A 119,163-nucleotide genomic window follows, 5' to 3' on the forward strand; every position below is an offset into this window, starting at 1 on the left:
AGTAAAGCAATGGGAACGTTTTTGACGTTAGCAAAAACGTTAATCGCAGAAAAATGCAAGACTGCCGTGGGGAGATCTCCTGATATGTTGATTGTTACATTGTAATATAGGAAAAAAATACTTTCATAAATCATTGCCCGTTGAAAAACCCGTTTGCCCAGAATTTCAGGGTATGCAACCTGATAGGGTACGTGTGATGGATACTGGCCTTTCTCAGCCAAGATCGAATTTCAAAAAATAAAATTAGCGTAAGTTTACCTTCTTGCTTTTTTCACTTTTAACTGAAAATTGTAACCCCTATCCATACATTATGAAGTGTTCAGCATGAACACGCGAAGCAAAAAAAAGAGGACCACGAAAAAAAGCCGCCAGCTTCGAATTTAAAATGCTTTAGATGCCTTAGTTTAATCGCAATTATACGTTCATGCGCATCATCGCGTAGTGTTTCAGTTCGGGCAGCCATCTACTGTGTGGTAGTTCTCAAAATCATCCTGAACGAAAGCCAATCGATGGATGTGACAAGTGTTAAGGAATGCTACCAGTTGTCTACTACTGATGACGTGAAAACATGGGGTAATGAGGTGGCGCGGGTACGCGGCAGAGGTGGAGGGGCGTGATATTAAAGGTAGACAGAATGCGTCTGTAACATTGCACCTGAAACAAAAAAGGAAATAAACTGACAAGCGCTGTGCTGAGAGCTTGACATATGTATAGGGAGTATTCACCGACGTCACAGTGGCCGCCATTTTGATGACTTTGGAGCACTTCGAAATGCCGTCGGCGTGTCTAAGGGAATTATCGCTTCCTGCGGCGGCCTGCATTGCTAAATCTACGCGCTGGACAGCGCAGTGGCGCCCGTGATATCACGTTAGTACCCTGTTTAGAGAGTGAAATGACAGGGGTCTATGGCAAGAAAAGGAAACAAAAATGTGGTCGGCCTGCCCGTGGTGGTCTATGGGACTTTTTTTTGGCCAATGCCGATTCTCACGTGAAGCCTGCTATGGCGTGCCTGGAAAGAAAAAGAGGAACGGAAACGGCCTCAAGAGGGGATCGCTTCCGGACGTCGGCTGTATCACGCAACGCTCCTTCAGAAGCTATTATTTTCTCCACGGTGACGGACATATATAGCCAGCCAGTGGGCAGACGACGTTGTGTGCATGCCATAACTTTTTCTTGCAAATTAATTGACTACCCCACGTGGTTTTATTACTTGACTGACGTACAGTCTATTTACTAACGTACGGTCGTGAGTACGTGCATATGCATGCATGCAGGAATGTTCGTATGTGTGAGCACAAATATGCGTTCAGGTAGATGAACACTTTATTCGGCGACAAACTGAAGGCGTATGTAAGTATGCACGAACAAGAAGCAGTCATAAAACTAAAAAGATTAGAATAATAATAAAATTTGATCGCTCTTCTCGTCGTCTAGGGTAACTGAAATGCACTCCAGAAAAGGTGTCCAGCACGTAACTTTGGCAGTACAGGCAGGAGCAGGAGGCGATAATACCTTTAGACACACCGTCGGCCTTTCGTAGTTCTCCGCAGACAACAGAATGGTGGCCTCTATGATGTCGGTGGTCGGCTAGCTCTCTGAACGGCGATCTACTACACTGCGGCGGCTTCGATGGATCAAATGGGGTGAGGAAAGCCTCACCTGTTTTGCGCCGGTATCGGTTTAACGTTTTCGAGACCAAAACAAACAAGAAAAGACTTTCAGGAGGAGGTCTACATGGTTAACGCCGAGACAATCCCAGCCAGTCATCGGCACGTCCTTTTCAGTTTACTTGGGCGTTCTCAATCGTTAGGGCCTGTGGAAAGCCAGTGGTGCCAACGCGCGAGAATCATGAGTATGTACTCGTGCGGTGGTGTGTACGCTAAGCAGTTTGGGAGGCAGGACTTTGTGTGGCGTCGTGCAAAAATGTCACAGTCCACTTCAAACTTCTTTCTAGCTCCTTTGCTCACGAAAACGGACTCGAAACTGGAAAGAGGAAACCTTAGCACAGTGAGACATCCAGGGGACATCTACGTTAACGCGTTGCCGTTGCTAGCGCTGCCAGGCCTTCCTTACGTTAAAATCGGCGACTGCGTGCCTAGGTGAGCAATTCCGCTTCCAAAGGCATTGTCGGACAACTTTAGAGGCGCATCGCCACCCTGGCAAGAATTGCACGCTCCGCCGAGGGCTGCCGCATGGACGCGCGCAGAGCGCCAGCTCACATCTTGTCCGATGGCCAAGGGCGCCAATGCTACGAGAGGCCACGAGGCGCCATGTTGTCGGCTATGGGAACGGTGATCTACTATGATACGGCGGCTAAGATGTACAGGGGTGACGGAATTCTCGCTTGCTATCAGACACGCCGGCGATCACCACGGGGAATAAAAATTATACTATTTATTTTCTATTCTTCCCCGCTCATTATTTAATTTATGTCATGTATCCATTTTGTAACTGCTCCTATTTTGAGTTGCATGAAACTTTTTCGTTGTATACACATACATCAGCGTTGAACAAAATTCCTCTGAGAAAATGCATTTGAAGAAAAGCCAGTAATTACAAGAAAACAGAGAATGGAATCACATACAACCTTTACTGATCACGGGATCAACAATGTGATCTTGAAATAAAACTGATATGTTCTGCCTGTTTGTTATTGACTGCTGACTTGTAACAAGCATGCCTGAGAAGCAACGCTAAATTCGTTTCGTTTACTGAGCATGGCCGTGAAAAATATTGCACAAGGACGGGCTCGGTAAACCACTAACTCTGAATTCTGAGGCTGCTAGCACCAGGTACCGGCGCGTCAACAGTTTTCAGGTTAACCAAAAGCAGTAGTAGTGCTTTATTTAAAAATAATAATAAAAGGAAGGAAAATTTTTTTGCTAGCCACGGCATCTGCCGTCGCTACGGGAAGCACCTAAGCTGGGGCAGCAAAAATAAAGGGATATCAGGCAACTATATATACCACGAAAAGCAACTAGTTATCTATGCTGCGATGCTATGCATAGCTAGGCAGATTCGAATAGTGCTAATACAAGGACTCGTTGGTTCTGCTTCATAGTTACTCCGCGCTACGCAAACAACACTAATATAGAAACATGAAAGCGCGCCTGCAAAAATTAACGTGAACTCAACTGCTTATTAAACACGCATTTCTTGCAGATATACGTCATTGAACGTATGCTCTGTACGTTGCTTTCGATGATATACTTGTTGCAGACTGGTCACTAGGCTGAAGAGAGCGCTGTAACCAGTAGACTGAATGGGTAGTGCTTGCAAACGAGGTATTAGGCCGAAATACTAGCGCAAGCATTCTCACAAGAGGGTATCGCACTCATGCAGCAAATATGAATGTACGCCTGCCGCCGTGACAGCCGCACAAGCTTGGAAGTTTCGCGACGGGCTACCAACAGCAAATACGCTTTTGGCGCGTGCTCACCAACAAAGCACGCTTGCTAGCTGCCGGCAGGCGGTCTGCCTTCTGGAGCATATATGTACAAGAAAACAAGCATGGTTTAACCACGGTTATAGCCAAAGGTCGAGCGATAGCATTTTGCAATATCCCGGGTGACCGGGGCCAAATCTTGAGGTCGCCATCGTATCGGGCACAATCAATTATGACTGGACATCAATTTTCGTCGAAACTGGCCAATATTAATCTGTCAGTCCGTTGCTAAGCTGTGCTTCTCAAGGTTAAACCGAGGCACAAAATGATGCATGGAATCAGGCATGGTATGGTGAGTGGCTTTTGCGTTGAGTACAGCTGTCGTTCTTAATGGCGGAAAGCGGCAGCGCGAAGCAACAAAGACGAAGGCGCTCACTGTGGGCGTGTCTGGCACCCACAGTGAGCGCCACCTGGACTATCGCTTACCTGCAGCCGTGCGAAACACGTATCTTCACATTCTGGCAGCAGCAGCGGACACGCACACAGCATATCAAGATATTGTCTTCAATTTTTCAGGTTGGTGCTTGTTCGTATGCTTTATTGTAAACGGCATCATCATCTTGCCGTCGCTGCTGCTGCCAGGTGTGTTGTGGTGTAATTTTATCGCCTCTAGGACTAACTTTGACGGGTGCTTTCGCCGAGCGCCTCAGCGTGAAAATGGACAGTGCAAAGGATGCCCTACAAGATTTCAGGGCTCTCGGGGATAAGCCTCCAGGGAGCATTAAGGAAGTAGGGAAGATCCTTACCGAACTGCTAAGTAAACTTGATGTATTTGCATCCGACATGAAAAGCAGTGTCGAAAAAATGGGCGGCTCAAGCACTGAAATTCGCGCTGAGCTCTCTGGCATTAAAGAGTCAATTGACTTCATGAATGAGGGGTTTGAAAGCTTCAAGGCAGATGTGGAAGGTTTTCGTCGGGAGCTTGCGGAAGTCAAAAAACAAAATGAACATTATCAGAAAACAGATGAGCTTCTGAGAAATGAACTGCAAGAGACAAAAAAAGAGATGTTAGAGCTAAAGCAGTTCACCAGGAACATAAATCTTGAAATCAAGGGACTTCCACTTGCTCCGAAGGAGGACCTTGTCAACTCTGTTCAGAAGGTGGCTTCTTGCCTGGGTGTCGAACTTGCCGAGTCTCACATTGATGTAGTGCATCGAGTGCGCTCTAAAGATAAGGATAAGCCAAACGTGGTGGTCAAGTTTGTCACAAGGTCTATCCGTGATAAAGTGCTCAATGCTGCTAAAAAGACCAAACTGAACACGAGACTGCTTGGTTTTGAAGAACAAGAACCATTGTTTGTTAATGAGCACCTGTGTGTTGAAAACAAAGTACTACTATCTAAAGCAAAGAAAGCAGCTAAGGACCACAACTGGAAGTTTATTTGGTTGTCACAAGGAAAAATTTTGATGCGTATGGCAGACAACTCCACTGTTCTGCACATCACAAGTGAAGGTGACTTGGCCAACGTTGTGTGACTTTTCTTTTTTTTCTGTCGTTTAGATCTTAGCATGACATTTTTTCTGTTTCTTTTTACATGGCTTTTACGTTTCAACAAGTTGACGATTTGATGCGTGATAAAAGCTTTTCAATTTTGCATTGTAACGTGCGCAGCATACGAAGTAACCTAAATAACTTGATTGTACATATGGCAAGGTATAAATCCTGTTTTGATGTAATAGCCGTGAGTGAAACGCGGCTCAAGCGTGATGAAGTAGTCTCTTTCCCGGGTTATAAATTTTTATCCCAGCCACGGGATACACGAGCAAGGGGAGGTGGGGTAGGGATGTTTGTCAGAGATAGTGTCTCCTACCAGCTAATGGGAGTTGCGTCTGTTAGTTTTGACTGCATTGAAACCCTGTTCATAAAACTTCAAGATGGTTTGATGGTTGGTGTGGTTTATCGGCCACCAAACACATCGATAACGCAGTTCCTTGAGAAGGTCGAAATGATTCTAACAGAATGTTTTCATGGGCGTCGCTCTAATATTGTCATAATGGGCGATTTCAATTTAGATCTAACACATGGAGTACAGAACAGCTACACTTTCCTTCTCGAATCATTTGCCTTACGCAACCTTATTACAGAACCTACCCACGTAACAAGTACTTCAAGTACTCTAATAGATCACGCCCTCTGTAATATTGTCCCAGGTGTACTGGCCGGTACCTGCGCTGAGGTGGTAGCTGACCATTCACCTATTTTCTTGTAGTAGAAAAAGACCTGCCTCCACAAGCGCAGCTGACGCAGTGTAAAATTCGAAGAAGATAAACTATGTAGCACTACGTGAAACACTAGAACAAGCCGACTTCACTACGGCATATGATGAAAACGTCAATACTGAGTGTAAGAACTTTTTAGATATCCTTAAAAATGCCATTGAACAGAGCTCTCTGCCGAACACTAATAAATACAGCCAGCCAACGTGTCCTTGGATGAATACTGAAATATTAGCCGTGTTAAAAGATAAGGACAAATGGTATCACAAATGGAAGCAGATGAGATCAAACGAATACTACCTAAGCCAGTATAAGCGTTGCAGGAACTTGTCTGTATCTCTTATGAGAAAAATAAAAAAGGAATATTATTCATCACTGGGGAAACAGGCGCATGGAAATGCAAAAAAAAATTGGGATATAGTGAACGACGCAATCGGCTTGCGATCCAGTACAGCAACACTCCCTGAGACAGTTGACGAAGACACAGCAGAATCATTTAATACCTATTTTACCTCCATTGGGCCTACGGTTGCCGCGCAGGTTCATGCTGACGCACCTACGGCGAAGGTGCCGGAACGTGTTAACAACAGTTTTGCTTTGCCTGACATAGACATAGAAGAAATAATCACTGCAGTCGGCAGCCTTTCAGCCGGCAAGGCGGCAGGACCTGATGCAATACCCGTTAGACTGATAAAAAACAACATTGATATACTAGCGATCCATCTACTACACATCTTTAACCATTCATTGGCAAATGGAATATATCCTGACGAGCTGAAGGTTGCAAGGGTTGTACCTATTTATAAAGGCGGTGAGCGATCTGATCCGCGAAACTACAGACCAATATCGGTATTAAATGCAATACAGTTTTTGAAAAGGTTCTTTGTAAACGTATACAAAATTTTCTAAATAAATATAACATTATATGTCATAATCAGCATGGCTTCAGGCCTCAAAGGTCAACGTCATCCGCAGTTCTTGTTCTTTCACAACTTATAAATTCTGCACTGCATAATAATAAGCTGGCCATAGTAGTATATTTAGACATATCAAAAGCTTTCGATACGGTTGATCACACAATACTACAACAGAAATTGGAAACCTACGGTTTAAGAGGGAAAATTTGTGATCTAATTAGAAGCTATTTTACAGGATGGAAACAATATGTTGTCGTGAACAATTTAGCCTCACTACCACAAAGCATTAATCTAGGTGTGCCTCAGGGCTCCGTGCTTGGGCCGCTATTCTTTTCCCTGTATATTAATGACCTTCCATCAATGCTGAAATATTCGAAAGCTGTAATATATGCCGATGACACTGCATTACTTTTTACAGGGGAAAATTTAGAGGCACTTAAATGTATAATTAATGAAGAGCTTAGTGAAGTTTCGCAGTGGTTTAAAAGTAATCGGCTAACCCTTAACACTGAGAAAATAAAGTACACCGTGTTTCACTCGCGCAGGAAGAACATGAACTACGAACATATATCTCTAACTATCGACAACACGACTCTGCTGAGGGTGCCTCAATACAAGTATCTAGGTGTCCTGTTCGCGTCTGATATGCACTGGAAAGAACAAATTAACAATATTTGCTCCAAATTAGCCTATGGTTGTCATATTTTACTAAAGGCCAGGGACTGCTTTGATCTTCCAATTCTACGCATTCTGTATTTCGCCTTTGTGCACAGTCAATTATCTTATTGCCTGGAAGTATGGGGTGGTACATATAAAACATATCTAGATCCTGTTTCTCGCGTTCAAAAACGAGCTATTCGTATGATAACTTATTCAAATAATACATACCCCAGCAGGCCACTCTTTCAGCAGCTTCGTATCTTACCCCTATCAATGGCATATAAACTGAAGATAGCTGAAATAGTAAACAATGTAATAAAATCTAACAACCCCCTGCCCCTTAGTTTATTTAGATTACCAATGAAACAAACAAGAGCTGCAAGCAACAATCTATTTAATTTACCACCTTGTTACAATATGTACGGCCGGACACTCCTAGAATACAGCGGAGCCCATGTGTGGAATGAAATCCCTAATGAAGTTAAAGAAAAAAATAACTTTTCGGCATCTTTAAAACACTATTTAATTTCCACGGAAATGTAGGAATGAATTCCATTGTGTGTGTTAATCTTGAAGTTTTTTTTATTTTACACGTTCTGCAGTAATATTGTACTTGTTTTGTATTTGGACCCCTCACTAGCCGTAAAGGCTATGGGTCCAAACAACAGTTTGTGTACTGTTTCTGAGAATAAATAAAGAGAAAATTCCAAAAAAAAAGAGAGAGGTACGAGAACGCAGGACAAGCGCTTGTCCTATGCTCTCGTGTTTCTCTTTTGTGTTTGTTGCTTCGCGCTGCCCGCTTTCCACGATGATTCACCAAATAGCCCCCAGCAAGATATAAGTCGCTCTAAATGCTGTCTACGGTGTCGCTATGCGATACAAGCTGCGAGCGCGAGACGACGGCCAGCACATGAGCGTGTTTTTCGCGCGCTCACAAGCGAAAACCATCGCTTAGCGCTCGTGGCGCCTGCTGCATAGCCGCAAAAAAGTTGGTACGTCGATATAAAGATCACTTATCACTTGCGCGGCGTGAATCTGCAACAAAAGTAATACTAGCTCTATAAGGAACGTTTTTTTTTTCCTGCTGTTGCGCGGCGTCCATGGCGTTGCACTCCTGCAGCGAATCCTGGCCATACCGGCGACCACGCTCACAATTCCCAGCCTGCTTCGCGGCGGTCGCATTCGAACGAAATGGTCGATTTCCTACAGCGAGAGTTTTGAAGAATAGTAACTTGTGGAAGACACAGCGCCCTACGACGGGTGTATTTACCAGAATTCAGCACCATAATGGTCAACGCGCAGAATCGATGCTTCCAGAACCACTTTTCAGCGTTAGTCGTTCCATTACCTGCCAGGAAGGAGCGGAAGTTTCTTATGGCGAAAAAGCCAAAAATCAAATTTTTCCCTCCTCAATGTTAGCTGCCCTGTTCCCTAATGAGGTAGCGCAACTAGCATTGGCCAACTCCAAAGGTCGGGCACAATCAAATATGACTGGACATCAATTTTCGTCTAAACAGGCCCATGTCAATCTGTCAATCGGTTGCTAAGCTGTGCTTTACCGTTTGCGGTTCATGCTAGATAGCTCGCCCCTCCCGCAACGTTGCGCCATACCGCGGCGTGCTGTTCTGTCTTTGTGCTGAATTTCCTCTGTAATGTTTTGTTGCTGTTCATTTTTGTGTGCTGTTTTGACGCACGCTGTTTTGTCACGTGCGGTTCTCTCATGTCCAACGCGACCCGGAGAGAACCCAGGTTCTCCAGCTGAGCAGCCGAGCGCCCTAACCACTAAGCCATCGCGGCGGGTTGTCGCAACTATTGTAGCTGCCACTTATTTCCACATAACCCCTGTCAGGCCCAGCTCGGAGCAATTTTCGTACCTGTCAAATAATTCCAGACATCAACTGTCACCCACCTGTCCCGGATTTTGATTCTTGATACAAACCCTTACACTTAAAGCAGGTTACATGTTCTGCTCAGCTGATCTGACTGGCAGACGTCAGGGCTGCCGCCAGGATGATAAGATTTGGCCCACGTTCGGTACACTGCGGCGCGTTCCCGAGTCTAATACGTGGCCCCGCTGCATCTCATTCCGGCCGATAAGCACGGCGTACTGGTTCCACAATGAGAATAATTGGAATGTAAGGTATGTGACGTTTGATATCTCGAGTTGGTTGCTGTATAAGGAAGGCAATGAGAATATTCTGGAATAAAACCATGAAATAATTGTACACCAACGCTGCGGGCTTTGTGAATACGTTCACAGAGGCAGTCAGTTTTTTTACACGCTACAACAATACTATTTTGCAGCATTTTAGCATAAATGCACCGCCTAATTAAACGAACATAACCATATTGCTCAAACTACTCTGGGGTGTGTTTAGTTTACCTAAGTGATAAATCTTCTGTTATGGCAGGGAACTTTTTCTCCAATCGCTGGTTCACGACCCAAAGAAACTTGATTCAAAGCAAGACAAAGCCACGAAGAAAACAAAACGCGCTGAGAGCACGCACAGCTGCAGGCTCGTTTCTGCGCTTTCGCTTTCCTAGCCCTTTGTTATTGTGCACGAAGTTCTCTTCAAGTCCAGCTTTCGTTTACAGAACTTTCAATTGCGAGCAACTTATCAAGATACGGCTGAGAAAATATTGATAGCAATGGTGAAACATTCAGACGCGTAGCCAAATATTGCTTTTAAATTTCTTCCTGCGCTACCATACCAAAGCAATAGAAAACCAATGGGTAGGTTTTCGAAAACAAATAGCAGAAAACTACAAGCACCCCAGGAGGGACCTGCGGATATGTTGACTGTTAAGGTGCAATGTTACGGTATGCGAAAAAAAATTGCGTTCATAAAAACTTGCCCTTCAAAAAATGCGCTTCTTCAAAAATTTATGGGTATGTTAATTCCCCGGTTTTTCATGGATACCACGTCGCATAATTCTTCGGCATTGAGATCATGTACGGTGCGGTAAGAAGACAGACTGAGAACGCGTTCCCACAGCGAAAAGCAGCAGGCACCTACCAAACAACACTAGCCTACTGGAACAGCACTATCAAGGAACGTTTAGACAATTTACGATGCAATATGCTTTACGCAGTTTATCTGCTCTAAATTGAGATTCGGGCACCGCGTCCCTCACAAACAAAGACGTAGAAGTCTATGGTATGTTCGTGAGACTGGTACCCAATTAGAATATGCTGCTTAGTGGCCTGACAATGATGGCAGTACAACTTTTGCTGTCACTTCCGCACTTTGTTTTTACAAATGGCGAGCGCCAGTGCATAAGACTGTCCACTTCCAAGAGTTCGCAGATTGAAGTTAGCCCTGAAAAACTCGCGGATTAGTGTAGCGCGCGATATTCGTATCGATAGTGGAGCCTTCGTCATAGACGCCGCCGACAAACACGAAGACCATACGAGCGCGAGGAGACATATCTAACAGATCTTGTCAGCCAGAAGCAGCCACCACTGCTTCTTAAATTGTCACATGGTTGCTGTTGGGGTGTCTACTTTTCGCCAATTTCGCTGCTTTACGACCCCGTCTGGCGATGAAAATTTTAGGTTGGCTCTCTGACTACTTTCTGGCTACTCTGATCTTCTATTCTGGCGCATTTACTAGTCATTGTTTTTAATCGCACCATCCCCGCCGGCGGGGATAGCGCGCACCGAGGTTCTCCTACACCCGGCTATAGGGTAGCTATAGGAAGTCTACATGCGCACGAGGCACGAGTCTAAATATTCAGAGACAAGATTTCGCTAGACGAAGGGGCCAGGAGCGAGCGCTGATTCCATTTCTTGAGGCAAATGGCGATACAACTTCTACAGCCGCTTCCAAACGCCTTGGCCGCTATTCAGAGGCTGCATTCCGTCAAACCCGGCGACAGAAAGCGTTAAGAGCCCTGAAGACAGACTAAAGCTACAGCTGCATTTTTTTGGTTTTTCCTCCATCGAGCTGGAGTCGGAATTTTCGCAGCAACAAACAATTAGCGCCAGTTTGATCACACATCATGTTCCAGTTTATGGGACGGAGCAGCATCGTACAAAGATCCTACACCTAGCGCACGGCACCCTGAAAATTTCGTCCGTTCCAGTTTCTAACGCTTATATTGAGAGCGTGTTCTCCTGTGTTAACTTGAGAAAAAACAGATGCGCAACAAAATGAAGCTGGACTTCCTAATGGCTATTCTACGGATCAATTTGGTGTATTCATCTTCAAGGCAAAACAGCTTCAGCGTACTACTGGAAGTCCTTCTACGTTGTTGGCTAGAAAGTGACAAAATTATTATCGCAATGTCACTATCTCTGCGCACTGACTTTTAATAATTTATTTATTTATTGACAACGTCCCTCTGGCTTTCAAGACCAAGCAAAAGGTCCACAATTTTGAGCTCTTTACTCTGTTTCTTGCGCCATTCCAAAATGGTATACTTCATTGTGCTTTAGTACTCTATTCATAATGTCGCTTTTTTTCTACTTGGCTACCTGTTTGGCGCTAAGGTGAAATGACATGGCTACTTTGGCTATAAGAGCGAGTTCACTGGATAGTTGTTTGTGCATGGTGAATATACAGTGCAAGGCACAAGACAAGGGACAGAAGCAGCGTCTGTGTGTGTCTTTCACTGTTTCTTCCCCTTGAATGTGCCTTGCGCTCTATATTCTCGGTGCTTTATCCACTTTAGCTCCAGCTCTGACACCTTTTATGATGTGCGCAACGGCAATCCTGACACCGATGGTCCGAAGACAAATGTGGTCGCGGCTGCTGAGCCAGAGTCATTGACAATTATAGTGAGCAATACTGGCTCTCGAAGAAGACAGCCTGGGTTCACATAGCTTCATCCCTACGCTCACGCCTTCTGGAGGTTTTGCGGTGTCAGCGTTTACAGGGCTGAGACGGACTAGTTTGAACGTACTTCTCACGAGGTAGTGCAAAGGCACCAAAGAAGAAGAAACGAACCGCGTGACAGAATACTGGAGCCTGTGTCGTCTTGCGTATTTTCTTCCTCTTTTCCTGTTGTATTTGCGCTCTCTCTTGAGAAGTCGGGCTATCTCGCACCCTTGATCACTACCACGTTATGACACCGCAGTGGCTGCAGTGGCAGTGGCAGCTTACGGACGCATCGCTAAACGCAACACTTTTTTCGTAGCTTCGTTCTTCCCGTAGTGCTACTGAGTGGGCAGACGTCCGATTACGTGGTCTTCAGTCATCGTAGCAGTGGGCACATATTTGCGGAACCCAGAAATGAACTGCAACTACGAGCAGCGCTGCAAGCTACAGTCTACAAAGACTGGACCCGTGAATCGCCCGGCATTTGTCGGAAGTGGCAGCATGTGGACTCATCACTAAACGCAACACTGCTGTTTGCAGGTTGGTATTGTTTTTTTACGGCCTTCGCTGCCCCTGATCTCGAGGAGGCTTCCGTGTTATTCCCTTCTTACCATTTTGGAATCCGTGCTGGTCTCATGGAAAAACAATATTGTTACATCGTAAGCTTACGTGAAGCGCATGCCCTGATCGATAAACCACACGAGTGATGTGCATGCGTCGGAAGAACATTATTGCTATCGAAACGTACCTTATATAGCAGAGAAGGAAAAGGGGCGGCAAGGGAAGGGAAGGAGGGGCTCGTCCGACTAGGCTAAGGGAGCTCGGTCGCTAAATGATAAGCCACGATGGGGAGGGAAACTGGTTACTACCAATATAAAAGTCGAAGGGCGGTTATAAACAAATTCAGAGATGTCCTAAATGCAAAGCGACTAAGCAGAAGGAAAAAAATCTGGGTGGCAAAGCCAGTCGGGACGAGATCACTTAATTGCGATCACTTTTGGTCAGCATGAATGAAAAGCTCATTGGGCTGATGCCTATTAAGCAGCCGGTTTCTAACACAGAAAAAAGCATTGAGCTAGTGGCTGATAAATATCATGAACGGTTGGGCCGTATTGCTGTGCAGGAAGGCATGGGCATCCGAAAAAGGGGAGTGGGCAAGGGAGGGGGCGGCGGCCTCCTCCCCCCTGGAATTTCGGATATTTTGTACACACTAGCAGAAAACAACTACACAGCTTGATTAGCACGCTTAGGTCCCGCATATCCGAATGAAACGCCTTTCAGGACGGCGAGCCAGCATTGCGCCATATGCACCATGATTTATACCCTGGTGCTGACTATGCCGTGATCGTGTTTGGCGTCACATTGTGTGAACCAATTAAGCAATTGTATGCTAACAGAAACTATTGCTGTCACATATACAGTCAAACCCTCGTATAGCAAAATCGGATAGAAGAATATATCGGAAATAACAATAAAAAGCCGCTGCTCCGTCACCTTCACCATGTGTTTCATGGTAAAAAAACATTTATAACAATGCTGTCAGAGCATATTATCGGTAATAACAGCTGAATCTGGTCACTGAGAGCCAACCATAAAAGATACAAAACCATGGAAATGCTAGAACGACACCAGCCAAACCACGCTCAAAGACAAAAGTCCAAGATGTTGTGAAAAAGCATAGACCTTCAGTTTCAGAAATTAACCAGCGGACTCTTCCTGCTTCGATCCGGGTTGCGTTAGTGCCCGGAGAGACTAATTATACAAGTGTCACCGTTGACTGGCGAGTCACACGAGACCGCTTCTACGAAAAAAAATGGAGCTTGCTTTCGCCAACATTCGGGGTTCTTTCTTCTACGGAATTCCAACAAAACCGCCAAGAAAGCCTATCCAAGAGCAGCTCATTCAACGAGCAAAAAAGTTAAGAGAGCCCATCCCAGAGCAGCTCATTCAGCAAGCAAAACAGACAAGAGAGCCCATCCCAGGGTAGCTCATTCAACGAGCAAAACAGACCAGAGAGTCCATCCCAGAGCAACTCATATAACGAGGAAAACAGATAAGAGAGCCCATCCCAGAGCAGCTCATTCAACGAGGAAACCAGTCAAGAGGGCCCAACCCCGAGCAGCTTATTCAAAGAGCAAAACAGACAAGAGAGCCCATCCCAGAGCTGCTCATTCAACGAGCAAAACAGTTAAGAGAGCCCAACCCCGAGCAGCACATTCAACGAAGAAAACAGACAAGAGAGCCCATCCCAGAGGAGCTCATTCAACGAGGAAAACAGTTTAGAGAGCCCAACCCCGAGCAGTTTATTCAACGAGCAAAACAGAGAAGAGAGCCCATCCCAGAGGAGCTCATTCAACGAGGAAAACAGTTAAGAGAGCCCAACCCCGAGCAGTTTATTCAACGAGCAAAACAGAGAAGAGAGCCCAACCCCGAGCAGCTCATTCAACGAGGAAAACAGACAAGAGAGCCCATCCCAGAGCAGCTCATTCAACGAGGAAAACAGTTAAGGGAGCAAAACCCCGAGCAGCTTATTCAACTAGCAAAACTGATAGGAGAGCCCATCCCAGAGCAACTTATTCAAGGAGCAAAACAGATAAGAGAGCCCAGCCCACAGCTGCTCATTCAACGAGCAAGACAGATATGAGAGCCCAGCCCAGAGCATCTCATTCAACGAGCAAAAGAGTTAAGAGAGCCCATCCCAGAGCAGCTCATTCAACGAGCTAAACAGATAAGAGAGCCCATCCCAGAGGAGCTCATTCAACGAGCAAAACAGATAGGAGAGCCCATCCCAGAGCAACTAATTCAACTAGCAAAACAGTTAAGAGAGCCCATCCCAGACCAGCTCATTTAACGAGCAAAACAGTTAAGAGAGCCCATCCCAGAGCAGCTCATTCAACGAGCAAAACAGACAAGAGAGCCCATCCCAGAGTAGCTCAATCAACGAGCAAAAGTTAAGAGAGCCCATCCCAGAGCAGCTCATTCAACGAGCAAGACAGATATGAGAGCCCATCCCAGAGCAGCTCATTGAAGGAGCAAAACAGTTAAGAGAGCCCATCCCAGAGCAGCTCATTCAACGAGCAAGACAGATATGAGAGCCCATCCCAGAGGAGCTCATTCAACGAGAAAAACAGTTAAGAGAGCCCATCACAGAGCAGCTCATTCCACTAGGAAAACAGTTAAGAGAGCCCATCCCAAAGCACCTCATTAAACGAGCAAAACAGACAAGAGAGCCCGTCCCAGAGCAGCTCATTCAACGAGCAAAACAGATAAGAGAGCCCATCCCAGAGCAGCTCATTCAATGAGCAAAAGAGATAAGAGAGCCCATCCCAGAGCAGCTCATTCAACGAGCAAAACAGAAAACACAGCCCATCCCAGAGCAGCTCATTCAACGAGCAAAACAGACAAGAGAGCCCATCCCAGAGCAGCTCATTCAACGAGCGAAACAGCAAAAACAACTCATGATTATAAGTAGACTGTGATAGAGGTTACGTCATCGCTGCTGCGACATGGGTGCTCACATGAGCCATAACAAAAATACCGCCGAACGTTTATTTACTAACAATTTCCCTTATGTTGTTCCTTGTGTATGCAAGAGAGAGGAAAAAAAACCTAACAGCACGCAGACATACCTGCAGTAGGGTAATTTAGGCACAGCACGAATTATGCTGTTAATTTTTTATGAGACGTAAGGCAGTGCCGGGCAGCAGGCTTGCTCTCTATGGCTACTTTCGTGGCTTGACCGCCCGCTGCTTTCAGCAGGTTTTCTTTTTACCTTGAACCACACTTTGAACAACCCGATTTACGCATCGGCCCTCTCAACTCAACGGGCGAGCAACTCTTGGCCCGAATAAAGTCACTTAGGGCATGTTTCGTACCTCCATGACGACAAGCTGGCTGACCTAACAGACAACATAATTCACTTACGCAAGATAGGGCATCGGCCGTCACACTGGAAAGAAGCAAAATGTCACCCTTCTCCAATTGCTTCACTCGCTAAACTTCGTCCATTATTACCGCCTCTATGGGATAGGTTACAGAGGCAGTGGTGGTCACTCACCTGGAGTGGCACCTAGAACACAGTCAGCTTCTACCCCCTTCGCTTGCGCACTCCCGCAAGCATATGTATTCTTACGAGTTCGCTGACCGCATTTTAGGAGAAGACGTGTATGCAATCACTAGAGAGCTTTAATTGCTCATTTTTGAGGGAGTCAAAATCAAAGGGGCTTTTCACAATGCCTACCGAAGTGCAGACCAAGCGATCCAACAGGAAACCCAACTTGGAGTCCGTCCACTGAAACCACAGTTTATTTTTGGTCGCCGCGCAGCCTCTAGTGCATGACGTATTTGTGCTTGTGCTCCTTTTTGATTTCATGGTTGTGTATGGGTGGTTTGATGAGGAGCAATTTATTTCTTGTGTACTGTGGGGCATACAATCTGGGATTGCATCCTAGTGTTTATCGCATCTGCGCTTTTTGTGTGAAAGCATTACTACAGTAAAGTTGTGCCGGTGGTGTTGGTGCGGTGGTTTCCAGCAATTGGATGCACCGCTTGAAGGGCTTCTCGATGAAGTGACTTCCAGGCGAAGCGATCCAGGGATAAACGAAGAACTTTTATACAGGCTATTTACAGATGGGTACAAGATTCAGTACGGCCAAACTATCCGCGGCCGGCCTAGCCGACCGCCTGCACAGAGGCGAGGGACACCACGTCCCAACAGTTGAACTGGCGCGCCTTGCACCAGCTCTCAACGGCCGCTACCTCCGCGCTCGGCCCGACCGAGCGCCTGACAGCTACGAGTAGCTAGAGCCAAAAGCCCTCGGGCGCGGGTCTCTTCACGAGTTCACCCCGATCCCGCGCCCCTTTCCACACGCAAAATTGAACTGTGTTACCGCTTCCCGCCTGACATCAGTTTTAACGAATAGGAAAGCTCAGAACTGATGTCAGGGTTTTTCCCTCACCCCGAAATTCCTCCCTACGTGGTTGCGCAATCCTCCGCCAAGTGGACCGGATGCGCGCTAGACATCTGGAGCCAACGGACACTTCGGTTCCAACCGTGCTGGCCTAGTACACAGCACGTCGCGTAACGCGACGAAACCAAGACCGTTCTCGCTTCTTTATGGCCGGCGGCTTCTCCCCCCCGGGAGGCAGGATTCCGGGAAGACGGGGGACAGGAGCCCAAGGTCGATGTCGGCAGAGAGCCTCGCCATCTGGAGTGGCAAGGGAAAACGCAAGAACGAACGGGGAGACCAACTGAAGAGCATGGGCTTTCTAGCCGCTCCTCCCCTTCTAACGGCACGCACTAAAACAAAACAAAACAAAACGAAACAAAACGGGACGCGCAGCCTAGGCCACTGCCCTCTCGCGGAATGTTCGTAACACATGTACAAAAAGAGGCGGCAGCGTGCCGAACCCTACACCTTCCCCCCAAGACTCGGCTAATCTATTAAGGGAGAAGCCGAGGCAACAAACAACAAAAAGGGTTCGGCAAGTAGCAGTTCAGTACATCGGCACGAGCAAGCCACAGGAGCCTGTGAACCAGCATGCCGCGACATTTCGTCAGACACTTCAGAGATACATGCTGCAGCGTCCACTAAACAAACACGCACAGAAAACTAACACTTTCGCTGGGTTGGATCAGGGTGTGTCTCTTAAGTCCGACAAGTCAGTGTGCACTGTTCCCTGGTCCAGTTTCCCAGCGGTCACTGCGGGACGTCAGCCAGTGTACTATTCCAACAAGCGTTGGGGATCCTAGACAAGGCATCCGCGTTACCATGGTCGACTCCCCTGCGATGCTCAAATGCAACATTGTAGCGTTGGAGCGCCAGAGCCCAGCGCGTAAGCTTTGCACTTTGTGGCACGCTGCCCTTTAGAAATGAGAGCGGATTGTGGTCAGTGATGACAGTCACGGTGGCGGCGAATACGCACATCTCAAGCTTTTTTTTAGTGCCCAAATCATCCCGAATGCCTCCCTTTCGATTGCAGCCCCCCGCATTTGCGACGGTGTGGCTGGCGAAGGCTATCGGCGCCTCAGTGCCGTGGTCAGAAAGCTGCGCTAAGCAGGTGCCAGCTGCTACTGCCAACGCGTCTGTAATAAGCAGATACGGCTTTCGCAGGTCCAGAATGGTCAGTGAAACCGCCTCGCTCAGAGCTTTCCTTAAGGCATTCAATCATTTCGTAACAGGCAAACAAAGCACGTACTGAGCAACTGATACCACTTTGTCCACAATCACTGACGCACACAAGGTAAAATCGGCATAACTCCCGCACAAACAATATTCGGTCATGTCGATAGTCTCTTAACACCGAGACCCTCCAGCTCTGGATCGCCCATTCCCACCTACTGCGTCCGGGCTTTACTCGAGCCTTTTGTTTCAATCTCCAGACATGCTACCAAGGCTAGCTGTGTTGCATATCTAGTGCACGGCTCCTGATCACAGCAAGGCCAAGCAGTTGAGGGTGGATTGGCCCCGGCCAACGCGGCCGACGATTTAAGCGGTGTCCTCTCGGGTCGAACACCCGCACTTGCCGTCTACGACCGAACATCCCTGCGGCACAGGCAGTGCGCGCAGAGACGATATTCCCCTTCCGCCGCGCTGTTTTTGCTTCAATTGTGACACCGGCCGTCCGCGTACTCAGGCCGCGGGTTGTCACTCTAGACGCACTTTTGTGCGCTGAGGGCCCTCTCACGCATGGCCTTCTCAGCTTAAAGTGTGCCGGTGTTCCTTTGTTCTGGTCACTGTGACTGACGCATTCCCTGTCACCGCTACAGCACTTCCCTTCATCTGGAAATCGCTCTGCTGCCTTATTGTCTGTACCTGCATTAGCTGTCTCCGAATCAGCTCTCAGTAGCGGCGACACGGGTTCCTCGTGCGCCACCGCTGCTACTGAGGTCGCTGTTTGAACCACGTCATCGCTGCAACACCTCTGATGCACTGTTTCCACGTCGGTGGGCAACAAGAGTTCCCACTGGACACCAGCGCCTGTCCAGTCACCCGTGTCCTCATGCTCACGCGGTTCAGCGCGAATGTCTTCCACGCCCTCACGCGCGTCGGCTACCTGGCCACTTTCGACGTCATCTTGCATGTCACCCGGCACGCTCTCGCGGCTCATCTTAGTACAGGCAGGTCGGGATCGCTGTTCCCATTCAACCTGAATGACCGGCTCAGCAACATCCCGCAACTCTGCGTCAACAATCTCTGATGCACTTGACGGGACGCGCCATTCCACTCGCACGCTCTCAATTTCAACCGGCTTCATGCCGTCGGGACCAGCCGGCTCATCTGCCGCATTGCTCTGCGCCTTACTGACATCTCTATCTGAAGGGGATGATCGGCCCCGAGTTCGCTCTAGCTCATTACTGTCAGCCATCCGCTGGGGTAGGGTTTCGCATTCGAACGCCAAGACTGGCTCGGCGCCTGCGTCTGGCCCTGATTCATCCGGTCTGTCTTCACCTGGCGGCGACAGAGTTCCAACCGCCTGCACGAGATCCTCGCTGTCCGTTTTGCGCGTGTCGTGCAGCTGTTCCCACGCGTCTGCCGAGATTAGACAATCGGTGTGCGTGAGCTTGTCGGTGAGCGCACACTTAACCGGTGTCGCATCGTCCACATTTTCAATTAAGGAAGCACCACGACACAGCTTCAACGGAACAACTGCCAGCTTCTCCTCTACTTTTTCTCCAAAGGCGGAGATGAGATCGATTGTCCCATGTGGGGACACAAACTCCTCAGGTACAAGGCTTTCGCGCACTACGGTGATATCTGCGCCGGTGTCCACAATGGCGCTGATAACTGCTTCCCGACAGCTGATTTTAACGTCCCTGAGAGTTGGACGCCTGGTTTCCGAGGCATGGGTGGACACGCGTGCCGTTAACCTATCCTCGCGCGGCAGACGCTCTCGTTTGTCAGCTGGGTTCTCACGATCAAATGGGCAGTTCGCAACAACGTGCCGCCAGCCTCCGCATCGGAAACAGCCACCCGATCGCGATTCCTTTCTCTTTTCTCCTCCTGGCCTGACTGCAGCCCTTACGTCTCCTCGTTCTGCCCCAGGCTTCTGCGCAGGTGGGGATTCAGTCCTCGGTTTTGGCCGGTTATCAAAACCCTTAAAGCTGTCGGCTTTCCTCTGTGCGCTTCCCTTCCCGGCGGCTTCCTCGTACGTCTGTAGCAATGCGGCTATCTCATCCGCGTTCAGCCATTTCTCACCCTCGCGCAGCTTGACATATTTCCGTGCTTCTTCTGATAGCCCCTCTTTGAGCTGGTCGGCGACCAGTAGCTTCAGAAGTCCGTCAAAAGTCGACACGCCCCGACACATTAAATAAAAATTTAAATAACTCTGGACGCGTGTGACAAAACCCTTCCATGTTTCTTCGCGCCGCTTGGTGGCCCCTGAAAACCGCCTTTGGTACTCTGCGGCTGAAAGTTTTAACTCGTCTAGGACCACCGTCTTCAACTTATCGTAGTCCCTGTGCTGTTCTGCGGTCAACCGAGTCGATAAGTAGGTCACCCGCTCGGCCAGCACCGGGAACACAAGCTGCGCCCAGGGTTCCTTCGGAACGTTGTAAGCCCTGAGCGAGCATTCCACTGATTCAAACCAGACGGGCACTTCACCGTCTGCAGGCAATTTGGGAAACGCGCCGGCGAGTAGCTTAGCGTACTGTCTCAACCGTTCGTCTTCGGAAGGCGCAGCGTTCTGGCTTCGAGCACGAATGATTTGCATTTCAAGCTCTAAGGCTTTTATCTTTTTTTCGTACAATTCCAGCTCTTTATCAATGTTTTGACTACGCCGTGGCCTCGACACCTCATTGCTGCCCTTGTCACCACCGTCCCCACTGTCACCACTGTCACTATCGCTGTTCATTGTGGATGCCTTGTCGGGATTAAGATGCCCAAATCAGGTTATCATTAACTACACCCGCCGTAGTCAAACAGTGATCGCCAAGAAAAAAGAACCAGGGAACTCACTCGGAGCTGTTCGCAGTGTCCTCTTTTCGGGCAAGAATGGAGTCGACCTCTTAAGGTGCCGATTGAAGCCGCTAGCTGCTGCCGTTGCTCGGGGATGCCACTTGGCGTCCGCTGAAGGTCGTGTCCGCTTCAATTTCCCAATTGCCGCCGCTGAAGGCCTTGTCTTCGGCGTTTCACGCCCGATGCTCCTCGCACCTTCGTACCCTTAGCCTGTCGTCCACTCGGTATCTCGCCTTGGATACCGAACTTCGTCCTCTCCTGGGGGCCGCTGCAGCGCACCATCCTGTCGACTGCGCCAGTAAAGTTGTTGCCGGTGGGGTTGGTCCGGTGGTTTCCAGCAATTGGATGCACCGCTTGAAGGGCTTCTCGATGAAGTGACTTCCAGGCGAAGCGATCCAGGGATAAACGAAGAACTTTTATACAGGCTATTTACAGATGGGTACAAAATTCAGTACGGCCAAACTATCCGCGGCCGGCCTAGCCGACCGCCTGCACAGAGGCGAGGGACACCACGTCCCAACAGTCGAACTGGCGCGCCTCGCACCAGCTCTCAACGGCCGCTACCTCCGCGCTCGGCCCGACCGAGCGCCTGAAAGCTACGAGTAGCTAGAGCCAAAAGTCCTCGGGCGCGGGTATCTTCACGAGTTCACCCCGATCCCGCGCCCCTTTCCACACGCAAAATTGAACTGTGTTACCGCTTCCCGCCTGACATCAGTTTTAACGAATAGGAAAGCTCAGAACTGATGTCAGGGTTTTTCCCTCACCCCGAAATTCCTCCCTACGTGGTTGCGCAATCCTCCGCCAAGTGGACCGGATGCGCGCTAGACATCTGGAGCCAACGGACACTTCGGTTCCAACCGTGCTGGCCTAGTACACAGCACGTCGCGTAACGCGACGAAACCAAGACCGTTCTCGCTTGTTTATCGCCGGCGGCTTCTCCCCCCCGGGAGGCAGGATTCCGGGAAGACGGGGGCAGGAGCCCAAGGTCGATGTCGGCAGAGAGCCCCGCCATCTGGAGTGGCAAGGGAAAACGCAAGAACGAACGGGGAGACCAACTGAAGAGCATGGGCTTTCTAGCCGCTCCTCCCCTTCTAACGGCACGCACTAAAACAAAACAAAACAAAACGAAACAAAACGGGACGCGCAGCCTAGTCCACTGCCCTCTCGCGGAATGTTCGTAACACATGTACAAAAAGAGGCGGCAGCGTGCCGAACCCTACAACTACGATAGGTCCACCCCGAGCAAGATCTTGTGATGCTTGTATGCTTGCGATGTTGGTGAGCTTGCGCCAATTGAAAGTAATAAATATTTTTGGTCGTCGACCCTAAGTGAGACCGAGAGCCTGATCTTGAGGTCGCTGCTCTCGTACAGCGGGCTGAAGAAGCACGTCAACTGGCCAGGCAGTGAATACACCGCCAACAGCACGTCGACGCTGACCGCTACAATCTCGGACGGCGATTTGTTACATACGAGTCAGGCGACCATGTGTGGGTTTGGACACCAGTTCGTCACCGTGGGTTGTCTGAAAAATTACTGCGCTGATACTTCGGTGCTTACCCTGTTCACCGCCGCATTAGCGACGTGACGTACGAAGTTTCACCGGCAAGCCCAGCCCGCTCATCGCGCAGACCACCGCGTCCGGATTTTGTGCACATCGTTCGTATGAAGCCGTACCACGACCATCCTGCTGATTGTACTTGAGGCTGAGTGCCGCTGGTTCTGTGTCGTATCACGACACAGAACCAGCGGCACTCAGCCTCAAGTACAGTGTGTTTAACCTTGGCGTCTAACCCCTTTTTTCTCTTTTCTTTTTTCCCACTGTGAAGGCAGGGTGCATCGAGGCGCTGCTGCAGAGGATGGAGCAATGACACAGCTCAGAAGTGGAGGAAGTAGAAGTGCTTCGCCATCTTGCTTGCGGCCACTCGGCAGCATGGAACAGTTCTTCTGTTCCCGATTGTGTGCACACACTGATTGCGTGCCCCGATTGTATGGCGCGTAATATTCGTGACAGTATAAAGAAATCAAATAAATATTCACGCCTAGGAGTTGAGCCAGCGGCGGCGCGAAGAAAGCAGTTCGCAGGCCGCTGCGCGAGAGCACTAAGCTGTCGCCGCAGCCGAACACGCATCGTGTTAAACTGCAACACGCTCTCTCGCTGTGCATTACACTGCTATGAAACTAACAATCGCGCTTTGAGCTATGTGGTGGAAATGAGAGAGGGAGAGAGAGAGATGTGTGCTGCATGCGTTGGTGTGCTCAACGCTGCGACAGAAACACGGCACTAAAGCAATGCGCGTGCGCGTTGACGACATTGCTGCAGAAACACAACACTGGATCATAGGCCGCCGGCATACATTGGGTCGAGTGGCATAACGAAGAAAAAGTTGAAGACGCGCTTAATTTCCTCCTTGGGTAAGTGGAAGCATCAATCGCGCTTTCTGGTAGGTGGCGAAAAACTGCGAAAAACTGTGCTCTTGCACAATATTTCTTGCTTGCAATGGCAAACCGCCAGCAATTTTTTGATGCCAAGGAATGTCACGTGTTAAAAATCAACAGCTTTAACCTCCTCAGGCGCCGCTTGTTACTTCGATTCGAAACGAACATTATTCCGCTTAGACGGCGTATCCAGACATCAAGGAAGTCAATTCATTAGTTTTCCACCGCGAAAGACCAGGAGGTAACGTTTTTCAGGCATGTACCAAATTTATACGAGAACAACAATGATTAAAAATTGGAACATTCTTAACCTGAGGATATGTGAGATAAACACTGGAGTGTGGAATCCTGGCTTGTATAGGCGATGGTCGCAGGGTGGCAACGGTACGCATCGTTGCATGCATCCTCAGGAGAGCAATAAAAGTGTGACGGGAAGTTGTACATCAGAGATTTTGTACACCTATTACTGTTAAATAACAGACTTAGAGGTGCAAGTTGGGGCATAGCTTCCAGACTTCAAGCGCTATAAACACAGCACACAGAAAGTAGAACGACGGGACTTGCGCAAGTCCCGTCGTTCTCCTTTCTGTGTGCTGTCTTTGTTGCACTTGACGTCTCGAACCATTTACTGTATTTAGGGGGTGAATTATCAGGTTGTAGTTAATAAACAGACGATGTTCAATGGTTAGTAGCCATTTGAATGTCCGCCACCCTTATAATATGTTGCAAAGGCGAGATGCCCGCCAATCTAGAGCTCCTCACATTTTTTCTAAAATCTCGTTTGCTTAAAAAATAATGCCCATTTTGTTATTTGCTCATGCATTTTCTATTACCTCGCAATGACACTATTCACAACACCGCTATGAACAGGAATGACCAACAGGCAACCTATGCGCGCGAGGCAAGCGCAGACGGAGCGCTGGTTCTGCCTGCCTCACTACTGCACTGCAGAAACGACATTCTCAAGAGAGAAGGAGAAAGAAGAGAAGCGCAGAGAAGAGAAGCGCAGGGAAGAAGTTGCGTCCATGTTGCCTTTCGATGGTGGACCGACGGCTCGCAAGAGCGACAGCATTTTTACTTGCGCAGAAACCGGTCGAACACTCGCTCAGATGTTCTCCTGGGTTACCCCGATGCTGGTGTTTGGATTGTTTACATGGGCCTACTACGCCTATGTGCTTGACTTCTGTCGCTTCCTGATGGACCGCAACAGCTTCGCCATGGTGTCAGTCTTTGGGACTGGCTTTCACCTTCTGTTCTTCTTTTGTCTTTGGTACGTACTGTGTTCGATCGGCTGTGGCCCGCAGGGATGGCGTTAATATGCGCTAGCCGCCGTGTAGTGCACAAGTCACGTGGGCAAGCATCGCTTCCAAGAAGCAAGCTTCCTTTAAGACAAGATGGGAAGGCCGTAAGGTGGATTTCATCGGTCCTGTAGCACTGTAGTACGCACCATGCTCCTCCGCTGTTTCCCTGCGCTACGGGTCAGATCAGGGCAGGTGTACAGTCTTTGTCCAAAGTTTAGAGCCCAGGGGGTTCACTTCCAAGCTTTATATCGGGACTCCAGGAGCATCCATGGAAGTCCTTCCTATTGCAGGAGGCAGTACCAGATATTTTCTCATGTCCAGGAAATTTGGAGCGCTAGAGATCCATTAAGAACGACACTGTGTGGCTCAGAAGAAAACCCCCTGGGCTCCAAACTTTTGACAAAGGCTGTACATGCTCGTTTTCCGTTATAGGCAGCGCCACACTATAATGTTCCGCATCACGCTGTGATGGATCAAAATATTCTGTGCCGTGCTTGCCTGGCCCCAGTAACGTTTGTCACGCATGTTCGGTGCCGCCGTCCAGTCAAACCGCAGTGCAGATCAAATTCACTCCATTGTTTCTCTGCATTTACGGCGAAGCTCCAGCTGCGCAGGTTGAACTGAATGATGCCGGGGCTTCTAGAAGAGCTGCTATTGTTGCGCTCGAAGTAGAATTCGAGTCGCACGTAGGACGTTGAGTCTGGTTCTGGTTTTGCTAAACATCTACATTACCTATGCACAAGTCTCTCAAGTTTAAAGGACGATCAATAAGTAAAGAACCGTAGGACTGATTTTATGTCCGGTGGCGCCAACACACCGCAGGTCGTACGTGCAGACCACCGTGACAACCGCGCCCGCCATCCCGCGGGTATACTCGCTGAGCGTGGAAGAGCAGATAGCATTGGCGTGCTCTCATGGCGACTACAAGCGGCGCGCCATGCTTGATGCTCTCGCCACCCAGCGGGGAGTACTCACTGTTGGCCTGGACGGCTGTGCTCGCTACTGTGAGCAGTGCCAACTCATGAAGCCAGACCGGTGCCACCACTGCTCCACCTGTCACCGGTGGGTGCGCGCTCGTGCGCGCGAAGACCAGCTCAAAGTCGCTAGAAAAGATTAAGGTCGCATAATTTGCCGAAATATTGCCGGTCAAAAATGCACAGTACAGTATGTCGGTAGAGCGACTGACCCGGATGCCCAGAGGCCCCGGGTTCGATCCTCTAGAGCAGGGCTAATTTTTGTTCAGCTATGATTTTTTGTAGAAAGTTGCATACCCTCATTTTGTATCCCTGGTGCTGCGCATGGTAATAATTGCTTCTTTAATTCCGAATATATACAAAAAAGGGTTTATTAAGGGAATTATAAGACTGAAGTGCTGGTGGAAATTCACTGCCCGGTTTTCGACGGGAGGAGTAATAATCGAGGGCGCGAGAATGTGTGAATTCAGTGATCGAGGCACCGGCTCTAAACCGAATAGAATTAATGATTTCTTCAGAGTTTCGGGGCATAACTCAAATATTGAATACCGCATTTAGCAGCATTTTGCATGCACTATGATATAGCTCTCTTCCTTCTCTTTTTTTTTATTGTACCATCTGCCTTCGTAAGTAGTTGCGACGTTTGGAAGCTAAAGAAATATCTTGAGACCTGATGTCGAAAACAGCGGCGTCAATTCTATGCAGGAAAATTGTAAGAACGAGCCTGCGCTTTGCTCTAAACAAGAGAGTTACGGTGACCGAAATATCTCCGGAGGCCTCCAGTGAACGTCGTCTCTCAAACTCCGAACCTTCAGGTTCAGGAATAAAAGCCTCACATAACACTCTATTTCTTTCTATAGTCACCTGTAAGCTCGACATTGTAATCTCCACGAGAGGATGAATGGAGCTGGATTGTTGCTTAACAACAACGCACTAAATAATTAAATCTACTCAAGACGGTTTCAAACTAAGACAAGAAAAATTTAATAAGAAGATATTAATTAATTGGACAACTTTGGCGTGCTAGCTCGTGTTTCGACATAAATATCGTCAAAATTTTCTTCGACGCTTTCGTTACTGAAGCAGACACGCCAAATCCGCCGTACAATGTCTGTGAACAATACCGTCGGTGTGGAGCAGGTCGCCTGTCTTCGTTTTCTTTTTCGTCCTCCATTTAGCGAAGAGACACTCATTTCCGAAATTCCAGTAGTAGCATTGGCTCGGCACACCTCCACGGTGGCGGCGGACAGTAGAGAACTGCTATGACGCGTTAACGCGAAAGCTGGTCACCTAAAACATAACAGGCAGCTTTTCACAGCTATGCGCCCCGTTTTAATTATAGAGGTTCATAGCCGGCCGTTAGTGATAGCAATACCTGTTTTTCTTTTAGGAAACGCAATTCTCGCCGGTACTGCAGCGGAAGGAATTCTTCCTGTCTAAATGTGGCGCATCGAAGCTTTGAAATTGAGCAGCGCATCAGGCCGCCGCTGCTTCAAGCGCAAGTCACCCTGTGGCGCGCTTGTCACAACTTTGCCAAGCGCTGCTGCCCACTTGCTGGTCCCGGGCGTGAAAAAAAAAATATTCTGAAAACCTCGCTGACAGGTGGCGTGCGTTTGTGGCTGTGGCGGTGCGGTCTGCTCAGCTTCAAGATTTCAACTCGGCACGTACGGAGAGAGAGAATATCAAGCGTTGCAACGCGGAGGAGAATCGCGAAAACCTAAAAAAATGGCGGCCTATCAATATCTATTTCTAACCGAGCACTAGTGGCACTAGCTACATAGAAATTAGATATCAGTTAAGTCGCGCGAAAATTGGTCGCGTTTAGTGGGTTTTTGTGCAGTCCTTTTGATGGCAGAAATACTTAACACATTCCAACAAAATGAAGGCAATTGAACAGAATTTTAATAGTACAACTTTGTTCGGGTGTTTCATGTCTTATTATAAACTTACGCTTGCGAAATGAATGTTATAGATAAAAATTGACGAGAGCTTGCAAAGAATGCTTATATCTTAGGAGGGAAAAAGTAAAGAATCTTAGTAATGAACACAATATCTATCAATTAAGTAGCAAAGAGTTCTGAAAATGAAAGTCAGCTCTAGCTCGTACGGTTTTCCGGCTAGAGGACAATTTCTTTAGTCCCTTTAGTTGGGCACGCCATTGGACGAAGCAGTCAGGCGAACAATTCGAGGCGCAAGCGGTTTCAGATCACGGCCAAATGATGTGGCAACATTATATCTCAGACGAAAAACATAAATAACGGCAATAACATTTTGAAAATGGCCGCGGAGTCGAACAACACGGACCCAAATAAGAAAATGACGGAGGCGCTGCCACCGATGTTCTGGTCTTGTTCTCCTGGACTTCTTCGCCCTCTGAACTTTAACATTGCACCTAGACTGTCGACAAAATCAAAGGAGGAGTCACCAGAATGAAGAAATTCGTCGCGTTTCAGCGCGCATGCTACGCTGACGGAGGCCGCCTTTCCCAACTTCTGCTCTCCACGGTTGTAAAAATCGGTTCAAAAATCTGCCAGCAGGAAAAAAGAGAAACTGAAAAGAAAATTAAACTGTAGTTTTCTAGCTTCAAGACAAATAGTGCATGATTAATAGACAAACACGGCGCGGAAGCGTTTGAAATTAGGCAATTTTAGTTTAACGTTTACGCACAGAGCTCACATACGAAACGTGAGAAGTCTTTGGAGCCTACGTGCATGTCGTTTGAAATCCTTATAATTACACGTACGCGACGCACGGCGCGCGTTGTTCCTAGCTCCGTTTTTTAATAGATACATACGCTGCTGTAGCCACTGTAATACAAGACGAGTAAAAATCAACCCAGTCGAACTGCATTGCAACATCGCTGTGACGACGCTGAAAATCGCCATTCTATCTTAAAAATGAAAGCTATTTGTCACTTAAAAGCTTATGCGAGGGCAGGAATGGACAAATTGAAGGAGAATACGACAGTTCAGAACAGCATATCGCGTCGAGAAGTTAGCGACGAAGGTGTTATGGATGTGGCGCCGCTATGTCGACAACGCAACGTACTATCCCGATGGAAAGAAACGCGAACAGTGCGGCGCCTACACACTCCTGTGTTGGAATTTTTTTGATGGCGCTTTTACCCAGGTGGTAAGAAAAAAAAACGTCAGAGTCGCCCTAGAATGCCTCATGGACAAATCTGGCGTCTTTTTTCTACCACCGAAGTAAAAGCGTGTTTAAAAGAAATGCGAACAGCGGAGCGCCTAGGCTGCGCTCTTTTCGCGTTTCTTACCATCGCGATAGTACGCAAGCTACGCAAAAACCTCCATGTAAAAATTCTAATCTCACGCATACCATTGCCAAAAGTAACCTAGCAACAGATTTTTGCTTCTAAATTGTATAATGAAGTCGTTACGGCACCCCTAAAGACCAACAAGTGTCAAAACGTGAGAAAAACGGCTCACCTTACTTTACACAGATTCATAGTCTAAGGGCTGCCGTAAGTTCTTCGTTACGCGGCTATGAAACAAACCACTTGTTCCCGGTTACTTTTGGCAAAGACTGTACGTCCGTGAGACTCACGCAGGCCTTTGCATTCTGCGCATGAGCACTGCTCACCTGTAAGAGGTCTGGGTACGCAAAGGCTCCACGTGCGTGAAACTAAAACTTTCTACTATATATTGACCTATGCATCCATCGTCAGCAGGCTAACGATGTTTAATGGGCGCGGTAGGGAAAGAGTAGTCTGCATGTTAGTGCGTCTCAGCTCTAGTATAATTCCCATCAGCGCTAACAATGCAATAATGATAAGAAAAGTAATTGTATAGCTTTAGAAAACACGACAACATCAAATTCTAGAATGCTTGGGTCACGCAGACAAGTACAGAACAAAATATACTCGGAAGCTCTCTGACCAGAGAGATTGTTCGGCTGCATGCGAAACACACATTTTTTTTTCACAAAAAAGGCAACTGCAGAAATGGCATGAAGTCTGATTGTGCTCCGGCGTGATCACAATCGGCGGCACTACTTTCTGCGCTCGTAGAGTTATATGCGCCTGAGCAGAGCTTGTGACGTCGATCTTACCGCGACTTTAATCATAAATATTCATACTTGAGCTCTGGATGCAATAGCAGTTGCCTATGTTAAGCCTACAGCAAAAAACGCATTCATTACGCATTGCACCGAAAGCATAGCGCCCGGATTTATACTCAGCAATGGGCAGTTATTTCTAGCTGGCCTGTCGTATTTACTTGTTTGTTTTTGCATACCAACTCGCCCAGATCTCAGCTTTGCTAAATGTGATTTCTAGTGCACTGGGCTCAGCGCTTGTCTTGTCGTTGTCCCGCCTTTTTGCGCTGTTCACCAGTATGAATGCATACCAACTCGCTCAGATCTCAGCTTTACTAAATGTTATTTCTAGCACACTGGGCTCAGCGCTTGTCTTGTCGTTGTCCCGCCTTTTTGCGCTGTTCACCAGTACGAATGCATACCAACTCGCCCAGATCTCAGCTTTACTAAATGTGATTTCTAGTACACTGGGCTCAACGCTTGTCTTGTCGTTGCCCCGCCTTTTTGCGCTGTTCACCAGTATGAATGCATACCAACTCGCTCAGATCTCAGCTTTACTAAATGTTATTTCTAGTACACTGGGCTCAGCGCTTGTCTTGTCGTTGTCCCGCCTTTTTGCGCTGTTCACCAGTATGAATGCATACCAACTCGCCCAGATCTCAGCTTTACTAAATGTGATTTCTAGTACACTGGGCTCAGCGCTTGTCTTGTCGTTGCCCCGCCTTTTTGCGCTGTTCACCAGAATGAAAGGAGATTTCTTTATTTTGTTTTGTGTTGGCAGTGAACGCAAACGGTGTCTGTACGGCTGACCATGTGAACTGATGTGTGACGTCCTGTGGCTAAATCGCTCTAAACACCCTGCTTCAACAATGTCGTTACTTCTGAAGGTGCTACTGAAACTGCGCTTCAGATTAATATTCAGCGGCATTCTGTACAGATGCGGAACTCTAGAAGCTATTAAGAACTCCCACTGTTCAGCGTTGGTGTCGAAACATTCAGTGGGAATTATTTTCATCCAGGCAAATTGCTGGATTTGGGGGAAGCGTAATAGTTCACGTCGCAATATTCACTTCGAGTAATTTTATGTCAATGGTTTACGCCACTCAGAGGGTTAGGTTCCACGTTAAAGTACGGCAAACATTTTTCCTCGCATAAGATATGGGCACTGCGGCTGCTCTGGTTAACATGCCCAGAGGTTGACACATGAGAAGTGTAAAAGTCACTTCAGATTGAAGAGGAGCACGAAATGGACGGTCTGCTTCCAGTGTCAGCTGGACGCTGTTGTGTGGCACACCAAATTGTTCATATCGCCGTGTTGACCTCTGATCATCCTTGTAATCAGCACCAACATATCTTCGCATAACAGCAACACACAATCGCAACGGTGGCCTAGTAGCTTGATAATACGCCTCGCATGCTGGGGGTGCGGGATTTGATCCGTAGTGCCATCGTTACCCACCGATGATACAATGAATACAAGCTTCCCCTGGCCTGGTGCTCTGCTTATTTGGGGTGCAATGCTTGGGAAGTGGGTCCTTGACGCCCCTTTGAGAAGACAAACACACATTGTGCCATGGAGTTCTTTGGCCAAAGCTGCCTTTGCGCCATTATAATTCATCGTCACGACACCGACACAATCATCACATGCGCCTCATGTACAACCTTCGCTTTCTTCTGAGCCGTGGCAATGACGGCGATTTGTTTTGCATTGCGGAATGGCATACTATTTGTAAAGATTAATTTGAACCTTAGCATGTCATCTTTATGGTTGTAATACTTTCTACTTTTCCCTTTTTCGAGTTTCTAGGTGGCATATAGTACAGTATTACTGTCGTCAGACCACTTTCCTTGTTAATGATTTGGCGATGCAGCTTATGTTGTGAAGAAATAATTAAAAATTACCGGTGTCTGTCATGGGCAGTGAGCTTGCTGCTTTGTGGAAGGGTGGAAGGCGCGCGAGACGGTTAAGACCAGGCTCCACAAATGCTTGGTTTCTAAGGCGAGCGATGTCAGTTATGGGACAAATTCGATCTTCAATAAAAATGTTGTCGTTGTTCTTTGAGTACCATTGCCTTTATCATCGTCTTAAGCCTGACTGCGTCCCCTGCAGGGCAAAGGTTTCCCGCAAATTTTTCCAATTAACCTCGGTAATTAAGTCTACTGTGCTTAAACTGCAGAACACTGAAACAAGTGCGTTCGCGTGGACATAATGCAGGTTACCCTACAAGTTTGGCTTGGAATTTCCCGCCCCTTCTTCGTTTCGTTCATCTTGCCTTCTGTCACCCACATCTCCCCACCCGCTAGGTTCTCTCACACTCGCCCTCGCATATTTTTCCGCGCTTCCTATACTTCATCGTCACCACACCGATTGCGACCCTCATCGCGACAAGTATGAGGACGCCTTCACGAGGCCGAGCACTGGCGACGGTGCTCATATCTGCTAGTCATCGTTGGTAAAAATCCCGACAGCGCGCCCGGCTGCGCGTGATAAGCCGACGACTGGGGCTAGTTGGCGTAACATATTTTTTAGTGGGTAGCGCCAACTTGGACGAAAATACTTGGGACAGGGAGAGAGAGACGACAATAAAACGAGCGCTAAACTTTCAACTGTTTTTTTATTCCGAAGAGAAAGGCTTTAAAAAGAAAGGGAGAGTGGTTGTCACACACAGTTATTGTTGTTTTGCTGATAGATAGGCGTATTCTTTTCTGGTGAGTTTGACGGACGGGCTGCTCACGTATTCGTCTTTCATTATTAGCCGCCGCGGCGGCTGAGTGGTTATGGTGCTCGGCTACTAACCCTAAAGACGCGAGTTCGATCCCGGCCGCGGCGGTTTAATTTCTTTGGAGGAGAAATGCTAGAGGCGCGTGTACTGTGCGATGTCAGTGCACGTTAAAGAACCCCAGGTGGTCGAAATTTCCGCAGCCCTCGACTACGGCGTCTCTCATAGCCTTAGTCGCATTGGGACGTTAAGCCCCATAAACCAAACCAATCTTCTTTCATTATTATCATTGTGAAGGATTCGATTATTTCTCTTACTTTCTTGTCTTTCGGCTTTTCTATTGTTGTAGTTTCTCTGAACAACGGTTTGCATGCTCCCTTCTTATCTTTGTTTTCCTTCTTGTCATTGTTTTTCGGGAGGGGGGGGGGCAATTGTCGACGGACGTTGCCAGGTTGTCTGTATGTGTTATGTCGTCGCAGGCGCTCCTGTGCTTATTCAACCTCTCACTCAGGCATCTGCATGTCTGTACCACGTATACCTTCTTGCATATTAGGGGAATCTTGTAATAAGGGAGTAATTACTCATTGACGTCCACCCGAGCGCAGCCATACGCCTACTAAGAATACAGCTTTCTCAGAAACTTCGTAGTTAAAGAAAAAGTTAAAGGGAATCTTGTAGATAACGCCTTGCATGCATTCAACATGCGTGTTATTGTGCTTAACGCCGCACAAGCCTTTCTTTTCGTCCTTGTCGTCTCGTGAAATTACATCTTGCAGAGCCCTCTAATCTTGACGGGTACAGACAGCACCACAGGAATGTCGTGCTTTTCCCCAATCTTTTTTAGTCGATGCCAAAGATTGTGCACGTGCGGCGGAACAACTGGACGGGCATTATTGTTTTTCTTCCCTTTTTTTGTTCTGCCTGCTCTGTTTCCTGCCCTCATTTCTTTGCTTTCATTGCTCACTTGCTTTCTGCTATTCCTGAGATGAACTGCTCAGAATATCCACTGGTTTCTTATCTTCGTGCTTGGATTTTTAGGCTTTCTGCAACTTTGTGCGGACAGGAATTCTTGACTCACTGTTTTAGGCAAGACATTGCGGCACCATTATTGATAATCTTCGAGTGCCCGGAATGAAACCTCACGATGTCTTATTCACTTCTTCTCTTGTACATCCAACATGTATGTGTGTCACTTATCCGATTCGGATGTCAAGAAATTGCAGGCAAGAATTGTCGGGTACTTCTCTGGGTTTCTGAGCCTGCGTGCCTTATACCTTAAATATTTGTACATTTAATTTGAAGAATATCTCCAAAAAGAAAACATCTGCATTGGTTCCTGTCTAGCCCCGGTTGTGTCCGATTTGTTCATGGCCAGCGGCAACCGAAAACTTGCACAAATGTTAGAGGGCCTAAACTTCAAGGCTCGCTTCAATACGTCGAAGACTATATGAGAATTCTGCCTCTAGAGAAGCGACGAAGCTTCAACAATGACAACATCCTGGTGATATGACGCAATGCTTTCCAAGGTCTAGAATTCACCTGCGAAGTGCCCGATAGTTCCTGCCTGCAATTTCTGGACATCCAGGCAGAGATAAATGACACAAATACATGTTGCATGTACAAGACAAGAAGTGAAAAAGTTGTCATGAAGTTTCATTCCGGGCACTCCAAGATTATCAAAAGAGGTGTCGCAATGTCTTGCCTAAAAGAGTCAGTCAAAAAATCATCTCCGCACGAAGTAGCACAAAGCCTAAAGATTGAAGCACAAAGATTAGAAACCAGTGGATATACTGAGCAGTTCCTCTCATGAATACAAGCAAGCCTTCGCAAAGAAACTAGAGCACGGAATAGAGCAGCTACAGCAAGAAAACGGAAGAAAAACGGTAATGCCCTTCCAGTTATTCTTCCGCACGCGCACGATCTTTCGCATCGACTAAAAAATATCGGGGAAAAGCCCGACCCCGACATTCCTGTGGCACTGTCGGCACCCATCAAGATAAGAAGGCTCTGCAAGACTGTGATTTCACGAGACGACATGCACGAAAAGAAAAGCACGTGTGGCGTTAGGCACAAGAACCCCAATGTTGAATGCGTGCAGAGCGTTATCTCCAAGATTCCCCTAACATGCAAGAAGGTATACGCGGGAGAGATGCCTGAATAAGAGGCTGAATGAGCACAAGCGCGGATGTAACGACAAAACACACGTAGGCAACCTGGCAACGTACGTCGCAAATTGCCACCAGAAAACAAAGACAGGAAGGAAAACAAGGATAAGAAGGAAGCATGCAAACCGTTATTCAGTCAAACAACCACAATCCAAAACTCGAAACACAAGAAAGTCAGAGAAATAATCGAAGCCTTCATGATCATCATCATCATCAGCCTGACTGAACCCACTGCAGGGCAAAGGCCTCTCCCATGTCTCTCCAATTAACCCTGTCCTTTGCCAGTTGCGGCCACTGTATCCCCACAAACTTCTTAATCTCATCCGCCCACCTAACTTTCTGCCGTCCCCTGCTACGTTTGCCTTCTCTTGGAATCCACTCCGTTACCCTTAAGGACCACCGGTTAGCTTGCCTTCGCATTACATGTCCTGCCCAAGCACATTTCTTCTTCTTGATTTCAACTAGGATATCATTAGCCCGCGTTTGTTCCCTCACCCACTGCGCCCTCTTCCGATCTCTTAACGTTACACCTATCATTTTTCTTTCCATAGCTCGCTGCGTTGTCCTTAACTTAAGCTGAACCCTCTTTGTTAGCCTCCACGTTTCTGCCCCATAGGCGAGTACCGGTAAGATACAGCTGTTGTATACTTTTCCCTTGAGGGATATTGGTAAACTGCCATTCATGATCTGAGAGAACCTGCCATATGCGCTCCACCCCATTCTTATTCTTCTAGTTATTTCCCTCTCATGATCCGGATCTGCGGTCACTACCTGCCCTACGTAGACCTATTTTCTTACTACTTCTAGCACCTCGCTACCAACTGCGAACTCCTGTTCCCTTGCTAGGTTGTTGTACATTACTTTTGTTTTCTGCATGCTAATTTTTAGCCCCACCGTTCTGCTGTGCCTGCCTAACTCATTGATCATGCTTTGTAGTTCTTGTCCTGAGTGGCTTAACAAGGCAATGTCATCAGGGAATCGAAAATTACTCAGGTATTCTCCATTAACTCCATTCTCTATTAACTCTTATCCCCAACTGCTCCCATTTAAGGCCCCCGAATACCTCCTGCAAGCAGGCGGTGAATAGCACTGGCGAGACCGTGTTTCCCTGCCTGACACCTTTCCGTAATGGAATTTTATTGCTGACTTTATGGAGAACTATGGCAGCTGTACAATCGTTATATATATTTTCCAATATATTCACATAACACTCTTCCACACCCTGATTCCGCAATGCCTGCATGACAGCTGAGGTTGCCACTGAGTCCAATAATTTCTCGTAATCAATGAAGGCTATATATAGGGGTTGGTTATATTCTGCGCATTTCTCCATCACGTGATTGATAGTGTGAATGTGGTCTATTGCCGAGTATCCTTTACGAAAGCCTGCCTGATCATTTGGTTGACTGAAGTCTAAGGTTTTCGTGACTCTATTAGCGATTACCTTAGTAAATACCTTGTGGGTGACGGACAGTAAGCTGATCGGTCTGTAATTTTGCTAGTCCATGGCGTCTCCTTTCTTATGAATTAAGATAATATTAGCGTTCTTCAAGCTTCTGGTACTCTCCAGGTCACAAGGCATTGCGTATACAGGGTGGCTAGTTTTTCTAGCACAATTTCTCTTCCGTCCTTCAAGAAATCTGTTGTTACTTCATCCTCACCAGCTGTTTTCCCCCTTTGCATTGTTCCTGAGGCTTTCTTTACTTCATCCTTCGTTACTGCCCGGATGTCCAATTGTGTGCTCTACTGCCACTCTCAGCAACTTGATGATTACGTTCGCTACTGTATAGATTTGTGTAGAACTCTTCGGCAACGTTGACTACCTTATCCATATTGCTTATGAAATTGCCCTCTTTGTCCTTTAGCGCATACATCTGGTTTTTACCTATGCCTAGTTTTCTCTTCACTGATTTTAGGCTACCTCCGTTCCTTAGAGCATGCTCGATTTTCTCCATGTTAAACTTTCTTATGTCGGCTACCTTGCGCTTATTAACTTCGTTAGCTCTGCTAGTTCTATCCTGTCTGTGGAGTTAGACGTCCTCATGCTTTGGCGTTCTTAAGTCTCCTAAAATAGCTTGCTGGTATCCTGTCGAACCATCCTACCACCTACTTCCGCGGCGCACTCTCTAACGATAGCTGTGAGATTAACATTAATTGTTTCAACACTACGGTCGTCTTCTTCAGTTAAAGTAGAAAATCTGTTCTTCAGCGGTATTCTGAATTCCTCTACTTTCTCTCTTATTGCTAACTCGTTAATAGCTTTTCGCTTCACTAGTTTCCTCCGTTCCCTCTTCAAATCTAAGCTAATACGGGACCTTACCATTCTGTGGTTGCTACAACGGACCTTACCTAGGACCTCCATATCCTCTACGATGCCAGGGTGAGCGCACAGTATGAAGTGTATTTCATTTTTAGAACGCAGTGATGGCGTCGAGGTAGAACATCCGCCTCGCGTACAAGAGGACCGGGGTTCGAATCCCGGTGCCACGCAATTCTCCACCGGATCAAAAAAAAAACTCCGCGCGTCGATGGAATTGCATAACCAGGCCTGGAGTGCGGCCTGATCTCGGTGACCACAACCGACAACGCACTTCCTCACCAGAACAGGATTTCGCCACCCTGGTGTAGTACTTGGCCGCAACCTTCTATGAGCAAACCAATTAATCGAAGCCTTCACAATGACGATAATGAAAGCTTAATATGTGTGCAGCCTGTTCGTCGAACTCACCAGAAAAGGATAAACTATCGGGCATAAAAACAATAACTGTGTGTAACAAACCCTCTCCTTTTTCTTTTAAAAGCTCTCTGGTCGAAATAAAAAGAAAACACTTGAAATTTAGCACTGGTTTGGTTCGTCGCCACTGTCTCCCTGGGCCAAATAGTTTCGTCCAAGTTGGCGCTACCCACTGAAAAATATGTTACGCCAAGTAGTCCCAGTCGTCGGCTTATCATGCGCAGCCGGGCGCGCTGTCGGGATTTTTACTAAGGATGAATAGCAGACGTGTGCAGCATCGCCAGTGCTCGGCCTCGTGAAGGCGTCCTCATCCTTGTCGCGGTGAGGGTCGCAATCGGTGGGGTGGCGATGAAGAAGTATAGGAGGCGGGGAAAAATATGCGAGGGCGAGTGCGAGAAGCCAGCAGGTGGGGAGATGTGGGTGACCGAAGGCAAGATGAACGAAGCGAAGGAGAGGCGGGAAATTCCAATCTAAACTTGTACGATAACTTGCATCATGTCGGCGCCAGCACACTTGTCTCAGTGTTCTGCAGTTTAAGTGTCGCAGGTTTAATTATCGAGGTTAATTGAGCGGGTTAATTGAAGAAGTTGAAGATCAACTGCAAAAAATGTGCATTAGGAACGAACTCGAGACCGAGACCCGAGAGCACATTCTGCGGCCACGTAACACTTGATGAAAGTCCGTTTACCGTGCTAGGTTGTGATCTGCGGAAAGGACTACGCGAAAACAATAGGCCCTACTCTGGCCCGTACAAGTTTTTCAGCGCCTTGGTGAACTCCACCACATATTTGTTGCCGACGAAAGCGACATCTAAACGGAGGCGCATTGCGAAGAAGTAGGTATCGTGCTCATGAATCCGAATTACTTGGGTCAATGCACCTTCAAGAGTAATTTCTAGCTTTGCTTGCATTTATTTATACCTTCTTTCCAAACGTGCCTTGAGGTTTTTTCAAGGGAGAACATAGGTCAATAGTTGCGATGTTTGAGAAAAGAAACTACCAACTTGGGTTATTATGTCAATCGATCCTCGAACCATCGTATAGCCTCGCCGTGAAGTTTCATTGCGACAAGTAGAGTTGAAGCTCATTTTTCCATTCTTAGAAAGGAGGAGCTCGGTCTAAAGCTATGGCAACAGCTTGAAAAAAGACCTGCTTCTAAGTAATTGATTGCATAGGACGAAGGTGGCTCCTTACACAGCATTACATCACATTACAGAAATAAAGAGCACGGTATTTATAGCGGGTGACGTTTTTTACCTTAGACACTTTTTTATTTTTAAAGCTGTCAGAGAAACGAGATAGTCGTCGTTGCGGTCTGTTCAGCTGGATTTTACAGTAAGGCGGACTTCATATACCTCATATCAATCAGTAATTAGACGATGAATAACTGAAATCAAGTAATAAACTTTTATTTTTGATTTTAAGGGGCGAGGAGATACTGCGAAATTCATTGCCATCAGCATTAAATTTTCTGAAACAGCAATACGGTTCGAATTATTGAACGCCAAATATACTCATTTCAAAGAGCGGGGTGTTTGCTTTCCCGCATTACCATTACAATCCATACAAAGAGGTATCGTCGCCGAAATCAAGTTAACTTCTACATGATAAAATGCACCAAATACGTCAGTAGCTGATGCATAAGAAGTGTGAGAGTCGCCGTTCTATACTCATGCATTGCAGAAAAGCCAAATCAACAAGCTTTGAAATGTATATTTTTGGCTTTCGATGTTTTGAACATTGCCCCTCAAGGAAATTTTAAAAGAAAGGCCACCTTCGATGTTGATATCCACCATTTTCGCAGCATAGCCTTTCTCCCTAAAATCAAAAATAAAACATAATTAGTGATTTGTAGATAATTCTTCTAATTATTGATCCATATGAGGTACATAATGTCCGGCTTGCTGCACAATCCAGCTCGACATGCCACACCGGCGAATCTCTCAAAGCTTTTAAAATAAAAATCTGTAAATGTGAAAAATCGCAAAATAACGCATTTCACAAATTACATGCGCAAAAAGCGAATCTCTTTCATCTACAAAATAACAGATAAACGAAGTGGAGTACGATATATTACTCCTGAAAATGTAACTAAATGAGCAGTTCCCAGGTATGTATGCACATGTAATGTAAAAACAAAATAATAAGCGATGCGAAAAAAGGGTCACAAAAAAATGGGGAAACACACTGCAGCGAACGCCGAAAGGAATAAGTAGAAAATGGCCTCTCACATTCTCGAGGACCAAAATTTTTTAGACAGAAATTCCAAATTGAAGATTTTGATTGGTAAGTTATATCAAAATTGCCCATGTTTCATCTGTTAATTCATAAAGTATACTTTTTGCGTGTGGTTAGACCAAATTTCTATGTCTTGTGTAATGGCAGGTGTTGTTTTCTTTAGGTTGTGCAAGCAAAATGAATGGATTATAGGGGTGTTTTATATGTAATTGATAATATAATAGAACTTTGTAAAAATACAACGTAAATATTGGAAGAAAGTCACAGTTCTTAAAAATTTTTCCATAGGAGAAATGAATGGTATATTTGCAATGCATCGCATTGTTTTTCTTCTCAATCGAATGTAACCTACGAAGATTTGTTATACCTCTTATGCCCCAAACTACAGTACCGTATTGAATATGAGAAAGCTCGAATGAATTATAAAACATAATATTACTCTTAATCTTAGAATGGGCCTAAACCGCACAAGAATATCAAGAGCTTGGGTCACCTTTAAAGGAATATATTTTATACAAGTATTCCAAGTTAAACTGCTCGAAAAGGTAGAAAACATGAACGGGTCACGCATGTGTACAACTGCCCGGAATTTTAATTTCCAAAGAACAATAATGGCGCTCGATGAACAGACCTAGAGTGGACTGCGTGGTCCGAAGCGTGATTTTTACACGCTTATACACGTCAGTCCTGCCGCATACATCGCAGTTTTTATTTTCCCCCGTACAGAATCATTATAACGTCTCTTCAAGGAGGCGGTCAGAACGCGATATGTAGTTAATTAGATGTAAGGAATATGCTCGTATTGTGTACTCAGTTGCAACTAAATTTCAAACAAATACATCAGTCAATCAGACAGTCACTCAGACGTTTATTCAACAAAACACATAAATCATACATCAAAAACTGTTGGGCCCATAGCCATAGCTAGTGTGGGCCCATAGTTACACACGCTTGGCATCACAAGTACAAATAGTTCACAGACATCATACAAAAAAGAAAAAGAAACAAACAGAAAATTGGAAACAGTACATGCTATTACTACATATTGCTAAGTACAAATCTCTTTACTGAGTATTCAAAGTTCATGGATGTTTTCACCTCCAGCGGGATGTCATTCCAAATTTTTGCAGCATAACACTGCAATAGTCGCTGACCATATATGTCGCGTGTTACAGGGAGATTGAAGTTGAGATGGCTAGCATTCCTAGTGTTACTGGTAGGCACAGTAAAAATATGGATTTGGAGTGGGTAGTTGTTGGATATAATGTTTTGCACTGTGCATGACACTTTAACCTGAAACACAAGCATGGACGGAAGTATTTTAAGTTGTTGATAAAGCGGACGGCTTGGCTGGCGTCGGTTGGAGAATGTCACAATAGGTATCGCCCGTTTTTGTAGGCGTATAACGGGATCCAAGTAGGTTTTAAACGCAGAGCCCAATGAGTTGCAACAATAAGCCAGGTGACAATGAAATATAGAGTAGTAAATGATTTTCAGGACAGTTTGTCAAACTGGGCTCTACATCTGGGTACAGCATAACATGATGATGCTAATTTGCAACACACATGCGCAATGTGCGGTTTCCAGTTCAGGTTGTAATCCAATACAATGCCTAGATATTTATAGTGCCAACTTCTTCTAACAGACAATTGTCGAAAGAAATTAAAACAATGCGTGTTAATATGCCTGTACAGAGAGCGAAACACTATGTACTTTGTTTTAGAGGTGTTAAGTGTTAAGCTATTTGCCCTTAGCTACACTGACAAGTTTACTAGCTCTTCGCTCACGATGTTGCCGATCTGTTCCAGTGTTTTCCCAGAAAAAACGAGTGCAGTTTTATCGGTATACATGACTGTCTTAGATTCCCGCATAATTGAGGGTAACTCATTAACGTAAAGAGAAAACAGAATTGGCCCTAGAACGGAACCCTTAGCTACTCCTGTAAATATAACACTGGCTCTGGTTAGTAACGGAACTGGTCATCAGTAAAGCCACATGAAGTATCCAGTGAAATTTGAAGATAAAATTTATATCACTTCTTTCATTCTGACAAGCATTGCTTTATTCTGACAAACGTTGAAAATCCAGTGAGCTTGTTGTCACCGCCTCTCAGATGGTATTCCCTTGCTTCCTTATGAGCGGTGCTGCTTCAAACACAGAGTTGTTACATCTATTCGCTTGTCTGAATTTGTGCACCTCTACTCCGTACGCTTGCTTCCCTGCATGCGCCACCGCTACATGATAGTACCATTAAAGATCTCGTCGTGACAGCGACAGTGATGACCCAGACTCCCTCTACTTTTTAGAAAAGTATCATACTTTGAACCTGCGCCTTGCAGCAGTGATGACGGAAAGGAGAGTAGCGAAATCCAATCAGAGTCTGCTTTTGTCTTTAAAAGAGTGCAGAAGAACACACGAAGTAGATGTGAACCGAATGTCTCGAAACTTCATATTGCCAACTACATAGGGAAAGCCACTACATTCAAGCAGTTCTGCATCTGGAGTGCAGCTGTTTTCTCCAAAGTAAGCGCGATTTTTTTTTACATTTGCTGTATGCTATTAATCAAGAAATGACAGAAATTGGTTCATTCGACCTTGTGATTACCTAGAAATAAAAAAAAGAAAAAATAATGGTTGTATCAGTGCATATTAGACTTTAGTAGCAGATAAACTGCCTTGGGGCATGTTGTCTCTATGTGCCATAGGGAAAGTTCGGTTCTGCCTTGAATTCGGAGACATGAGCGAAGCTGGCGCCATTTTGAGATGACAAATGTGGCATAAGAAATATGAATGGTATTTTTTTTCGCTTAGCGAGTGCTTGTGAGCTGTCGTAATCTCTTTTTCCAACAGCTCTTTCATGCCTCGCAGGTCGATTGCAGGAAAACATCGAAACTTTTTGGTGTCGGAGGAAAGCAGATTATAGCCTTGTTCGCCGACGACAGCGATCATAACATCGCTTAAGAACTTGACGGTGAAGATTTGAACTTCAAAAAGCAAGATGTGGATAACGTTGGGGCAACGATTAACACTGAGTACCCAGACATGTTTCTGATTTATTCCTAGAAAAAACACATCGGGTGAACGTAGTCGACATCGCTCAGCTCAACTGACATTAGGAGGTTGAAAGCTACAAAAAAATATCCCATGGAAAAAGTCTCACAGAGGAAGAAAATATACAAACGACACCGTAAGAGAGCAAGGGAAAACGCAGGGCCTACCAGGAGAAGATAAACGTAGCAAAGTCGCAGCATTTGCGGTTTTTTCGCCAGTGATGAACCTCTACTCGTAAGATAAAGTTGCCGCTACACGCAACCAAAATGGAATGGTTTCTACAATATTGAGCGGAGAAATTAGAGAGTTTTTAGGAGCAAACTGCGTCATTTTCCACTTCTCTACATGGGAATGAACAACGACCAGGGTTTCTACAACTGCAAGCTAAAAATGTTAATTTGTCTCCTTTCACCTCGGTAGAAATTCGACAGGCTAGGATGAGTTTGGTTATCGGCAGTTTTCTTAGCCGGCAACGAGGTGTGACATGTCATGAGCACACGCAGCGACGCGTCGCGACGTTGACGCAGCCCGTAGCCCCGGCATCAAATGAACGAAGGTGATTCCCGCAAGCGCTGCGCGAATTCTGCGAAGTGGGCGGTTGGAAACCACAAGTTAAATTATTTCACAGTTCGTAAGGTGCACCTGGATATTGCGGCAACAAGCATCTGTTTGAACACGAAAAGTAGGGGCTACGGCTGGAGTGAGTTCCATTGAGGTACAGTCGCGCCTGAAAAAGATTAGGACAATGACGCCACCCGAGCGGTGAAAATTGCGCCACGCGGCTGGCGCGGCGCCATACTTTGCGGGCACACCTGGCACTCTTATTATCGGCGTGTTCGTAATCGCAGCGCCGAGCATTGCCATCTGCCGCTCCGGTGGCACGTCACATGTGCTAATCTTTTTTTTTTTTTTGCTCGCGAAGGCACATTGGGACACATACGCGTATGTCCAACTGATATCGATTTGCGTTTAATACCAATTACCTTATTCACTCTTTTTTTTTTGCTGTTGTGGAGGCTATAATAAACGATAAAATAGCGCATTGTCGACTTTCCAATTGCTCGTTTACTTGTGTACGTGGGGGTGGTTAAGTGTTGGCGTCTTTCAATTAAAAATTTTTCAATTTCCTCAGCAAATGGCTCCGGGCTTTAGTTCTGGCGTTGAATCATACATTCCTGCTCTAAACAGGCAATCTGTTTTTTCGTGTGTGCGTGCGAGTTTAGTCAACGCTGGTGCGAGTTTTTGGACTGCTGGCTCTACTCGTGGGGAAAATGTATTATTAAAGGAATCGAGATACCAAATTTTGGTTGCATGTTTTCTTCTTTGCAGCCATGCGTAAAACATTACTATACATGGACCACCACGTGGTTTTCGCCTAATACCGCTAAATAATTTAGAATCGAACTGCTTTCTTACCTGTTCTGGCTTCGGTTTCAACAGCCGAGCGGTGGCTTTGACGTGACATGTCAGTGTAGGTCACGTGAGGCATGAATAAAACTTCATCGTAACCTGTGCTTCTGTACTCGTCGTGATTCTGGCTATTAAGGAAGGCCGGGTTTAGTGTTTAGGGTGAAGCAGGCCGGGTTTAGAGTGAATTAAAACGAAGAAGCAGCGATTATAGTGCAGTTTCTTCGTGCCTCACGGGTCTCATCACTGACCTTTGACGTCACAACCATCACTCGGCTGTTGAAAGCGAAGCCGAAACAGATGACAGGATAAATTGATTCTCCATTATTTAGCGGTCGCAGGTAAGTACCACGTGGTGACCCATTTATACTAAAGTCTTATGCTTCACTACGATGAAGAAAATCCGGAACCGAGGATTTGGTGCCTCTACTCCTTTCAAAACAGTAGCTTCTGCAGAACGTGTAGAAGCTGAACGCGTTGTTAAGCATTGTGACATCCCGACAATGATTTTTGCTGGTCCTTACGAGAGGTGTACAATACGCCAGGAGGACTGAATGAAACCTCAGAAGCAAACAAGCTCACGGGGCCGCTGGAGATTCTTCACTGACCTCCCAACAGTATCGCATTTCTTGCCTCTATGTTGCGTTATTTCTCAATGACGGAGGAATTTCTAAGGCGCTAGAAGAGTGCACGTGGGGTGCTTCGACAGAAAGAACAAAGTGTGATCTTCGTTCATGGTATTTTAAAAGTGGAAGGTGTGGTTGAGGCTTCCGCAACAGCTCCAAATTGTTGTATGAGCTAAATGTTATCCCGCTCTCGGATTAGAGTCGTAGTCTTGCTTTCAAGGGAATTGCTTATACGGTGATCTCGTTAATTTGGCAAAAAAGAAAAATGCGCTCGACAACTACCCCACCCACTGTCACGGGCGACGGCCATAAAAGTAAAACTGCGAGTCCCTACCACTGTTACATACCTAAGTGATCGCATTATCTAGAGATATTTTATGATAATTAGGGTGCCTGAATACGATGCTTTGAAGTTCACTAAGAAAAAGAATTCAAATCTTTCCAGAGAGCTTTGCATATAAAGAGATGTGCTAACATGTCGACTGTCCAACAAAGCTGCCCTTGTCTAAGGCTACGTAAATAAATGCGCGTGGCATCCCGCACATCTTTTAACACATCTCTCCGCAATTGACAAGGACCGGCTTCACACTGTGTCCGCTATGGCAAGCGGTCCTTGTTTTCTGTGCCGTATCCCATCCTCCACTCTGAGTCACATTTAACTCAGAACGATGCCGTCATCATTAGGCAGAATATCACGTGGCATTGTCGCCCATCTGGTAACAAAAATTGCTCGAAAAACAGCGCCAGTTTGGACGAGGACTGAAGAAAGACACGTAGATGGGCGCTGACTTGCATCTGAAATTTTTATTACCTGGACCATGATAATAAATAGGTGGCTACCAAACAACAAAAGAAAAAACACAAACATTCAATCAAGAAACTCAAGGAGCCAATCGCTGTGTCACTTGCATGTGGTTAAAATGTTGAGTCATTTAGATGAAATCGCCAAAAAGGGGCTGCAGACACAATTTTCTGCTGACCGGGCGATTTTTCGGCTTCAGTGATTTCACTAGTTGCCTGATTTGGTGCTGACAGATCACCTTGGTTTTTATGAAGTCCGGCTGGAAGTTTCCGCTCTGACAATCTCTGCAATGAGCGCCTAGATCCCCTTTCACGGTGTTATGCACGCTGTTGTTGCGTTCTTTGAGGCGTTCGTTTAGGCATCTGCCCGCCTGGCCAACATATTGCTTGCCGCAAGATAGTGGGATGACATAAACAACACCTTGTTGGCAATCCACGAAACTGTTCTCGTGATTAGTAGTACGTTCTGGAGCGACGTATTGTGAGTAAACTTTTTACATATGCTGCCCGGCATATCGGCATCCTAGAAGACAACCCTTAATTCTGCACGCTTACCATCTTTTCCAGCCTGTGCGCCAAACGATGAATGAATGTAGGGGACCACTGTGGTCTTTTCTCTTTTCTTGTTTAGCAGAATCAGCCGGCTTTTTTTTTCGTTGAAACTTCGAAGAATGGAATCTGATATAGATAAAAGCAGTTGCTTGGGCAACCAGCCGTCAAGAGAGGATGGGTTTGGTGGTTAATGAGTGTATGCATGATTTGGAATGACATGAAGAAAAAGGAAGCAATGGTTTGTTTCCATGCGATTCGTACGGCCAGCAAGTATGGTTCCTCTTAAAACTGAGTTTCAGATCCAGAAATCTGATGGCCTGATTTTGAGGTGATTCACTAGTTAATTTAAAAAGAAAACAGCTCTGAACAAAAATTCCTTACATTTTTGAGACGAAATAATTGAAATCACTGACATCGGTATATAACATGACCAGAAAATCATCCACATATCGGAAGCATTCTAGAACCTTGGAACCTCTCTATTGTTCTTGGAGCACTCTGCCCTTTTTTGCTAAGTATAGGTCACTGAGCACGGGCGCTATACAGGAACCAATGCAAAAGCCTTGGCTTTGCACGAAAATCTTGTCATTCCAGGTGGTCAAAGTAGATTCTATGTACAGTTTTAGTAGGTCTGAAAACCCTCCTACGGAAATGCCTGCCTCATTTTTGAACGCAACTATGCCATGCTTGTCTATAGATTCCTCAATGCATGAAAAGAGTTAGTCATGAGGCAGTGAATAATAAAGATCTTTTGCATCAAAACAGACCTTTGTTCTTGTGCGTTTCCAGAAACCGGATAATATCGTGTGATTTTTTCACCTGATACGGTTCGGTTAAGGTCAGGGAGTTTAGAATCTTCTTAAGAAATAATTAGACTTTGCCTTGTTCCGTTCTCAGAAACGATTGCACGAAACGGAGCATAATGGCAAAAATATGTTTCAGTATTTATTAAGACAATTTTAAACTCTCTCACCTTTGCCGAAGCGTATAAAGTGAAAAATTGAAAGGATGTAATCCAGTTTTCGCAAACACAGCAGAACAAACATCTCTTAGCCTGCTCTTTTGATGTAAAGGATCTTTCTTATTCACTGCCGCATAACTGACTCTTTTCATGCATTGAGGAATGTATTGACAAGTCACGGCATAGTTGCGTTCCAAAATGAGGCAGGCATCTCCGTAAGAAAGGTTTTAGAGCTACTAAAACTGTTTAGAATCTACCTTCAACACCTGGAATGACAAGGTTTTCTTGCAAAGCCAAGGCGTTTGCATTGGTTCCTTTATTGCGCCCGTGCACAGAGACGTATACTTAGAAAAAACCACAGAGTGCTCAAAGAACGATTTATAGGTTCCAAGGTTCTAGAATGCATCTGATATTTTGACGATATTCTGGTCATATTATACACTGATGTCCGGGATTTCATTCCTGTCTTCTCACAAATCCAAGGTATTTTTGTTCAGAGCTGTTTTCCTCTTAAGAAAGAAAGTAAGTAAGAAGTAAGAAAGTATTTATTTAGCATAAAACATGAAATACAAACAGACAATTTCAGGGAGCCAACAAAATTTGTTTAAGGGTCCCGACCACTATAAGCTATTACATATGACGTAGACGACAGCAACAAATAACGCAACTATATGACAATAAGCATGTTACAGCAGTAGGCACTGGATACTAGTGACAATATCAAATAAACATGTTATAATTAGAAAAGAAAAACACAAACCACAGCACTAAAGAATGTAGACTAGGTTGAATTTAGTAGAAAATGTTTTAATTGTTTTTGAAAGGCATGAAGTGTAGGTGAAATTTGAACGTTATATTCAAGACTATTCCACAGATAAGGACCCGTAAATTGCAACATTTGTCGACCATAATTTGTATGTATTGTAGGAAGCAAGAGCCGATGTCTTGTAGTAGACGTGTTTGTGCGTAGTGAGTGACGAAGACATACTGTAGTTAAATTGAGTGTGTTGTGAATTATCTGATAAATTAAGGAAGTGGTATTATAAGTTACTAAGTCATATACATTTAGGATACCAAGAACGGCAAATAATTCATCCGGATGAGTATGCTGAATGTTTTGCGCGACAATTCGAAGAGCTCTTTTCTGAAAAGCATATAAGGGGGCGATGTGAGATGAATATGTGCATCCCCAAACAGACACACAGTAACTAATATGTGAATGGACAAAGGCGTAAAAAAAGGTTAACAAGCACATCAACGGGGAAAAAATTTCGGCATTTGGAAAGTGCATGCAGGCCGTATGAGGCTTTTTTAATTATTGAACGGATGTGTAAATCAAACTTGAGATAACTATCTATCACAATACCCAAAAATTTTGTGTTGGTAGCATGCTGAATAGGCCGGTTATTGTAAATTACATCTGTATGCTGAGACACAATTCTTCTGCCAGAGTGAAAAAGGATAAAAACGGTTTTATTAGGATAAAGGTTGACTGCATTCGCCATGCACCATTTATGTACATTTTGTAATTCTTTATTGACTTTTCTAATCAGGGCACTTTCATCGCGATCTGATAATACTAGAGTCGTATCATCGGCATATAATACAGTTTGGGCATAAGTTAATTGGGAAGGCAAGTCATTGATATAAAGCAAAAAAAAAAAACAAAGGTCCCAACACGGAGCCTTGGGGAACCCCGATATTAATCACCTTTGCAGTCGACTGTGAATTTCCGAAGAAAACAACTTGATGGCGGTCCTTTAGGTAACTTTCAATGAGTGTTAGGGGTGTGCCGTTGACGCCGTAACCGATTAACTTTTCTTTAAGAATGCTGTGGTTTAGAGAATCAAAGGCTTTGGCGAAGTCGATAAATATGCCTGCTGCTAGGGAACCCGAATCAATAAACTTCCTAACTATGTCAACAAAGGTCGAAACGAGCCGCCGCGGTGGCTCAGTGGCTACGGTGCTCGGCTGCTGGCCCGAAAGACGCGGGTTCGATCCCGGCCGCGGCAGTTGAATTTCTTTGGAGGAGAAATTCGAGGCCCGTGTACTGTGCGATGTCAGTGCACGTTAAAGAACCCCAGGTGGTCGAAATTTCCGGAGCCCTCCACTACGGCGTCTCTCATAGCCTTAGTCGCTTTGGGACGTTAAACCCCATAAACCAAACCAAAGGTCGAAACGGCAGTTGTTGTGGAATATCCTTTTCTGAACCCAAATTGGTAGGGTGACAGAATACTGTGTTTTTCTAGGTAGCTGTTAATTTTTGCTGCTAACAGTTTTTCGGCGACCTTGCTGAAAAACGGTAATATTGATATCGGCCTGTAATTCTGGATGTTATCTTTTTCTTTTGACTTGTATAATGGAAGAACTTTTGCTACTTTCATTTTTGCCGGAAAAACGCCTGTCGAGAAAATTAAATTGACAATATGGGCTAGCACTAGAGATATTATTTCTATCACCAGTTTAGCACTTTGGGCTGAAATGTTATCAATGCCACAAGAAGCATTACGCATGCCGGTTATTGCTGACTTTACCTCATCACCATCTGTAGGAAAAAGATAAAATGAGCCAGTTGGTCGGACGAGGCATGTGGCACAGGGTTCGGTTGGATTTATATTTTCTATTGACGAAAAGTAATCGCTAAAAGCTGCACAGATATCCTCTGGTGACGTATGTGTTGTGCCATTATATGCTACTTTATCAGGCAATTGTTGCTTTTTTTCTCTGCCAAGGTATTTGTTCACGATACTCCAGTTTTTCTTTGAATCCTTTCCATTAAAACGGACCTGATCACTGAAGTAGGCTTTTTTTGCAGCAAAGAGCACATTGTTTAAAATTCTTGAGTACTCTGAATACCGGCGTCTTAATGATGCATTAAAGAGTTGTTTTTTTAGTTTTCTATACATATTGTATTTCTTTTTAATGCAAAGTAAGACCGAGCTCGATACCCAAGGATTTCGTGGGGTTTTGTGCTTAGCAGTAACAGAGTAAGAGGTGGTCGCAGACGTCATTGCTTCTGTGTAAAGTTGAACAAATTGGTTATAGCTGTCATTAGCGCAGCTAGATGAATATACAGACGACCAGTCAATAGCACATACATTATTTACAAACCGCGAGTGATTAAAAAATCTCCGATTATAATGCTTATTAGAAATTTTCAAATAGTTTGACATTGTAAACAGCACAGGATAATGATCAGTAATGTCGGCCTCTATAACGAAAGAACTACAAACACGGACATTAGTTAACAAATGGTCAATAATTGTAGCACTGTGTTCTGTTACTCTCGTGGGTAAGTCAACAAGACACGTATACCCGTAACTAGTATAACAAGAAACATAATCATAACATGACGGGCAATTGTTATTTGATACATCAATATTAAAATCACCCATAATGATTACAGCAGCATTATCATTTAAAAAAGAACAAAGTATGCGGTCAAAATCAGAACAAAACTCTTGGTATAGCGCTGAAGGCGATCGGCAGACCACTCCAATGATAAGATTCTTAGCCATCTGTAAATGCGATTTTTCTATGCATACCCAAACACTTTCACAATTTTCTGTTAAGAAATCAACATGCTTCAGCCGTTTATAGCTTATATTTTCATCGATATACAACACAACACCACCATGGGGAAAATTTGAATTAAGTTTGTTTTTGCGACATTGTGCTTCTAGGTTGTAACCGGTTTTGTTAAAAAGTTGCAATTCCTCTGGGCTTAGCCAACTTTCAGATATGCCCAAAAAGGCAAAATGAGAAGCGAATAAGTTTGTGAAGTTGAATATAGAATCTACATTTTTTCTCAGGCTTCTGGCATTGAAATGCGCACCCAGCAGCACATCTTGTGATGCTATTCTCTGATTGATAACGTCAACAGTCGGATAAGTCGCCTGGATGCCCATTGAGATTATCTAGTTGATACTAGCCAGATCATCATCGCAAGTCACACGAACAATGGGGCTGTCTGTTGTCTTTCGCGCGTTTACTTGTCCTTGATCTGTCCATACGAACTTCCACCCTTTTTCCTTTTTCCTTTTGACCGCTTCTGCCAAGAGCCTTTTGTTTTCTGGAGTAAGGTGCTCATTCACAAACACCAGTTTGTTATCGCCTGAGAAGCCCAAGCTCTCAGTGTCAAGTCGCGCTTTCTTCCCTTTTTGATAAAATTCGTTACGTAGCTTCCGAGACACAAAGCGTACAATCAGGTTCTTTTCGTCTGAGCTGTGTCTGAGAGAAACTCGGTGGCAGACGTCGATATCATCGGAAGTGACAGAGCATCCAACTTTTTTTCCAATTTCTTGTATAATCAGCTCGCAGTTCTCGTTTGTAGTCACAGGTACGCCTTTCAATTCAACATTATTAGCTCTTGAATACTGTTCCAGTGAATTGATGCGGTTTGTCAACTCTCGGTTTTGTTTCTGAAGAAGTTCATTGCTAGCTCTGAGGGATGCGTTCTCGCAAATTACTTCTTCACATTTAGACAAGAGGGACTCAAACTTAGAGTTCATAAAGTTCATGCTTTCTTCTACAGCGTCTACCTTTTCCGGCAACCGCCGGAGTGCCTCTAGTTGAAGAACAATGTGGTTTAATTTTGAGTCTACTGAGGGCATATTTTGAAGCCTAGAAGGTGATTCCACTGCAGTATCTTCTTTCTGTAGCAGCTCGTCTACCACCTTGCACGTACTACCTGAACCGCTTCTCAGCCTAGCAGAATAACAAGTAGGGCATTTCCACTTATTCAACTCTTCTTCACTTTTAGTCTTGAAAGCAGCTTCAGAAATGCCGGAACATTTTCCTAAATGATATAAGTATTCACACTCACAGCACTTCATCTTGTTACCAACATCAGGCACAGCCTTCTTGCAAGCAATGCACGTTTCACGGGTCATGGTACCCTCCCTTTTAATCACAATGCACAAAAGCTGGCAGCAGCAGCGGCGAAAAATGATAAGTAGAACACAATAGCAAGAACCAACCTGCAAAGATGCGTTGACACAGTTAGGCCTGCGTCCGGTCCCCACCGCTGCTGCCGCCAAAATGGCTCAAACGAAGTGGGCGAGGCAAGGCTTGTAGCTTCCGAAATTGCAGACGGGTGACGCTGCAGTCAGCTCAGCAGGTAATCCAACAAGAGCCATCAGCAGAACCCTCTCCGAAGAATCCTCAGCGAAGTACTGGGCTGGTAGCCATCCAGGTGTTCTGTGACAAGTTACTGGTTCGTGGAACACAGCGTCCGGGTAGTCGACAACGGTCTCTGCAAAGATGCGTTGACACAGTTAGGCCTGCGTCCAGTCCCCACCGCTGCTGCCGCCAAAATCTGCCTGAATCTGAATTGCCTCAAACTCAGGCCTTCTGATTTCTGGACCTGAAACTCAGTTTTAAGAAGAACCATAGATGCTGGTCGTACGAACCGCGTGAGAACAAACCCTTGCTTCCTTTTTCTTCGAGGGATTCCAAACTGGTAAAACATTCCGTAGCTAAGTCGTGCTTCGCCAAAGCAGTAAGTAAATCTTGCATGCACTCATTAAAAGGCAGTTTCAACCACGAAACCCACCGTCTCCTGACGGCTCGTTGCCCAAACGACGGCACATATCTATATCAGAATCCAGTCTTCGAAGTTTGAACGAGAACGAAAAGCTGGCTGATTTCATTAGCAACATAAGAGAAAAGAACACAGTGGTCCCCTGCATTCATCATTTAGCAAGCAGGCAGGGAAAGATGGCAAGCGTGCAGAAGTTAGGATTGTCTTCTCTGCTGCCGATATGCTAGGGTAAGTAATGTAAAAAAGTTAACTCTCAATACGTCGCTCAAGAGTGTGCCACTAATCACGAGAACCGTTTCGCAGCTTGCCAATAAGGTGTTGTCGATGTCATCCCACTATCCTGCGCAAGCAATATGGTGTCGAGACGGGCAAATGCCTGAACGAACGCCTCAGGGAACACAACAGCAGCGTGAACAACACCATGAAAGCGCATCTAGGCATTCATTGCAGAGATTGTGAGAGGAGAAACTGCAGCCGGACTTTAGAAAAACCAAGGTTGTAAGTAAGCAGAAAAAACAGCTAACGCGTGAAATCATTGAAGCCGAAGAAATTGCCTGGTCAGCAGAAACATGTATCAGCAGCCTCTCTTCGGCAAATTTATCTAAAGAATTCAACTTTTTAATCACATTCAGGTGACACAGCGATTGGCTTCTTCAGTTTCATGATTCAATGTGTATGTTGTTTCTTTTGTTGTTTGGTGGCGACATGATTATTTTCATGGTCCAAGCAATAAAAAATTCAGTTGCAAGTCAGCGTCTGTCCATGTGTCCTCCTTCAGTCCTCGTTCAAGTTCGCACTGTTCTTCAGGAAAATGTCATACCAACTGGCCCAAGCATCTCTTCTCTTTTAAAGGTTTGCCTGATGCTAGCAATTAAAGGGTCTTCATTTGGTTTTGTGCATGAAATACGTATAGTGAGTTGTACACCAGTTTAAACATGCCCATGCATCACCGAATGGACGCCAAGTTTTTTCACGCTTCTTTTTCTTGAGTGTTCAGTGGCGTAGCACCTTCTGTTTCAAGCCTGGAGCTAAACAAATAACATATAAACTGACTCCCTTCTGGGAAGCGAAATCTGCAAATGGGAGCAGAGGTGGAGCTGTGTTGGACGTCACTTTTTTGCGATTCGCTACACAGGGGTTGCGTCTTCGCAAAGCTTCTTGCGCGTCTTCATCGTCTGCCTTGTTGTTATACGAAATTTCATGCTTTTCGCAGGTGCGTTCCCAAAATGGACCACCACTGCCCATGGTTCAATAATTGCGTTCACTTTGCCAACCACAAGTTCTTCCTGCTGACCCTCATCTACTTGGTATTGCTGTCTTTCTTCAGCGCGGCCACAACAGGCACATACGTTGTCTTGTCGTGGCTAGGCGCCTCTGACATGCCGTCCTCAGTCCATATAAAATTTCTGCTTTTAATTGGAGCGTTCCTGGCCATCTGGATCGGAGTCTTCCTGTACACACACCTATTCATGGTGCTCAGCAACCAAACGACGCTAGAGGACTTGTGCGGACCAATCTTCCGGAACTCCGAGGACTCGTTCGACATCGGTCGCTACGAAAACTTCGTTGAAGTGTTTGGTCCGCGAGTGTGGCGGTGGATGCTACCGCTTTTCACCAGTCTTGGCGACGGTGTGCGATTTCCTTCGAGGCTGCACCCTGTACCGGGATCATTGGAGCGCTTGTCTACATTTAGAACACCAGCCCCTAACGGATCCTCTCTACCGAATCGCCCACTGCTGGACCCGCAACCCTCGGCGCAATGATGTTTTAGCTCCATAGTCTGTGTATGGGAATCAGATAAATACTTTCAACAGTTCACCAGAGGCCTTTACTGCGAAGAGTAGAAGATCGTAGTCTTCAAGAGCAGGAGATGAATCCTTGGAAGATCGATCTCTATATATAGGCTTGGCGTGGACACAAGCGCAGTACACTGGCTAGCGTTTATATCTTCTGCCTCGTGCCCTCGTTTCCAACAGAACCGCAAACCCTTCGCTGGGAATCGAAGATTCAAAAGTCGATACCGCACTTTCCCATCAAAAGATATTCGATGCTCTTTGGGAGCACTCAAGAATAATTATGTGAGTGCTATAAACTTCACCGAGGTACATTAAAATTGTACCTTAACTTAAATAGAAGCAGATAGAACCCCAAATGGCGGTACATGGGACACATCACCGTTGTATGAGTAAGGGCATGGTGGCCAGAAGAGGTGTAATAAAGACGTCGCAAAAATGTGTTTTTTTGTTATCACCGGTTATTAAATCTTTTCAAAGTGCGCAATGCCGTACCTGTCGCAGATGGCTGCTTACTGCGCACGCCAGCCTTTTTGGACTTTCAGTTCATGTAACCTATGTAGTTCTTGTAGAGCGGGGCCTGATGACATCCTTTTTGCGCAAGATGAAGCGAACAAAGTTCCGCTGTAATTTGCAGCTGTTACAGAGGGCACGAACAGGACCTATACGCGAAACAAACAGAAAGCCGAGAGCGACGCTGCAAACAATAGTCATATACAAAAGCTAATAAGCTTCAATGACATAGCAGCCGTTAGACTGTAAGGTTAAAACTTCGTACCACATGCGAATTGAATCTGACGTTTCTGACCTGATAAGTGCTGAACCGGCAGCCGCGTTAGGAACAAGGCTTGGGAGCTTATGAACTAATGTAACGGGCATCGTGGTTGAAAAGAGTAGGATGCCGCGAAGATCAAGTCTCAATACATTTAATGAAAACGGGGTATTTTTAAGTGTGATACCTTTTGTTGAAATTGAAAAGCATCGGAAGGTGTCAGTTCATTTAAATGGTGTCAAATGCCAAGATGCTTCCTTCAATATTTTTGCCATAATACTAGCAAGGGTTGACGATTGGGCGAGTTGGTGAATAATTTCACGATGACATGCAGAGCAATGCCGAGACAAGGATGTAGAAAGAATGCTACAAGCGGAGTGCAGTTTTTGGCTTGTTCTTCCTATGTCCGTGTCTTGGAATAGGGCAGTACAGTATCGTGATAGGAAATTACTGCTTTGCCCTTCTTCCCCCTTTATAGTCGCGTTAGGAACAAGGCTTGGTAGCTTAGGTAGTAATGTAAAGAGCATATGGTCCGGTTTTTGTCGCCGGGAAAGTTGAAAAAGAAAATTGTAAAAAGCTTAACCTCCCTTTAAGAGTACAAGGTTACAGTATTATACTTCCTGCGCAAGTACCGCATCTAGGATGATGTCGCTGGCAACTGGTTCTGGGTCGCATTCGAGGATCGCCTTCGCGTTTTAGTTCAGTTAGCCACGACCTCGTTCCCGCTGCGATGCACGCGTAAGTGGTTGCGAGGCTACCATAAAAGTTAATACGCCCAAGAGATTACGGCACATGGCGGACTTACAGGGTCCCCCGGAAGATATGGTCCTGTTTTTGTCGCCGGGAAAGCTGAAAAAGAAAATTGTAAAAAGCTTAACCTCCCTTTAAGAGTACAACGCTATAGCATTACACTTCCTGCGCAAGTACCGCTTCTCTTTCGTAGATGCGGGAAGCCCTTCGGCTGGTGGCTGTTTTTCAAGCAAACTTCTGTGTTTCAAGCACACTTCTAGTGTTTCAAGCACACTGCCGGGGCTTTCGAGATCTAGTTTGCTTTCCCCGAGCTCCCGCCAAGCTGATTTTTCGACAGATAGTTCTCCGGGACGCTGTCCATTTCTCGGCCAGTGAACTGATGCGAAGGGTCATGACAGGCAGGTGCAACTGCACTGAATTCATTTGAATTAATTTTGTTCCCACCTGCCATGTCAGGAAATCGTGATTGTGGCAACCTGCCTACCGTGACAGCCGGGCCATCTGTGTTTCGTGACCCGACCGGACGGACGCCGGCTTTTCTATTGAAAGGGATATTAAATGCCATCGTATAATAATGATGTTGATAATAAGCGTGCGTTTGGCGCACTTTACGGGAACTTTTTTCCGATACCGCATTGTTCGCACTCCCAAGTCTTTCCTCTCGTAGACCTTTTAGAGTGAGCCAGCTTCTTGCACTCTCAGTTTGCCCGGATTTTTCTGAACCAATATCCTCGGCTGCTGACCCTAAGGTTCCGGAAACGAATGCCGGGCGCGGCGCTCACATTTCGATGGAGGCGGAATGGACCAACGACCGCGTGCTCTACGATGACAGCACGCGGTAAGGAACGCCAAATGGTCTAAATTAATCCGGAGTCCACCGCTTCGGCGTCTCTCACAGCCAATACTAGTACCAAGTCAATGTAAACATGGGTTGAGCACGACCTGAAAATGTAGCTAACCTAGCCTAACTGGGACCACTTGCAATAAGATGTCTCCTGAGAAGGGGAAGACAAAGGATAAAAACCTGTTTCATTGAGCCACGCAACGGCATTGGCTGATGCAAACGGACGACCAGCCTAATAGTCGCGACCGGTATGTTTTATCTCCTGCCAGTAGAATTTTTGTTTCTCGAGTTATGCAGGTGTTACAAAAGTTGCACACGCACAGCCGTGGCAGGAAGAAGGCTTTCAAATTCCCGCTAACAGTATGAAGGCTCCCGTGTAACTCGATAATGGTTTCTGTGGCTGTTGGCTTCTCTCATATTTATAACGAGCCCCTCATTCCCCTTCCCTTGTTTGCTTAATTGCTTAGCGAGGGCCTCGGTCCTGGCAGCCTTAACGCCATAGGAAGCATAAGAGGGTTCTCACACAGATTCCACCCTCGCCGTTCGATGACGTTCTACGTCACATCAGCGGTAACTCAGGACGTGCTACGTCCGCCGCTTAAGAACGTGGGTGGCGCTGATGGGTTATTTGTAAACATAAATACCCCCGAAAGCAGAAGATTTGACAGCCGTCGCCGTAGCTCAGCGGTAGAGCACCGGGCGCATAATTCGGAGGTCGTGGGTTCGGATCCCACCGGCGGCATGTGGTTGTTTTTTCTTCTGCTTTTCTAATCAATTACCTTTAAGCGATAACATATTCAGTAATATTCTAAACCGAACAACAGCACATAATAAATAAATTAATTAAAAAAAATCCCCTGTGCCCCTTGGTTTCTCTGGGTGTTGGCTTCTCTCATATTTATAACGAGCCCCTCATTCCCCTTCCCTTGTTTGCTTAATTGCTTAGCCAGGGCATCGGTTCTGGCAGCCTTGACGCCATAGGAAGCATAAGAGGGTTCTCACACAGATCCCGCCTTCGCCGTTCGATGACGTTCTACGTCACATCAGCGGTAACTCAGGACGTGCTACGTCCGCCGCTTAAGAACGTGGGTGGCGCTGACGTACACTCTCAAAGTTAGGTCGTTTGTAAACATAAATACCCCCGAAAGCAGAAGATTTGACAGCCGTCGCCGTACCTCAGCAGGAGAGCACCGGACGCGTAATTCGGAGGTCGTGGGTTGGGATCCCACCGGCGGCATGTGGTTGTTTTTTCTTCTGCTTTTCTAATCAATTAGCTTTAAGCGATAACATATTCAGTAATTTTCTAAACCGAACAACAGCAGAAAATAAATAATCAAAAAATCCCCTGTGCCCCTTGGTTTCTGTGGCTCTTGGCTTCTCTCATATCTATAATGAGCAGGCAGTAATACGTCCGATGATAAATACGAACTTGAAACATTTAGTCGTCAGTGGCGATGCAGTGACTACTGGAAATACAATGACTAGTACAATTGCTGAGAGAAATATAGTTGCTGTCTAATTACTATCGCCAATTGTTATAATATCTGAACGCCTCCGAACAATAACGGTGCGCACGTGTGCTCAGGTGCATACAATGTGTTTCCGAACTCAATCATTCGTCACCCGCCGTTAGACGAGAGTGCCCTTTGAAATTTCATATCGTGTTGCAGGGGCTACCTTTTGTATAATGAGCAATTCTCCCGCAAGCCTCTTTTGTCTCCGGTCGCGGTCATTTCGGCGTTGCTTTGAAAAACAGAAAAAACATATTTCGCGCAATACAGTGAGGAAAAGACGCAATTCTACGCCAAAAAAAAAAACTGAAATAATGTACCGACCGGTTTTCAGTTGGTGCGAGCCTTTCCCGAGCTTGGTGTTCGGCTTATATAAGTGAAATGTAAAGAAAGTAGAATTCGATTCTACCTTGCATAGACAAAAGTATCTTGTGTCACGGCGCTCTGTGGCCAGATGCTCTTGGGCTATTAGAATTCACCATCACCATAATGGTCATGACAGGGGCGAACCCTACAATCATGCAGGGAGCAAAGTTCCCGGCGGCGTGAAACTCGTTTTCGGTGCACACTAGCTGTTTCGTGTGGAGTAACAAGAGCTGTTGTCGGGCTAGTTGGCGATGCTCTACCTAAGCCATGATACATTGCGCTAAAACAGCGACACATAGGAGAAGAACACAAGCACAGGACGAGCACTCGTCCTATACTTGTGTTCTTCTCGTATGTGTCGTTTTAGCGCAATGTATCATGTCTTCCGTATACAGCTGCGTCGATTTCATGAGCCAAAATTTAAAGTGCAACAGTATTCAGCGTGACCTGCTGCCGCGCGATATTGGCAGAGCAAAAGTATGAAGAAGTGAGGTAGAGAACACTAGATACATGACACAGCAACACGCAGTTGGTTTTGCTGAGCTACAGCAATTGGCGTCTTTTAATTACTTCTATGCCATGGCTGACACTGCCGCCGCCAGGGCCGCGTAAATACAGAGCTCTGCAGTGATACTTTGAAACAACTTGACTATAGGCCCCTTGCTGTGCAATCGATCCAAAACAAATAGCATACAATTTCTGACGACTTGTGTTTTTCAATATACCCAACTCGTATCTGAGTTGGATGCCATTTACTAGGTGTGGAACGAGCAGATTGGTTCGTCACAACGCTAAAAAAATTGCGCATTCAGCTGTTGCAGCCATGCATGCCTGAGGAGCAGCGGCGTTCGAGGGTGACACCGAAACTGCTCCTGAGTAAATGGAACGAATGCGCTTGCTCGACGGTTCCTTTACTGTCTTTAAAAGATGCAGCTGGTGACACTTACCAGGACGCACACCATGTAATGAGATGTCCTGCTCCCATCCGTGTAGGGCGCTGGATACTGATGAAAATGTAGCCCGTCGGCGAAATTTGAATAGCACATCCTTATATGTCACAGAATCGCACAAAATAGGATAGGCGCCGAGGATGTTGTAACAGAAAAATTTGAGAGAGCTTAAAGGGGCGAAGACACCAAATTCTTGGTCTGTGTGTTTTTTGTGTCAAACGTTGCGTATTGCGCAAGGAGGCGTAATACATGCTCCACGATTCATATATGCGCCGCAAATAATTTATTATTCCATTATTTATACTGAGCGATTTGGGTTTCGGTTCCTGAGCGCCGGGGTGTGAGAAGATGTCACGCTTAGGAAGTGCAGCTACCCTGGTCCTGTGGGCCCCAAAAGTAGTGGCACATGGACTGCTGCGCCGCCTGCAGTCGTACACATGCAGCGCGTATACTCGCGCCTTATAAAATTCCGGTAAACTTTGGTATGTACAGCGATATGCTAAGAAAAACCACGGTAGCGAGGCACGACACCGAGTTCTGCAACCAAGCGGCTCCCCTGGGCTCGTCTCCGTCTCCAAACCGCGTATGCCAACCTGGTTTCTGCGTTGTATCTATACCTTTGCCACACGACGCCGACGCCGATGCTCGGCGGGCGTGTGTCGGTGGCCCGTAGTACACCGCAGTCGACAGCGCGTCTGTGGGCCGATCTTATGGTCACATTACAACGACACGACGCCTCATTGTCCGCGGCGATCAATACCCATCGGTTCCTTCACTTTGCTCTGCCCGTGCAGCCGCGCTGCGAGACTGCTCCGGTTCCCGTTGCTGCTGATTACAGTAACTGCTGCTCTTTTTTTTTGTGCTGCTTCGCTAAGGCATGAATTTAGGCCTGTTGATTATCCACGAAAAAAGCTAGCGCAGGAAACGGTTCGACAGAAAGAGGACTAACAACAAGGCTTTATTGCAGCGAGGCAATAAATAGGAAGGTTGCATACACAAACAGAAAACAAAGAACCGCAAATGCGGCAGTCACTAGTTGAGCTATCTAACAAGGCGATCTCTTCAGCCAGCAAACCGACAGAGATTGCAGGGAGGCAATAAATAGGAATGTTGCATACGCAAACATAAAACAAAGAACCGCTAACGCGGCAGTCAAAAGTTCAGCTATCTAAGAAGGCGATCTCTTCAGCCAGCAAACAGACAGACGGAGCGCTAACACAATCTGTGCCTCTTTTGCTGACTGCGAAGGCTTCTGTAATTTCTCGCGTGAGTTGTACCCAATGATTCTTCTAGACCCTTAAACTTTCCTATTTTTGCCTCGCTGCAATAAAGACTTGTTAGTAGCGCTCGTGGTGTGTCCTCGTTCTCTCGTCCCGTTTCCTGCGCTAGCTGTTTTTAAGCATGAAATGCTTTTAGCCCCCGTTGTCGGCAGTGTGGTGACGTCACGCCGAGACCTAGAGCCATCATCCGGGCACTGAAATCCACTCATCCGGGCACTGAATTCCCGTCATCCGGGCACTGAATTCCCGTCATCCGGGCACTGAAATCCACTCATCCGGGCACTGAAATCCACTCATCCGGGCACTGAATTCCAGTCATCCGGGCTCTGAAACGAGAACATCCGGGCACCGTATGAGACTTAACGAGATTTAACGAGACTCTCTAAGCCCTCCTACGCGACCGGCATGCAAGCACCGGTTGGTCTCCAGACGAGACAAAAAATAATTGCTGCCAGTGCCTCCTCAATGTTTATCAAGATATCAGTGGAGCTGTGGGTTTGATAATGCACGGAATTATAATTTCCGATTTCTAATAAGGCGTGCAAAAAGCACATAAATGCCACGTTACACTTCGTTGTCATACGTGATCCGGGGGAGAAGCGCTGCGTTCAAAGGGCAAGGCATCGCGCCGAACGGGTGGTGGCGTTCCTCCCTTCCTTTACGGTGCGGTTCGGGTGTCCACCGAGATGGCAGAGAATTACTGCGCCATTTCCTTTCCTCAAAAAACCTTGCGTTCAAATGGCAAGGCATCGCGCTGAACGGGTGGTGGCGTTCCTCCCTTCCTGTACGGTGCGGTTCGGGTATCCACCGAGATGACATTAGGCCCGTAAACATTTCATGCTTACTCTACTCTCGTTCACGGGAGAGGCACAGATTTTTATGCTGCTTGTTTCGCCCACCGTCAGTGTATTCGCTAAATTAATGTTTCAAGATAAACCTATATGATCACCATCTACATCGCGAGTACATAATTTCTCTAGGAATGTATCCATGACGGCCACTGCTCCTCAGCGCAACTTTTGTTACATAGCTGCATGTGCACTGGCAGCAACTGAACGCTCGTTTGGCATGAAATGTAAGGTACGTTCTACTTTGTATGAACAATCGCTTCTATTTTGCGCCGGTTCTGCGTTTATGCATTTACGCAGTGCGACAACTCCGCATGAATATCCGATGAATGCGAGCGCCAGCCTTTGGAACGCTTCATAGCCAGATTGCTGACACCGCTTACGTCCGGCGATTCTCCGCTTTCTCCGATCTGTCGAAGTTTAGACTTTAAATCGCTTATTTAGAAATATATGCAGCACCCGTTTGCATTATTTAAAATGGCTTAATTTGTTGTCCATAAGTGACGCCTACAAATACTGCCGGGCGCATGCAACTTTTGGTCGGCAGACCGGGTCACACAGCTTAGCAGGGGCGCTTCCTGATAGATTGATGTGCTTGCTAAGATGTAATCAGTAGTCGATTTATGGCCTCAAACAATGCTGGATGACCATTTGTATTCACTAAAACTTGTGAACTCACTCTCCAAAATCGCCAACGTACCAATACGGCGAACTCCATAGGCCTACTCCTACCGCCGATGAGTGGGCCTCTTCTATTATTCGCCTCTGGCAGCCCACGGGCTGCCCACGGGTTGCCAGAACGGGGAGCCAGCCATTCTTTCCTCTCGGGTCATTCTGTGCACTTCAGGTGGCTGCCCAAAGCGAGTTGGTTTTTATCTGGCTGGGGTTTTCGGACCGCCCACGGGCAGCCAAACTGGTCCGGACGATTTTGTGCTGGCAGATCTGGGGCTGGCTCGTGCAGCTAGCAGACGGCGAAGAGGTGCTATGGAAGTGGGCACCGCGTGCAGCCATATTTATATGTAAGAGGGCAAAACGCATGTCTAGAACACGTTCTGAGCCTGTTTCGGGGTGATCACGCGATAGCTAGCGATAAGATTTGCTTAAAAATGTCTGGATGTAAACATGTGCAGTTAAACTCATAGAATTTAATCGTCAATTTTTTTCGTCTTTTTCCCAACGGCTTTGGGAGCGGCGGAACACAGAGTTTGGTTGTTCTAGGCATGTGTTTTGCCCTCTGTACTAGAAGGACCGTGGTTCATCGTGCGAAGTTTGCTGAAATCTCTAGCTCGACGTAGGAGCTCGTTTCGACTTGAGCACGGCGCGCATCGTCTGGGTCGTCTGCAATTACGCCTTTTGCAACAGTTCTCGCTGTTTTTTTTTTTAGACCGAATGCAATAATCCGGAGGTTCTGATCAGAGTAAAAGCGTGTCTGGCCAATTGTACGTCCGAGATGCGCGAGCGCCCCGTCTCGCAGCACTGCCTACTCATTGCCGTCGTCTGAGGAGCAGAAAACCTTTCGTTCGCGCGGAATGCAATGTAGTCTACATTTTTTGTTCATTTTTAAAGTTATTTTGTGCGTGTGTGTGATCGTATTTAAATCGTGTCACCAGCCGCCGCGGTGGCTCAGCGGTTATGATGCTCGGCTGCTGACCCGAAAGACGCGGGTTCGATCCCGGCCGCGGCGGCTAGAATTTCTTTGGAGGAGAAATTCTAGAGGCCCGTGTACTGTGCGATGTCAGTGCACGTTAAAGAACCCCAGGTGGTCGAAATTTCCGGAGCCCTCCACTACGGCGTCTCTCATAGCCTTAGTCGTTTTGGGACGTTAAACCCCATAAACCAAACCAAATCGTGTCACCACTTCGCAAGCACCAATGCTCACATTACGATCGCATATAGTTCTGATTCACACACTATTTCCGCTGTTAATTCCGTGCGCTCGGCTGATACTGCGATGGTGCTCGAGGACTTTCACGACAGTGGCTGCACATTTCAGCGCCGAGTACGCGCTCAGACGCGCGCCTAATACATGTTGTGATTGTGTTTGGCGAAGTGTTGTAGTTAAACGCGATACGAGAAAGTGGTCTTCCTTGCTTTCTACGCAATTGAAAGCCGGATATGTTTTGAGAAAAGCTTGAGTGAGTGAAACATAACCTTTATTAAAAGCCCTCACGAGTAGAATGCTCGAAGCATCTGTGCAGGTATATGCGGCCACACAGTATAGCTCACAGCGGTCAGGCGGGGGCCGAATAAATCGTCACCAACTGCCTCAAAAGCTTCATACTCGGCCCTTCTGCCAGAAATGCTTAAGATATCTGAGAAGTGCTGTACCCATACATCAACTCGTATTGGACTGATTAAAGAGAAAAATTTTCCAGCGCGGATGGTCAAGCAAGCGCTCGCGGTGCGTGAGGCGCCGACACGCTAGGTCGGATTGTAGCGCCTCTCATTCGAGTGCTAGCTCCCTACGGCGAAGCTGTAGCATCTGGAGATGCGACTTGTATTTAAATATTTAGAGTTCACCAGCTTGTACTAGGTGAACATTCAGCCAGCTAGCTGATATGCGCTTTTTTCTAGATTATGCATGCATTCTTTGTCGGCAGCAATAGCCGGAGGGCGACAGATTCAAGGAGAATGTATCCCGATTCTTCTCTACTTACAACCCACAGGAAGCAGTTCACGAACATATAAATTGCGGCGACTATAGGCAGCGTCTACGCTACGTGCTGCCACAGCAGATCACGATCACCGTGGAGGGTCGATCATCTGCGCTCATACTCACTGCGTAAACAAAGACGCAATAATCCCAGAGTACGGCCCGTCGTTTGATGAGCAGGGTATGCGCAATTAAACCCTCCGATGTGATGTTGACTGAAAGTCGCTAGATTGTGAGTGTTCGTGGCATGCTTTTGAGTATTCCTGGAAGCATACACAACACAGAATGCACCGAAGGCGCACGCTCGCGTCGTCGTCGCCGATAAACACGGGTACGACGACCGAAGGGCAAAGTAGTGCCTATAGATAACGGAGAGACAGGAATGGGCCACGGCAGTGAAAAAATATGCACCTTTTATTTGTGTGTGTGTGCCAAAGCAAACCGCTTAACAAAAAAATTTCCGATGATTGCGTTACTTCTTAATGCGAAATTTGAGCGCAGTTCATCGGCTGTTTCAGCTTTTCGATAGATTGAGGGAAAGAATTCAAGCAAGACATGTATGTACAATTGCAGGCAACTTGTTATTTTTCACACATATTCCTTCTTCAAGAAACGCTCCACTAACAGTTCTTGATTGTCATGAATGAAGCTATGTGGACGGAGAAATAGATGTATATTATGCTCGGCCTGCTGCACCAATGCCTGGTTCTCAAAGAAGAGGTCAGCGCAAGTATTTCGCGAGACAGCTGTTGGAGCCGTTACGAGCGAGAGGAAAGGGATGTTCTCCCGCATAAGTGCTAAATTCCCGCTTGTCTTTATATCTACATTAAAGTCCCCACCCACCCTGCCACCCTGGCAGGTGGCAGCGTTTCTGGCACTACGTTGTCAATGCGAAAGCATGCAGCGCACATCTGTAACCACTACCATGTAGCTTAAAGCACGATTGAGGTGTCCACTGTTCCAAGACGGCAGTTATGCGCCTTACCTCTGGTTCAGGTGTCCATCAAGATGTGTCAGACAGATACCGTGCACTTCCTTTCCTAAAAAAACAATTTACAAATTTTTCCCTCTGCTTTCCCAGCCCTAGCTCTATTGGTTTCGCAGCTGTGGGAGACAGATACTGCGCATTTCTTTTCCTCAAAAAAAAAAAAAATACCGAAGACACTTTGGAAATTATAAAGTGTGCTTGGCGAAGGCATTGTGGTCAGCCCACAACAGCTTCCCCGAACCGCTTGGTGCGGATCACTGGGCCTCTTCGGAGCCATGCGTTTCACCCACTCGACTGCAACGAGAGGTCTGACGAAGGAGGCGCGGTGTAGCTGCCACCGTCGACGCGCGCGCGCTCGTTCTACCGCTGCTATGGGACGTCACGGTTGCTATACACAGCAGCGCCCCCCAACCCCATCGACAACAAAGCCGAGCGACCTGCTTTGTTGGCGAGCACTGTCAACGCTAATAAAGGAGAAGCGACCGTCTCTAGCCCTGAGGCAGAGGCTGCGAGAGGTTGCGTTTTTACCCTCCCCTTTCCATGCTCCCGCTCCATTGCTTTCGCATCTTAAAGGCTGTCCACTGCTGGCTACAACGGACAACGGCGATGGCGGCGGCAACGGCGACGGCGAGGCTGCGAAATGCAGAAACGGGCGCCTAAAAGCTGTGCTCTAAAATAGCCGAAACAATTAGCAAAGGAAGATACCTTGTCCGTCACTCACCCTGGCGCCAGAATGATGGGCCGATGAAATTAAACTCGCTGCAGCGTCACTGTAAAGTTTTGGCTGCCAGCGTAGATGAAGAGGAGGTTGGCTTGGCCGAAATAGAGCGCAGACTGGCTTTGATTTGAATTTCCCCCGCCTGCAGGACGCGCTTGTTTTTAATGCGTTGCACAGATGGCCATATCAGCCCAACCTACGCATTCGATTAGTTTACCTGAAATGACCAAACATAGTCAGCGCCCTTTAAGAAATGGTGTACCAGAAGTAAAATTGTCATTGGCCATTCATCAGCAGGCCTAGTTTCGAAGCTCTGAAGTTATTATGATATAATGCAGTTATAACTAAATATGCTCTGTGCTTAATTCTGGTAGGACAAGCGCAGCAAAACAGCTTTAAATATATGCAGCGAAGCTTCTGGCCTAGACCTAATGAACTCTTAAGTAGTAATTTATACATAAAAATATCGCCAACCGATGTTATGTCCACGATCTCTGTGGCAGAATTTTTGACCTGCGAGTATCAGACTGAACAGTTTTTTTATAAGGTCTTATATATATCATAAAAGCAGCTTCTCTAATGCTTCCAGTTGCTTCTATTATTTAAGTCCAAAAGAAGTATGGCCCTAAAATTTCAGATCTCGCTCGTTTGCAAACTCTTTCGGTATGAGTCCCTAGTAAACAAGGTGAGAGGGGAACCAACTCTGTCGTGATCTCGTTTGCGACCTGCCTACTGGTCACTTTTCCTGGCTGTAAGATTATAGCGTTGAAGAAGAGTGAACTACACATAGAAAGAGCAATAAGGGAGTAATTACTCATTGAGATCCACCCGAGCGCAGCCATACAAAGGAAAGCTGTACAGCTTTCTCAGAAACTTCGTTGTTAAAGAAAAATTCGTCCGGGTCCGGGGTTCGAACCCGGGACCATCGCTTCACCGGAGCAGTCGTTCTACCAATCGAGCTAACCGGGACGGCAAGCTTATGGTAGGGTGAGAGCGAATTGATCAATAACTCGAGGTGGGAACTGTGTTGGTCAAATGTTTAGGGCAATCCCCCAAGGTGGGGGAGAGTAGAAGACTGACTCAAAGAACATTGTGACTTCTGTCACATTCCTTAACATCATCTACACACTTCTCTGTACTTCCCGAACAAATCTACTTGTATCCGTGAGGGAAAGCCGGGCAAGCTGTGAGTCATGATGCAGACTGAGAAGAGAACGAAGAGGATGGAAGAGGCCTGTGGCAAAGGGCTTAGCGGTAGAGGTAGTGATAGGGAGACTGAGAGCTGCTTTGTAGAGGCCCACAAGGACAGTCTCGAGAGCGTTCAGTTAAGTCTGAGTGAAGGAAGCGTAGGGTGCAAAGTACAAGACCTTGTTGATGGCCAGCGCGTGGGCAACTCGGCACGCGTGAGCCTCGTGGAGACATGAGCGGCGAGTGACCACGCGCCGCAGGAGGTGAGTTACCGAGTGGCAGGTGGTGACAGCGCGGCGGAGGGCTTGCACATTCTTGACCTCATGCAAAGGGAAGCCAAGAAATTTGCACTGTTTGACGACAGGAATGGGAGAGCCAGAAAGGTGGAGAGAGACGAAGTGGTTGTGTGAGCGCTGGTAGGAGGAATGGTTGAGAAGGAGAAGCTCGGATTTCTCAGGAGCAGGAGAGAGGCCAGCGGTGGTGCGAATGGAGTCGATGAGATCTAGGCCACGTTACAGGGTGTCCTGTACGTGACCGGAAGAGCCAGATGAACACCAGAGAGTGGTGTCACCGGCGTAAAATATATGATGCAGGTCGGGAATTTCAGCTAGCTGGGAGGCGAGAGGGGCCATAGCGAGATTGAAAAGAGTAGGAGAGAGAACAGCACCTTGAGCAGTGCCACGGGTGAGGTGGTGTGGGTCACACAAGTGGGTGTCTACTCGAAAGCGAGCCACACGTTTATAAAGGAATTAGCGGATACAGGAGTACATGAGGGAGCCACAGTCGAAAGAGGCGAGTTGAGAAAGGATGTGATCGTGGCAAACACCGTCAAAGGCTTGAGAACATCGACGGTCACAAGTGCGTGAATTTGAGTTGGTATAGGTGACAGGAAGGCTTGTTGGAGAATCAGAAACACTTCCTGTGCACAGACGTGGTGTCGGAAGCCAATGAGAGAACGGGGGGAAGAACTCCCGTGCCTCAAGAAAACTAGAGAGGCGAGTCAGAGCCATTCGCTCAAGGGTCTTACCAACGCACAACGGAAGGGAGATTGGGAGCAGGTTAGAGAGAGAGGGAGGTTTGCCCAGCTTTGGAATAAGAGAAATAAGGGAGGATGTCCAGGAGCTCCGCAAGCAGCCGATCTCCCAGGCTTCATTGTAGGTTTTATGGAGGAATTATTTGGCGCAGTCAGGAAGTTACGAAGTGTGCCCGTCAGATTCAGTGGTTATTGACTCAAGCGAGTATCTCGCCGATTCGATTCTCCCCGTTTACCTCTTCTATTCCCACCCCCGCTCCCAATCTTCGTATCCTTTCCCTCTCGACCAATATGTCCCCCGTCCTGCACGCCGGCCGTCGTCATGCGGCCGCGCAGCACTATTCCCCTCTCTTTGATATCCAGGGTGCAGCCTGCACGGATGCCTGCTTCGTGGCTCCGCGAGGTTCCTGCGGCTACGCCCTGTACCATCCACACCTCCCTGCTCCTGAAACCCACACCAGCGGGCCGTATCTACACCCTCCAGACGCATTGTCCTTCGAGGTCCTCGCCATTGCGCATGCCCTCCAGTCATTTGCCCTCCTTCCATCGCTCTAAGAGTACACAGTCTACTCAGACTCACAAGCCGCTATACACCATATACAGAAACGCACCCTGACCCCTCTCTCCCAAAGGAGGTCGAACGAGTGGTCTCCGCACTGCAGCCTTCCATCGTTTTCCTCCGCTGGGTCCCTGGGCATTCATCGATTGACGGAAATGAGCTGGCCCATCAGCTCGCCCGCGACACACTTTTCCGGGCATCGTTGATCCCCTGGCCCAAGCCCTCGGAGGGCGGTGGGAGACTCACCCTTCGCCGCACCATAAAAGAGGTCTACCTTGAGCTCCGCCTCGACAAACGCCTTTACCCTCCCCTTCATCCATCACTCACGGTGCCGGAGTCTCGCCTTCTTCGGCACGTCCAAATGAATGTAGCTATCACCCCGTCCCGCCTCTTTCTCTATCGCTATCGGTCGGATCCTTCCTGTCCCAACTGCCCCTGTGTCTATGCGGACCTGGCCCATTGCCTCTTCTATTTTCCGGCTGCTCAGCAGTCGGGTTGCTATCCCCCACCCTCTCTATCCATCACCACCTGGCTCGACTGGCTTGGCGCTGAAGGGGAAAAAGAACAGCGAGTTCTGGTCGCCCAGGCGGTCGACATGCTCGGCCTATAAATTATTGTCGAATAAAGGTCTCTTACTACTACTATATCAGTGAAGCGCAAAAAAAGTTCTTTGTCGTGTGACCTCTACGTGAACCTCATATTTAACCTCCCACGTGTATTCCCCTTTGGTATCCTGCGCGTCTACTGACAATGTCATACGTGCTGGTCTTGGCGAGGCGCCATTCAGCTGCGACTCTTAACCTCCAAAGTAATATCTACCGCTATCACAGTTGCGTGTGCAAAGTGAGATACGCTGCTCTAGAAGCTGCAGCGGCCTTCAATGAGCTGTCAGCTGCTCGTGGCGGGCCACGTCATCAGTGTGTTGAGCAACCATCATGTAGCCGTGTACTCCGCTCTCAATCCGCCTACTTGGTCAGCGACCTGAAGCATTTATCAGTTTCGTTTTCTCTCGGTATTTAAATTGAACATAGCATTGTCGTTGTTGAAAATAAAATGCAAGGTAACATTCTTCACGAGAAACAAAATCCTTGTGAATGAACCGTGACTTACCCAACGAAGGAAGTCCCATTTTTGGACGTTATTGACCAGATATGTACTGCCGATATATATTTTCCTGCAATCTCTTTTAAGTTCTACAGCGTTGGAAGTATTGTCGTTTTTCGAAGAAAAATGCGTGGTGCACGCGTGCGTGCTGGTGCCTGTGTATGTGTAAAAATTAATTGCCTACTTACGAGCTCGCACCTATCTCCATTCTCTAGAACACCGCCGCGCTGCCTCAGTGGTTACGGCTCTCGGCTGCTGACCCGGAAGACGCGGGTTCGATCCCGGCCGCGGCGGCCGAATTTCGATGAAGGCGAAATTCTAGAGGCCCCTGTACTGTGCGATATCAGTGCACGTTAAAGAACCCCGGATGGTCGAAATTTCCGGAGCCCTTCACTACGGCGTCCCTCATAGCCTGGGTTGCTTTGGGACGTTAAGCCCCAATAAACCAAACCATTCTCTAGAAGCCCGCTCAGCACAGCGCAACGATAAAACGCCGGCGGAGCGGAATCTGTCTGGCCGTATTTCCGCGCTAATGTTGCCTCTAAAAGCTAGAAGCTGCGACGTGGTGTCAGTTTTTCTGCAGAGCCGTGCTTCGCTAGAGCACTCTGCACAGGGGTGACGCAAACTATGCAGCTAATATTGCTAACGCATATTTTTCCAATCACTTCGAGTCGTCAGCGGTGCGGCGTTTTTGCAGAACTGTATTTCATCCTATCACTAAAACCTTCCAAGTGATCGGCTTTGGTTTGGTGCATTGAAACCTTAAGGGCTGGTGCACTAAAAATGTTACTGTGCATGCGCGTGTCTGCCCGGTCGTTAAGGTGTCGTGTTTTTTGAGTTGGGCCTGAAGAGATGCGCACTTACGCGTGACCCAAGCGAACGTAGAGCTTAGAACGTGATTTGTTTTGTACCCCTGGTTTAAGCGGAGTGACCAATGCGAAATCCAAAAGCGGCAAAAGCGCTACCCTGAAAGCTACCCTATGCCGCGCTTTTTTTTCTTCAGTGGGATGTGGTGCGTACTGCAGTGTCCGCACTCTATTTAAAGGTAGAAAGGTGGTATGGAAATTATACTGCTTATTTGAAAATCTTTTTGGTACAGGGGCTTTAACAAGACGAGAAAACTAAGTCATCAGGGCTGATGCAACAAGTTCTTTTATTATGATTATTTTTAACTGTCTAGTGCGCATGTGGCAGCAAGAATGTGAAATGTACACGAATATAAAGAAAAAATATCTGTCACATTGCACGCTGTCACATTTCAGTCTAGGTCTACTTTTTCCGCTTTCCGGCTTTATTGTTGGATGTAGGCATCTCTGAGAGCGTTGCGCAAGTCTTTTCCGTTCAGCGAGTGTGGCATCCTTTCGACGAAGTCTACGCCACCATGCAGGTGTTTGTGATCGGTAAGTTGCGCTGCAAGGAGACAAGCAGGCGGAGGAAAGAGCGAGCAGGCTGGCCAGTCAGGTATGGCTGGCGTAGAATTCAGTTAGGAACAATAATATTAGTTCACATGGCAGTATTGGGCGTCTTTGTTCGCTCTTCACGGCTTAATAGGCCACAGTAGATATAGGTTAAAGTGACACTGAGGGCAAATTAAAGTTGCTCTGTATTCATAAACTACGACCTACCTTACGACAACGCGAGCACTCTTCCCCAAAACGGAACTTTTATAAGCTAGGAAAGACAATAAAAAACCAAGAACAGGTGTCGGTATCTCCAGCTGATTGCGCAAGAAAAACTGCTTGGGTCACACTGATATTCAAGCGCGGATTCCAGAGCCTTTGGTACAGCGCCATTCACATCAAAACGGCGAAAACTTTCGTTCTCCGTGTAGAAGTCACGAGTTTGAATCGAGTGATGGGAAAATTTTTAAATTAAATTTTTCGCTGCAGGAAATGCGTCTTTTGCTGCCCGGAAGGCGGTCCCACAACCAAAATAACCTCATTATCAATTTTTACTCAGAACATTTTTGAAGCAGTCGTCTCATTGCCCTTCGAACGGACGTCCAGGAAACACCCGGAATTCGGCAAAGACACTGCTTGTGCCAGTGAAACGATTTTGTGTGCTGTGTGAGCAGCACGTCTGCACGATCCATCGCCCTGCGCATCACGCGCTTACTTTATTTGGCGCAGTCTGGAGGAGGTCGAAGGTTAATATAAAACTGCCTCCTGATTAATCCAGTAGAAAAATGATCACTGTATGCCATCGCTACTTCAAAGCGCCGTTTGTAAGTGCTGCTGCACGCTTTACGTTACGGGCTGGAGATGATAGACGCATTCGGTTCCTCTGAATACCGAAATCTCAGCTGCACAATGCTCTATTTCTGCCTGCATACTTCCTGTTAAATAAACTCCAAAATATTTCTGAGAATTTGCGAGCGGCACACGATTTTACAAGACAGTTATAAGAATTGGGGTGCTACTCAGACAGGAGGCAACAGTGGAGTAATGACATAAATTTCATGACTAATACTCATCTTAAAGAGTGATACAGGGCTGGACTGTCACGTTTCCACGTACACGAACTGAGCTCAAAAACAAGCATGTCGCCGTTTGCTCCTAACAGCAACTTTTCCTGCGAAAGTAGGCTCAATAGTCGACTTGACGAGGCGGTGCAATCTTAATAAATACACGATTGGAAGAGCAGACGTCTTGGGACGCATTCTTAAGCGCTGTCACGGCACTCTACTACAGACGACTTGCATTCCGCGAGCACTAAATTTCACGAATTGAACATGACAGCCTGCAAGCTTCCTAGCGCTGCTGGAAGGTACGTAACTCATTAACATGGCGCCATCAACTACCAGAAGCCACCTTATCCCAGAAAAAAAAAACAAAAAAACAAAAACACACTTCCAGCTGGTGCCTTTTTAAGAGGGCAAGTTTGGAATCCGCAGCCTACGCCGGAACTGAGCATACATTTTCTTGGTAAACTCCCTTCGCTCACATGGCCAGCACAGAACATTATGTTCACAAAAGCCGACAAAAGCTACGATGGCTTTCGAGCTCGTCGCTGGGTTCTAAAGGTTTCATGGAAAGCAGAGGGGCGCAATAAGAAGCCGCTGACAGAAAGAAAAAAACAGGCGCAAGAGCTCGGGCGACAAGTCACGAATATTAATGCATTGCATCGCTAATCGGTATTGATACCAGGCGTCGTTCACCGCAGAAGTGATCTCGGAAAATCCAGATGACGTCCGTGGTATCAGAGAAAAGGAAAATTTCTTCCGCAGGTGCGGCGAACTGAAGCCAGGACTTTCAAATTGCGAGGAGGGCACGCAACCCGTATGCCACAATATAGCCTTTTTTCTTTATTTCATTCAAATCAATCCCACCAAGCCATTAACTCTTTACGTACATACGCTTTACTCTGCAATGCAGAATCCGGCCACAAAATCATGTTGGTTCTTGGCGAACACAGAGGAAACTAGCGTATGCGTTACCTTACGACTGGATGCTTAGGAATAGGTCATTAGACAGGAGGAGGAAAATATATAAACAAAATCAAAGGACGATGAAAATAAAGAAACAATGTTTTCGCATTAATAGCACGTAACTAGTGTTAAGTTTCTCTGCAATTTTCACCAGTAAAATGTGTGCCTGCCGGCATTAAACCACGATAATCAAGGAGAGATGATCTAGGAAAGACGGCGCATTTTCTTCAGAAAGATCCTTGCGAACACATTCGATCCACATTCGCCGAAGCTGTTACCAACCATTTTTCAACATAACACTTGTTCATGTGACTGTATGTACCCACCCCTTATGTAATACCCCCAGTGGGTCTTTAAGGTATTAAAATGAAACATTAAGCCCTTCACAGAAACGTTGCAGCTAGGGAATATTTTTTGTGCCCTCTTTATGATTATTTTTTTATGTGCACGTATAGATGCTAAAGAGGTGTTTAAAATGTTTTATTTCGTATGTGGCGATATTACATGCTGCTGCGCATCACGCTTGCGAACGGCCGGACTCGTATAGTGCGCTGTTCTAGATGGTCATTAAGAACAAAAGAACGTCCCTGGGATAAGTTCTCCGGTATATTTTGCCCTCGTAGTCATTTAAGCAGCGTTTCTTCTATATCCTCCGCAAGCATTTCGAGAGTGCTTAAAAAGTGTTGCGTGCCATGTTACGAAGATAATGGTCCAAGAAACCCTTAAATTTCTGAGTATCAGTTGCCATCCAACGGAAAGGTTCGGGAAGTGCGGCTATTCAACATGTCGCGGCACAACATTGCCAAGGGCAGCCATTAGCTGCAGCTTTCCATGGCTGTTATGAGCTCACTACATTTCGAAAAGGAAGATTACCGGGAAGGAATGCAGCCCAAGCTGCTGAGGCCGGCGGCGGTTCCGACACAGTTTTCGTAGTATCCGAGAAACAAACAGGTGCTTTCCATGAAGTGGAGGACGCTGATCTGACGCTTTCATTTCTCATGTGAGCGGGGCATCAGAACAAGCTACACCGAGAGTACTGACGACTGAGGAGAAACGTAGACATCCAGATGTTACTGTGGAAAGCGGGAAAGCGCGCACTGCTCAATTTTTCCGGATGTAGCGGAAGGTCATGCTGCGGACGAGTGTTTCGCTGTCACAGTATGTTGGCTAAAGGAGTCCTGTGCTTATGATCAACACGAGCTGGTCACTTGGATCCAAATATAGGCGATTAAGTGGTTTAAATTATTTCAGGAGAACTAAATTACTGCTGGCCATCTTTTACGTACGTCCGCAATAGTCAAAATTACATAGCTCGGGTTATTTTTAATGCGTAAGCATTATATGGCTATGGTTGCGGAATTTGTCCGCACAATTTCGCCAGAAGGAATGAGTTTATGCGAGAAAGAACGGTGCCAAGGAATACAGCATCAAAAAATCTCGTGCCGGAAATCAGGGGGCTGAGGTGGTTTGTTAGTTAATTAGTCATAGCGAAAAATGTCTAAAAAGTGGGCGGTTTCGTGTCATCCGAGCTTGTCCGCACAGTTTCGTCCATACGAATGGGTTTATGCGAAAAAAATGGTTCCATTGGATAGAGAATAAAAAAACAAAAAAACACGTACTCAAAACAGCAAGAGAATCGAAAAAACAAACAAGAAAACAGACATATACGTATATAAGGGAGTAATTGCTCATTGGCATCCACCCGAGCGCAGCCATACGGCTACAAAGGAAAGCTATACAGCTTTCTCAGAAACTCCGTAGTTAAAGTAAAATTCGTCCTGGTCCGGGGTTCCTGGGTTCGAACCCAGCGGTGGTCCTGGGTTCGAACCCCGGACCAGGACGAATTTTTCTTTAACTACGGAGTTTCTAAGAAAGCTGTATAGCTTTCCTTCGTAGCCATATGGCTGCGCTCGGGTGGATGCCAATGAGTAATTACTCCCTTATACAAATCTACTCCACCTTGGGGGATTCCCCTAAAACATTTGACCAAGACATATACTTAGGTTGCGTGCACGGCTAAATAATAGAATAATTTAGCCTTCGTACTCTAAACAGCGTCAATAAATATTTCAGCGCGCTAAATGAAATTTACTGTAGAGATTAATTTGCTGTTAAATTTAACCGCCCATGCGGATATCATTGGTGTGCGCATTTGTGTTCATTTTTTTATTTTTTCGGTTACAAAAGCACGACATAATGCTAAAAAGGCTAGTTCTCCATTCTAAATCATTACGGTTATTATTAATGCACAAGAGACCATTTGAACGGCCAAGCTTTTTATTCCCAAATCGTAGGGTGCTGAGGCGACACACGCAACTAAATGGGTCTCGTGTAGAAATCATGTAGTTTCATTGTACCGTATTAACTACATTTACCTCAGGAGGCTATCTGACAAAGTTTCCAGAGAGATCTCGAGAGCTACAGGAAGCCATTTTGAGAGTCACAGGGAATACCGCGAAGCTGCAGGTGACAAATCGCTTACATTGTAGCCACTGCCCCGCCAGGACTTCTACTCCATCACATAGAGCCAGCACCACGGCCGCCATGGCAGCTCAAGCTGGAACTTTCCTCATCGCTGGTGGCGTGGCGCACTCGGCGGGCCACTCGTACGGGAGGTCAGGTACTACCGTGTTGTCGTTCTGGACGTGCTATATGCTGGCATGTCACTTAAATAACTTGGGCCCTCGGGGATGGGGAGTGGGCTAGCCCTGGAGATGGATCGACTATCCCTGTCTCTTTTTTCTGCACGCGGGGGTCCAAAATTGTTGTAATTTTTCACTTTGAACACTGACTTCCAATGTGCCACCTTTTTAAGGAATCTATGGGAATCTATCGAACTGTCGTTAAAAGTCGCGTCACTATTGAAAGTTCTAACTTTGGAAGTTTTAAAAGTAGTTTGTTACGCAAAGAAATCCAGCAGTTAGTAAAATTGCAGGTGAAACTGCGTCTTGTAATTCTTGAACACCATACAGTTCTGGGGCAGAAGAAAGGAACTTCACGTCTGCATCGAACGTGTCTTTTATAATATTGCGCCAGTGGCCACATGAGATTGATTGAGGAAATTACTAAATACGTGTTGTCATTTCCTGCACCTTTCTAATTTTAGTACTACCTCAGCAATTGGTGGATTTTTGTTAATGTGGCTCCTCTCTAGGAGCAAAAAATGGGTTGCAGAAAATTACGTCCATAAGATTTATACACTTTCGTGTACGAAGGGGGTGGAATGTGAACGCCGCTCCCAGTACGCCATAGCAGGATACTTCGAATGTGGTGAATTACAGGCATAGAACCAAATTTGCAAGATAAAGATCGTTTGTAGCAGCTTGAAGAAACTGCTGCACAAAATAAATCACAGAAATAAACAGAAGGAATGACAGTGCACCTGTGCGAACAAAGCCGCCTTAGCAGATGTCAGCCGTTTCTTTCGGTTTCTTGAGGTAGCCCTTGAATGTACAACCGCCTTTCACACAAATTTCCCCCTGCTGTTGTGGTTCGAGAGCTTTTCTGGAGGAGACGTCAACTACCTAGAGTAGCCGAAGGAAAGTCTGTTGGAGTAGTTAGATGCTATAAAAGTGCGCAGAAAACGCTGAATTCCCTTAAATAACGAAAACCGGCATGTTCTTGAAACATTTTGTCGAAAGGTGTTCGGAAAAGATTTTACAGAGACGTCTGAACTAAACAGAAGGGGCAAAACAGCAATGATTGCAATGACCTGGCTATTTAAAGCAAAAAATGCTCTATTTTTCACTCTGTTTATTTCAAGGAGTTGCTGCATCGAGCACAAGATACCCGAAGCCATACCAAAATGTCTCGTTGTGCTTCGAATATGTAAAGCTCTTGTCAAAAGTTTAAAGCCCACGAAGGTATGAGAGAGAGAAATGAATTTTAATGAGGAAAAGGTGGGGAGGTCGGCCGGTGGTAACATAGCCCTGGCCTGCTAGTCCACACAGGGGAAAGGGAAGAGGAGGAAAAGGAAAGTGCGAATTAAGGTTGATGATGGCATAATACAATGAGTTTCACGGGTGATGTCTATACACACACAAGCACACACACACACACACACAACACTGGCTGGCACTCGCATTGCGGTTAGTAGACGCACATAAAACTGGTGTCTGCAACACAAACACCGACACATGTCGTTAACCATTTAGGTAGTGCACAGGCGGTCACGAAGGTATGCTTCCATGATACGTGTAGGGGGTCGCTTTTACATCCGTGGAAGCCCTAACCTTCGGAGGCGGAGTAGCAGAGTTCCTTTTGCCTTCGAGATATTTGGAACGATAGCGTTGCATAACGAGCCAAACGGCGTGGCAAAGAAGCAAACTCACCGGGGCAGTAAACTATTGACGAAATGTGTACATATGACGAGCATGCACTGCTACAGGTATTATTGAACATCAACGGAACCTTCAGCCGTAGTTAAGGTTGCCAATTCGGTGCCGTGATGAGGCCCAAGTCCTCAAAGTTCCATTAGTCATGTAATCACTATTGCAGAAGGGCAAAAATTACTGACAACGCTTACTGTATGAACGGACTGCGCAAACGTTCAGCTTCTACAATTATAATTCAGACATAGACATGGAGCACTTAACCTGAAATTAAGGAGCAACGACCAATCACCCCTAGGGACACGGTGCAGCTACGAGAACATGAATCAGTAACGACATATAAAATAGGACGAAAGTGCAAATGAACACGCCTGTGCCAGCAAGGTTGGTTTCGAGCGCCTAAAGAATGCGCGTTCCTTAATGTATGCGCTTTGATTCAGCCTTGTATCGTTCCTGCGATCCGCTCGTGAATGGTTGGTGCTATAACAAAACGTTTGTTTACGTTTTGCTTGTGCCGCTTATATTCCCAAAAGTTCCTTCGTAAGAGTTATCACAACTGGGTTACTCCGTTCGAAAGGATATGGACGCAACACTCTCACGTCGCTTTTAACGTCATTTTTGGTTGATGTTCTCGCGGTTGCACAGAGGCACTGGTAGTTTTTTGCCAGTGCGCCTTCATTTGCGGCTACTTCATGACAGTGCGCACGCTCATAGAGATCTTGAAGAGCCCAGGTAAGAGTACACGAGCGAGTAAAAAGACTGGCACAAGCGACTTGCCACTGCAGCGGCGAAGTGACAACGCGTGGCACTGTGGATGAACACGCTGATAACGAGAGTGCCAGGCTGTTCCTATTCCTTATTCTAAGGGCAGACAACTATGGCCTCCGATGAATTATTTTTCCTCTCTTTTCTGACGAAAGGCTTGGTTACTGTGATTTTTTTAAAATGAAGATTCGCTGTTCGTGATGACAACGCCAGAAAGAAAGACCATGCAGCATACAATGACGCTTGGCCGGCGAACGCTTGAGTCAGCACAGTGGCACTGCGGCATTTGGGAAGCAGAGCGCTTGACAAAAGTTACTTCCTGCCAGCCTCCACATGCTGATAAGATAGGAGCAGCCTGGCACAGTCGCTTGTCCTAATAATGTTTGCTCGCCACTGTACAGTGGCGAGTAATAAAAATTACCACAAGTGTCGATTCCACGGGCTGCACCATGATAGAAGAAAAAAACTACGTGGGCTGCCTTCAACAACGATACCTATATGGTTTTGCTTCCCCTTTTCTTTTGCCTGTGCGATGACTGATAAAAGCTTAATCTCAATCAGTTCGTAGTGGCCAGCCTATCAGTCGTAGTAGACGGCGGGACAGGCTTTCCACGTTCCGAATGAACAGGGTAACGAACTTTCCGGCCAATGCGGACAGCAGCGGCCGGTCACTTTGACTCTACCAGCGCGCACGCTTTGTTGGTTTATTTATTTATTTATTTAGTTATTATTCCTCAAAGGTCTCTTTCGGGACATTACATGAGGGGTGGGTATAACACGGCAAAAAATAATTATACATTAATAAGAAAATGGACAAAAATTACGTGGATGAATAGGCTTCCTCGATAGTGGTCTTGAACAGTCGATGATTCATAACGGTGGCCACTTCAGCAAAGAGGTCATTCCAGTCACAGGCAGTCTTAAAGAAAAATTATTGCTGGAAAGTGGTGGTATGTGCACGTTCAGGGTAAACAGCGTTCGGGTGGTTATGGCGGGAATGCGATGGATAGATAGATGAATGGAAGCTAAGAGCGCCCCCGCTGAAACGCGATGATGGCAGTTGCCACCATGCTCTGCTTTTTTCTTTACAGTCAAATAACTGTATAATAAATCGCTGTATAAATTTGCTATTCTCCTTCAATGCATATTTTAATCCGGCACTTCAAACCTTTGTCCACCTCTCCGCTTCTGAGCTACCAGTTTTCAATCGTCTTTTTGCTGACGACTACTGCCGATTCACTCACATGACCGTTTTTTTCTAAACCTTAGGCCCTCAGTAAGAGTTGCTTTGCTTGCGTCGACATCCGGGTGGATACGGCCGCATTCTAGTATAAGATGTGCAATTGTTTCTACAGATTTACCACACCCTGCGAATGCATAATCTTCTTGAGTCAATTCCGTTCCTTAGCTCCGCGTTCCTAGACACCCTAATCTAGCTTCAAAGAATAGGACACTGCCTCTTGAGGTACCATAAAAAATTCCTTCCTGATCTGCTTTTTCAAATTTGCATAAAGCTGTACAGTCTACTTGTTTTCCAATAAATTAATTAAGTTTTTACTTTCTGAGTTTTACAGCGAAAGCTGCAATAGCTTTGTGCAAGGAATTTAGGGGGTACAGGGGCCGATGTGTAACGCTTTACCTGTGACGCTTTACGCGTAAGGCGTGTGTCGCACTGCGCGGCTCAAATGTCCATCTATAAAATGAGCCAGGAGTGCGACTTCCTTATCCTCAAAACCAATAGAAGACTTAGATCGTGCACAAAATTGCCAGCGTAGCCTTATTCGCAGTGTAGACATTCCGCTGGATTTGATCACTGGAAAGGCGCATAAAATGGTTCACTTTGCCGCTGGACAGCTTATCCGTGCCGTGAAGAAAAACGCGAACTCCTGGTGGTGGTGGTAGTGGTAGTGGTTTGTTTTAAAAAAGAAAAAAAGGTGAAGCAAAACAGTGTTGCCGGCCGCGGCTATTGCTATCTAATATCTTAAATACCTGAGCTGCAGCCGCTGGAAAAGAAAGGGAACTGACAAGCTTTTAGTCGGCGTTCGTATTTCTGTCTCACGTCCACTTCTCGAGACCCCATCCACGCTGCGTTGCTGCAGCATGGGTGGGCTGAAACTGTAACGTGGCACATGCGTCACAGAGTGTCGCGTTTTGATGCGCGTCAATTTGCGCTCCCGATGGTGTGCGGTTTTCGAAAGGCGCGAGAAATGGTCCAAATTTGTTGAGCCACAGCGGCGAGGGTAATCGCGATTTCGAAATTTAAAAGTTGATATGGCTACCGCTAACGGCCGGTTACAAGTATCAGTCAGGCGCCTATCGATAATAGCGAAACATTTTACCATCAGAATATAATTAACTACTTTAATACAGTCACCATGATTTGCCTGTTTATTGACGTCCGCCAGCAGTGCTATTACTATGCCGCACAAAGTTTCTCTTTACAACAAAAGCCTTAATTTTTAAAAAAATAGTGCCAGCATCTCTGAAGCACTTGGTACACTTCTTTTGCATTGTTTCTAGTCCCAGTCCTATAAAACAGCAAACGGCACGTTCTTGAGTACCATTGTGACGATTCTGGCATTATCGGTACAGCCTCCTGGAACGAACGAAGCTAACCGCTTTAAGAAGAAAACCGTATAGTTAGTAGCATGTGTTTGCACTGCGTCGACTCTAAACGTGCCCGTCACAGAATGGACAACTCTGCTCCCATAGAGTTAGCCTCCGAACAGAGGTATCGTTCAATGAAATGCAATGCTCACTTTCCTTTCGACCAACGGTGCAGGTATCCCGACACTTCTGATGTCTCCATCTTGTGGCGTCAAGAATGAGATACATCCCGATAACTCTGTCATGCCGTATACTGTAACAGCACACAGTGTTGTAAGTGTAACAATTAGAGCAGCTCATTGATAAGGTAAGAAGTACGGAGACAAAAACTAAACAATTGACTTCCAAATGTACGTGCAACTTGTCGCCAGCGACAGCCGTGATTTTTTTTTAGCCCTGCAGCGAGCCAGAGTAGACGCCGTGTAAGAATAGATAACGTTGGCTTGGATGAGTGGGGACCTTTGATATTCAGGATAGCTGGTTGTTCTTGTGCATACGATCGAGAACTAAGGAGTATAGTATCTATCAGCTTGGCGAAAATTAGGCCTGTCAAGAAGATCGAGGAAAGCGAAGTGGTAAATTCTTAGTCTTAGAGGCTATTGTTTCTGATCCGTTCGTGATGGTGACGCTATCATTTAGTTTTAGTTATTTTCTCTTTCTCGTTTAACGCTTTTTTCTCCTGTGATTTCTCATTTCTCTTCCTCTACAGCCACTGGTTATTCGTATTTTTCTCAGCAATAGGTTTGCTTTGTGTTTTACTGCCTACGTTGTCTAGTCTTGCATGCTACTCGATGACTGTGCTAGAAAGGTACTCGGGGCGCTCGTCTATGCAAGGTCATATGCTTTTTTAAAAGCTAGAACTTAGGAAAGCTAACCACCTGTCCAAAAGACACTCATTACATAAAACCGATGAGCCTTCGGCGACACCGCGCTTCGAAACCAGTACCTCCCGTGTACGAGGCGAATGGCCCTCTTCTACTCTACCCACTGACCCTTAATGCTAGCTACCTGTGGCGCTTGCGAGGAACAAGCAAGGGCAGCGAATATACGTAGTGCAATATGTGCATGATGTGGAAGAGCCATAGTTATAGTGGTAGTGATGCTGATGTTCAAGTGCTTTTGTGATTAAACCTTAGGTATGTCGGAATTAACTGCGCCAGTGCCACAGAGTAGAGATTTATCGGACGTTTACTCTTCTAGTAAAGCGAATTGCGGTGACACTTCGGGTGCGGAGAAATCCATGACTTAAACTGACACGAGCAGCCGTTCCTAACCATTTCACCTTATAATGTTCCCCGCAGGCAAGGAAGCTAGAACTGGGAAACGAATCTTCGGCGTAATATTTTACTAAAACGAGACGTTCACTCAGAGTTAGCTGGCTTTGTTCTACGACCGACAAACGCAGGCAGTAGTAATGATTTCGCGTTTGGTGCGTATTTAAAGTGTCTAAAAATATGCTCTTGGGAATTCATTCGTTCCCGCTCTCACTGCACCGTCAGAGGCAGAGAAAGATCGCTGCGCAGTAATCTCAAGTTAAGCGGTAAGTTCACTTCCTTTACCCTGAGTTTTGATTTACTTTACAGTTAAACATACAAACCTAGTCGAAAATGATGGCATAGTTGGCCTCGAACCTGGAGAGAAACTTCTCCGTAAACCTCGTAAAGGGACATCTTTGTAGCATTGCTGGACTGCTGACTTGTCCACAAAGCCACTTTTTCTTCACGCCAGGTGGATAAGCAGTACGACAGAAGACGCTGTCGTAAAAGGTTCTTTTATCAAAATACTACAAGAACACCTCTTGTGAGGAGAAAAACTTTTTCGCTGTCTTTTTTTGACAGTAAACGGCATCGTTCTTTGAAAGCGGAAAGCCAAATTGTGCCTTTATAACTATACATCCTCGTAGGTTTGCTTGAAACGCTTTAAATTATTCGCCTATTGAAAATTTCTAAATATGGCCTAATCCACCATCAACTTTACTTGCGAAAAAAAGGTAAAAACACCAGCAATCATTATGCCCAATCCCGTAGTTTTGTGATTTCACTTCGGTACATTAGTTCACAGCGCTACTAGGAGAGTACAGCAGCTCATACCTTGAATGACTCCTTTAAAGCCAAGCTTCCTTGCCACGCTTTGTAGCAGGGATCAACTGACTGTGCTTCCACCAACCAACAGTTTCTTGACGCTGCCAGTGTCCACTTTACCAAAAAGGGGATGCTGATCGAGGCTAATAAGGAATGTAGGAAACAACCCGATCATTGTCGGCTGCTGGGGGAAAAATATTTTAGTTCATAACATTGAAGGCACTTTACATTGCCATATGAACAGCATCTTTTGACCTAAGTGCTCAGACTGCAACGTGGAAGTTTTATGACAATGTCAAACAGAAACTTAATCCCGGTTTTGTTGCCAATTTATTGTAATAATGTAAGTTTTAAGGGGAACAGACAAAATTTGTTTTACTATATTTGTAGACACCTAAGAGACAAATAGGCGCGTTTAATAGAGACTTGTAGAAAGCAGGTATTGCTAATATTAGGCCGGGCATTTGTATTTCTGCTCAGTTACTCTGGGTGTCCTTGTCTTTTTTTGTTCCTGCAGAATGCAATTGCGACCGCCCCTCACGTTATGCCACATGACAGTCGCTGCGTGGGATGCAAGAAAACGCCGGATAATATCTCACCTTTGTAGATTTTTTACACGTACCGTTCGCGTATCGTAATCTATCGTAAGCGTTTGTGATTGCAGATATGTCAGTGGTTATTGTCTTGTAGACTATATTTGCTGCCTGGTGTCCGGGATTCGGCAATAACGAAATGACGGCAGTGATGAAAAGCTTCACGAGCAAAACCTCACGGTTCTTATTGCCTTTTGCTATTCCCTGAAGCTTCATGGTGCCGTCGTTACGGCAGAACCGACCAGACAGGTGGATGGATGATAAAAAACAAATTAGAACTGAAAATAAACCGCTCTTTTTTTGAGCCTTTCTATGTATTGCGCTCAGTCCTATACATGCAGTGCAGTACATGTACTTTATGGGGTAAGAATCCAATATTTGGGCACCCGGGATGTTTTAACACAGCACGTCGCAACCCAGCTCTTGTTTGACTTTTTTTTGGCAACCTAAATTATAAACTTTATCCAAAACCACGAGTTCAACCCTCGGTATTGTTATCACAAAGGAAGATCTAACAAAATATGCTACCATTTTCATACCCGTCTATGATTGTAGATCGTCAATTAAATGCCTTATGTAAGTGGTTTGTCAGGAAACCGGCATGAGTTGCTTTTAGAAGAGCGATTAGAGAGACGAGTAAATTTGTTATGCATCATTCACTTTCAGATTCTGTACACAGCTGAGAAGCTCGGTTTGTCCACTAGTATTTACCTTGTATCTTTCGACGGCGGGGAGAACCACATCGAAGTCCAGCGTGTGTGCCACTATCACCTGGCAGCCGTTGCCCAAGTAGCTAAATGCCAACCAGAAACCTGCGGCGTGCATGATTGGAGCCATGGCGAGGTAGATATCGTCACTTTCAAACAAAGGTGGAGGAGATATCTGCAAGGATCTGAGAATCAAGGTAGAGCAGGCTGACACTGAAATCTTCCTATTTTTTTTTCAATCTATTTTGAACCACGTCGAGAACACCAGTATGTCTATTCTTCTGCCACGTCTTAGCTGGCGACATCGAAAGTTAAGCGCACATTTTGTACGATGCATCAGATCAGAACACCGTGTTGATGGCTTAAACTACGAAACTGGATATCTAGATTACGTGTTACCTGAATCATTGCGGTGCTCACTGCATTAAAAGAGGACGCAGCTTTCAGCAAAATTTTATTTCTTGATGTATTTGCAAGAAATTGTTCGAACCCATTAGAAATAATTTCATGACTGCGCTGACAAGATTTCCCTGTTATATCTCCAGAAAAATCTTTCGCTGTAAACATTTTCCTTTTAATCTTTTCAAAAGGCTCTAGAATTAAGAAAATGTGCCGGTGGGCTTGCTCAACATTCACTGCATTCTTATTGGCGTGCTGCAGGTCAAGAGATTCTGAGAAATTTTTATTCGCGAAACAGAAATTTTGATTTGGAATTTTTGCGATGCAGTGTCTGTTTATACACCTAAAGTCAGAAAATGCTTCATACCAGAAAGTTCGGATTCATAAATTTGAAAAACAATGAACTTCTTGACCTGCAGGATTACAACAAAACAAACGGGGTAAAAATAAATATAACAGTAATGATGAAATCTCCTTCGCAGAATCAATATATCGGCAGAGATCATACGGAGAAAACCGCCCATTGTTCGAGCATTTCCCGCAATGCACAGCCGCCACTGTTCACGACACGTTTTTTTTTTAAAGTAATTCCCGGTCGATTTCCGTAATGCAGCTTTGAGAGAGCGTAAAAAAAAAACAGTACAAGCGGATGCAACAGTAATAAAAGAAATAATTTTGGGCTATTTTTGGCATTTCAAAGATGTGTAGCCCATGAAGTAATAATAATGTCGTCGTCCGCTGGAACACAGGAGATTTCTACCTGGAGTTCGTTTCCTTTAGGAACAAACGGTACACGGTGACCAGAGGACGTTTGTTGAGCTTCTTGTGCGATCAGATGCATTTTAAATTTGACATTTCTGCACTCCAATACCCTGTGAAGTTTGGCGGAATTTCTAGCAGTGCTTTGGCGGGATAGAAAGCGATTCCGGGGGAGCGTGTTCGGCTTCTCTCGTGAAGTATGATGCCTCGGACTACGCCTAGGGAGGCAGCGTCTGAGTTTCTGGTATTGCTGGACGCCACTGCGTACGCCAGGCAGTAAGATTTTTCTCTTGCATATTATCATTAGCCGGGTGCGTCAGCAAGCGGGGAAACTGCACCCATAATGATTTCTAATTAGAGTTCTTTTGTGGCAGCCACAGCCCCCATCTACAATGAACTACCGCTTCCATAACATTTTATATCCTTCCACACTTCCCGACTTTCTGCGATCCTAGGCTTTCTTTTGCTTGCATTAAACTTCTTTAGCTTCAAGGCCTTGGTTGTGTTCTTCGCATTACTTTCCCCGTCCTAGTATATTTCGTCTTCTTGCTTGCGACTCAGAACCGGGAACTCGAGTTTTGTTCTCTAAACTACGCTGCCCGTATTCCGTCTGTTAGCGTTACTGCTTTCCCCTGCCTTTCCGTTGCTCGATGCACTTTCATTAATTTATTTTCGTCCCTCCATCTTTTGGCCTTGTACTAACCGATTATAACGATTATATGCATTTTCTCTGAACGATATATCTGAGCAGGGAGCATAATCTGATGTTGCGCGATGTCCGCTGCAATCCATTTTCTTTCATGTGGCAATTTTTTCTATCACATGGCTTATTTCGGCCAAAGAGGTGTACAGATATCGGTAATACGAAAGGGAAGAAGCGATGAGCATTCAACCAAAAATACCACTTCTTTTCTATGACATGAAAAAAAAACTAATAATATGCACCTAACAATAATATCCACCTAACAGTTTCTACTTCAGTGTAAAAAAAAAAGAGGTCAGGATACGTTCTTCCGCTCATGCGCACTTTTCCTTTAATATTACAGCTATCTGTATTTTCTTACAGCTCCCAGTATCTCACCAACTATCGTGAACTTTCCTTCGATTCCTCGACTACTGAACATTACATATGTTTTCTGAAGAATAACTTTTAAACCTGCCACTGTACATTTCCTGTAGCTGGTCTAAATCCTTCGCTGGATTTTTTTCCTTTTGTTTGATTTGCTTAACCTCAAAAAGTATGTATAGCCACAGATTATGCGTAGTACGAGCAACAATGCGCAAAAATTATTGCACGCAAACATTCTTAAGAAAGGCGAAGAAAAAGCCAGGAATCTCTTGCTTTCAGGCATTCCCCACCACCCATAAGATTTGACAGCAGGGACCAGAAATGTCAGCAACGCAGTGTCATGCATTAAAAATAAAAACAAACTTTGAAGTTTAAGTTCAGTAAATCACGCACTGAGAAACATCAATCGCTCTCACAAAGTGAATACTGCCTGAAAGCTTTGTAATCCGTATATCTTCATGCTCAAAGCCAGTGGAACGCGGTTTCATCAATTTTTTGCTGACCTCAGATGCTATTAAATTTGTGTGGAATTTTCGTAGTTTCGCGCAGTTGGTATTACGTTGTTTGAAATTTTTGTTGATGGTCACCACGCCTTATCTCAGAAGTTACTCGTTAGCGGTGATTCTGTTTCTTGATGACCGCCGGGAACGCTTGTTGTTATCGTCTCCACCGAGTTCTGTTCTTTCTGGGCGCAAATCACACGAATAAACAGCTTGCATTCCACGCCAGTCTGCTCGTCCAATGTCCACGACGTTATCATAACGTGACAGTGCTGACCAAATATTTCTGTTGTAATACGCCTGGATCTTTTCCAGTGTGTCATAATTTATTGAGTATATGTAGGAGACTGAAACGAATCATCTTTCGCACGTATGGATTCTAATGAAGCCTAGTTACAAACCAAGGCTCTGGATGTCGCCGAGGGCGAGACGAGCCGTTTTCTCTTGAGTTTGCTATGTTTCGCATGGGACGAATGCGGGTACAAATATACTTATGTGCAACTTCAAGTATGGCATTTTTGTGCATAACGACCAGCTTTTGGAAGGATCTTCTCGTGCTCTTTTCCCAAGACTAAACGAAAACAGCGAAATTTCGAGTCGAAAATAGCGTTACGATGTAAGCACTTCTGATGTCTTGGTAGCAGATGTCGATGTCTTTTCTGCATACCTAAACCCGATAAATTTTGTTACGTAAGTAATCCGCATGGTGGTCCCATAGCACACTCTCGTAGAAGTAAAAACTAAGCAATTTAACAGCAGAAGAACATTCAGCTGCAGAATCAACTGAACACAGGAATTGAAGACGTTACACACTGTTTATTCTGTGTGTAAACGGATATCTTTGGTTTTCGTGTAACTGATTAACCGTGAATTTTCAAGGGACCACGATTATAATTTACTCAGTTTTTGATGCGATGCCTTCCCGAGGTGCTCAGCATCCATCAGTTCTCTTAAAAGAAAACTTGTACCGGCGTAACTTACGTAAATGGCTGGAGAATCAACGCTTAATGTCAGTGTTGAAGAAAATACATCATAAAAACCCTAAAATACTGGTTTCAGGCATAATGCATTTAATTAGCACAGATGTAGATTGTTGCCGATCAGGGCAGCGAAACTCATACTGATACCTCAAGGAGCAGTTTATTGAATTGGCTGCAACGCCACGATCACCGGAAAAGAATAGCTTTTATTGGAGTGTGATATGATTTAGCCTATCGAAGGCTCTCGAAAACTCTACGCTAACCCAAAGTGTTATACTTTTGTCCTCTATATTTAGCAAGATTCAAACTTTTTGATGTAATAAAGCCGTTTCTACTGTCAGACTGGGCCTAAAAGCATATTGGGAAGATCTTATCTGTGAATGGCAATCAAAAGACATAGTAAGCGTCAAGAAAATAATTTTTTTTGTGTTTTTAAACCGGTGGCTGCTGTGAATTTTGTCTTTTGCTGTTCAGGTTATTCTTTTCGCAAGTTAAGTTTAGCACAGTAATCTGGACTTGTTTCATCTTTTGCGGAACCACACACTTAAAACGAAGTAATATAAGGTATTGGACAAACTGGCCACGTTTTTTTAGCCATGGATGTACTATCCCTTTGCGCTCTGATCCCGCGTAAACACATTTAGTGCGGCACTCTCATCAGTAGCACGGCACTCTAATCAGTTGAGTTAGGAAAAATAGGCCATTAAAAGCTGGTCTGCAGTGACGCACTGCGCTATGGTTTTAGTTATTAATTGCAAGAACGCACGGGAAGTGTTTGTAAAACGTTTCAGCCACCATTTCGCCACTGAGCAGTTCATCATTTATTTCCAACTGGTTCATGTCGGAAACGCATCTGCGGAGGGATCTAATTGAACACACCCCACTCCAAATATTCTTCGTAGGGACTATTCCATCAAGCGTATCATGAAAGTATTTGTGTTTCGCTTGTCTTGAGGCTTTATTAAGATATTTACTGTATCTTCTAAATATCTGTAGTGCATCACGGTTTCTGTGGTTCAGGAACTTTCGAAACAATTTTTCTTTTTTCGGCATCATTCTGAATTCCTTGGATGTATACATGGTTTACGAGCAATTTTTGTTTTTTGAATCTTTTTCAATGGAAAATGCTTTTTATAGACAAAATTAAAAATCTGCAGACGAAGGATAAGCTCTATGTGCTGAACGACGTAAGGTTTGTCCCCATAACATCCCACTAAGTTCTTCACGAAAAAGTTCCAGCGTGCGTGGATTAATATCCAGAACACATGAATTTCGGGTAACATGATACTGAGGGCCAGAACATCTATCAGCAGCCAGGAATATTGGCATGTATGTGATCACTCAGAGGAAAACATTATAGTATATCCCGGCCAATACGCACTCCCCAAGTAGTTTCTTGTAAACAATCAATTATTGCTGCGCCGGTACGGTAACGCGCGTGGCATCGATTTGAAAAAATTGTGAATTGAGTAGCGTTGGCAGCTCAGTTTGTTTCCAGGTTCCTGTTAACATTATCAATGTTGTTGTCGACCCATGTAAGGGGGTATATTGTGGTCGATAACAAAGGAGGAAATGTCGACTAAAAGTATCAAAAATAATTCCACATTGTGGTCCGGTGATCTATATGTGACAGAGAGGAAAAAAAAAAACTCTGAGACAATCCTCGGTGGATCGTTTGAACGCGTTAACAGCCAAACGTTCGTTTTATTCGATGTCGTCACTTGGGTTCCTTGTATCTGAGGTCAACACAATAAGTTTGTTACATCCGAGGTACAGACTCAAACGTTTGTTACATCGGTTCGCTATATCCGAGTTTAACACATGAAAAGATCGTTATATCCGAGGTGGCATACTCAGGTTCTCTAGTATGCCACCTAGGTAGTGTAAAAGTACGTTCGTAGCTCAATGGACAGGTTGGCCACCTGCCATTGGCAACTAACAGACGCCGCTCCCCGTTCCTGCTTGCACTGACCCTCCTAATCCTAACACAATAATAATTACCAGACTTAAAACATAAAGCTTCAACAGCAGGTGAAAATTGCAAGTCATCGGTATACGGGTAGCTCCTGTCTTCTTTTCAAAACAAACAAACATCTCCGCCTCTCTCGTATTTCTTTTCAAGAAGATAGCGTTGTATCCACAAAGGGTGAAAACATCTACCATAAGTGAAGCATGTTTCTGTAAGCTTTAATGGTATGAATGGAAAACTCAAAACGGTAAGGACAGCAGACGGTTCGTCATGTTTCTCAGCAAGCGGTTAAGCTGAGAAAGTTTTTTTAAAATTTTTTCTGAGCCACGCAAAGCTCAATAGAATGCGTGTGAAGTGTGTTTTATCTCAAGGAAATGCTTCAAAGAGCCTCTGTCCTGCAGTGCACGACAATAGGGAGCAGCTCTTCCAGCTCATGGCGATAATTTCCTCCAACTCATGACCATACCTCCATTTTCCTTGCACTCGCACCTTCCTGGGACGTCACCTCGCCAAGTTGGAAGCGTCGTCGACAGTAGACTCCTACTACTCTCTTGAGCACCGGCGTGGCCTCAATGTCGGCCTTGGCCTGTTACTTATTACGTCAGAGAGATGTGATTTAAGAGGCTTCCGGAAGGAAGTAGGCATGACTTCATCGCTTCGTTTCCTTTCACACCCTATGTTTCGTTCTCCAGAAGAAAGTGCTGCTAGGCTGAGACCTTCACGGCGGTGCAGTGAACCAGCTGCGTTTTAAAACTCGCGATGTCCATGTATGCTGTGGGAGTTTCAGGGCTCTTTTCGTAGAAAGTAAATGGAATACGCGCAAATGACGCGCAGCAAACTAATTCACAACAGGAAAGGGAGGCCCGCCGCAGTGCAGTTTCAAGATTCTGTGTGCTCTGCTCTTATGAACAAATGGGGCTTCGCGCTTTAATCCTGCTGGTCTTTTTTTAACTTACATATATGAAAGGAGGACTTGGTGCCTAATTGTGATGCCGGCTACTCTCTTTTATCTAATGAAAGAAAAACACGAACTCGCGACGTAGCGCTCAACAAAGCACAGCTACAGTACCATCTGTGAAATCCTAAAAACAGCAAAGGCGCACAAAAGCAAAACACCCCTATTGAGCACGTCTCAAACCATCGCCGGCTGCCCTGAATCCAAGAAATCTGTCTTCTTTATAATGATGTATTGCTCATGATGTGTATTATATCTTTACGAAAAAAGATATAACTTTCTTGGATTCTGGGCAGCGCGCGATAGTGTCAAACGTGGTCACTAGTGGTTTTGTATGCTTTGTTGTTTTTACATTTTGGCACATCAGGGTGTTGACAAGATAATCGTTGGGATGTTCTGTCCTCGTACCCTGCTTATTTATATTTAAAGTTGTAAGTGCCAAATAAAATCGTTCAGTGGAAGTTTTGCCCTCGTGTTGTGTCCCTCCTTTCTTATGTGCTATGGAACCCCATGTCGATTACCCACTAGCCCGAACCCTAACGCTTCTAACTCATGCGGCTTCTCACTTAAAACAACTACCATACGTAACCCTTGTGAGGCCCAAACTGGAGTACGCATGCCCATTATGAGATCCGCATAACCATAACCTAACAGCCACCATTGAATCGATTTAAAACCCTGCTGCCCAATTTATCTTTTGTGCTTACCCCCGCGATACAAGCGTCACTAACCTACAAGTTAAAGCCGGTCTTGCAAGCCTACAATCGTGCTGAAAAATATTTAGACTCTGCTTGTTTCACAAATTCTATCTCATCACCTACCACTACAGTCGTATGCCAGCTGATCGGATCTCCAGCCGGATCAACCACATCACGGCCCAAAACCACATGCCCGAACAACGACTTATCTCAACTCCTTTTTTGTTAAGTCTGCCATCGACTGCAATGATCTTCCTGCAGACGTGATCCTTCGCTCTAGCCCCAGCCACTTGAAAGCTGACATCGAAATACTTTTCGGTTAATTCATCTTTAGCCCACCCCTCATGTAAACCACCGCCCCCATGGGGCCTTTGTGGTATTGGAAAAAAATCAAAAATAAATAAATCTACTCACTCTCGGACGAGGTACTGCTAGTATTAAAAAAAAGGCACTTAGTTAGATTTGCAGCTTAAGCTCAGACACGATGTGGACTAGTTTGTTTCAACAGCTCTATTTAGCTGACAGGGCTTGATTAAGACGAATGACATGATCGGTACAATTTAGTCAGTGGTCCTTAAAAAAATAGCACTGGTTTTCCCCTGGTTATTCTGGAGGACTGCGAAAGCAACGAGGAGAGAGAGAGAGAGAGGCGATGCAGAGTGCGCGGCTGCGGCGGCTATGCGCCGCTACTGCGCATGCGCAACTGTCGAGAGCGGCGGCGTCGCCTCTGAGTCCCCCGCGCAGCGACGGCGGCGGCACGCCAGCTGTGCGACGTGTGACGGGACTGCTCCTCGCGCATGCGCGGTATTGCCTTTCGTCAGCTCCGCAAAATAGCTCGGCGACTCGCGTAGTGTTGCTTTCGCAACAACATTACAGCAATCCTGATTGCGCAGTAAAGTCTTTCCAGGGTCAAAAAAGTGTATAGCCGGAACATTTAAGAAATGAGGTCTGTTCTCACGCGTACGATATCGTTTTGGCAATAACGTTGCGGTGAGTCAGCTGTACGCATTTCGGCAGACCTGACGATCCACTTGAGCGGATTATTAACCGCTCAGTGTCTCCACTGAGGTTGACAGGAGGTTCAGTTTCTTAGCTTCAGTTCAGAAAGGCTGCGTGTCCCGTTACAACCTCCGGTGGTAAAAATGACATCCTGAAAATGTTGGCAGATGTTGATAAATTTTATTGTCACTGAAATAAATAGACGCCATACAGTGCTCTATGTATTTGTTTAAAAGCATTTTATTTAATTATTTAGTGAATTCTACTCCAGACAGCTGCAAAACACTGGCAAAAGAAGTTGTTACATGAAAGTCATGTTGTCACTTCATAACAGTGCCATTAACGAATTTAACAAAAGATGTCGCAAAAAATTTGTTCGCTGAACAAAGGCTGGAAACAATTATTCTCTAAGCGTGCCGGTTACAGGCGCAATGCTGAAGTGCACACATATTGGTAGCTTTTTAAGCCTGTTTTATGCACGTAGAGCCAACATAACAACATCAGTTATGTAACATAACGTCCTAGGAAGGGAGGCTACAGTCAGAGCAACATTTACAGGTGGCGGCTTCAACACATTTGAGAGTAATAACGTTTGTTTGTTTTTAGATAAGATAAACCGGAGACCTGCTTTAAACAGTGTGCTTTTAACGCTTTTGCATGATAAGGATACTTCACACAGCGGCGTATCAGAGAACCGCCATGATTTAAAAAGGATCAAGCCGAACGCTTGAAAGAAGCATTCAGAATTGGATTTAATCCGCGCTTCACCTAAGTGCCACATCCAAATGGCATGAGGAAGTGTTTCTGCTTGTACACGAATTTTTTAATAAATTTTAAATAACGCAATTTTTGCATTTGGCGCAGTCAATTACTAAAATGGAGCCGGTTGTCGCATTTTGAGCATTATCGAGCTCGCGCAGCCGATCGTTGGTGAATCTACCAGCCTGCCCTACGTAGGACTTGCCGCAAAAAATCGGAATTTCTTAGACAGCGCCTTTGCTGCATTACATGAATAGACACTTGTTTTTTCCCGCATTGAACACAATGACTGTTATCATTGTTCGCCTTCTTGCAATTTAAGGGCAGCAAGTTCCTTTGGAACCGAAAGTATAACGCATACTGCAACCTCTGCTCCTTTCCTTTTCAGCCCATGTGACAGAGCAAGCACATAGGCGACGACGAGTGTACGTGAGCGCTCAATGCCCTGATGTTTTTTTCCCGGTGATTCCTTTTATTTCTCGCAATAAGTTTTCGGTTAATCTCCGTAGCAGGCCTTCCGGGAGCTTAGCAGAAAAAATTGTGCGGATAATTCACGGAATCACCGGGGAAACACAACAGGACATTGACTGCTCACGCACAGTCATCGTCCCCTAGGGGCATGCGGGCTCACAGGCTGAAAAAGATAGCAGCAAAGGTTAGAATACGCGTTATATTTTTGCCTCGAAAAATATTTGCTGCCCTGTGCAAGAGGGGGAAAAATAATGACAGTGAACGTGTTGAATGTGGGGGAAAAAAGGATATCAGTAACCATCCATTGACTGCAAGAAAAGCGTTAAGTCTATGAAATTTCGTTTTCTGTGGAAGGTCATACGTAGGGCATTAACGATAGGCTGCGCAAGCACGCATTACTCAGAATGCGATAACCGGCTCCAACTCAGTAATTCACCCCGCCAACTGCAAAGATTGCTTCCCTCCTTGATCAAACCCGCGTAATTAGGGGTTATCTTAGCCAGAATCTCCGAGAAATCTTGGAAGCTTTTGTCACCATGAAGAAAGACCAGAGCTGTGTCTGCGCACCATCCACCACGTTGCTTCCTAAAGCGAATAGCATTTCTTGATGATTATAGTCGTCACTCGCGCTAAGCAAATAGTTAACCGTTATATACTCTTGTGTCGTTGCTGTTACTTGTTTGCTCTTGTCTGGTCGTTGTCACTTGTTTACATATGTTTATCCTTTTCTGGGTGTGGCACTCGCACAGTCATTTTCTTTCATCTCATCAGAGCGTTTCACGTGCGTATCATTTGGCCATTCAGTGCTGTGCGCCTTGAATCTGTAATAAGGGAGTAATTACTCATTTGCATCCACCCAAGCGCATCCATACGGCTTCCCTCCTCAAGCATCCTTCCGGCTCCTTCTCAAGAGAGGGGGAGAAAGAAGAGAAGATAAGAGAAGAGAAACACATGCCCGAAAATATCCCAAATGGTCTTCTCGCTGAACACTTACAGCCTTATCCTCATCATGCTGTTCTTTCCACTGATGCTTCCGGGAGCTGTGAGAAGGCAGCGATTGGGATATATTTACAGGATCTGGCTTTCAGCTATTCCGTTCGTATCCCGGATTACACTCCTGTATTCTTTGCAGAGTTTTTGGCTCTTGGTTCGGCTGTTCTTAAAATTCCGACGCATGTAGCACGGGTACTTATCCTTGCAGACTCCCTTTCAGTTTTCGTCTCTCTCCAAACTTCCGGCACCTCTGTATTGATGCGTACCCTTAAGTTTCTTGTTCCGCGCACAGTGAAAGAGGTCCGATTTGTCTGGGTACCTGGTCATTCGGGTATCTATTTCAACGAGGTGGCTGATTTATTGGCAAGGTCAGCTCTCACTGCCCCTGTAATATATCCCGTACCTCACCTCATTCTGCATATTCTACAATAATTCATACATATTTTCTAATTTCAAACATTCTACTATTCTACTTAGTTTTTTTTTCCCCGCACATATACCTCCTTGGCATTAACCACCGTACCTTGGCCAATCCCCCCGCGTGGGTATGTTCCATTCACATGTGGAGAAGAAGAAGAAGAGAAGCGCAGGGAAGAAGTTGCGTCCATGTTGCCTTTTGATAGACGACCGACGGCTCCTAAGAGCGACGGCGCTTCTGCTTGCGCAGAAACCGGTCGGACACTCGCTCAGAGGTTCTCCTGGGTTACCGTGGTGCTAGTGCTCGGACTTTTTATATGGGCCTACTACGCTTACGTGCTGTTCTTCTGTCGCTTCCTGATGGACCGCAACAGCTTCGCCATAGTGTCAGTCTTTGGGACTGGCTTTCACCTTCTGTTCTTCTTTTCTCTTTGGTACGTACCGCGCTTGATCGGCTGCGGCCCGCGGGCTGGCGCTAATATGTCCTGGCCGTCGTGGAGTGCACAAGTCACGTGGGCAAGCATCGCTTCCAAGAAGCAAGCTTCCTGGAAGCGATGCGAAGGCCGTAAGGTGGAATTCGTGAGTCCTGTAGCACAGTAGTACGCACCATGCTCCACCGCTGTTTCCCGGCGCTACGGGTCAGATGTATCTGCATCAGGGCAGGTGTACAGGCTCCATTTCCGTTATAAGCAGCGCCACACGATAATCTATTCCGCATGACGCTATGACAGATCACAAAATTCTGTGCCGTGCTTGCCTGGCCCAAGTAACGTTTGTCACGCATGTTCGGTGCCGCAGTCCAGACAAACCGCAGTGCAGATCAACTACACTCCAGTATTTTTCTGCATTTACGTCGAAGCTCCAGCTGCGCAGGTTGAACTGAATGATGCCGGGGATTCTAGATTTTGTTGCGTTTGAAGTAGCCTTCGAATCGCACGTCGGATCTTCAGTCTGGTTCTGGTTTTGCTAAACATCTCCATCACGTATGCACAAGTGTCTTAAGTTTAACCCTTTGAGGGTCGAATTATTTTGAAGAAAACTTTCCCAGGTGGTCAAATTACTTTATTGCGGATCTTGAATCTACAAAATGTATATAATCGAGAATAAATAGTAAAAAAAAAATTAGGAACAGTACTTTGGTGACAGCATCACTCACAACTGGAAAATTTTCAATAGAACAGAATAGCAACGGTGATAAGGAAGCTAAGAGCAGCACCAATAAAGATAGAAATCAACTTTCGCCGCCTCTGCAAAACAGTGCCCACAAAGAGAAAACACGTTTCGCGCGACTCCGTTGCGATCCCGCGGCGGAATCGAAACTGCGTAGGCGCGTTGCCACAGAGGGCGAGAACCTCCCTAGCAACGGTGATAAGCAAGCTAAGAGCAGTGCCAATAAAGATAGAAATCAACTTCGGCAGCCCCTGCAAGATAGTGCTGAGAAAAAGAAAACTCAAATTTCGCGACTCCGTTGCGATCACGCAGCGAAACCAAAACTACAAAAGGGGTGTTGCCGCAGTCTGTGCCGCCGCGCTAAAGCTAGACATAAGTTCTGCTTTTCTCCGTAAGAAGGCAGCACAAAATTCAAACACTTCTTGTAAGTCCTAAGAGGTGGCTGCACCCCCCAGTGAGCACGCATTGTTCTTTTGGCGCAAAATTTCAAACGGAAGATCGAAACCGTACCCGTACGGCAAAGACCTTGCGGGACAGAAAACCGCCGCCGTACATATACGGCAAAAACCTTCAAAGGGTTAATGGACGATAAATAAGTGAAAACACGTAAGTCTAATTTTATGTCCGGTGGCGCCAACACACCGCAGGTCGTACGTGCAGACCACCGTGACAACCGCGCCCGCCATCCCGCGGGTATACTCGCTGAGCGTGGAAGAGCAGATAGCACTGGCGTGCTCTCATGATGACTACAAGCGGCGCGCCATGCTTGATGATCTCGCCACCCAGCGGGGAGTACTCACTGTTGGCCTGGACGGCTGTGTTCGCTACTGCGAGAAGTGCCAACTCATCAAGCCAGACCGGTGCCACCACTGCTCAACCTGTCACCGGTGGGTGCGCGCACGTGCACGTGAAGACCAGCTCAAAGGCCCCAGAAAAGATTAAGGTCGTATAGTGTGCCGAAATATTGCCGGCCAAAAATGCACAGTACAGTATGTCGGTAGAGCGACTGACCCGGATGCTCAGAGGCCCCGGGTTCGATCCCCTAAACCTGGGCTAATTTTTGTTCAGCTATGAACTTTTGGAGAAAGCTGCGTGCCTTTCTTTTGTAGCCGTGGTGTTGCGCATGCTATTAATTGCATCTTTAATTTCGAATATATACACAAAAAAGAACGGTTTATTAAGGAAGTTATAAGACTGAAGTGCTCCTGGAAATTCACTGTCTGGTTTTATACTCGAGGAGTAGTAACAGAGGGCGCGAGAATGTGTTAATGAGCCTCTAATACAAATTCCGTGATCGAGGCACCGGCTCTAGTCCGAAAAGAATTAATGATTTCTTCAGAGTTTCGGGGCATAACTGAAATATTGAATACCGTATTTAGCAGCATTTTGCAAGCACTATGATATACCTCTCTTCCTTCTCTTTTTTTTTATTGTACAATCTGCCTTCGCAAGTAGTTGCGACGTTCGGAAGCTAAAGAAATATCCTTAGACCTGATGTTGAAAACAGCGGCGTCCCTTCTAGCAGGAAAATTGCAAGAATGAGCCGGCGCTTTGCTCTAAACAAGAGAGTTAAGCTGACCGAAAACCGCGAACCTTCAGGTTCGGGAATTAAGGCCTCACATAGCACTCTATTTCCTTCTATAGTCACCTGTAAGCTCGACATTCTAATCTCCACGAGAGGATGAGTGGAGCTGGATTGTTGCTTAACAACGATGCATTAAATAATTAAATCTACTCAATAGGCTTTGAAACTAAGACAAGAAAAATTTAATAAGAAGGTATTAGTTAATTGGAATACTTTGGCGTGCAAGCTCGTGCTTCGACATAAATATCGTCGAAAGTTTCTTGGACGCTTTCGTCACTGAAGCAGACACGCAAAGCCCGCCGTATAATGTCGTAAACAATACCGTCTGTTTTCATTTACATATTCGTCCTCCATTCAGCGAAGAGACACTCATTTCAGAAATTGCAGTAGTAGCATTGGCTCGGCACGCCTGCACGGTGGCGGCGGACATTAGAGAACTGCTATGGCGCGTTAACTAAAAAGCTGGTCACCTAATACATAACGGGCAACGTTTCACAGTTATGCGCCTCGTTTTAATTCCAGAGGTTCATAGACAACCGTTAGTGGTAGCTATTCCAGATTTTTCTTCAGGGAACGCATTTCTCGCCCGTACTGCAGCGGGAGGAATTATGCCTTTCGAAATGTGGCGCATCGAAGCTTTGAAATTGAGCAGCGCATCCGGCCGCCGCTGCAGCAAGCGCAAGTCACCCTGTGGCGCGCTTGTCACAACTTCGCCAAGCGCTGCCTGCCCACTTGCTGGTCCCGGGCGCTAAAAAAAAAAAAATATTGTGAAAACCTCGCTGCCACGTGACGTGCGTTTGTGGCTGTGGCGGTGCGCTCTGCTCAGCTTCAAGGTTTCAACTTGGCACGTACGGAGAGAGAGAATATCATGCGTTGCTACTCGGAGGAGAATCGCGAAAACCTAAAAAAATGGCGACCTATCATTTTAATTGGAACCGCTCAGTAGCGACATTAGCTACATAGCAATTAGATTTCAGTCAAATCGCTGGAAAATCGGTCGTGTTTAGTGTGTTTTTATGAAATCCTTTTGATTGCAGAAATACTTAACAGATTACAGCAAAATGAAGGCAGTTGAACAGAATTTTAATAATACAAGCTTCGTTCAGGTGTTTCATGTCTCATTATAAACTTACGCTTTCGAAATCAATTTTATAGATAAAAATTGACGAGAGCTTGCAAAGATATGCTTGTATCTAAGGAGGAAAAAAATTAAGACAGTAGGAATGAGCACAATGTCTATCAATTAAGTAGCAAAGAGTTCTGAAAAAGAAAGCCCAGTTCAAGCTCCTACAGTGATAGATAACAATCACTTAAGTCCCTTTAGTTGGTCACGCCATTGGGCGAAGTAGTCGGGCGAACACGAAACAGTTCCCAGGTATGCATGCTCATATAATGCAAAAGCAAAACAATAAGCGGTGCGAAAAAAAGGTCCCGAAAAATTGGGGAAACGCACTGCAACGAACGCCGAAAAGAATACGCAGAAAATGGCCTCTCACATTCTCGAGGACAAAATTTTTTCAGACAGAAATTTGAAATTGAAAATTTTGAGTTGCAAGTTATGTCAAAATTGCCCTTGGTTCATCTGTTAACCGGAAGGGGAAGGTTATACCATAAAGATTAATTAATAAATTAGACTATTCGTGTGGGGTAAGACCAAATTTCTCTGTCTTGTGTAATGAGAGCTCTTGTGTTCTTTAGGTTGAGCAATTAAAATGAAGGGATTATCGGGGTGTTTGAAATGAAATTTATAATATAATAGAAGTCTGTAAAAACACAACGCGAATATTTTAATGCGCCGCATTGTTTTTCTTCTGAATCGAATGCAACTTACGAAGATTTGTTATACCTCGTATGCCCCAAATTACACTACCTTATTGAGTACGTGGAAGCTCGAACGAATTACAAAACATAATATTACTCCTACTAAAAGAATGCTTGAGTGAAAGAGCTTGAGTGAACTTTCATGAAATATATTAAGGCGGAAGCCTTTAATGTCTCATCGTTGTAAGCAGCAGTTGTCGACAGAAATGTCACGCTTTTCAATTGGTCGAAACGGTCGTGACATCATAGTGCGCGAATTTCAAACGTGCCAATTGTACTTTGGCTAGTAACCATGCAACCAATTGAAGGGATCGTATAGTGATGCTCCAAGTAAGTGGGACTGAGCTTAGTTAATTGCTTAATTGCCCAATTAACTTTCCTAATCATGCCATATAAATAAATAAAACCGAGTAGGAAATTGGTCGAGCTCGGGAATCGAACCCCGGTCTTCGGCGTGCGAGACGAGCATGCTATCCACTCCGCCATGCCAGCTCAAAAATTTGGAATGAACAAAGGCGCGTCTAGTGAATACGGTGTCTTCGCTCACTCCCAGCCTCCTCCCTACCTTTCCGGTGAGGCTTAGGTGTCCACCGAGATATGAGGGACAGATACATTTCCTTTCCTCAAAAACGAATTTACCGACGAGTGAGGCGTATAACCGAATGGGCGATGGCGTTCTATGGACTCCCTGGCAGCGTTGCAAGACGCTGTCGCGTTCCACACTTAGAGGCGAAGCTTAACATCTTAACCACACATCAGTGACCACACTTTGGGTCAAAAAAGTGCCCCCTTTAATTTTTGACGGCTTTCCACCGAGATATGTGAGACAGTTACTGCGTAATTTCCTTTCCTCAAATACAGTTTTCATTTTCTTGATTACGGGCCCTCTTTGTATTCTTTCACTCCCACTTCCTCCCTTCCTCTGCGGTGCGGTTCAGGTGTCGATCGAGATGACAGAGAATTACTGCGCCATTTCCTTTCCTCAAAAAGAGTTGCGTTCAAGGGGCAAGGCATCGCGCCGAACGGGTGGTGGTGTTCCGTGGACTCCCTGGCAGCGCTACAACACGCTGTTGCGTCCCACTCCTCAAGGCGAAGCTTAAGCGTCATTAACTACCAGTTAATTAGTATTCAGGTATTAATCAGTAATTAACCATAATTTGAGATTTGTCATCACTTAGTAATTAGTACTCAATTATATGTGACGCCACCAGTGCCACAGAGGCAGTCAAAGTGGTCCAGAAAACGCTTTCGCCTCTACGCACTTTAGACAGTCGAAGTGCCCCCTGAATTTCTAGCCAATTAGGGCGACCACTCGCGAAGTTTTTTTAGATAAGTAGTGAAAGTTAAACTGCTAGAAAAAGTAGAAATCATGAACGTGTCATGCATGTGTCCAACAGCCCGGGATTTTATTTTCCAAAGAACGGTAATTGCGCTCGATGGACTGACCTGGAGTGGATTGCGTCGTCAGAAGCGTCATTTTTAAATACACGTCAGTACTGCCGCATACATCACAGTTTTTATTTTCTTCAGTCCAGAATCATTATAACGTCTCTTAAAAGAGGCGGACAGAACGCGATAAGTAATTAGATGTTAGTAAGGAACATGCTTGTATTGTATCATGAGTTGCACGTACATTTCAAATAAAAATACAACACTGGCTCTGGTTAGTAACGGAACTAGTCATCAGTAAAGTCACATGAAGGTATCCAATGAAGTTTCAAGATGAAATTTATATCACTTCTTTCATTCTGACATGCGTTGCTTTATTCTGACAAACGTTGACAATCCATTGAGCTTGTTGTCATAGCCTCTCAGCTGGTGTTCCTTTGCTTCTTTATGGGCGGCACTGCGGTGAACACAGAGTTGTTACATCTATTCGCCAGTCTGAATTTGTGCACCTCTACTCCGTACGCTTGCTTCCCTGCCTGCGCCACCGCTACATGAAAATATCATTCAAGATCTCGTCGTGACAGCGACAGTGATGATCCATACTCCCTATACTTTCTAAAAAGGTATCATACTTTGAACCTGCCTTGCAGCAGTGATGACGTAAAGGAAAGCCAATCAGAGTCTGGTTTTGTCTTTAAAAGAGTGCAAAAGAACACAGGAAGTAGACTTGAAACGAATGTGTCGAAAACGTCATATTGCCAACTACATAGGGAAAGCGACTACACTAAAGCAGTTCTGCACCTAGAGCGCAGCTGTGTTTTTGAAAGTAAGCGTGGTTTTTTTACATTTGCTGTATGTTATTAATCAAACAATGACAGAAATGGGTTCATTCGACAGTGTGATCACCTAGAAATAAAAAAAATGAAAAATGAATGCTTGCATCAGCGCAGATTAGACTTTAGTAGCAGAAAAACTGCCCTGGGACATGCTTGTCTCTATGTACCGTAGGGAAAGTTCTATTCTGCCTTGAATTCCTGGACGTCAGAAAAGCTGGCGCCATTTTAAGATTACTAAAGTGACACAAGAAAAATTAATGCTATTTTTTTTTCGCCTAGCGAGTGTCTGTGAGCTGTCCTCATCTCTTTTTCTAACAGCTGTTTTCTGCCTCGCAATTCGATGGCAGGAAAACTTCGAAACTTTTTGGTGTCGGAGGAAAGCAGACTATAGCCTTGTTCGCCGACGACAGCGATCATAACAGCGCTTTAGAAATTTACGGTTTAGATTTGAACTTCAGAGAGCAAGATGTGGATAACGTTGGGGCAACGATTAACACTGAGCACCTAGAAAAGTTGCTGCCTTATCCCCAGAGTAAACACATCGGGTAAACTTAGTCGACAGCGCTCAGCTCAACTGAGACTAGCAGGTCAACCAAATGTTTAGGGGAGTCCCCAAAGGTGGAGTAGAGTTGTTAGAAGGGAGTAATTACTCATTACCGTCTACCCGAGCGCAGCCATACGGCTACAAAGGAAAGCTGTACAGCTTTCTCAGAAACTTCGTAGTTATAGAAAAATTCGTCCTGGTCCGGGGTTCGAACCCGGGACCACCGCTTCACCGGAGCTGTCGCTCTAGCAATTGAGCTAACCGGGACGGCAAGCTACGACTGCTCCGGGGAAGCGGTGGTCCCGGGATCGAACCCCGGTCCAGGACGAATTTTTCTTTAACTACGAAGTTTCTGAGAAAGCTGTATAGATTTCCTTTTTATCCGTATGGCTGCGCTCGGGTGGACGTCAAAGAGTAATTACTCCCTTCTAGACTAGCAGGTTGAAAGCTACAAAAAAAAATTCATGGAAAAATCTCAGAGAGCAAGAAAATATACAAACGACATCGTAGGGAAGTAAGGGTCAGTGCAGCGCCTACCAGGAGAAGATAACTGTAGGAATGTCGCCGAATTTGCGATTTTTTTCACCAGTGATGAAACTCTAAGCGCTCGTTTCTGATGTACTCGTGAAATCAAGTTGTCGGTACACACAACAAAATGAAACGGTTTTTACAACACTGAACGGAGAAATTTGGGAGTTTTTAGGAGAAAATTTCGTCATTTTCCACTTCTGGACATGGGAAAGAACAACGCCCAGAGTTTCTACAACAAGCTGCAAGCTGAAAATGTTAATTTGTCTGCTTTCACCTCGATAGAAATTCCAAAGGCTAGGATGCGTTTGGTTATCGGCAGTTTTCTTAGCCGGCAACGAGGTGTGACAAGTCTTGAGCGCACACAGCGACGCCTCGCGACGTTGACGTAGCCCGTAGCCCCGGCATCAAATGAACGAAGGTGATTCTCGCAAGCGCTGCGCGAATTCTGCGAAGTGGGCGGTTGGAAACCACACGTTAAATTATTTCACAGTTCGTAATGTGCACTTGGAATTTGCGGCGACAAGCATCTGTTTGAACACGAAAAGTAAGGGCTACGGCTGGAGTGGGTTCCATTGAGGTACAGTCGCGCGTGAAAAAGGTTAGCACAATGACGCCACCCGAGCGGTGAAAATTGCGCCACGCGGCTGGCGCGGCGCCATAATTTGCGAGCACACCTGGCTGTCTTATTATCGGCGTGTTCGTAATCGCAGCGCCGAGCGTTGCTATCTGCCTCACCGGTGGCACGTCACATGAGCTAGACTTTCTTTTTTTGCTTGCGAATGTAGATTGGGACACACAGGCGTATGTCCAACTGATATCCTTTTCCATTTAAACCAATTAACTTATTCACTCTTTTTTTTGCGTTTGTGGTGGCTATATGAAACGAAAAATGGCGCATTGTTGACTTTCTAATTGCTCGTTTTGCTTCTGCACGGGGGGGGGGGGGGGGAATAAGTGTAGGCGTCTTTCCATTAAAACTCTTTCAATTTCCTCAGCAAATGGCTCCGTGCTTTAGTTCTGGCGTTGAATCATCCATCCGTGCTCTCAACAGGCACTCTGTTTTTTCGTGTGCGCGTGCGAGTTTAGTCAACGCTGGTGCGAGTTTGTGGACTGCTGGATCTACTCGTGGGAAAAATGTATTATTAAAGGAATGGAGATACCAAATTTTGGTGGCAAGTTTTCCTCTTTGCAGCCATGCGTAAGACATTACTATACTTGGATCACCACGTGGTCTTCACCTAATACCGGTAAATAATTTAGACTCGAACTGCTTTTTTACCTGTTCCGGCTTCGGTTTCAACCGCCGAGCGATGGCTATGACGTGAAATGTCAGTGTAGGTCACGTGAGGCATGAATAAATGTTCATCGTAACCTGTGCTTCTTTACTCGTCGTGATACTGGCTATTAAGGCAGGCCGGGTTTAGTGTTTAGGGTTAAGCAGGCCGGGTTTAGAGTGAATTAAAACAAAGAAGCAGCGATTATAGTGCAGTTTCTTCGAGCCTCACGTGTCCTATCACTGACCTTTGACGTCACAGCGATCACTCGGCTGTTGAAAGCCATTTTGATTCTCAATTATTTGATTCTCAATTATTTAGCGGTCGTGGGGAAGCACCACGTGGTGACCCATTTATACTAAAATCTTATGCTTCACTACGATGAAGAAAATACGGAACCGAGCGTTTGGTGCCTCTACTCCTTTTAAAAGAGTAGCCTCTGCAGAAGATGTAGGAGCAAAACGCGTTGTTAAGCATTGGGACATCCTGACAATGAATTTTGCTGGTCCTTACGAGACGTGTATAATACGCGAAGAGGACTGAATAAAACCTCAAAAGCAAGCAAGCTCAAGGGGCCGCTGGAGATTTTTCATTGACCTCCCAACAGTACCGCATTTCTTGCCTCTTTCTTGCGTTATTTCTCATTGACGGCGGAATTTTTGGGGAGCTAAAAGAATGCACGTGTGCTCCTTCGACAGAAAGAACAAAGTCTAATCATCCTGTCGTGGTATTTTCAAAGTGGAAGGTGTGGTTGAGGCTTCCGAAACAGCACCAGAATGTTGTATGAGCTAAATGTCACCCCGCAATTGGATTAGAGTGGTAGTCTTGCTTTCAAGGGAGTTGCCTATACGGTGACCTGGTTAATTTGGCAAAAAATATAAACGCGCTCGGCAACTTCCTCATCCACTGTCACGGGCGACGGCTATAAAAGTAAAACTGCGAGTCCCTACCACTGTTACATACCTATGTGATCGCATATTCTAGGGAAATCTTGTGATATTAGGGTGCCTGAATGAGATGCTTTGAAATTCACCAAGTAAAGGAATTCAGGCCTTTCCCGAGAGGCTTGCATATTAACAGAGATATGCTAACACTGTGACTGTGCTACAAAGCTGCCCTTGTCTAAAGACACGCAAATAAACGCGCGTGGCATCCCGCACATCTGTTAACACATCTCTCCGCAATTGACATTGACCGCCTTCACACTGTGTCCGCTATGGCAAGCGGTCCTTGTTTTCTGTGCCGTATCCCATCCTCCACTCTGAGTCACATTTAACTCAGAACGATGCCGTCATCATTAGGCAGAATATCGCCTGGCATTGTCGCCCATCTGGTAACAAAGATTGCTTGAAAAACAGCGCCAGTTTGGACTAGGACTGAAGAAAGACACGTAGATGGGCGCTGTCTTGCAACTTAAATTTTTATTGCCTGGACCGTGAAAATAAATAGGTGGCCACTAAACAACGACAGAAACAACATACACATTCAATCAACAAACTGAAGAAACCAATCGCTGTGTCACTTGCATGTGGTTAAAAGGTTGAATCATTTATACGAAATTGCCAAAAAGGGTCTGCTGACACAAGTTTCTGCTGACCGGACGATTTGTTCGGCTTCAGTGATTTCACTCGTTGGCTGATTTTTGTGCTTACTGATCACCTTGGCTTTTCTAAAATCAGGCTGGAAGTTTCCGCACTCGGAATCTCGGCAGTGAATGCCTAGAAGCCCTTTCACGGTGTTATGCGCGCTGTTGTTGCATTATATGAGGCGTTCGTTTAATCATCTGCCCGCCTGGCCAACATATTGCTTGCCGCAAGATAGTGGGATGACATAGACAACACCTTATCGGCAAGCCACGAAACGGTTCTCGGGATTGGTAGTACATTCTTGAGCGACATATTGTGAGTGAATTTTTTTACATATTTTATCTAGGTTATCGGGAGCCGAGAAGACAACCCTAACTTCTGCACGCTTACTATCTTTTCCTGCCTGTGTCTCAATGTAGGGAACCACTGCGGTGTTTTCTCTTTTCATGTTAATGGAATCAGCAGGCTTTTCTTTTTCTTTGAAAATTCGAAGAATGGATTCTGATATAGGTCTAATCAGTCGTTTGGGTAACCAGCCTTCAAGAGACGATGGGTTTGGTGGTTGAAACTGCCTTTTAATGAGTGGTTGCAAGATTTGCTTAGTGCTTTGGTGCAGCACGGCTTAGCTACGGAACGTTTTACCAGTTTGGAATCCCTCGAAGAAAAAGGAAGCAATGGATGGTTCTCACGCGATTCGTACGACCAGCATGTATGGTTCTTCTTAAAACTGAGTTTCAGGTCCAGAAATCTGATGGCCTGATTTTGAGGCAATTCACTAGTTAAAAAGAAAACAACTCTCAGCACAAATACCTTGGATTTGTGAGAAGACGGAATTGAAATCCCGGACATCAGTGTATAACATGACCAGAATATCGTCAACATATCGGAAGGATTCTATAACCTTGGAACCTCTCAGTTGTTCTTTGAGGAACCAATGCAAACGCATTGGCTTAGCAAGAAAATCTTGTCATTCCATGCGGTGAAAGTAGATTGCAGGTACAAATTAAGTAGCTCTAAACCCCCCCCGCCCCCCCGTACGGAGATGCCTGCCTCATTTTAGAACGCAACTATGTCGTGATTTTCTATACATTCCTCAATGCATGAAAAGAGTTAGTCATGCGGCAGTCAATAATAAAGACATTTTACATCAAAAGAGCTGGCTTAGAGACTTTTTTTCTTGTGCGTTTCCAAAAACCGGATTACATCCTGTGATTTTTTCACCTCATACGGGTCGGCTAAGGTCAGAGAGTTCAAAATCTTCTGAAGACATACTTAAACAGACTTTTGCCTTCTTCCGTTCTCAGAAACGATTGCACGAAACGGAAAATAATGGCAGAAATATGTTTCAGTATATATTAGGACAATTTTAAACTCTCTCACCTTAGCCGACCCGAATAAGGTGAAAAATTTAGAGGATGTAATCCAGTTTTCGCAAATGCACAAGTACAAACGTCTCTTAGCCTGCTATTTTGATGTAAAGGATCTTTATTATTCACTGCCGCATGACTAACTCTTTTCATGCATTGAGGAATGCACTGACAAGCACGGCATAGTTGCGTGGCAGGCATCTCCGTAAGAGGAGTTTTAGAGCTACTAAAACTAATTTAGAATCCACCTTCACCACCTGGAATGGCATGATTTTCTTGCAAAGCCAGGGCGTTTGCATTTGTTCCTTTATAGCACCCGTGCTCAGTGACGCATGCTTAGCAAAAAACGACCGAGTGCTCAAAGAACAATTTAGATGTCCCCAAGGTTCCAAAATGCTTCCGATATGTTGACGATATTCTGGTCATGTTATACTCTGATGTCCGGGATTTAAAATCTGCCTTCTCACAAATCCAAGGTATTTTTGTTCACAGCTGTTTTCCTCTTAACTAGTGAATTGCCTCAAAATCAGGCCATCAGATATCTATACCTGAAACTCAGGTCTATGAAGAAACACACATGCTGGTCGTACGAACCGCGTGAAAATAAACCATTGCTTCTTTTTTCTTCGTGTGATTCTAAACTGGGAAAACGTTCCGTAGCTCAGTATTGCTTCGCCAAAGCTCTAAGTAAATCTTGCATGCACTCATTAAAAGGCAGTTTAAACCACCAAACCCATCGTCTCTTGACGGCTGGTTACCCAAACAACTGCTTAAATCTGTATCAGAATCCAGTCTTCGAAGTTTGAACGAGAAAGAAAAATCGGCTGATTCGAGTAACAACAAAATAGAAAAGAACACAGTGATCCCCTGCATTCATCATTTGGCACAGAGGCTGGAAAAGGTGCTCAGCATGCAGAAGTTAGGATTGTCTTCTCTGCTGCCGATAGGCTGGGAAAGATATGTAAAAAAGTTATCTCTCAATACGTCGCTCAAGAATGTGCCACTAATCACGAGAACCGCTTCGCAGCTTGCCAATAAGGTGTTGTCTTTGTCATCCCACTATCCTGCGGCAAGCAATATGGTGGCAAGACGGGAAAATGGCTAAACGAACGCCTCTCGCAGCACAACAACAGCGTGAGCAACACCATGGAAGGGCATCTTGGCATTCTTTGCAGAGATTGTGAGAGCGGAAACTGCAGCCGGACTTCAGAAAACCCAAGGCTGTAAGTAAGCACAATAATCACCTAACGCGTGAAATCATTGAAGCCGAAGAAATTGCCCGGTCATCAGAAACTTGTATCAGCAGCTCTCTTTGCAATTTTATCTAAAGAATTCAACTTTTTAACCACATGCAGGTGGCACAGCGTTTGGCTTCTTGAGTTTCTTGATTCTATGCGTATGTTGTTTCTTTTCTTGTATGGTAGCAACCTATTTCTTTTCATGGCCCAAGCAATAAAAATTTCAGTTGCAAGTCAGCGCCTGTCTATGTGTCCTCCTTCAGTGCAGTCCTCGTTCAAGTTCGCGGTGTTCTTCAGGAAAATGTCATACCAACTCAACCTAGCATCTATTTTAAAGATCGCCAGAAGCTAGCAATAAAAGGGTCTTCTTTTGGTTTTGTGCATGTAATACGTATAGTGAGTTGCAAGCCACTTTAAAGATGCGCATGCAACAGCGAATGAACGCCAATTTTCTCACGCTTTTTTTTCCTCAGTGTTCAGTATCGTAGCACCTTCTGTGTCTAGCCTGGAGCTAAACAGATAACATATAAACTGAGTTCCTTCTGTGCAGCGAAATCTGCAAATGGGAGCAGAGGTGGAGCTGTGTTGGACGTCATTTTTTTGCGATTCGCTACACAGGGGTCGCGTCTTCAGAAAGCTTCTTGCGTGTGTTCATTGTCTGCCTTGTTTTTATACAAATTTTCATGCTTTTCGCAGGTGCGTTCTCAAAATGGACCACCACTGCCCATGGTTCAACAATTGCGTTCACTTTGCCAACTACAAGTTCTTCCTGCTGACCCTCACCTACCTGCTATTGCTGTCTGTCTTCAGCGTGGCCACAACAGGCACATACGTTGTCTTGTCGTGGCTAGGCGCCACTGACATGCCGTCCTCTGTGCACATAAAATTCCTGCTTTTTACTGGAGCACTCGTGGCCATCTGCGTGGGAGTCCTCCTGTACACACACCTCATCATGGTGCTCAGCAACCAAACCACGCTAGAGGACTTGTCGGGAGAAATCTTCCGGAACCCCGAGGACTCGTTCGACATCGGTCGCTACGAAAACTTTGTTGAAGTTTTTGGTCCGCGAGTGGGGCTGTGGATGCTGCCCCTCTTCACCAGTCTTGGCGACGGCGTGCGATATCCTTCGAGGCTACACCCTGTACCGGGTTCATTAGAGCGCTTGTCTACATTCGCGGCGCTTAGAACACCAGCCCCCAACGCATCATCTCTACCGAATCGCCCAGTGCTGGACCCGAACCCGTAGGCTCAATGATGTTTTAGCTCCATAGTCTGTGTATGGGAATCAGATAAATACTTTCAACAGATGACCAGAGGCCTTTACTGCGAAGAGTAGAAGATAGTAGTCTTCAAGAGCAGGAGATGAACCCATGGAAGATCAATCTGTGTATATATGCTTGGCGTGGAGACACGCGCAGTACACTGGCTACCGTTTTTATCTTCTGCCTAGTACCCCCGTTTCCAACAGAAGCGCAAACCCTAAGGTGTCAATCGAAGATTCAAAAGCGGATACCGCGCTTTCCTATCAACAGATATTCGATGCTTTTCTGGAGCACTCAAGAATAATTACGTGAGTGGTATCAGTTTGACCGAGGTACATTAAAATTGTACCTTAACTTAAATAGAAGCAGAAACATCCCGAAATAGCGGTGCATTGGACACATCAGCTTTGGATGAGTAAGGGCAGAGTGGCCGGAAGAGACGTAAAAAGGAACGTCACAAAAATGTTGCTTTTTCTTGTTATCGCCGGCTATGAGATCATTTCAGAGTGCGCAATGCCCTGCCTGTCGCAAATGGCTGCTTACAGCGCACGCCAGCCTTTTTGGACTTTCAGCTCATGTAATCTCTGCAGTTCTTCTAGAGCGGGGCCTGATGACATCATTTTTGCGCAAGATGAAGCGAACAAAGTTCCGCTATAATTGGCAGCTGCTGCAGAGGGCCACCAAGAGGACCTGTATACGCGAAACAAAGTGAAAGCTGACAGCGGCGCTCCTAGAAATCGTCAGATATTAAAGCTAATAAGCTTCAATGACATAGAAGCCGTTAGACTGTAAGATTAAAGGTTAGTATCACATACGAATTGAATTTAACGTTTCTGACCTGATAAGCGCTGCACCGGCACCGGATGCCGCTAAGATCAAGTCTCAATAAATTTAATGAAAAAAGGATATTTTTAAGGCTGCTACCTTTTGTTGAAATTTAAAAGCACTGGACGGTGTGAGTTTATTTAAATGGCGTCAAATACTGATGTTTTTTTAATAATTTTGCCATATTACTCGCAAGGGCTGACAATTGGGCGAGTTGGTGAATAATGTCGCGATGACGTACAGGGCAATTACGAAAAAAGGAGGTAGAAAGAATGGTACAAGCAGAGTGCTGTTTTTGTCCGGTTCTTCCTACGTCCGTGGCTTGGAATAGGGCAGTTCAATTTCCTGATAGGAAATTACTGCTCTGCCTTTCTTCCCAATTTATAGTCGACGGGCCATTCGCTCTAGGATGATGTCGCTGGCAACTGGTTCTGGGTCGCATTCGAGGATCGCCTTGGCGCTTTATTTCAGTTAGCCACGACTTCGTTCACGCTGCGATGTACGCGTAAGTGGTTGCGAGGCTACCATAGAAGTTAATACGCTGAAAGTGTACGGCACATGATGGCTTACAGAGTCCCCCGGCAGATATGGTCCCGTTTTCGTCGCCGGGAAACCTGAAAAAGAAAATTCTAAAAAGCTTAACCTCCCTTTAAGAGTACAACGCTATAGCATTATACTTCCTGCGCAAGTACCGCTTCCCTTTCGTAGATGCGGGAAGCACTTCGGCAGGTGGCTGTTTCAAGCACACTGCTGGTGCATTCGAGACCTAGTTTGCTTTCCCCAAGCTCCCGCCAAGCTGATTTTTCGACAGATAGTTTTCCGGAAAGCGGTCTATTTCTCGGCCAATGAACTGATGCGCAGGGTCACGGTAGGCAGGTGGCAACTGCATTTAATTCATTTGAGTTAATTTTATTGCTAGCTGCCATAAAGTGTGGAAATCGCCATTGTGGCAACCTGCCTACCGTGGCAGCCGGGCCATCTGTTTTTCGTGTCCCGACCGGACGGACGCCGGCTTTTCTAGCGAGAGGGACATTTAATGCAATTGCATTATAATGACGTTGCTAATAAGCGTGCGTTTGGCGCACTTTAAGGGATCGTTTTTACGATACCGCATTGTTCCTACTCCCAAGTCTGTCCTCTCGTAGACAGCTGCCTTTTAGAGTGAGCCAGCTTTTTAAGCTCTCAGTTTGCCCGGATTTTTCTGAACCAATATGCTCAGCTGCTGATCCCAAGGTTCCGAGATCAAATCCCGGGCGCGGCGCTCACATTTCAATGGAGGCGGAATGGACCAACGACCGCGTGCTCTACGATGTCAGCACGCGGTAAGGAACCCCAAATGCTCTAAATTAATCCGGAGTCGGCCGCTTCGGCGTCTCTCACAGCAAATACTAGTGCCAAGTCAATGTAAACATTGGTCGAGCATGACCTGAAAATGTAGCTAAACTAGCCTAACTGGGACTAGTTGCGATTAAATGTCTCCTGAGAATGGGAAGGCAAAGGATGAAAACATGTTTCATTGAGCTACACAAATGCATTGGCTGATGCAAACGGAAGACCAGCGTAATAGTAGCGACCGTTATGTTTCATCGCCTGCCAGTCGAATTTTTAATTTTCTCGAGTTATGCAGGTGTTAGAAAAGCTGCATGTGCACAACCATGGCAGGACGAAGGCTTTCAAATTCCCGGCAGCAGTATGAAGTCTCCCGTGTAAATCTATAATGAGCAGGCAGTAATAACGTATGATGAGAATTCCGAACTTGAAACATTTAGTCGTCAGTGGCGATGCAGTCACTACTCGAAATACATTGAGTAGTACAATTGCTGAGATAAATATAGTTTCAGTCTAATTACTGTCACCAATTGTTATAACTTCTGAACGTCTCGGAACTATAACGCTGCGCACGTGTGCTCAGATGCATACAATGTGTTTCCGAACTCAATCATTCGTCACCAGCCGTTAGACGAGAGTGCCCTTTGAAATTTCACTTCGTTTTGCAGGGGCTAACTTTTATAATGAGCAATTGTCCCGCAAGCCTCTTGTGTCTCCGGTTTCTGCCATTTCGGCCTTGCTTTGAAAAACAGAAAAATATATTTCGCGCAATACTGTGAGGAAAAGACGCAATTCTATGCCAAAAAGGAACTGAAGTCGTGTATACCCACCTCTTTTCAATGGGTGCGAGGCTTTCCCGGGCTTGGTATTCGGCTTATATCAGTGAAGTGTTAAGAGAGTAGAATTTGACTCTACCTTGCATAGACAAAAGTACCTTGTGTCATGGCGCTCTGTGGCTAGAGGGCGACACCTAGACTGCTCCCGAGTAAATGGAACGAATGCGCTTGCTTGACGGGTCCTTAACGCACACCATGTAATGAGATGTCCTGCTCCCATCTGTGTAGTGCGCTGGATACTGATGAAAATGTAGCCCGTCGACGAAATTGGAATAACACATCATTTTGTGTCACAGAATCGCAGAAAAAAGGATGGGCGCCGAGATATTGTTTCAGAAAAATTTGAGGGAACTTAAAGGGACGAAAAGGCTAAATTCTTGGTTTGTGTCTTTTTTGTGTCAAACATTGCGTATTGCGCAAGGAGGCGTGATAAAAGGTCCGCGATTCATATATGTGTGGCAAAAAATTTATTATTGCATTATTTATACTGAGCGATTTGGGTTTCGGTTCGTGAGCGCCCGGGTGTCATAAGATGTCACGCCTAGGAAGTGCAGCTACCCTGGTCCCGTGGGCCCCGAAAGTAGTAGCACATGGACAGCTGCGTCGTCTGCAGTCGTACACATGCTGCGCATGTAGTCGCGCCTAATGAAATGCCGGTAAACTTTGATGTGTACTGCGACACGCTGAGAAAAGCCAAGGTAGAGACTCACAACACCGAGTCCTGCAACCAAGCGGTTCGCGTGGGCCCGTCTCCATCGCCAAACCGCGTATGCCAGCTCGGTTTCTGCGTTGTATCTACACCTTTGCCACACTACGCCGACGCCGATGCTCGGCGGACGTGTGTCGGTGGCCCGTAGTGGACCGCAGTCGACAGCGCATCTGTCGGCCGATACCCTGGTCACAATACAACAAAACGCCTTTGTCCGCGGCGACCAATATCTGTCGCTGTCTTCACGCCGCTCTTCCTGCGCAGCCGCGCTGCGAGACTGCTCCGGTTCCCTTGGCTGCTGATTACGATAACTGCTGCTCGCTTTTTTTTCTGTTTCGCTACCTCGTGAATTTAGGCCTGTCGGTTATCCATGAAAACAGCTAGCGCAGGAAACGGTACGACAGAAAGAGGACACACCACAACCGCTACTAACAAGAACGCGTTATTGCAGCCAGGCAATAAGCAGGACGGTTGCATACACAAACAGAAAACAAAGAACTGCAAACGCGGCAGTCAAAAGTTGAGCTATCTAAGAAGGCGATCTCTTCAGCCAGCAAACCGACAAAGGGAGCACTAACACAATCTGTGCCTCTTTTGTTGATTGCGAAGGCTTCGATAATTTCTCGCGGGAGTTGAACCCTATGAAAAGTCAAGACCTTGCAACTTTCCTATTTATTTCCTCGCTGCAATAAATCCTTGTTGTTAGTAGCGCTCGCGGTGTGTCCTCTTTCTTTCCTCCCGTTTCCTGCGCTAGCTGTTTTTATGCTGCTTGTTGTGCCAACCGTCACTGTATTCGCTAAATGAATGCTTCAAGATAAACGTACAATATCACCATCTACTGCGCGAGTATATAATTTCTCAAGTAATGTATCCATGACGACCACTACTCCTCAGCGCAACTTTTGTTACATAGCTGCATGTGCATCGGCAACAACTGCGCGTTCGTCTGGCCTGAAATGTAAGCTAAGTTCTACTTAGTATGAACAATCGCTTCTATTTTGCGCCGGTTCTGCGTTTATGTCTTTACGCAGTGCGACAACGCCGCATGAATATCCGATGAATGCGAGCGCCAGCCTGTCGAACGCTTCGTAGCCAGATTGCTGACACCGCGTACGTCCGGCGATTCTGTGCTTTCTCCGATCTGTCTAATTTTAGACCTTAAATCGCTTATCTAGAAGTATGTTCAGAACCCGTTTTAATTATTTAAAATGGCTTAATTTGTTGTCCACAAGTGACGCCTACAACTACTGCCGGGCGCATGCTACTTTTGGTCGGCATACCGGGTCACACCGCCTAGCAGTGGCGCTTCCCGTGATATTTATGTGCTTGCAATGATGTAAGAATTAGTCGATTTCTGGTCTCAAACAATTCTGGACGAGCATTTGTATTCACTAAATCTTGTGAATGCACTCTCCAAAATCGCCAACATACGAACACGGCGAATTCCATAGGCCTACTCCTACCGCCGATGAGTGGGCCTCTTTTATTATCCGCCTCTGGCAGCCCACGGGCTGCCCGCGGGTTGCCAGCACGGGGTGGCAGCCATTTTTTCTTCTCGGGTCATTCGGTTCACTTCCGGTGGCTGCCCAAAGCGAGTTCGTTGTTATCTGGCTGGGGGTTTTTGTGCCGCCCGCGGGCAGCCAAGCTGGTCAGGAGGATTTTGTGCTGGCAGATCTAGGGCTGTCTCGGGCAGTTAGCAGACGGTGAAGAGGTGCTATTTAAGTGTGCACCGCGTGCAACCCTATTTACATGTACTAGAAGGACCGCGATTCACCGTGCGAAGTTTGCTGAAATCTCTAGCGCGAAGTAGGAGCTCGTTTCGACATGAGCACGGCGCACATCGTCTGTGTCGCCTGCAATTACGCCTTTTTAAAAAGTTCTCGCTGTATTTTTTTAGTCCTAATGCGGTAATCCGGAAGTTCTGATTCGAGTAAAAGCGTCTCTGGCCGATGGTACGTCCGAAAAGCGCGAGCGCTCCGCCTCGCGGCACTGCCTGCTCATTGCCGGCTACTGCGGAGCAATAAACCGTTCTTTAGCCCGGATTCGAGTGTAGTCTGCATTTTTTGTTCATTTTGAAAGTTATTTTGCGCGTGTGTGTGATCGTATTTGAATCGTCTCACCACTTCGCAAGCGCCAAAGCTCACAATACGATCGCATATAGTTCTGATTCACACACTATTTCCGCTGTTAATTCCGTGCGTTCGACTGATATTGCGATGGTGCTCGAGGACTTTCACGATAGCGGCTGCACATTCCAGCTCCGAGTACGCGCTCAGACGCGCGCATAATGCATGTTGTGATCGTGTTTGGCGAGGTGTTGTAGTTAAGCGTGATACGAGAAAGTGGTCTTCCTTGCTTTCTGCCCAATCGAAAGGCGGATGGATATGCTTTGAGAAATGCTTGAGTGATTGAAACATAATCTTTATTAAAAGCCATCGCGAACACAATGCTCGAAGCATATGTGCGGTTATATGCAGCCACACAGTTGCTCACAGCGGTCAGGCGGGGGCCGATTCAATCGTCACCCACTGCCTCAAAAGCTTGATACTCGGGCCTTCTGCCAGAAATGCTTAAAATATCTGAAAAGTGCCGTACCGATACATCACCTCACATTTGACCGATTAACGAGGAAAATTTTCCAGGGCGGATTGTTAAGGAAGCGCTCGCGGTGAGTGAGGCGCCGACACGCTAGGCTGGATTGTAGCGCCTCTCATTCGAGTGCTAGCTCCCTACGGAGAATCTGTAGCATCTGCAGATGCGACTTGCATTTAAATATTTAGAGTACACCAGCTTCTACTAGGTGAACGTTCAGCCAGCTAGCTGATATGCACTTTTTTCAAGATTATGCATGCATTCCTTGTCGGCAGCAATAGCCGGAGGGCGACAGATATGAGGGGAACGTATCACGATTCTTTTCTGCTTACAAACCACAGGAAGCAGTTCACGAACATAGAAATCGCTGCGACCATAGACAGAGTCTACGCTACATGCTGCCACAGCAGACCACAATAACCGTGGTGGAGGGTCGATCATCTGCGCTCATACTCACTGCGTAAACAGAGGCAATAATCCCAGAGTACCGCCCGTCGTTTGATGAGCAAGGCATGCGCAATTTAACCCTCTGATGTGCTGTTCACTGAAAGTCGCTAGATTGTGAGTGCTCGTCGCATGATTTTGAAGATTTCTGGAAGCATACACAACACACAATGCACCGAAGGCACAGGCTCGCGTTGTCGTCACCGATAAATACGGGTACGACGACCGAAGGGTAAAGGAGTGCATATAGACAACGGATAGACAGGAATGAGCAAGAGCAGTGAAAAAACATGCACTTTTTTTTTGTGTGCCAAAGGCAACCTCTGAAGAAAAAAATTTCCCACGATTACGTTACTTCCTAATGCGAAATTTGAGCGAAGCTCATGATCTGTTTCAGCTTTTCAATAGACTGAGGCAAGGAATTCTAACAAGACATGTATGTAATATTACTGACAACTTGTTATTTTCTTCAAGATTGTCATGAAGGAAGCTATGTGGACGGAGAAATATATGGATATATGCTCGACTTGCTGCACCAATGCCTGGTTCTCAAAGACGAGGTTTGCACAAATATTTCGCCACGTTGTCACTGCTGTGGGAGCCGTTACGAGCGAGAGGAAAGGGATGTTCTCTAGCGTAAGTGGTAAGAAATTCCTACTTGTCTTTATATCTACATTAAAGTCCCCACCCACCCTGCCGCCCTGGCAGGTGGCAGCGTTTCTGACGCAACGTTGTCTATGCCAAAGCATGCAGCGCACATCTATCCCTACCGCCACGTAGCTTAAAGCACGATTGAGGTGTCCAGTGTTCCAAGAGGGCAGTTATGCGCCATCCCTCTGGTTCAGGTGTCCACCGAGATGTGTCAGACGGATACTACGCATTTTCTTTCCTCAAAAAGTATTTAAAACTTTTACCCTCTGTTTTCCAAGCCCCTGTTCTATTGGTTTCGCAGCTGTGGGAGAGAGATACTGCGCATTTCCTTTCCTCAAGAAAAAAACAAAAATACAGAAGACACTTTCGAAATTCTAAAGTGTGCTTGGTGAAAGTCTTGTGGTCCATCCACTGCCGCTTTCCCGAACCGCTTGGTGCGGAATCACTGGGCCGATTCGGAACCATGCGACTCGCTCGCTCGACTGCAACGAGGCGTCTGGCAAAGGAGCGGTGGTGTAGCTGCCACCGCCGACGCGCCCGCGCTCGTTCTACCTCTACTCTGTGATGTCACGGTTGCCATGCACAACCGCGCCCCCAACCCCATCGACAACAAAGCCGAGCGACCTGCTTTGTTGGCGAGCTCTGTCAACGCTAATTAAGGAGACGCGACCGTCTCTAGCCCTGAGGCAGAGGCAGCGAGAGGTGGCGCTTTTACCTTCTCCTTTCCAAGCTCCCACTTCATTGCTTTCGCAGCTTAAAGGCTGTCCACTGCTGGTTACAACGGACAACGGCGACGGCGCGGCAATGGCAACGGCGATGGCGACGCCGCGAAACGCAGAAACGGGAGCCTAAAAGCTGCGACGATACGTTGTCCGTCATTCTGCCTAGAGCCAGAATGATGCACCGATGAAATTCAACTCGCTGCAGCACAATTGTGAAGTTTGGGCTGCGAGCGTAGATAAAGAGGATGTTCGCCTGGCCGAAAGATAGCGCAAACTGGCTTTGATTTGAATTTTCCCCTCCTGTAGGGCGCGCTTGTATCTAATGCGTTGTACAGACAGCCATATCATCCGAAACTAGGCATTCGATTTGTTTACCTGAAATGGCCAAACATGCTCATGTGCCCTTTAAGAAATGGTGTACCAGAAGTAAAATCGTCATTGCCAGTTCATCAGCAGGACAACTTTCGAAGCTAGGAATTATCCTCTAAAGTTATCGTGATGTAATGTAGTTATAACTAAATATGCTCTGTGCATAATTCTGGTTGGACAAGCGCAGAAAAAAAGTAGTAATTATATGCAGCGGAGCTTATGGTCTAGACGAAATTACCTCTTAAGCCGTAAGGTATACTTAAAAAACCGCCAACCTATTTTATGTCCACGACCTCTCTTGCAAAATTTTTGACCCGCAAATATCAGACTGAACAGTTTCCTATCAGGTATTATATACCCGTAAAAACACCTTCTCTAATGCTAGCAGTTGCTTCCATTATTTCAGCCCTAAAATTCGAGATCTCGCTCGTTTGCAAACTTTTTCGGTATGAGTTCCTAGTAAACAGGGTGAGAGGGGAACCAATGGTGTCATGATCTCGTTCGCGGCCTGCCTACGGGTCAATTTTCCTGGCTGTAAGATTATAGCTTTGAAGAAGAGTGAATCACACATGGAAAGAGCAGAAGACTGGCTCAAAAGACATTGTGACTTCTGTCACAATCCTAAACATCATCTACACACTTCTCTGCACTTCCTGAACAAATCTACTTA

At 45.9% G+C, this 119,163-nt stretch overlaps 2 protein-coding genes across 2 annotated transcripts; both read left to right on the plus strand.

The window, feature by feature from the left end:
• The first annotated feature begins 24,325 nt into the window (after positions 1 to 24,325).
• LOC149357972 (palmitoyltransferase ZDHHC15A-like) lies at positions 24,326 to 54,340 on the plus strand. The gene is made up of 3 exons (XM_089576691.1): positions 24,326 to 24,723; positions 25,577 to 25,816; positions 53,791 to 54,340. The coding sequence occupies exons 1-3, from the start codon at positions 24,326 to 24,328 to the stop codon at positions 54,338 to 54,340; spliced, it is 1,188 nt and encodes a 395-aa protein (XP_089432817.1).
• A 21,565-nt stretch (positions 54,341 to 75,905) lies between these two features.
• On the plus strand, positions 75,906 to 110,000 carry LOC149357973 (palmitoyltransferase ZDHHC2-like). Its single transcript, XM_089576692.1, has 3 exons — positions 75,906 to 75,976; positions 97,231 to 97,470; positions 109,451 to 110,000. The coding sequence occupies exons 1-3, from the start codon at positions 75,906 to 75,908 to the stop codon at positions 109,998 to 110,000; spliced, it is 861 nt and encodes a 286-aa protein (XP_089432818.1).
• Positions 110,001 to 119,163: the final 9,163 nt, after the last annotated feature.

This window comes from Amblyomma mixtum, chromosome 3 (assembly GCF_055824585.1).
Source record: "Amblyomma mixtum isolate Tamu chromosome 3, ASM5582458v1, whole genome shotgun sequence".
Lineage (NCBI taxonomy): Eukaryota > Metazoa > Arthropoda > Arachnida > Ixodida > Ixodidae > Amblyomma > Amblyomma mixtum.

What these genes read in the sequence shown, in the direction of transcription:
- LOC149357972 (XM_089576691.1), top strand. Translation starts at nt 24,326, where the DNA reads ATGACCAACAGGCAACCTATGCGCGCGAGGCAAGCGCAGACGGAGCGC. An exon ending in CTGTTCTTCTTTTGTCTTTG is followed by an intron (nt 24,724 to 25,576) that starts GTACGTACTGTG and finishes AACACACCGCAG; the next exon opens with GTCGTACGTGCAGACCACCG. An exon ending in CACTGCTCCACCTGTCACCG is followed by an intron (nt 25,817 to 53,790) that starts GTGGGTGCGCGC and finishes TGCTTTTCGCAG; the next exon opens with GTGCGTTCCCAAAATGGACC.
- LOC149357973 (XM_089576692.1), top strand. Translation starts at nt 75,906, where the DNA reads ATGGCAGCTCAAGCTGGAACTTTCCTCATCGCTGGTGGCGTGGCGCAC. An exon ending in GCGGGCCACTCGTACGGGAG is followed by an intron (nt 75,977 to 97,230) that starts GTCAGGTACTAC and finishes AACACACCGCAG; the next exon opens with GTCGTACGTGCAGACCACCG. An exon ending in CACTGCTCAACCTGTCACCG is followed by an intron (nt 97,471 to 109,450) that starts GTGGGTGCGCGC and finishes TGCTTTTCGCAG; the next exon opens with GTGCGTTCTCAAAATGGACC.